The sequence below is a fragment of the Danio rerio genome, chromosome 19 (assembly GCF_052040795.2).
Source record: "Danio rerio strain M-AB ecotype USA chromosome 19, GRCz13ab, whole genome shotgun sequence".
In the NCBI taxonomy this organism is placed as follows: Eukaryota; Metazoa; Chordata; class Actinopteri; order Cypriniformes; family Danionidae; genus Danio; species Danio rerio.
In genome coordinates this window covers 9,647,876-9,764,241 of record NC_141039.2, presented here as the reverse complement: position 1 = coordinate 9,764,241, position 116,366 = coordinate 9,647,876, and the positions used below count along the sequence as shown (strand labels likewise).

The 116,366-nt window shown below is 35.8% G+C and overlaps 3 protein-coding genes and 1 long non-coding RNA gene across 25 annotated transcripts; 2 read left to right on the top strand and 2 right to left on the bottom strand.

Moving 5' to 3' along the window:
- The first annotated feature begins 13,055 nt into the window (after positions 1 to 13,055).
- Positions 13,056 to 20,929, top strand: LOC147832464 (uncharacterized). Its single transcript, XR_015516522.1, has 2 exons — positions 13,056 to 16,623; positions 16,765 to 20,929. It is a non-coding gene; the product is annotated as an uncharacterized LOC147832464 (long non-coding RNA).
- Positions 20,398 to 60,698, bottom strand: snx27a (sorting nexin 27a). 19 transcript variants are annotated; one of them, XR_015516047.1, is made up of 15 exons: positions 60,368 to 60,691; positions 45,261 to 45,492; positions 44,655 to 44,847; positions 42,861 to 42,925; positions 42,672 to 42,776; positions 40,073 to 40,151; positions 35,841 to 36,004; positions 34,941 to 35,030; positions 32,035 to 32,184; positions 28,982 to 29,110; positions 28,319 to 28,378; positions 28,190 to 28,238; positions 23,023 to 26,102; positions 22,475 to 22,954; positions 20,398 to 22,371 (listed from the first exon to the last, which is right to left on the bottom strand). XR_015516047.1 is itself a non-coding variant. In NM_001045100.1 (13 exons), the coding sequence occupies exons 1-13, from the start codon at positions 60,685 to 60,687 to the stop codon at positions 26,035 to 26,037; spliced, it is 1,704 nt and encodes a 567-aa protein (NP_001038565.1). In that variant the 5' UTR covers positions 60,688 to 60,698; the 3' UTR covers positions 25,977 to 26,034. The 19 variants fall into 19 exon arrangements, 1 of the variants encoding a protein (NP_001038565.1); XR_015516049.1 differs by having other exon boundaries at positions 20,398 to 22,191; positions 22,491 to 22,954; XR_015516048.1 differs by having other exon boundaries at positions 20,398 to 22,228; positions 22,544 to 24,476; positions 24,676 to 26,102.
- Positions 60,699 to 65,327: 4,629 nt separating this feature from the next.
- On the bottom strand, positions 65,328 to 66,718 carry s100a10a (S100 calcium binding protein A10a). The gene is made up of 3 exons (NM_001005961.2): positions 66,690 to 66,718; positions 66,444 to 66,609; positions 65,328 to 66,043 (listed from the first exon to the last, which is right to left on the bottom strand). Exons 2-3 carry the CDS (start codon positions 66,582 to 66,584, stop codon positions 65,876 to 65,878), a joined length of 309 nt encoding a protein of 102 aa, NP_001005961.1. The 5' UTR covers positions 66,585 to 66,609; positions 66,690 to 66,718; the 3' UTR covers positions 65,328 to 65,875.
- Positions 66,719 to 69,308: 2,590 nt separating this feature from the next.
- On the top strand, positions 69,309 to 92,918 carry trim46b (tripartite motif containing 46b). Of its 4 annotated transcripts, none has more exons than XR_015515628.1 (12): positions 69,309 to 69,480; positions 73,212 to 73,467; positions 73,996 to 74,146; positions 74,763 to 74,961; positions 76,959 to 77,105; positions 80,619 to 80,714; positions 80,799 to 81,052; positions 81,149 to 81,270; positions 83,694 to 84,032; positions 84,172 to 86,559; positions 89,323 to 89,390; positions 90,245 to 92,918. XR_015515628.1 is itself a non-coding variant. In XM_087293783.1 (12 exons), the coding sequence occupies exons 2-12, from the start codon at positions 73,218 to 73,220 to the stop codon at positions 90,681 to 90,683; spliced, it is 2,295 nt and encodes a 764-aa protein (XP_087149909.1). In that variant the 5' UTR covers positions 69,309 to 69,480; positions 73,212 to 73,217; the 3' UTR covers positions 90,684 to 92,918. The 4 variants fall into 4 exon arrangements, 2 of the variants coding, with proteins under 2 accessions (XP_087149909.1, NP_001076569.1); XM_087293783.1 differs by having other exon boundaries at positions 86,330 to 86,559; XR_015515629.1 differs by lacking the exons at positions 89,323 to 89,390; positions 90,245 to 92,918 and having other exon boundaries at positions 84,172 to 84,456; positions 84,506 to 84,822.
- The last annotated feature ends 23,448 nt before the right edge of the window (positions 92,919 to 116,366 follow it).

The window sequence follows — 116,366 nt, the reverse complement described above, 5'->3', positions numbered from 1 at the left end:
GGGGACACAATGTTCACTAGAACTGCAATGAACGCGTAATTCCTTCAATTAAAATATTACTAATATTAATATAAGTTAACATACTAGTATAAAAGAATCAAACAAATAAATAAAATGGGTACAATTACACATGATTAAGCTACATTCTAAAATAAAATGATTAAAGTCTGCATGAATCAGAAGTTGATGACACTTTTAACCCTTTCACGCATATGATCACACTGGTGTGATTAGTCTTGGTTGGTCCCTGAAGCTTACGATCACACTGGTGTGACTAGAATATTCAGAGCGCAAAAAATTTAATCTGATGGAGCACGCTGAGGCACAGAAAGAGGTGCAGCATTTGTCTTAAATCACAATTTATCCATGCTTTAAACAACTAACATTTATTTTAGGTTTCAAACATTCAAATACACATAACTAAGCAAAACATTCCATTTAATGTTTGTAAAATACACACAATAAAATATGTCTATAGATATCGATGTCTATGCAATAATAATTATTTATCAATACAACTAGACGATGTGCTTTGTTGACGTAAGATACACACTGTTTATGTCTCTAGAATATTTTCTTTATTCCTCTCCTAGATAAACAGTCGCTTTACCTACATGTATTTCGGAAGAAAATTATGAATAAACATGGCGTAAATCCAGTAGCTCTAATATCTCCTGTGGTTGTTGCTGGAAGGGATACAACTGCGATCCGAAGTTGACGAGAAATAACTATAATTTTTTTTTAATTACGCAATATTTTATTAGTGTCTACCCCTAACTTAACCCTAAACCCTACCCTAACGTCAATGTAAAAATGTTATTTGTTATACAATGTCATAAAAATCATGCTACATTGACGTGAGTATCCTCACCTGTATCCCATCTAGACTGCAGGAGAAGTTAACATCATTCTCGCATGGCAAACTAACAGTAAGATGGGCGTGGTTAAATATATTGCGGCTGAAGCTGTCAAACTGACGTCAACAGAGAAGTTAATCCACCCAAAAAAAAAAGTTTATTTTGATCATCTTCAATCAAAATCTGACAATTTGCTTTTACGTTTAAAGTGTCTTATATTCAATGAAAAAAACTGACCAGTTTTGAAGATTACCAAAACAAACTTTTTTTTCTTTAGTGGATCAAGTCAAGTATGCTAATTATTCACCTAAAAAATAACAATGTGCACTAGCAAAATAAATAGTGTAAATTTGAATTTCACACTTTTAATAATGTTTAACTTTAAATAATGTCATTTCAGAAACAAAATGCAAATTAGAAACAATTGTATCATTAAAAAAGTATAAAAAGAAGTCATTATTTTTATACAGAATGTCATTTTAACAGCCACAGCCATATCACCCTTCAGCCCAAGACCAGTTACTCACTGAAGCTAAGCAGGACTGAGCCTGGTCAGTACCTGGATGGGAGACCACATGGGAAAACTAGGTTGCTGTTGGATGTGGTGTTAATGAGGCCAGCAGGGGGCCCTCAATACGTCCTAATGCCCCAGTATAGTAAAGGGGACGCTATATTGTCAGTAAGTGCCTTTCAGATGAGACGTTATACCGAGGTCCTGACTCCCTGTGGTCATTAAAAATCTCATGGAACTTCTCGTAAAGAGTAGGGGTGTAACCCCCAAATTCCCATGACCTACCAATCATACCTATCCACTGAATTGGCTCTATCACTGTCTTTCCACTCCACATTTAGCTGTTGTGTGGGGAATGCACTGGCACGTTGTCCTGTGGCTACCGCCACATCATCCAAGTGCATGGCCATACACAATAAATGCGCTATATAAATACACATTACATTACATACAGAAACATTTTCCAGTTAATCAGACTCATTTGTAATATTAAAGATCTTACATTTTTAAAGTTAATAAATAATTATTTGCAACAAATGCCAATTTTTAGCTGTATTGGTTCAGTCTTAATATTTTAGGATGGGAAAGGATGATCTTATTTTGCTTTTTATTTCTCTAAAAAGGTTGAAGAAACAAGTCTTTCAGTTAGCATTTATGAGACTCTGTAATAGACAAACTGTAGCAAAATTCACACAATCACAATACAAACGGCAAGAACTGAAGTATTATGCAGTAGGTCGGTGTGCTATTTTGAGTCTGGGTATCATATATTGAAGTAGATGAGGGACTGAAGCGGACCAACGGGACATCTAGATCTCTGAACAGACAGAGATGGAGAAATGCTGACGTGCGGCCCCGGCTGGACAGGGTTTTAATTGATCGCTCGTTCATGAAGGAGGGATGGAGGGGTGGAGGGAGAGTTAATGGTGGAGAGAGAGGCCAGCGTCTCAGCCTCGGAAGATTTATGAGGGAACGCACTCGCGCATCGCATACGCCACCAAAACTGCCTGAACAAACACTAGAAAACGGCACCAACAAAAACCACTACTGAACACAGCGACCTGCAATCCATTATGGGGTCATTAGATTAAAATGAAACATATATATCATACATATAAATCAAGAAGAATGAGGATCACAAGTCATTGCTTTTTACCACTGTCTCACAATTATTTTTGAACAAAAGAGAATATGCAAAAAGCAAAGCCGTGTTTCTTTCAGGGGCTTTTTACAGTGATCTGGTGGCAAATTGTCAGCTCAGATGCATTGCTGTTTCCTCATTGTATTAACATGTTCAAATGCATCTGGGGAATTACACTGACCTCTCATTTCAAACTGAGAAGTTTGTGTTAAGATATTTAAATGAGCCCTAATTTGGCATTTATTTATGAATTTATAAATTTTACTAAATTAAAACCCACTTAAATCCTGTTGTTGCTAACGGAATTCAGCTAAAAAGACGCCAGAAAGACGCTAAAAAGAAGCTCAAATTACAGACTGCTGAAGCTTTGAATTTCAGGTAATAATTAGGGATGTAACGGTATCAGAATTTCACGGTTCGGTAATACCTCGGTATGAATGTCATGGTACGGTATTTATTGAATCATTTACAGGAAAAAACAAAACTTATGAAAATACTCCAAAAAAGTGCCAAAAGTGTCAATGACATACAAATTAGCCATCTATCTGTAAGCTTTGAAACAGGAACTTCAATAATTTTAATAACAAAAAAATATTAAACCATGTAAAAAAATAAAGTTTCAATTTTTGTCGCGCGAGTTTTAATATGATTCGCAAACTTGATCTTAGATCATTTAAGCGAGGTATGAAGAATAGACCCCTGGGGTCCGTTCTTCGTACCTCGCTTAAATGATCTAAGATTATTTGGCAGATCCTGGATCTTTTAATCTTGATAACTGATCTCTCGCTAATTTGGTTCTTCAAACAAGTTTGCGAATCAGATTAGAATGTCTGGATAAACTGATGTGAGATCTGTGTGTTGTGAAGGACAGATCTATCAATCCTCGAAATCATGATCAGCAATGCAGCGATTGGCTGACGGCACAGCAGCGTAATGACATCATCTGATTAATATTCAATTATCCATGTGAGCAAAATTACATCAAATTAGCAGTAAACGGTTTGTTAAATATGACACGCAAGAACTTTCCACATTTGTTGTGAGCTGCAGGCTTTACACTTTCATTTGTCAAGACAAGAGTATTCATCATGTATTTCAATGCAAATCAATGTATTTAGTTCTACGTTTAGAAAAGATTTTCTTTATTATAGTAGCCGTTTTTTAATCTGTGTAAAGAATAACTGGTTGTTTACAAAAGCATTTTGATATTGGTAAAGGTGTCTGCAACTTTTGTGAAGCATCAAATCACTAACATATTAACTATCAAAACATGTTTATGACTGCATAAATGTATTGCTTTAAAAAAAAAAGTTACATATTGTGCATTTCTATTATACACAATTTGTACTAAAGCGATCTAAAAAGTTCATATCAATAAGTTTTCTCTTTGCACCACAAGGTGACAGTCTTTGTTCTTTCATTTCGAGGGTGCAGATTGCATACGTTTTATTAATATGCATAACTTAATTTATTTTATTAATGACTATAACTTTATATATATAGTTAAAAAATATGTACCATTTTCCCAAGTGTATATAACTACTACTGTAAGAAAATATCAGAATTCGGAACACTTTCTGTATTATCTTTGCTTGAACTGAGCCGATCTAATCCTGTTTATATGAATTGAACCTGCTCCCGATCAGGTTTGACCTAGCAGAACTGTTGCCATGACAACAACTCTCGGATCAGCTTTGAAGAACGAAACGATCCTGGATCATGTCAAATCATCAATATCCAAATCCAGCTAACTGAGTAATCCACGTACGAAGAACGGACCCCTGGTTGAAGAACAAATCCTCTGCAATATTTTGAATGTGGACTGCAATACCCAGTTCAGCCACTCTCTGACATACTGCACCTGTAATGATTTGTAACCCAAACTGTTAATACCTTGATTCAGGTGACTGCTTCATAAAAGTCATTTTAGCAAAACTAACGTTCATCCCTTTCTTTCTGATTGATATTTCGACAGCGTTATGATGACACGGGCCTCAATATCCCACGCACAGTTCAACGTTTCCGAAATTCCATATAGCTCAATTTCTTATCCCAACATGCACTGTGGCACTCAGTCAGTCTGTGCATTGATGAATAAAGATTGCGTGTGTCTGCCATTACTGCGGCAGCCATGGCTCGTCTGCCAGAGTAATTCACTCGCCTCTCTCCGTGAATCTGCTGCGCTGGCACATCGACTTGTCCAGATTTACCGTGCTCACTCAGATGGAGAAAAAGAGCAGATAGGGAAATAAGAGAGGGTGTGTGTGTGTGTGTGTGTGTGTGTGTGTGTGTGTGTGTGTGTGTGTGTGTGGCAAATAAAGGTGATTTTTTTTTTTTTTTTTGCAGAGATATGCCAGACGTGATGATTGTATAAAAGTGTTGAAGGACTGGAGCAGGATTGCGTGAAGGTGGATCTACAGTGTGTGTTTGAGCATGAATGAGGGTTGAAGATTGATAGGTTTGTGTTTCAGTGTGCAGGAGAGATAAAGACTTGAACGTTACTGGAAAGAACCGGAGTATTTAAGGAAAGACACTTGAAAATGAAGTATTCGTTATTGCACTGCTATCTTGTGTCAATTGGTAACTTTTTAATTTAGTGCACTGTAAACAAAAATCTGTAATTTTAAGGTTTATTTCCAGCAGCTGGGGCTTAAAATAATGGTCGTTAAATTACAGAAATTTACTGTAAAATAATAGAGGTTAAATTACAAAAATTTACCAGAAAATAAAATTTAAGGTAACTTCTGTAATTCAATGTCCATTATTTTACAGTAAATTTCTATATTTTAACAGCCGTTATTTTGCTTTTTTTTTTAATTACGGATTTTTTTTTTTACAGTGTGGCTAATTCATATGAATTCGGATCATCTCATTTGTACAATAGGATACCATTTGCTTATCCCCCAATGACGGTTGGGTTTAGTGGCAGGATTAGGTCCCATACCCCCTTTTTAAAATTGTACATTTTCAAACAACCGAACACGTACAAATTAGCCACTAAAGTGACAAAACGTAAATCGTACCTTGTGAAATAAGGGCGGTTATTATCATATTTCTCCACTTGATTAATTACATTAGACATTTTTTTTATACGTTTTTTTTTTAAATGTTGTGTATAAAAATTACAGAATTTCCTCAAATTTAAATTTCTGGTAAATTTCTGTAATTTAATATCCTTTATTTTACGGTAAATTTCTGTAATTTAATGACCGTTATTTAACATTTTTCTCGGCACCCCAGCTGCCAGAAATACACCGCAAAATCACAGATTTTTTTACTGTGTACATACATTCAGCTGAAGACAAAAGTAGCCTCCTGTGATTAAGTTTTGTAAAATAAACATTTTTCAAGTGCTGTTTAATGAAGAGAATTTATTTTCAACCCATTTTTATTTTAATAACTAATTTCTTTTTGTCTTTTTGCCATGATGACGATACATAATATTTTACTAGTTAGAGCTAGGCATGAGACGAGAACCGTTTTCAAGCTATACTGCAGTTTTGAAAAGTCAATGTTTTAAAACCGCCAACATTTTCTGCTATACCGTTCCTAAAGTATGTGTAAGTTTTTTTATTTACATTTTTGATTGTTTTTTAGGACAGCAGTGTCTCCAACAGAAAAGATATCTAAAGATGCTGTTTTACATTAAAAAAAGAAACCTTTGTTTCTGTAACAAACGAAGGCAGCAGAAGTCAATGATTCATTTAATTTATTTAGCCCGACATGTTTACAGCTACAAAATATTATAAATGTTTCTCAAATTAAAATATATTGTGTTCAAAGGGGGGGGGGGAAAGTATTAGTTTTTTACCCAGACATTTAAAACAAATATATTTAGAGCAGTAATCACAATACCGTCAAACTGTGATATTTTTATCCAAGGTTATCACACCGTCCGAATCTTATACCGGCCCATGCCTAGTTATAGTGATTTTTAAGATACTAGTATTCAGCTTGACGTGCAATTTAAAGGCTTAACTTAGGTTAATTGGGGCAAGTTAAGTTAATTAAAAACCATTGGACAACAGTAGTTTGTTCTAAAAGAAATATTTCTAAAGAGCTAATAATATTGACGTTAAAAACTATATATAAATACATTTAAAATTGCTTTTATTCTAGCCAAATTAAAAGAAATAATACTTTTTCCTGAAGAAAAAAAAATGTTTAGGAAATACTATATATTAATTTACAATTGATTTAAAATATGTGATGTATGTCTACATTATAAAAATAAGTTGATTGATAAAGTGCCTGGCAAAAGTCTTGTCGCCTATCCAGGTTTCAGGAATAACAAATAATAACTTGACTTTTAGTCTATTATTTGGTATCAGAAGTGACTTATATGAAAGGCAAAGACCTTTAGATTACGCTTATTTTACCAAAATAAAATATGGTCACGCCTTGATTTTAATAACTTATTAATAAAGTCATCTGAAATAGCAAAGAAAGCACTTTTGCCCCCAGAGTCCATCAAGATACTTTGGATTCATCTTCAATGCCTCCTTCATCTTACTCCAGAAATGCTCAATAATGTTCTTATGTGGTGACTGGGCTGGCCAATCCTGGAGCACCTTGACCTTCTTTGCTCTTAGGAACTTTGATGTGGAGGCTGGAGTATGAGAAGGAGCGCTATCCTGCTGAAGAATTCCCCCTCTCCTGTGGTTTGTAATGTAATGGGCAGCACAAATGTCTTGATACCTCAGGCTGTTGATGTTACCATTCGCTCTACAGATCTTTCGCACCCCCCCATACTGAATGTAACCCCAAACCATGATTTTTATTTTCACAACTTGACTGATTTCTGTGAGAATCTTGGGTTGATGTGGATTCCAACAGGTCTTCTGCAGTATTTGTGATGATTGGGATGCAGTTCAACTGATGATTCATCTAAAAAAAATCAACCTTCTGGTACTTTTAAAAATGATCAACTAGAAGTCAAGTTATTATTAGTTGCTCTTACAACTAATCGATGACAAAACTTTTGTCAGGTAGTGTATACTATACTATACTATACTATACTATACTATACTATACTATACTATACTATACTATACTGAACTAAACACTATAGAAGTTTTTCCATCAGACCAAAAAAAAAGCCCAAACACTTTATGCAAATACAAAAAGCCAAAATTCTCAAAAGTCAGGTGCAAGAAGAAACCGTTTTTTCCGCCATCTTGCATTAAAACTGTGTATATGCCTCAAGGTGGCGATACTAAGTGTGAAATGATGTCCTTAATGATCCTGAAATGCATAAAGGCACTTTAATTTCACCCAGATTAATTAGTCTTCAAATCACGTGGCAGAGAATTGAAGCATGTTAATAAGCAATCTGCTCCGTATTTGAAGAGACGTGAACATTTGCTTTCTGAAGGTGTTGATTGTCTTTCTCTTTTCCAGTGTCATTCTTTGTGGCTCCTAAAGACACTGACACACAAACACACATGGGCTGATCTCTGAATGCTCCTCCTGCACACCGCGATCAATGGCTTTTAATTAACGGGGTAAGATGGACACGCTCGATAATAATGACGAGAGAGAGAGTGAGTGAGTGATTGAGGGAAAGAGATGGAGCTGTTTAGGGAAAAATAAAACTAGATATAAAGATGCAGTTCAGTAAATGAAACTGGAAGACATTTATATAGCTAGTAAGAGTGTAAATCGGGCATTTTCATGAACTTTTCTTTCGGCCCTAGACTGGTTATACTATAGAATATAATATATGTGTTTTATTAATGTAATATTCAATTTATAAAATGACATTTCATGTTTTCCATGTTTAATTATTAAGTCTGAGATTTGGAAACTATGATTTAAATATTATAATTCTGTGTAAAACATTTTTTGGAAAATATTTGGTGTCGTAAATTGACAGTTTCTCTTTGTGGGCTTTATCTGTCTAAATGAAAAAATAAAAAATAAATAAATAAATAGTGTAGAATAAATTATAATTTTAAAATTATATGCTTTTATTTAAAATCACCAAATGATCCCATGGTTTCTATGTATAGAGTAAGGCATTTACATGTTATTTATGCCCTGGACTTCTACATGTGTATATACATACATACACACACATACATACATACATACATACATACATACATACATACACACACATACATACATACATACATACATACAATATTAATGTCAAATTCACAAGTTTGGGTTTTAAAAATATTAAATATATATTTCTGCATTTTTCACACTTTTTGTAGTGTTTAACAGTATAAAAACATTTCACATAATAATAATAATAGTAATTATTATTGTTTATTATTATTATTATTATTATTTGATTAATATATATATATATATATATATATATATATATATATATATATATATATATATATATATATATATATAATACACTTCAGCTTTATAAAAAAGTTTTATTAGTTGCATGTTATAAATGTGTAAATAATATTATTTGAAAAAATATTCACTTTTAACAGTAAAAGAGGAAACATTTTACATATTAATAATAGTAATAATAATAATAATAATAATCATAATTATTATTATTAGTTATAAATAATAATAGTATTACATTTTTTAAAAACAATTTAGATGTATTAGTTGCATGTTTTAAATCTGTAAATAACATGATTACAAATATATATTCACTTCCCATGTTGACATTGTTTCTAATTCAAATAAATAATAAAACAGTAGAGTAAATACATAACATATAATAATAATTTATGGTATATTACAAAATATATATCGTATTTCATATTCTTTTCTATTATTTTCCATATACCCATATTAGAAAAATTAAATTCAGTAGTTTAGTTTTTAAAAAAAATATATATTATTGCATTTTCACAATTTTTTGTAGTGTTTTACCGGAATAAGAAAACAGTTTACATAATATTTATAATAATAATAATAATAATAATAATAATAAGAAGAAATATTATTAATTATAGTATTTAAAACAATTTTAAAACACTAGATTTATTAGTTATGTTATAAATGTGTAAATAATATTATTTGAAAAAAAATTAATATAATAAATATTTTATGGTATATCATAAATATATATTATTAAATATATATCATAAATATAATATTTCCAAATATTCACTGCAGAAAAAACATTAATAATGTATAATTCAGTAGATTTGTTTTTTAAATAGACAATGTTATGCATTTTTCAAAAATGTTGCGTAGCGATTTAACAGTAAAAAAGAACATATTTTATAATAATAATAATAATAATATTAATAATAATAATAATAATAATAATAATAATAATAATAATAATAATAAAAGTATCAAAAACACTTTTGATTTATAGTAGCATTTTATGAATGTGTAAATAATTTTATTTGGAAAACAAATATTCACTAGAGTAACTAAATAACTTAAACATTTTCTGGTAGGCTACATTACAAAATATTATATTTTAATATTCTATTGTACTATTTTATAATATACCATTCAACATTGTGTGCTAAATTTGCCAAAATGTATATTTTAAAGTACCCTATTCCTTAGTCTTTGACAATACCTTTAAAAATATTACCTTAATATATAGAAAAACAATACTAATAATAAGACAATACACTTTATACCATTGATTTATAATAGGCTACTTTTTTTATTATTATTTAAGCATACAACACTAAAGGCCCGTATTACACTAATGGCTGTTTCCCACATACTGCAGGAATCTCCTGGGTTCATTCATTAGCACTGACCTGCTTCACTAAGACACCTTCAGTCCTCTAGAGTGACCACAAGTGGCCCACAGAGACCGAAATATCTCTCCCGTGGAGTGGACCGGGCACACAAACACTGCACTCTGAGGTAAAGTGGACCAACACTTCATCCAGTTTGACCTCTGTGGATCGTTGACGTTTAGAGCTCTATTGATCTTCTTTAACCCCGCGGACAGCTTCATCCGTCCATCCTGAAGCGCAATTTATTACATGCTCGATCCCTCTGGGCCCGTACGGTGCTTTTATGACGATGTAATTATGTATGTAAATAGAGGGCGGAGCGGGATAAAGCTTTACAGTGCTCATGTTTATGTGCGCGCAGTGTAAAGACTCGTGTTGCGCCGTTCGCTTCAGTGTTACTGTACGACTACGTTTATTTATGTGGACAGTCAGTCAGAAATGATTGTGCTTTTCACTTTTTCATATGGAGTTAATGATTACTTGTAGCTTTCAGCAGGAGTCATATTGATAAAAATAGGTCATTAGCTCTTTAACTGCCTGCTTTACCAAGTGGTTGACCATATTTTGACTGTTTTAAATAATGACTGTTGAAGTCATTTAAAGATTGACTGTTTTAAATAATGGTTAACATTATACATAGCACAGAGGCGACTCTCAATAGAATGTTCCATTGCAACAGTAGCCACAGCGACAGCTCGCGATTCCACCATTTTGGAGTGAAAGTGATCGGCCGCCGCGATGGCAAGCAGCTGCTTTGTTATTTATTTATTTATTTAAAAACTGCATTAAAAGCTGCAGTACAATCTGAAAGACGCTAATACATTTACAATCAAAGACTGGTGAACTTCATCACTTTTAGTTTATTTTACAGACTTGTTTGCCATACTTGTTTTCTTAAAACTGTCCCTTTTAGGTGAAATTACTTTAGTTTTGCTATCATTTGCATAGAAGCTGAAAACTTGTAGGAGATTGACTTATAAATGGACATTGAACAGTACAGGTATTGTATTTTAAAGGACAGGACTCACACATAGTTTCCTAATTCAAGACAAGGGGCATTATTTTGACGCATTAAGGGATTGTCAGAATCTACTTTTGCTAATATAAAGAGGGAAAAATCTGCTTTGCGCCGTGGCACATGGTCTAAAAGCGTTGAGTTTATTTTCTTAATGAGTTATGTGTGTTTTGAGAATAAACTAATCAAGTCTCATCTCCCATCCGAGTCAGTTGCGTCTCGCCATATAGCACATTTGCTATTTACATGACGCAAAGTAAGTGTATGTGGGAAAAACTGAGCATTTCACTAGCAAGAAAACGGTTAAACAGAGCATCTGCAGCGCGAGAATGACAGATAAGTTATTAACTTTTACTTTTGCTCTCGTGGATAGGGAAACCTTGTACACACAGACATTAATTAGCCTATAAATAATTCATTTGGTTTGTTAAGCGCAAATTTTTGTTTTAAAACTATTTATAAATTCAGTTCTAATATCCAGCAAACGAATAAACAAACAATAATAAAGAAGTGTGGTCAAAAAACTGGGTTATATCCTAAAACACATGCTGATGCTGTGCCCCATATGGTCTAAAACCTGACAGGTGGGCAAATCTAAGCTTGTTTTTAAAAAAACAAATATAAATATGGATATAATAAATAATACTGCTAATAATAATAACATCATACAAAAGCAAATTGGTATGAATGAACTGAAAAAGCCTCCCGAGATGAAGAAGGCATGAAAGTATGGTTTTTATATTTATGTAGGCTAGAAAATAATATGTTTTGTAATATTTTAATCTTTATAAATATTTGTAATATTTTATATTTATATCCTATATATATATCCCTATTATATATCTATATCCTTAATATTTTAATTCTTTTTCATATGTAAAGATATTTGCGTATTGCTCTACATCTTGTGTGTATTAAGCAGTTTGTAAGTGAGGCACACAACTAACGCGCCCTGCACTGGACAATAGACCGGCTTTGTTCTGGTCTATAGAACAGACTATTATAGTTTCTCAAAACAGCAACGCGCCAGCAATGCGCCTCAACATGTCTCCTTTTTTAGACCATAACGCCTATGGGCTCACATATGAGCCCAAATGCATTTGCTATTTAAGCAGCGTGGCGCAAAATGTCAAAATGACTATTTCACCAAGCTGAAACTAGAAAACAACAATTGCGTTGTGCCTTGTACCACATTGCACAGGGTATATGATATAGGGCCCAAGGAGTTTAACTAGGTGTTCAAACTTAACATATCAAACCACTGCTAGAGAAGCGTTTGTGCAGTTTTTGTTTTTGACTGAAAATATTACACAGTGTCAACCCAGAGAAGTCACAGGTGCTTCTGGACACTGTTAACATAGGGCTTCCTTTAGGCACATTACAGTTTTAAATGGCATTTGTAGATGTAACTACACTGTAAAAAAAACAAAAACGTAATTTTACAGTTTATTTCTGGCAGCTGGGGAGCCGGAAAAAACAGATAAAATAACAGCTGTTAAATTACAGAAATTTACCGTGAAATAACGGACATTAAATTACAGAAATTTCCTTAAATTTAAATTTCTGGTAAATTTCTGTAATTCAACCTCTGTTATTTACAGTAAATTTATGTCATTTAACGGCCATTATTTAAGTTTTTCCAGCACCCCAGCTGCCGGAAATAAACCATAAAATTACAGATTTTTTTTACAGTGTACATATTGTGGTACTTGACAAAGGTTTACCAAAGTAGTCCTGAGCCCATGTGGTGATATTGCTTATAGACGAAAGACTATTCTTGATGCAGTGCCGCCAGAGGGATCAGAGATCACAGTTGTTCAGCTTAGGCTTGCGCCCTTGTCTTTCTATCTTCTTTAAGGAACATTTCAATAATTTTCTCACATATTTATTGACAAACTGGCCTATCAGGCCCATCTTTGCTCCTAAAGAACTAGACCTTTCTTGGATGCTGCTTTTGCACCAAATCATAATTACAATCACCTGTTGACATAATCTGTTTCAAATCACATCATTATTTTACCCAAATTACCTGATTACTAGCCCTAAATTGCTCCTGTCCCAATCCATGCAGGTCTGAATGATAGGAAAGGACGTGTATTTACAAATGAAATGAAGTTAACAAGACAAAACATGAAATTATTTTGTGTTTATATTGCCTGCAATGAAAAACAAGTTAAAGTAAATTTGGAAATCACTACTTTCTTTTATTTGTTTCTGTTTATTTAACTTTTTTTCTGATTTGGGGTTGTACTACTGGTCAAGGGCTTCATCTGATTCAAGAGACTTTTAATGACATTTTTAGCAGTTTAAAGTCTGGATTGGTCATGTAAATTACAGTAATAAAATATTGAGCTCTCAGTACTTTTTCTTTTGTTGAACATTTCTGGATATCTTTAGATATTAGTTTACTTAATTACAGTTACATTTTTTACATTAAATGTTGCAAATATCAATGTTTAATGACACAATTCTAACCAGGAACCTATTAAATAACGGATATACAGTATATTTCATTTCTGTTGTAAGAACCGTCTTTAAACCACAGCGGTTCGAACTGTAGTTCTGCCGAGTGACTAAAAAGTAATCAGCATGATGGTAAAAAACTGTACATTTCTAGTCAAACCATTCTTCTGCAATCTCATACCAAAAACGGAAATAAGGGCAGTATTAATAGCTATAAATGTGGGAGAGTGTTGATATTATGTGATTGTATTGTATTGCAATATGGAACAATTAAGTGTTGATGTTAAATCAAAAGTAATTCACAAGTACTTGAAAATGAGATGATTTAATGACAATAAATCTCTATGGTTACAACTGAATTAATTACAAAATACTGTATAAAATGATCAAATATGAAATGACAAAACATATGATATAAATTGTACCCAGCTTAAATGTAAAATTAAAGTTACCAGAGGTAGAAGGAAAGACACAGGGGGAGGGAGAGAGAGACAAAGAGAGCAGGCCCAGAAGCCTGATTGCAGTAGAGTCAGAGAAGATTGACTCCAGAGGAGGAGAGGAGCAGAGCAGGAGAGAAGCAGGCCAGAAAAGAGAGAGAGAGAGCCAGAATTTACCACCTATTTTGTATCTTTCTTGACCATGTGACTAAACCATTCAAGACATTCAAACTGACCAATCAACATGTGACCACACCATAAAACCCCTGACCACACAACAGGCCCTGATCTTATCAGTATCTGCCTTTGTAGTATGGACCTTCTTGAGTCAAAAAGCATGTTTTGTCATATAAACAGATGCATATGATAATTTAGCCTCTTACACTGTGTTAGCAGTTTCACAAAAGGGGTTGTATCTCTCAGGAAGATAATATTCTTTAAAAGGAACATATTAAAATAAGATGAGACAATTATAAGTGTTCCATTAATTAAATATGCGTTTTAACACCATCCTTTCTATTAATTTATCACACTTTATGTAGCCGGCAGTCTTTCATCAGCTTCTAAATTTTTGATATAGATCTGACTTAAATATCCAGTTAATTTCATGAATATGTCATATTGAGCTTTAACTCGAGCGCTTTATCATCTAGAAGCATTATTAAACTAGTGTGATATTCTAGTAATCAGCCTGCTTCACGCTGGCGCTCGGGCAGGCACGTGCTTTAAGTGTAGCTAATTCTCTGCCAAATCCCTGGAGTCCTTGTGATAATAAATAAATGAATTTTCATTTAAATATTTAGCCGGCTCCAGGCAAATTATTTCCCAAGTGGTTGCGCGTGAGAGACAAGGGTGCAAGCTGCTGTTTAATTCCACATGCAGCTCCACAGCAGGGAGATCTATAGTCCTTTATTGGAATAACAGATCACATTTTTCTTTCTTTCTGAATTTCGGCTTTCTTTCATCGTTGGATTTTCTTTTATTTGAGGTAATTAAATAAGCTTTTCCTCTTGTCTTGAAACATACCATTTTTCTGGTTATTTTGGTTCACACAGATGTTTTTGACAGATGAAACCAACACAGGCTCATTGGGAAAATGTGCCCAGGGCCACATTTTTTGAGAACCGATAAATGAACAGTTCGGATGCAAAAGCCACCAAACACCACTTCTGCCAAAATGAGCTAATGACATTAAGTGAATGCTTTAGGCACGTAGTACATATTCAACAAATAGTTTTGCTTCAAATCATCCAAATTCCAGCATCAGCGCATTCAGAAAAATTTAAGTTTGTTGGCAAAACGCCACTTGCCTTTAACAGCAAAAGCGGCTATATCAGGAGGCACGTCGAATCATATGTTTTCAATGTAATGGAGCGCTGACACGCCGGCTTTTGAGGATTCTGTTTTAACAGATGGAGTTTGATGAACTGCATGAGGCTGTCTGATTGTCAGTGAATGGCAAATAAAAACATCCCTTACCTCAAAACTCTGTGCATTGTAAGAAAAGGTCCCACTTTATATTGTGTCCTTAACTACTATGTACTTGCATCAAATAAAAAATAAATAAAAATAAAACAAATAAATACAATGTACTTACTGTGTTCATAATGTATTTGAGAACACTTGTGGTGCTTTTGAGTTGGGATAGAGGTTGGGTTATGGACAGGTTTGCTGGGTAGGTTTAAGGGTGGGTTAAGGTGTAAGGAATGATCAACAGTGTATTTACAAATGTAATTACAGAAGTTAATTACAGATGTAATTACATACAGGTATTTAATCAAGCAGAAGTACACAATAAATACATGTATTTACACAATAAATATTGTAACAAACTATTAATTCCTGTGTAAGTACATAATAGTTAAGGCCACTCAATATAAAGTGGGACCTAAGAAAATTATAACACAGAGTCGGAAGTGTAGCATACATTCACATTTTATTGTGCAGTGACGCTACTTTGATTGAGTCCGATTTACTATATAATAAACAGCAACTGCGTTTCATGAAAGATGAAGTTAAGATGCCCTTCGTTAATATAGCATGGATAAACAAGAGACTAAAAAGAGACCTTGAGTGTGGTAAGAAAGAATGAATGACAGCTTCTAAAATTGTCAGAGAGACATTCCCTTTTTTGCCCAGTAGGCCTACCTTGTGTTTTATTTGCTTATGTGAGCTATTTTTCAAAAGATAAATATAATGTATAAAACTACACACTGTTTATATTACTTCAATAAATTATATTACATTTGTAATAATGGACAATGCACAGATGTTGATGTTTCACAGTGTTTTCACACTACATTATTTAAATCTAACAAGCTTGGTTTACAATGTTTACATTGTTCCACTTACATTAATTCTAAATCTCAGATATCAGAAATGACAACAGATTGTTAAGATTGAATTAATGTCAAGATTTAATGTTACAGATTAATACACTCACTTGACTGATTTCATTCATTCATTTTCATTCTACTTAATCCCTGGTTTATCATTTTATACTGTGTATACTGAAAAAAGTGTTGCATGCAGAACTGTTGCAAACAATTTATTTGTGTTGAATTTAAACAAACAAATTAAATTGAATACTTAACGTAAACATTTTTAGTAAATCCAAGGATTCATCTTCAAATAATTTTTTTTCAGTGTAATGTGACTTATGTTTGGTAAATATTTTCTAAATACATCTTTAGTATTTTTTAACTAATGACATTATATCTCAATAGGTTTTTTTGCAAAAAAAAGAAGAAAAAAAAAGAAATGGATTTAGCTGGTTTTGATGCATAAGAAAATTTACCTTGTTAAAAACCAAAGTATTGTCTAAAGTGACATTTAAAAAAAAAAAAAAAGTTATTTCATTTACTAGCTAATAACCTCATCATTACATGTAAAATTAAACTTTCAAACCTAATCAGAGGAGCCTCAAAATGCTCATTTACATGAAAAAAGGTCTGATGAATTTAGAGGGGTTTGCATCTGAACTCTTCATATATGTGCTCCCTGGTACACATGGCAGATTTTTTTTGTGTAAAATATATGCTATGGGCTGGTACTATGCTGAATTTCTATCCTTTTATTTTTATGTACATTTTAAAATATCGCATTAAATAAAAACTTGGATGGAAATGCCAAAATGCACATACATTTTGAAAAAATGCGCACAACTGAGCAGGATGAACTTTTATGAGAAGAAACAAATTTTATATATAAAAACTCCAGCAAGCGCATCAAAAAAGTCATGTGATTTTGCTTCAACAGATCATACGATAACAAAAATGGTGGAAAGTGACAGCTATATGGAAGGATGATATACATTTCTAAAAGTTTTACAGTGGTCTCTCATTATTCGCGGGAGTTATGTTTTAAAAATAACCCGCAATAGATGAAATTCAATAGGTGAAATTAGGTAAAGTAGTCCACTTTATTTTTTACAATTATTATAGATGTTTTAAGGCTGTAAAACCTTTCACTACACACTTTATACACTTTTCTCAGACAGGCATTAACATTTTTACACTTTTCTCTCTAGTTTAAACACTTTCAATGTTCAAACCTTCTCTGAAAAATAAGTCCAGAATTATAGAATGAAACCAGAGATCAAAGCCATGATTTTCATTTATGTATTCTGTAATGGCGCACTATAACTGCGTTACTTCTACCTTCCTTTAGCATGTCCAGAAATTCAACTTTTTGTGCGATGGTGGGAATTCTGTACTGTACAGGAGACACGGCACAGACATTTGCATTGAAAGTGGTCTACAGCAAATCAGGACGCAGAACCCAATGTGCTGAAGAAAAAAAGCATGTCAAATTGCACAAAAAAAAAAAAAATCCACGAAACTGCATGCCGTGAAAAGTGAACCGCGTTATTGCACGGGATCACTGTAAAGAAGTGACGACCATCCTTGATGGCAAACATCAGCAGAATGCGCAAATCTGTGCGAGCAGAGATGATTCTAAAAGGATTTGACAAACCACAGACTATTTTGCGTACCGTTGCATTTCGTCTATGTATTCTAATACATAAGCAAGTCATCATATAAGGAAAAAAAGGCCTCCTAAAGCAGCAACTTTCATTTTCCTTTTACTATTTGGAAAACGGTGCTTTATTCAGCAATGTTTCATGTGGTATTTCAGTTTTGCGCATACGTACATTTAATCAGCTTCTTTGGATGGAAACATGGCTACTGACTACTTGTATCCGTGTGGATGGCTTTTCCAGAAAGACTGATTTGCTTGGTAGCTCACCACAAATCGCGTCAGACTTGGGACACTAGAGCGGACTGGGTTCGAGTCTGGCAAAGGATAGTTCCAGAAACACGAAACCCATAAAAAACAGCGTAAGATCACGATAGAAGTGTGCAGCTTGATGGATTTGATCTTTAGTTTGCTTTTGACAACACTAATGGTTGGGTTTAGGGATGTTGGTGAGTGGGAATATCAAGCTACACTGTAAAAAAAAATATCCGCAAATTAGCAGTTTTCCCTATTTTGTGATTCAGGTTTATACCTTTATTAACATTTTTAATAGTTGAAAGTGATATATTGTCTGGGTTGGTGGTGTATATTGTTACATAAACCTGGTTATAAACTGCCAGGACATTTTTTTCCAGGAATGTCCTTTATTTGAATTTTGAGAAATGGCATATATGAGAAAACATGTCCCAGTCACGTATTTGAGATTGTCAAAAATTATACGGCGCCCTCTAGTGGGTTTGCGAAAACAAAAACTGCAAGATGTACAACAGGGTACATGTTTGTTGGTTCTCAAAAATGTAACCCGGGTGACATATTTCCATTGAGACTGAGTTGCCTGTGACCCACTTATCATTTTTTTTGGTCAATGTTATGTTCAGTTATCCAACAAAAGTGTACATACATTTTTAAGGGGGACCTGAAAACACGTTGAAAATAGGTTTATAATTGTAAGATATTGAAAATGATACCATTATCCATTTAAACTATGAAACACATATCTGTCAAAAGAGTATTACATCATTACAGATGCATAGTTTATGTTCAGATGACTGATTTTTCACAGAAGCTACAACCTTTTATTTTATTAATTTTTTTAAATAAATATAGATTTAAACAGAAATGCTAAATAATAAGCCTTCACATATATCCAGTTGAGCAGGGTTTACTGAGTGTACTCAATAGAAGATGCTATTTTTGTATTTTTGTTCTGTTTCATAAATATATTTCACAGAGCCACGTGAAATATGATTAACGCTCATAAATGTCTTTATATTAGCAGTGAATTAAAGGAAAGTCACCTGAGACAAACACATTTGCTGCACACATTTGAATCCTTTTCACAGCCCCATGTGAATGGTCATCATTTAGACGGTCATTTTGTCGTTTTGCTTTTCACCAACGCAAATAAAAAACATTTGTGCGAGCCTAAAGGGAAATTAATATTTCGATTCATTTTTCAATGAATATGTACGATTTACACTCACTGGCCACTTTATTAGGCACACTTAACCAACTGCTCATTAGCGCAAATTTCTAATCAGCCAATCTCATGGCAACAACTCAATGCATTTAGGCATGGTCAAGACGATCTGTTGCAGTTCAAACAGCATCAGAATGGGGAAGTAAGAGGATTTAAGTGACTTCGAACGTGGCATGGTTATTGGTGCCAGACGGGCTGGTCTGAGTATTTCAGAAACTGCTGATCTACTGGGATTTTCACGCACAACCATCTCTAGGGTTTACAGAGAATGGTCTGAAGGAGAGGAAATATCCAGTGAGCGGCAGTTCTGTGGGTGAAAACGCCTTGTTGATGCCAGAGGTCAGAGGAGAATGGCCAGACTGGTTCCAGCAGATATAAAGGCAACAGTAACTCAAATAACCACTCGTTACAACCGAGATATGCAGAAGAGCTTCTCTGAATGCACAACACATCCAACCTTGAGGCAGATGGGCTACAGCAGCAGAACACACCTGGTGCCCCTCCTGTCAGCTACAGGTCGCTCAGACTCACCAAAATTGGACAATATGACTGTAAAAACGTTGCCTTTAATTACATTTTCTATTAGGCTATATCGGTGTTAGCTGTAGTGTACAGAGGGTTTATTGAGCTTCATTAGAAGCAGCTATTTTTGTACTTTGTTTTTCATATCTGTACTTTAAAAAAGTCTGTGAGATTATGATGATTAACACTCATTAACATTTTATTAATGTCAATGCTTTAAAAGATGACCATCAAGGGGGAAAAATACTAATGTGCTTGCTTATAAAAAACCTGAACAAGAAATAAACACATACAAGACATTGTTTTTCATCAATAGGTCATTTTATTTAAAATAGTATGTTACAATGTTTCAACCTACATGATGTTTCTCAAAGTTTTTCTTCATCTCTCCTTTTTTTAATGCTTTATAACTCTGGTTAGTTTAACCTTCACTCATTTCAGATATAAAACTATTGAATCCCGATAGTATTGTTAATTTACGCCTTCATCTCGGCTACGTGAAATAACGCATATCTGTTTATCTCCTTCCCCTATGCAATATATCGTGTTTTTTCTCTCTCTCATATACAAATCCCATCCCGAAACCCACCGCAGCACATAGACCTTCAATCCTCTCCATTTAGCAGAAAAATAAATTAACGTTTTCAGTCAGAAAAGCTACAAAGACTCTGTCAGTAAGTACACGTAAGCAGTCAAATGTACAGATGAAGCGCAGAACACGGACTGTTAACTTGTCAGTAATCATCCCAACACGTTAATTTAGGGGAAAAACACTTATAAACATTAATAATAATAATACTTTCAAGGTGGGCCTGAAGTAAAAAAAAAACATCCAAAACAAAACACACTCAGTGTTAGTGTATTTAAACTGAAGCGCGTTAAGTATCTTAAATGGTTCAAGTTATGATGACAAAAAATAATAATCCATGTTATAAATACATTCTGGTACATTCATATTCTTAACTCTTTTTTTTGACACAAATAAGAAACACTGACCAAACGATTAATATTTCATAGCGCTGGTGAACATTACGAGGTGAAACACTCTCAATGTCATCTGAACAATACAAAAAGAGTCGCACCTGCGCACTCCTGACGAAAGGACAAATAACACGACCGTAAAACACAAGCCTTGTTTAGTTTTTACTTCATTCACATTGATAAACTGGCGGAACTCAAACACGGAAATAATCAGGACTGAAGACACTAAATTAAGTTCTTGTAAATATTCGTCGACCACAGATGCTACTGTGACAGGAGGCTTTACTCTAACCAGAGAGCAATTTAATGGAGAAAACACACGCGCGCGCGCACACACACACACTTATTGATCAGGGTATCTTTAGCCAAGGTGGTTTAAGCATTTGGACGAGGATAAGCGGATTTATCTCAGTATTGTGCTGGAATGGAACGGTGAAAGCTTCTGAAGTGCACCAAACATGCATGTCTTAAGAAATGTATGAAGTTTTTGCATGTTTTGAGGGCCGGTTGTCGTTCCTTCTGAATATTTTTATAAACAATTTAACCTGTAGTTGCGCATTAAAATGGCTCTATTTAAACACGCGGAAGGATCTGTTAATTAAAGGGATAGTTCAGCTCCCCCAAAACGAAAATTTACTCACTTTGCTGGTTTTAAACCTTCGAGTTTCTTCTGTTGAACACTAAATAGAATGTTTTGCAGAAAGATGAAACATTGACATCAATTGTAGGAAAAACCTGTAACCATTGGCTTCCATAGTGTGCGTTTTTCTTACTATGGAGGTTACAGGTTTCTAACATTTTTCTAAATATATTTTTAAAAATCGTAAAAACCTGTAACCATTGGCTTTCGTGGGATTGTTTTTCTTACTATGGAGGTCAATGGTTGCAGTTTTTTTTTTTTTTTTTTTTTTTACACATTTTCTAAATATCTTTTACAAATTTGGAAAAACTCTAACCATTTGCTTTCATAATATACATTTTTTCTCACTATGGAAATTGATGGTTACAGGTTTCTAAGATTTTCAAAAAGTATTGTTAATAAATTTAAAACCTGTACCCATTGGTTTCCATAGTTTGTCTTTCTTACTATAGGGGTCAATGGTTACAGGTTTCTAACATTTTTCATAACCTTTTAAAAATATTGAAAACCTGTAACCATTGGCTTCCATAGGATTTGTTTTTCTTACCATGAAAGTCAATGGTTACAGGTTTTTAACATTTTTATAAAATGTATTTTACAAATGTTAAAAACCTGTAACTATTGGCTTCCATAGGATTGATTTTTTTTTTTACTATGGAAGTCAATGGTTACAGGCTTTCAACATTATTTAAAGTATTTTTTACAAATTTGGAAAAACTGTAACCATTGGCTTCCATTGTATGCATTTTTCTTACTATGGAAATTGGTTACATGTTTTAACATTTTTTTAAATATCGTAAAAAACAAACAAACAAAGTGAAAACCTGTACCCTTTGGCTTCCATAGAGTTTGCTTTTCTTACTATGGAGGTCAATGGTTACAGATTTTTTAAACATTTTTCAAAATATCTTTTACAAATTTGGAAAGTCTGTAACCATTGGCCTGCATAGTATGTGTATTTCTTATTATGGAAGTCAATGGTTACTGGTTTCCAGCATTCTTCAAAGTATCTTCTTTTGTGCTCAACAGAAGGTTTGAGTGAACTATCGCTTTAACTTGAAACCAATTGTTTTTTTTTCTGCCTCTGAAATGTTCTTGAAATCATATAAGAGAATTATTTAAACTATCAAGACTGCACTATTTTCCATCTTTTTCTTTCTCTTTGTAGCTCCTGTCGGCAGGTACGCTGCGGTGCGGCTCTTTCTCTAGGAGTAAGTAAAGGAAGCCTCAGCAGTCTTGAAAAATAAATAAGAGTGAAACAAACTTTGTGATGTTCCCTCTGAGACCATCAGATAAAGAGAGCCACATCCTGAGCGCAGCTGCTGTGTGTTTGATACTGGGGCCCCCTACAGGTCACATGTGCACAGTACACTTAAACAGACAGTTCAGCTAAAAATCCACATTCTGTCATTTACTCTCCCTCTATCATCTGTTGAGCACAAAAGAAGATATTTTGAAGAATGTTGGTAAATAGTAGCCACTGAATTCCATGTTTATATTTATATGAAGTGGGTTTAGCTAATATGTACTTACACTAAAATAAATAATTTGTTACAATGAACTTAATGCGTAAACACATGTCTTTATGATTGATTAAACCTACCAACACTATTAAACCTATTCCTAACCCTACCCGTATCCCAAGTGTTCTGCAATACATTATGAACACAGTAAGAACATTATATTTATTTTTTGATGAGAGTACGTAGTAGTTAAAGCCTCCAAATATAGTTCTTCCCTACTATGAGTGTCAATGTTTACTGCTTTCCAACATTCTTCAAAATATCTTCTTTTGTGTTTGACAGATTTAAATGAACTAAATGGCGAGTGAATTCTCGTTTTTGTGTGAACTAACCCTTTAAATATTTTTCACTCCATCTTAAACTTGAAAATCCTCATCATTTATTCACTCTCAAGTCCCTCTGAAGCAATAAAAACAATAGTAAAGAAAATCTAACAGGAGAAGTTTCTGTCAATCTCTAACCTTCATTGACCTCATTAGTTTCTGAGTTTTTTGGGGGGTGAGTCCTTATCTTGTTTGGTACTACTTGGTTGTTTTTGCTTGTCTGTTCACATTTGTTTATAAACAAAACTAAGCAGACTATGTATGTATATATATGTCTGTCTTATATATGTTTCAGTTTCTTCTTATTCCTCTCAAAGGCTTTATGTGGTTATCTAATAATGTTGGTTTAGTTCTAGTTTGAACTCTCGGGCATAAAAAAGTAAAAAGTTTTCTCATTCTTGTTTAAAAAAATGTAATAAATTTTCTGCGTAATAAAACACATATAGTCTATTCACCCAACTCTAACCGTTTGAAATGTTCTTAAATAAAAAATAAGCATTTTATATGTATATCATATAAACTGAATACAAATCTCTTAAAGGGATAGTTCAAACAAAAAAATGAACATTTACCCACATTTTTCTCACCCTCAAGTGGTTCAAAACATTTCCTTTTTCTGTCGAACACAAAAAAAGATATTTTGAAAAATGCTAAAAACCAGTAACCATTGACAACCATAGTAAGAAAAAACAATTACTATGAAGGACAATGGTTGCAAGTTTTCCAAATTTTTAAAAGCTATTTTGAAAAATGTTAGAAATCTGTAACCATCGAAAGAAAAATAAATCCCATGGAAGCCAATGGTTACAGGTTTTCAAAATATTTATAATATATTTTGAAGAATGTTAGAAATCTGAAACCATCAACTTTTATAGAAAGAAAATTAAAAATACTATGGAAGCCAATGGTTACTGGTTTTCAATTTTTTTGTAACAATATTTTTAAAGAAATTTTAGAATTCTGTAACCATTGACTTCCATAGTAAGAAAAACAAATCCTATAGAAGCCAATGGTTACAGGTTTTCAAAAAGATATATTGAAAAATGCTAGAAATCTGTAACCATCGACTTTTAAAATAAAAATAAAAATACTATGGAAGCCAATGGTTACATGTTTGCAATTTTTTTGTAAAAATATTAAAAAAAAATGTTAGAAATCCTTAACTATCAAATTCCATAGTAAGAAAAACAAATACCACAGAAGTCAATGGTAATAGATTTTCAAAATCTTTATAATATATTTTGAAGAATGTTAGAAACCAGTAACTATCAACTTCCATAGGAAGAAAAACAATCCTATACAAGCCTCTGGTTACAAGTTTTATTATTTTTTTAAAGATATTAAGAAAAATGTTAAAAATCTGTAACCATTGACCTCCATGGTAAGAAAAACAAACCCATGGAAGCCAATGGGAACAGGTTTTTACATTTTTTTAAAGATAATTTGAAAAATGTTAGAAACCTGTACCCATCAACCTCCATAGTAAGAAAAACAAATCCTATGGAAACCAGTTGTTACAGGTTTTCAACATTTTTAAAAGACATTTAAAAAAATTGTTAGAAAACTGTAACCATTGGCTTCCATGGTATTTGTTTGTCTTACTTTGAAAGTCAATGGTTACAGGTTTTCATCATTTTTCAAAAAACTCAAACAGATGTGTGACAAGTAAAGAGTGTGTGAATTACGACAGAAGTTTCATTTTTGGGTAAACGATCCTTCAATAAACATTTTAAAACAAATTTAGGTTGAAAAAGAGGACAGAAATCTCTCAAGTTTGATTAAAAAAAGGCTGAAAAATGCCATGAGGATGAATAAATGACAGACTGTTCTAGATCATTTTTAGGTTAACCCTTTAACACCCGTCCATGCATCCTTTTTAATAACACAAACACACACACACACATTTCCCATTTCTCTGCTGCCAGATGCGTTCACTCCTCAGTAACTAGAAATAAAATAAAAATCTAGCAATAACTCCATTATTTCAGAATGATCCCATACTAACTGTCTGTATGGAAACCTTGCTACATAATTTAATGAGCTTTTTTTTTTTGTTAAGGCATGACGTCTCTCCTTTCTTATATACTGATTTTTTTAAACCGTGATGTCAATCCGAATCACAAAGTGGTCATTTATTCCTCCGCTGCCCTGAAAACAGCTCTACGTTCTCTAACGCTCTCCAAAACTCTCCAGCCAGTAGACTTACAGAAGAGCCGCTCTCCTTCATGGAAGATCTGGTCTGTGTGGTTCCTGACATGTTTAAATGCGAGTCTCTACTGATGGGATGACCCACTGGTGCTCTGGATGTGGGGGTGAAGCGTCTCCCGCAGCGGTGCTTTGTGTGTCTGCGTTGGCTTATGGAGCGCTCCGCATCGGAAAGGCACACGTTTGTCTGGGTGGTCTGCGTGTTATGGTGGTCTGCTCTAGTGTGACTGATGCTGTTTCCCACAGGGCATCTGGAGAGGAGGTTTAGGACGTGGCTATCTCGCCCCCTAGGTGGCGCCATCCCTTCTGCTGCTCCAGCGGCGAGAGGTATTCTGCAGAACACACAAGAGTTTTATTAACCTTGTTGAACTTTAACATGAGTTTTTAAGATTTTGGTGTGTGTGTGTGTGTGTGTGTTTATGTTTAGAGATTTAATGTACACTTCAGTAAGGTTAAAGGGATAGTTCACGCAACAAAACAAATTCTCTCATTTACTCTCCTTCTAACCAGCACAAAAGAAGTTATTTTGAAGAATGCTGGACACAGGTAGCCATTATCCCCTTTCAGACAGTAATACCCATAAATATCCAGAAAATTACCAGAACGACTTTCCTGGTTAATTAAATATAGCACTTTTCACACAGTCAAGAACGTTCTGGAATTTTTCCAGAGGAAACCATTCACACATCCATTCCAAAATACCCATAAATTCTGACATCATAACCAGAAATGACCTCTAAACGGCTGCACTTGTATTTGTAAACAGAGAAGGGGGTCGGGCTTTGTTAATGGTACATGATATGAATGTGCTGGCACTCACCAGCTGAATTATTAAAACTACATAGATATAAAAAGCCTCTTAAAATACACAATTTTACAAAATTACTAAATCTCAATCATTACTTTTAAAAACTGAAATCATAAATATAATCCGGGCTGCATTAATTATAAAAAACACAGCAGCATTTCAATGACAATGCAATGCCAATGAAGCGATTTTTATACAATTTAAAAATGTTATCAATAATAATATCACATAAACATAATATAAAATCACTATTATAATATATGGCTTACATTTTAACTAATTATTAAATACAATTCATTGATTTGATTTATTTTCAAACAGAAATATCGTGCATAAAATATCATTAACAAAAAATACATTTCAACATGGTCGAAAATGGAGTTGGATGAAGCACAACTTATTATTTTCCCACCCCATAACCACATACATCATTCGTCTAGAAGTATATGAAACTTATTTCCTCTTTAACTTATCTCTTCTTTTTACATGAGACATATTTTATTCTTTTGGCATCTTTAATAAATTATATGTTTGATTCCATTTGTACTTTTACATTTTCTAATAAAAAGAAATAAATAAATAAAAAAAACTGCAAAATAGTTCTGCAAATAGGCATTAATTAAAAATTCCTCATACCTTTCTCATTTTTTCCATTTTCAATCACCTTCATCATTTATATTCCTTTAATGATATATATTTACACAACTTTTTAAATTGATTATTAATACCGACATTGTTTGAGAGTATGATCTAGACCAGCGATCACCAAACTTGTTCCTGGAGGGCCGGTGTCCTGCAGATTTAAGCTCCAACTCTAATCAAACACACCTGAACAAGCTAATCAAGGTCTTACTAGGTATACTTGAAACATCCAGGCAGGTGTGTTGAGGCAAGATGGAGCTAAACCCTGCAAGGACACCGGCCCTCCAGGACTAGGATTGGTGACCCCTGATCTAGACTGTTTCATAATTTCACACCACAGACAGACATACACACACTTTTGAAAGTTCTCCTAGTTTTCAACCTCCTAAAATTTTGTTCTTCTCTCAGATTACACCCCCCCCGTCTTTTTAAAAAAATAAAAAAATAAATTTTATATATATATATATATATATATATATATATATATATATATATATATATATATATATATATATAGTAATAATTAATAATTATTCATAAATATGGCCACACATATGCTCTTATACACATACTAGCACATGAGTAGAATTGAAATAATAAATTATTTGCTCAAGAATAGCACTATTAAATAAATAAAAAACAAGCACATTTGCTGAGCTGTTTAATTTCCAGTCTATGCTCGGCCTGCAGGATTTAAATCCATCCATTTCCTGCATTGTGTTTTGATAATAAAGATAAGCTACCCTTATTTGTTTGATCTTGACTGAAGTTACAGGGTTCATTTATCCATCAACGGTTCAACTGAGCATCACACGCATTACATGTGACTTTATACTGGAATCCAAGTAGAGAACCAGCCATTCAGGTTTGTGTGCGACTATGGTCATCACATGAGTACACTTAGAAAAATCCCATTAACCCGTGTGTGTACGTGAGTGATAAAATGAGGGCAAAAGGTTTTCCTCTTACCGTTATTACTACAGTTCTTATTGCCTTTGTCTGAGGCCTCCTCTTCAACCTTTAACATATCAAATAGAAACTCATTAACAATGACAAGAAAGCTCCAGAAACTAAAACAGAAATGGAAGCTATTAATACCTCTTTCCTCCATTTGAGCTCACAGAAAATCCTCTCAAAGCACTCGTGCATGTAGTTAAACTGGAAACACACACACACATGCAGGGCATTACTGGCTTATTTCTGTTCAAAACTTGCAACCAGACTAGAAATGAAGGCGAAAAATAACTTGACATGTCCTCTGCGCTGGTAACATGACTGAAAGTGATGAATGCGCAAGCTCTGATCTAATCAAGTACACTAAAGTGTAGTCAAAATTTTTGCTATAAAACATTTCTGCTGTAATCTGCTGCATTGCACTGTTTATCCATTAAAGGTCCCGTGAAGTGCTTTGAAACAATGCATTTTGATTCAGTGTTTGACGTAATTTCTACCAAAACACGAAAAGAGGGTGGGACATAGTGTAGCTCCTCCCCTTTAAAAAGACACAGCCAATAGCGTTTTGATTTATTACCGCTCTGCCAGTAAGAGGGGTTGAGCACAAGTGCATCAAATAAGTGTCTTGAAGGGGGCGGGGCTTTTCAGGCCTTTAGATTGGAGCGTGTTTGTATTTGTTACTGGTGCAGCGGACCTGTAAAGTTTCTGTTTGTGTCAAGCCATTTTCATTGAGGAAACTAACACTGTACCAGACATTATTCAGCAGGTAAACAAAGCAGCGCTAATGTTCATCATCAGGTGACTTACATATGGAGTGAATATTTTGACCCAGCGAGGTTTCTTTTCTCCCCGCACGTATTCAAAGCAGAAGGCCATTCCCTCCTCATCCGTGTCCCATCGCTGCATCTCCGACCATTCAAACATGATCACCTGATTCTGGGGGTCAAAGACAAAAGACAGAAATCAAACAGAGGACTCTGTGGTCTTCTTTAAAGTGGCTAGGATCAGATGCTTTACAAAATGTGGTGATTTTCCTCTTGTATTTATTTGGTTATTGTTGAGTATTTTATTTATGATGTCACCGACAAATTCAAGTTTCACAAAAAGGCTTTTTTCCTTAAACCCTTCCTAAATTTATTAATGATTATTTTAGGTTGAGGTATTATTAGTAAGAAATTGAATGCAAGCAGCGTACAGTTGTTTGTAAAGCATACATCGCTATCTGCTGTTAAAAACACAGCTTCAAATCAAAGAGAGAATAGATAGTCTCTCTTTGATTGCAGCTAGCTCTCTGCAACTCTCAAATGGTCACGCACTAAAGCTAAGCAGGGCTGCGCCCGGTCAGTACCTGGATGGGAGACCACATGGAAAAGCTAAGTTGCTGCCGGAAGTGGTGTTAGTGAGGCCAGCAGGGGGCGCCCAACCTGCGGTCTGTGTGGGTCCTAATGCCCCAGTATAGTGACGGGGATGCTATACTGCTCAGTGAGCGCCGTCTTTCGGATGACCGAGGTCCTGACTCTCTGTGGTCGTTAAAAATCCCAGGATGTCCTTCGAAAAGAGTAGGGGTTTAACCCTGGCATCCTGGCCAAAACTGCCCACTGCCCTCTTTCCATCATGGCCTCCTAACCATCCCCATATTCAATTGGCTTCATCACTGTCTCCTCTCCACCAATCAGCTGGTGTGTGGTGTGCGGTCTGGTGCAAAACGGCTGCCGTCGCGTCATCCAGGTGGATGCTGCACACTGGTGGTGGATGAGGAGATCCCCCCCCCATTGTGTAAAGCGCTTTGAGTGCCCAGAAAAGCGCTATATAAATGTAAGGAATTATTATTATTATTATTATATTACATTTTGGGAAAAATAACTGAAATTTCTGCCATGAATCTGCTCCTGCGTCCTTAACTATATTGCACAGGAGATTGGTTGCTGTCATCTCGGGAGCCAATGAGTTTGCTCTTCATCAGTTTAAATGCTCCGTGTCATTTTACACTGCCAAGCTGCGGAGACCCTCCTCCCCCCCAGCTCTACCTGTGTTAGATCTGCTACAGGGCTTACGTATATATTATGTTTGCTGCAGTGTGTTATATTCTCAGACAGCATGTCTGTGTATATACTGGCAGTAGCAGGTCTCTGTACTTGCTCTGCCAAAATAAATCAAAGCAGCAGCAGCGCAGCAGATCTATACCACCAAGACCAAATACATCAACATTGCCATATACATATTCATTACCATACTAATTCCAGATAGTGGTAATGACAGAAATAAATAAATTGCAGAATCAGTTACTTTAGTGAACGCAAGTTATTTATTTGGGTCTGATGGAAAGCACTGTATTCATCGTCAAACTGGGGAAAGATAGGTGAAGTCAGTGAAAGGTTCAGGAGGAAGTGTCATGTTTGGGAAGTGTTTTCTGCAGCGGAAGTTTACTGGTACATGGCTGAGTGAATGCAAATATTTATCAGAAACTCCTCCTCCGACAAGTGGTTTCTTCCCTGCATTCATCAAACAACCAGCATGCAAATTTCATGCAGCCCTGATAATAATGTTAAGGGTAAAAAAAGCCACTCTGCTGAGCAAACTGTTGAAGAAGAGTGGATCAAGATCACTTCCTACTCATTTTGACAGTTGTAACCGTCTTTTTTCATTATTTTAATCTCTTCGTTTTCTAAGAATTTTTTTGTTGTTGTTGTTGAAGGTCCTTGGTTATTTTGTAAAACTGTTCTATTTGTATTGTTGCACCACAATTAAAATCCTTAAGACTTAGAGTAGATACAAATTAGAGTATATACAGTTGAATTCTGAATTATTAGCCCCCCTGTATATTTGTACCCCAATTTCTGTTTAACGTAGAGAAGATTTTTTTCAACACATTTCTAAACATTCATTCATTTTCTTTTTGGCTTAGTCCCTTTATTAATCCGGGGTCGCCACAGCGGAATGAACCGCCAACTTATCCAGCATGTTTTTTTTACGCAGCGGATGCCCTTCCAGCTGCAACTCATCTCTGGGAAACAAACAAACAAACAAACAAACAAACAAACAAACAAACAAACAAACACACACACAAACACACACAAACACACACACAAACACACACACAAACACACACACAAACACACACACAAACACACACACAAACACACACACAAACACACACACACACACACACACACACACACACACACACACACACACACACACACACACGACAATTTAGCTTACCCAATTCACCTGTACCGCATGTCTGGTACTGGAGCACCCAGAAAAAACCCATGCGAACGCAGGGAGAACATGCAAACTCCACACAGACATGCCAACTGATCTAGCCGAGGCTCGAACCTGCGACCCAGCGACCTTCTTGCTGTGAGGCGACAGCACTACCTACAGCACCCCCACATTTCTAAACAGAGCAGTTTTAATAACTCATTTCTAATAACTGATTTCTTTAATCTTTGCCATGATGACAGTACAGAATATTTGACTAGATATTTTTCAAGACACTAGTATTCAACCTAAAGTGACATTTAAAGGCTTAACTAGGGTAATTAGGCCAGTCATTGTAAAATGATGGTTTGTTCTGTAGACAATTGAAAAAAATATTTCTTAAGTGGGCTGATATTATTGACCTTAAATGGTCCAGAAGAAAAAATATAGGAAACACTGTGAAAAATTCCTCGCTCTGTCAAACATAATTTGGAAAATATTTGAAAAGATTGACAGGAGGGCTAATAATTTTAACTTCAACTGTATGTCTGGAAAAGTCAAATAAATAAAAGTCATGCGTTCATAAGTGGTTTGCAATTTGGATCTCCACTGTATCTATAAATGAAGTAAACCCAGTCTGCTCATCTTTCTCTCACCTCCAGAGTGCCGTCCTCTGTGCAGGCGTGCAGTTTGAAATGCTTCATGCTGACGGCTGTGATCACGTGACCTTTCCTCCGAGAGTCACAGGGACAGTGAGGAAATGTCACCTCATTGTATCCTTCACATGAACGCAAGAGACTCAGATACTGAAAAAGATAGAGAAACAAAAGATTATTTGACTTTAAAACTAAATGTTTTGAATACACTACCTGACAAAAGTCTTGTTGTCAACGTTTCAGGAACAACAAATAATAACTTAACTTTTAGTTGATCATTTGATATCAGAAGTGGCTCATATGAAAGGCAAAGGCCTCTAGATTACGCTTAATTTACCAAAATAAAATATGATGATGTCTTGAATTTTAATTATTTAAATAGGACAGTAAGGTCTGACTTTACTTGAATATGGTGTATAACTCTTATTAGCTTGGACAACTGCATCCATAATGTACATCTCTGCAATGACTCAAATAACTTAATAAAGTCATCTGGTATGCAAAAGAAAGTGTTCTTGCAGAACTTTCAGAGTTCATCAATATTCTCTGGATTCATTTTCAACGCCTCCTCTTTCATCTTACCCCAGACATGCTCAATAATGTTCATGTCTGGTGACTGGGCTGGCCAATCCTTGAGCACCTTTACTTTCAGGATCTTTGATGTGGAGGCTAAAGTATGAGAAGGAGCGCTCTTCTGCTGAAGAATTTGCCCTCTTCTGTGGTTTGTAATGTAATGGGCAGCACATATGTTGATACCTCAGGCTGTTGATGTTGCCATCCACTCTGCAGATCTCTCGCACACCCTCATATTAATTGTAACCTCAAACCATGATTTTTCCTTCACCAAACTTGACTGATTTCTGTGAGAATCTTGGGTCCATGTGGGTTCCAATAGGTCTTCTGCAGTATTTGTGATGATCGGGATGCAGTTCAATAGATGATTCATCAGAAAAAAATTCAGCTTCAACCTTCTGCTACTTTTAAAAATTATCAACTAGAAAGTCAAGTTATTACGTGTTGCTCTTACAAACTGGGATCAACGACAAGACTTTTGTCGGGTAATGTAGATTTTGCTTTGTGATAATGAAAGGTAAGCTGTACAGGACACATTTCACACCAAAATTAATTAATGAATTACTAAAATGCAAGAATAATGATTGATGATAATGATATTTTCCTTCCAGTAATTAGAATTTGGAAGGAAAATATATAGGAAATTAAACTAAAATAAATGTTGCAATGGAAAAAATATACCTATATTATTAAAATAAGAAATTTTACCCATTTTATTTTTAAAATACCTTTATAAAAGTTTATTTTGCCTTCGAACATAAAGGATAATTGAGCTTAAAGTTACATAAAATAGGTCTAATTTTTACAAAATTTATAACATTTAATTATTTAAAGGTAAAGCATGACCATGACAACACTGACAGTATTTATATGATGCCAAGGAATTTTTCAAAAAATTTTTTTAAATACTCTAATAATAGTTTTTTTTTTACCTTCGAACATAAAGAATAAAAGTAATAAAAGTTGTATTATATAAGTCTGATTTTTACAAAATGTATTTATTGTTATTATATTGAGGTGAAGCATGACTAAAACAATGCTGACAGTATTTTCACTACAGTGCTCAGCATAATGGAGTACACCCCGTTTTGAAAATGAATATCTCTCAATGAATATAGTCAATGTATTTTTGTGCATTTAAGCAAAACAAATTTGTTAAACAGATATATTTATTAAAATAATATTTTAGTCACAAAACATATTTAGAAATTGAAAAATAATACAATTAAATTTTAAGCAAAATATTGCAAAAAAGAAGACAACCTACAAAATTTTAACAAAATCTTTACATTTTTTTGCTTCTCTTGATTTTTCCTCATTTAAAAAAAAAATTTGCATTTTATATTTTTCTATAAATATATATTTGGGTGTACTAGTTTTTGAACCCTGTTTGCACTGCCAGGTCTTGATGCCCAATTCCGATTTGTTGTCTATATCTGATTTTTCTGGCCTGTCCGTTTACACATTTTTAAAATTGTGACCCATATCCAGTTCATATGTTTACACTCGCCATACAAATTACGACGTTGCGCATGCAAAAGGCAGGCTCTAGGCTAGCATCTGAGCCACAGTAGCTACGATGGAAGAAACGGTCTTGTTTTTAGCTCTGTGAAATATGCAAAGTTCAACTTTAAAATGCGCCTGTGGTTTATATATGGTGTCCGACACCATTCAGAGGAATTTGTGGGTAGGAGAGATCACACATCTGGTGCGAGCAAATTGTGGCGACTGACCACTTTCCACACATGCACTTCCTTCTACGTCATTAAACTGCAGAGAAGTACCACATTGTCACAAGTTTAATGACAAACAAAATGGAATGCCTCAATAAATCCGATCTGCCTGTTTACATGATAGTCACATATCCAATTTATTTGCACATACAGTATGAAGGAGGCCTGAAACAGATCTATGAATATCCGAATGCATGCATTTACTTGGTCATAGAACCGATCCAATCTGTGTCACATGAGCAAAAAAAAAAATCAGAATTGGGTCGCTATTAACTGGCAGTGTAAATGGGGCTCCAGATTTGGCTTCATTACTGACTAATCTAGTGCGTATGCACAAATATAATATTGTATAGCTTCCTATTAAAAATATGAATTTAAAAGAGAGATTTGTGAGGGGTGTACTATATATGCTGAGCACTGTATGTGATGACTGACTCTAAAAATATATATATATTTTTTTCTGCCTTCAAACATGAAGGATTGATGTAATAAAAGTATATTAAATATCTCTGATTTTTACACAATGTATTTTAATTTCATATTTTGAGGTGAAGTGTGCCCAGGACAGTGCTGACAGTAGGTTTACAAATTCTAAGAGACCGTTGTCATCTTTCTCTGTTCTGCTAGTTTTTGCAGCTGGTACGCTTTATCCTCCGCTTTAATGAATCCCTTCTTCACATCATCCTGTGCCTGAAAAAAAAAAGACGACAAAAACAGAATGTAAGAGAAGAGCAGCTCTGACCAATGTGATAATATGCGGATAAGATGAAATATGCTCAAGGATCTGCTTTATAGACATCTTATCTGACTTTCATTATACAAAAACACAGTGTGGCATTAGATGACGCATCAGGCAGACACCTCGCAAGCTGTACAAAGTTCATCTGTGCAGTTTATAGTCAGCATTTACGGTGTTGGGTGAAGAGTTCATATTTATTGCTTTTGCCTACAAGAATCAATCATAAAGTCCTCTGAAATCTAAATCTACATGTGTTTTTATCAATGCTAGTCTTAAAGGGTCAATTCACCTAAAAATTCGGTTATTAATTACTCACCGTTATGTTGTTTCAGTCCTTAGAGACCCTTGTTCATCTTCAGAAGATAAATTAAGATAGTAATTGAAATCAGAGAGCTCCCTCATCCTCCATAGATAACAAAAGTCAATAGAATAGATATTCAAAGTAGGGCTGGGCGATATGGCCTTTTTAAAAAAATCCTTTTTTTTTTCAAAAACAAATTGATTTACGATTCAAATTTTTTTTTTTCCCCTCACAAAAAAAATTTAATTAATTAAATTTTTAAACAGGGAAAAAAAACTATTAATCAAGAATGCATGGTTATATGGTGTCATGGCTTTGCAATCCAAAAATATCATTATAATGGACGTCAACGGGGCAAAAACAGCCCCAAACTTAGCGAAAGGGTCATCAATTTGAACAGTTAACAAGGGTTAAGGCACTTCAGGAGACATTTGTCCGCTGTAAAAGACAGAATTGACACCTGATGGAAGCAGTAGTGCAGGGCGAGAGGGTTGTCCCGCAGCAGATCCTCTTCCTGTGTGCTGAAGAGCCACTTGCGCATGGTCAGACACGTCCCGGGAACCGCTGAGGTGTAGTTCTGGACATACAGCTTGTGTGGAAACTCATTAGGAGCCAGTTTGCGCACTTTAGGAAGAAATGGTGAGATTGATAAGAAATAATTAGTAGGCGATTTACATAAGTAAAACATTTTGATAACAACAGATTTACAGGTTTGTGTGAGGAACAGAATTATAGCTGACCCCAAAAAATGATCATTTACTGTTCATTTATGCACCTTCAGGTGATAATGTAGCAAGTAATGTAACATTAAAATAATCTTAAGCTGAAACAGACTCAAAAATTACATTTTCAAATATATTTAAATGAAAATATTTTACATTGAAATAATATATGTGACAGGCGACACAGTGGCTGGCACTGTCGCCTCACAGCAAGGAGGTCGCTGGTTCAAGTCCTGGCTGGGCCAGTTGAAATTTCTATGAGGAGTTTGCATGTTCTCCCCGTATTCGCGTGGGTTTCCTCCGGATACTCCGGATTCCCACACAGTCCAAAGACATGCGGTATAAGTTCCCAGTACTGGGTTGCATCCCCTGAGTAAATCAAATGCCAAAATAGTTGGTGGTTCATTCCGCTGTGGTGACCTCTGATAAATAAGGGACTAAACTGAAGGAAAATGAATGAATGAATAATATATGTGACCTCAGACAGACTTATGTTGCATAGGTATATTTTTGGTAGTAGCCAAAAAAAACACGTTATGGGTCCAAATGGTAATTTTTTATTATAATTATAACTTATTATTATTTAGTATTACTAAATGGCTTCATGGAACATTATCTTAAATGTCCTCAATTTTTAATAGTAAAGTGCATCATTCATTTAGACAGATTTCTTTCAGTAATTGATCATATCTCAGCTAAACATTGCCATAACAAATGATACATCAATGGAAAGCTTATTTATTATTCAGCTTTTGGATGATGTTATAAATCTCAATAAATTAAAAAAAAAAAAACCCACTTATGACTGGTTTTGGAGTCCAGGGTCACATTTCACTTTCTTATTTGTAATTTTTATCAAAAAAACAAAACAAAACAAAACAAAAACAAAAACAAATGCAGCTTCAAGTCGGAACAATGCATTTTTGACTATAACCAAAAAGTATACACCTATGCAACTTAACCTCCCAGGACTTGAGACAGCACATTTTTGAATGTTTTTTATTTTGTTACAGACCTACAGTGTCATCCTGCAACTATTTTAACTGTCCAAAATGAGAAAAAAAAGTTGTTTTTACTCTCTGATAGTCAAAGCAAGTTAAAAAAAAAAACTATGTAAAATATGCATTAAAAACAATCTGGAAAAAGTGTTTTATGTAAATTCGGACCATTTAAAACTAGAATCATTTTTCTGTAAAAGTACATCACACTTAGATTTTTATTGTAATTAGGTTCCAATAAGCCCAAATAGCAAAGAGAAATAAAAAATGCATGTAAAAAAACACCTTGGGCCTTAAGAGGATAAGACAGTCTGGGGTCACATCTATTATTTCAATATAAATGATCTGGTTTACATTTTAATATATTTGAAATGTAATTTATGAGTCAGTTTCAGCTTCAAATCCTTTTACATAAAACATAAAAAGAGACTCAAAAACATTAAAAATAGAAATGCACTGACGCATGAGTCAAAACAATTAAGGCACATTTCTACACTGTTGGTCATCAGATGATAATCAAGGCTGATTATATTACCTTAGGCAAGGCAAGTTTATTTATATAGCACATTTCATACACAATGGTAATTCAAAGTGCTTTACATAAACAACAATAAAAAAGATAAAATACAAATAAAATAATTCTTAAAAGAATACAAATGTAATCAAAAGAAGGTGGAATACGATTCAAATTCATGATGTATGTAAGATTTAGCAGGATGAAACTCATGTATCTTAAAGAATTTAAGAAAACTTATTCTTCACAATTTCATTATTGAGTTAAGTTTGATATTTCTAAATGAGTTTTCTGTTTATGACAGACCAGATACTCTGAAACTATTTGCTGAAATGGAGAGATGTTCTGTGCATTTCGGTAGAACTTACACACACTCCATGTACTTATTATCATAAATATAATTAATTAGGCATAATTACATGCGACTAATCTTCAACATGACCCTGACCAAATAGTAAGTGCATGTTATGATTTAATGCTACTCAGTAGTTAAATGAATAGTTACACTGTGAAAAGGGCACCTTAAAGAAAGTGTAACCTTCAGTTCTTTCAAAAATAATTATTAAATAGGAATGAAGTATAAAAAGGCAGATTGTATCAGCTGAGAAATTTTTACAGGGTGCCCACGCTTTCACGAACAGCAGATTCAAGGACTTGAAGCACCATTCATTTTAAATTAAGCAGTATGCAGTTCCACAAAGGGCATTACTGTACACTTACACTTAAAATTTACATTCAAAATATTGTTCAAAGAATAAAAATGTATTTTTTTAATTCGCTGATTCTGCAGGTTGCATTTCCTAAATTTTCATTGCTAATTTTAAGATAATTGAAATGGTTTGTTTTGGTTCAATTTGGAATTTCCCCAACCAACGCAGAGCCCAGGGGATCAGAGCGAGTGCTCCGACCAATAATAAATGAAGAATAGTTGCAACTAGAATAACATCCCAATAGCATCTATAAACTATAAACTGACACTTAACAAGTCTTTAGTAAGTAATTTACTGATTGTTGATGATCTATTACTAATTTATCAGGTACAGTTAGAAACCATTAAAATACAGTTAACAAGTCATTTATAACTTGTTAACTAACAGCTTGTAAGTAGTCTACTGGCTATCTATAAGGCACAGTTATAAATAATTAACAAACTATTAACTATTATTTAACAAGTGATTTATAAACCATTAACTAACAGTTCATTACTGATCTACTCGTTATAACGGATAGTTATTCTAAAGCGTTACCAAACTTCGCAATGACAAACTATTGTAACTGATCAACTAATCATAACTGGACATTGGGCATGCCACGAAGTGACTACTGTGGATGTGTACATTGTGATATCGATGCTGAAACAATATATTGTGCAGCCGGTTAGTATCAATACATCTCTAATAATAAATAACCTACCAAACCTAAGCTTCAGAACAATGGTGTATATTTAAGCACCGATATTTCAAAAATTAAAAACTCATTCCTTGAATATTTTCAAAGAATCAACTGCTCTTGATTAAATGATTCATCTGATGAGTTTGAACTCACTCATTGACTTAATGATCAGGTCAACTTACAGTAGATTTCTTTAGTCTACTATCAAAAGGATAGTGCAGAATTCACACATTTAACTCTTCTGCTACAACTCCTTCCATGTACGAAAGTTAAAAGGCACTGAATATTTATTCACAGTGAATATTTATTCACCATTCAGCCGTTACAAAACTACAAACAAAAACATTCTTCTATAAAATAGCCAAGAACAGTTTTACTAAAGATTTACACAGAAATTTGCTATTAACAAGGAAAAATGTCTTTACTGGGTTCAGCAGCACCTTATCAGAGCTTGGCAGCCGAGTCAAACATTATTCGTTTGATTAAAAAGGACTCACAAAACAGCAGTTTAATCGTCCTTAATAAGAATAATAAGCTCAATTACTTTTGACTTCATAACAAGGTCAAACGCTTTCCTCAGTGAATGTAAAAATGCTTTCTTCCCTTCAAGCCATAAACTGATTCATAACACACAAGCGCATACTCACGTACAGCTGTCTTTATGGGGACTTCCCATAGACATTATGATTTTAATACAGTATATTATATCCCTCTACCCATAAACCCACACTCACAGGAAATTATCTTCAAATTTAAAAAATACCCCATTATGTCATTTATGAGCCGTTTTCCCTCATGGGGACCAAAAAAATGTCCCCACACAGTGGTCAAAATTGACTGGTATTGTGATAACTAAAGTGTTAACTAATTCATTTATTAACACATTAATATACTGCATGTTTAGTTTACATATGAGATATAGTATTGCTGAATAAATGTGTTGTTCATAGTTAAGTGGTGTTATCTATACCATCAACAAATACATTAGTGTATGTGGAAGTAAACATTGTGGCATTGCTATACATTTGATATGTATATACACAATATAAACCAAGCGAGTGCTCACCAAACGAATGGTTAATAACTTCAAAAAGAGCAAAATAACTGGCCATCATGCTGTCCATCCCAACCTTCACAACAAGAGCCTGAAAAACAGATCAAAAGAGTTGGTATGAACATATGAATGGTATGAATGAGTTGGTATGAATGTGGTATGAACATAATGAAGACTAAATCTGAGCACATATATAGGCATAAACATATAAACAATGCTCAGCACAAATCAGTACCAAAAGCAAAACCGGAACTAATGAACAATATTATTACAATTCAAAAAGGAGTACAGCCAAATTAATATGTTAGCGATAAATATTAAATAAAATGTTAATAAAGAGGAGAAAAAAAAAAGAGAGATATAAAATTTTGTTGATTGATTTCTTGTAATAACTAGTTGAATTTAAATTGATAATGTTTCTATTCTTCAAACTCTTATTTTAATAGATATAACTGTTTAATAAAACCGTTTTGTTTAAATTAGGGGTCACCAATCTCGTTCCTGGAGGTCTGGTGTCACTGCAGGGTTTAGCTCCAACTTGCCTCAACACCCCTGCCTGGGTGTTTCAAGTATACCTAGTAAGACCTTGATTAGCTTGTTCAGGTGTGTTTGATTAGGGTTGGAGCTAAAATCTAAAGGACGCCGGACCTCCAGGAACAAGTTTGGTGAACCCTGGTTTAAATGCGCAACAATATATTGAATTGAAGAAATGGATAAAAATATTTATTTATTCATTGAAAATATTCCTTTATGCTTAGGACTGTATATTGTGCCTCATTTGACTTTTAATTCTAATCCGAATGCCAAATTCACTGACTTTACCCAAACTTTCTAAAGACTAAAAAGCTAAATTTCATTACCCTTTCTATCCTATATCTCATGTAGCATTGTAATTTAAATGTGTCTTCCAGTCTCATTTACTTCCATTACATTTAAGCATAAAATCATATATTTTTAAATAAATTTGTTTGTCAAGCAGGAAAGTGATAAATTAGCTCGAAAAAAATGGATCAACTATAGCAATGTAAATAAATGCGCAGAAAGACATTTTGACAAAAGAAGAAAAGTTCAAATTTTTACATGACAAAAAAGCCTGTAAAATTCATTACTTCTAATGTCTGTAATAGACCTTTTAAAAATCCATGATAATCAAAAAATCCATGACCAGTGGGAACCCTGTTTTTACCTTGGACAAAGTGGGGTAAAGTGTATTTCATATGTTTTAGAGACATGTACTGTAGTCAAAAGTCGAAATGATTCGCCCACCTTTGATTTTTTTCCTTATTTTTTTATATTTCCCAAATTATTCTTAAAAAAGCAAGACATTTTTCACAGTATTACCTATAATATTTTTTCTTCTAGAAAAAAGACTTGTTTTATTTCAGCTAGAATGAAAGCAGTTTTTTAAAAAACATTTGAATATAATTACAATATTTTAATTTAATATTATTAGCCCTATTAAGCTATATTTTTTTTCGACAGTCTGCAGAACAAACCGTCTTTAAATAGTGACTTGCCCAATTACCCTAACTTGCCTAATAAACGTAATCAAGCCTTTAAATTTCACTTTAAGTTGAATACTAGCATCTTGAATAATGCATTCATTCATTTTCTTGTTGGTTTAGTCCCTTTATTAATGCAGGGAGAGCATGCAAACTCCACACAGAAACGCCAACTGAGCCGAGGGTCGAACCAGCGACCCAGCGACCTTCTTGCTATGAGGTGATAGCACTACCTACTGCGCCACAAATCAGAGATCGTAAGAGTCTGTATGTGATCATATATGTTGCATTTATTAATTTATTTTATATAGTTGCAGACGTTACAGTAGGCTATTTCGCACTGTCATTGATCTGAAGCTATAATAAAATTATGTTAATAGAAAAGTTAGTAATAAACATTTATACAGAAGTATTTATGTGTATAAAGCATCTGTCTTGTGAGAAGTGCCTCTCATGATATGTGAATGACCCGTACAGCTTTACTGTAGACATTTTCTCGAGCGAAAATGACGTTGACTGAACCTTTCTGTCGTACACCACACCAGAAAGTACCATTGGTACCCTTTTAGCAGTGGCAACACAAGCCTGATAAAGGTGACCCACACCATACCGTACTGTACCACTCACTGGAAATCTCTCGTTTCAACATATTCAAATATGTGATAAAAAAAAAAAGTATGTTTGATTTATTTCCTATTACTTTTGCCCAATTGGGTCATTATCAAAAATCCTTAGTGTTTAGCCATGTGTAAGTCTAAAATGTAATTCTTAATGGCCTTAAAAGAGTCTTTAAAAGTCTTGAATTTATCTTTACCATGATGACACTACATAATATTTTAACTAGATATTATTCAGATATTCACTATATATCTGTGATTTTAGATCTTTTTAAGACCCTGCGGACACCCTGAAAAAAATATTTGAAATTAGTTAATAAAACTAATACATTCAATAAACAGAAAATGGGGGGAAATATACATGGGCTAATAATTCAGGAGGGCTAACAACTTTAAGTGTATGTAAATTGTAACTATATGTTATATGCCAGTGTCAAATATGAATTTCAGACCATAAAAGTCAAGTAAAGAACGACTTGCATGAAGTTTTACCTGGTAAACCTGATCAGTGGTGCTGTTCTTCTGAACCCTCACTGAGGCTGTAGTTTTATCAGGCAGTGCTATTCGCAGCTCCACATCCGTTATGCCGTTGTGGTTCTTTAATAGAAGACACGCGTAGAAAGCATTGTTAAGCAAAACCACATTCACACAGAATTACAGTGTTTGCCAATATGTACTTACCTCATTTGATTCAGACAGGAATTCTTGCATAATGTCACTCTCACCTATGATCCGCACTGAGCACACTGAGAAGAGAGAAAGAGGGTGGGGGGGTTTAGTAAAGAGTTTGTTAGAAGTATATGATGATATCTGATGCATGTACCACAAACTGACTGTGAACAAGTGTCAAAAAACCCAAAACATTTCCTGGTGGTTCACTGCACAGACCACTGAACAAAACACCCTGAACGCAACTTTCAAAAAAACAATGACACTTAAGGCTGGTTTTGTGGTCCATGGTCACATTTTTTTTTCTTGTGTGATATAATCAAAATAAATGCAGCCTTGGTGAACGGACGTGAAAATGTATCATGATGTATAAATCAAATGAATGGGTTTCATAGCGCATCGCTTTCCAAGTCTGGTGTGAAAGCTGCTACAAAATACGGTGCATCCTTATAATCTATTTATTTTGATTTAAAAACATTTTCAGTAAATAAAATTAATCTCAAATGTAACTTAAAACATTCAAATATAAAAACACTAATTGGACAAATTACTTCTATAACTGGTATTACAACCAAGTTTAGTTTTCAGTGTATTTTGTTGAAGGGATCAAGATAAAAAATAAAACAACAAGAAGTTAATATTCTGCGAGTTACATTTTAGATAAAATATTGTCTGTTTTGGTAATGAAAAGAGTTCCAGACAGGGCAGAACATTCGTTGAACATCGCCACATTGTTCTGTTACTGAATGAATCTAATTTTGACCAAATTGAGTGAGTCTGCAATTCAATGTCCCATTTATGAAGCGTCACTTGCTTTGTTTATTCATTCATTCATTTTCCTTCAGCTTAGTCCTTTATTCATCAGGGGTTACCACTGCGGAATTAACCGCCAACTATTCCAGCATATGTTTTACGCAGCGGATGCCCTTCCAGCCACAACCCAGTACTGGAAAACACCTATACACTCTCTCATTCACATGCACACTCATACACTATGGGCAATTTAGTTAATCGAATTCACCTATAGCACATGTCTTTGAACTGTGGGGGAAACCAGAGCACCGGTACACAGGATGAACATGCAAACTCCACACAGAAATGCCAACTGGCCCTGCTAGGACTAAAACCAGCAACCTTTTTGCTGCAAGGCGACAGTGCTAACCACTCAGCCGCCCCTTGCTTGTTTATTAAAAAATAAATTATAATTAAGGATGACTTGTCGCCACCTACTGGTGGATTGGTGTATCAACGAAAATCAGCATAAACGATAAAAAAGTATCTGCACCTAAAATAATAAAGTATAACTAATTTTGTCAATATTGAGCGCCCCTAAGTGAGCTGACTTTTGTGTCACACTGTCACTTTTGCCATAAACTCTTATTACATGAATTCGCCTTAATCTTCAAAAAATGAACTTGAGTGGAAAATTTGTGAGGCAAAAAACTTAAACAAGTGAGGCAGTGCTTTTTAAGTTTTGTGTGAACACAACATCAGTTTCAAGTAAAACTAAATTTGAGTGAGCAATTAATAACATCATTTTCATTTTGGTGTTTATATAGTTAGCAGGACCACACACACACACTATAAATGCACATAAGCTGTATATATATAGTTTAAATGCTAAAACAAATCTTAAAGTTATGACAAACTTACGGATTTAACAAAAAAACTCTGAAATAACACGTTTTAGTGAATCTTAATTAGTTGTACTTAACGCAGAAAGACTTTTAAACACAGAACACCTCACTTAAATGATTTTATGTTGAAATGTTTAGTGTTAATTCAGGTATTTTGGAGTATTTTCACCTCTCTCCATGTATTCCTCTAATCCTCTCCTGCGAGCGTCCAGCTGCTGTTCAGACAGCGAAAAAGGCCACTTTCCTGGCAGCTTGGGGAAAGTGTAGTTGGAGAACTCTCTCTTCAGGTTCTGATGAAGTATCGCAAACTCTCGATAGCGCTTCGAGCACAGCTGTCTGCCGGACATATACACATTATACACCTAAAATAGAAAAAAAAAAAAAAAAAAAGAATATTAGCACTAACAGATAAAAGATTTAAAAAAATCTGTATTGTCAAATGATTAATCATGATTAATAACATCCAAAATAAATGGTTGTATTAACATAATATGCATGTGGCTTTTAAACAATTTAAAACTTTTTTATTCTATCTGAAATAAAACAAATAAGTATTTCTCCAAAAGAAAAAAAAACTGATAGAAAATACTATGAAAAATGCTCTGTTAAAGATCATTTGGGAAATATTAAAAAAAAAAGAAAAAATGTAAATAAAAATCACAGGAGGACTAATAATTTTGACTTTAACAGTACATGCTTTTGTAGATTCATATATATAACATAATACTACGTAACGCATATTGTTCTTTTAAATAAATCATTCAGTGCAACTCACCACAAACTTCTCCGAGTGCTGCTCCACGTGTTTGTATGTGGGGACTGAAATGGGGACAGCCTGTTTGTCGCTGTAGTCGTAATTGGGCTGAACTGCACCTTCTTCGCTGGTGTCGAGTCCATCTGCTTCTTGCGCCGGGATGGAGAGCACGGTCAGCACCAGCTCCCTCTCTCCAGCCCGGATCAGGTCCACCACCTGCTTGTGTGTCGCCCCCTCCACGCTCACCCCATTCCTGCAGGACAAACCGGGGAAAAAAATGGGTAACGTTGTAGGATGACTTCGGGCTTTAAAATACATCTCTTATGCACATTCTAGCAGACCACAAATGCATGAAAGGGCACCTATGATGAAAATCAAGTTTTGTTAGCTGTTTGGACTAAACTGTTTGTAAATATAGTGTGTCCACTGTCATATTGGAGTGATATGAACCCAACAAGTCTCTTTTTTTAAAAATATCCTATTGTTAAAATAGGAGCCAAATCCCAGTGATTTTGAGGCCCACCACAACGTGACATAGGAGTGCGGTTTTCCCCGCCCACTGAATTGATTAACAGGTGCCATGTTTCTATAATAACACGTGTGTGTGTGTGTGTGTATATATATATATATATATATATATATATATATATATATATATATATATATATATATATATACATATACATATATATATATATGTATTTTTTTCTTCAAATAAACTGGGATTAAATCATTTGTTACCACTTTCTGTGGTTTTTATAAACTCCATAAATAAAACGTTTTAAAAACATAGCATGTTTGTAATAAAGACGTAAAATTGCTATGTATTACAATCACCAAGATACACGCAATACAAATCACCAAGATATACGATACCATCACCACAGCTGCGTGGTGTCAGTAAACGCGCATATATGTGTGTGCGTGTACTGCAAACCGCATTTCTTTGAGACTCATCATTTCAGAAAGGCTTGAATAAACTCTACCACAAGTACATGAAATAAACTTAATTGGTATTTTTGACTAATGTGCTGTAATGTCACTGACTGCTGTTTATCTGACGTAACGCATGATGAGAAGCAGACACGTACATTGGAACGGTGGGTAGGGAGAAGCAGCTCATTTGCATTTAAAGCCAAAGGCGACAAAAACAGCTACACTGTATTCAGACACCAAAATGGGCAAATTCTAGAAGATGGGTATTTTGAGCTGAAACTTTACAGATACATTCTGGAGACACCAAAGGCTTATCTTACATCTTGTAAAAGGGTAAAATAGGTGCCCTTTATATTGAAAAACATGATTAAAAATTAAAATAATAACTGTTTTTTTGTGAAATGTATTCTTTGTTATATTATCCTTTAAAAATTATTCAAATATGATGACTTGTTGGTCAAGAAACATTTATTATCAAACATTAAAAAATTGGCAGCTTGACGTTGAAAACTAATATTTTATTCTTATGTTATTCTACTTTGTCTGTATAGTCATGGACACACTTGTTTGTAGAGCAATTTAATTGACTGTTTTCAGCTGTTTATTATTCCTAGCCATTTTTCCCATATGCGACTGAATCAGAAGTTCTAAAACAAATCAGAAAAACGAGCGCACTTCCACATTTTAGAATAAGATGAATACATCTAGATATAAATAAGCTTACAGGATTGGACCACTCCAAAAATGTGACTTAATGTAAACCTTTAAAGGGATAGTGCACCCAAAAATGAAAATTGTCCAAATTGTCCACTTGTTCCAACCCGTTTAAGTTTCATTCTTCTGTTGAACACCAAAGAAGACATTCTGAAAAACGTTTATAAAAAACAACCATTAACTTTCATATGCGCTCCTATATGGATGTCAATGGCTGCTTTTTCCCAACATTCCTTGGAAAATATTATTTTGTGTTCAACAGAAGAAAGCAGTTCATAGACATTAAGAACCACTTGAGTTTGCGTAAATTGTGAGCATTTTTTTTGTGTGAACTTTCCCTTTAATTATGATGTGCATGCAAAATGCAATGCAAAACAATGAGGGTTTCTCACTTTAAATCATAAAGAAAGAAGGAAGGAGTCATTTTCTTTCAGATGTAATTACCATAATACAGTTTGCAGAAATGAAACCCAAACTAGTCAACTAAGCAAAGGGTTACATTTCATTTAGAAAACAACTTCTTAAAAAGAAAATTCTATTAACAAACAGGGTTTTTCCTGTATAGTGCATTTTTAACCCCCTCCATCTTTTGACAAAAGTCAGACAGGCATTCATAGCCACAGACTAAATCTGCACCATATATCACAAATTTATTGTTATTGCGATAATAGTATCCACTTGTTAGGTCCCGACGTATGGAATACTGCTTATTTGAATTCTGAAAATATTCGTTTATGATCACTTTATAGTCATATCGCACATTAAAGGGAATTCTATATAAAATCATGGTGTACACAACAGTTTCTGCACCACTGACACAGATATCAGCTGACCAATGGCACAGACAGCACACTCTACCTGCTCGTCGCCTATCACCTCCATCACTAATTCATAAAGCAGCTGACAGATGGAGACACAGTAACGAGGAGACATATTTCAGGATGAGGCGCAGAAATGAGGTTAAACAGAGGTGACAGACCAGCCTACTATACACTACAGAATTAATCAATTAATGATTTGATGTTTCAAAAAAGGAGAAAGACATTAAACATTAAAGACTTTTGCGAAATAATTGACATCCTCAATAGGAGGAAAACATCTAAATAAATCCAGTTGCTCTAGTAATGGTGCGTTTGTTTATATATGTAATTGTTTGAACCACAGGCACTACCCTTCCTACACTTCAAGAACTGTACTCGTCCAGAGTGAGTAAAAGGGCTCACAAAATCACTCTGGATGAATCACACCCAGCACACTACCTGTTCGAACTGTTACCGTCTGGTCGGCGCTTCAGAGCACCAAGCACAAAAACAGCCAGACACAGGAAAAGTTTCTTTCCTCAGGCCATCTACCTCATGGACAGTTAAATATCCCCCAACTTGTTATGTTAACTTAATATTAACCATTCCATTCGCGTTCTGTTCTAGCGCAGTGGGCCAATAAGAAGAGCTTGAAGGCAGGACAAGCATTGCGGGCTTCGTTTACAGCAGCAAGTTGACAAGTCATCTGTTTTAAACCATTCCTGACGTGCTGCGTTGGGTGTTTTTAGGTGCAAAGATGCTTAATGCATGAATACCTCCTAATTCCGCGCATGTGGTGAACATTTTGCGGTGAAAATTGGTTGCACAACAACAATTATATGCACTCGCACAAATGCTCCTAAATATATTTTGAAGTCGCATAGATAAAATTTGAGGATGCAAAATTTCGAGAACTAATATACATATATATATATATATATATATATATATATATATATATATATATATATATATATATATATATATATATATATATATATATATATATATGAGCAATTAAAGCTTTATGGATGTGAGATTTGCAGTAAAATCTTAAAACATAAATTCACATAGAAAGTACTGGTTAACATTATATTAAAACGTCTGTTTGTATTTTCCAAAACAACTAACCACAGAGTTATGGGATCAGAAAAATATCAATCTGTAAAAATATTTATATACTTTGCTAAAGCCCAAAACAAAGTTGGACTGCAGGTTAGATTGAACTGTTGTATTTAATTCAAGGGGCTTGTTCATGTTTTTAATTAGATGATAACATTTTTACAACATTGATTAAGAAATTAAAAATATATATTCTTTTACACCAATCTAAGTATTTAAATATGTGACTAAATACCAGTTGCAGAGGCAAAAACATTACCTAATTAGCAACCTAAAAAGCTTTGATTTTATTTTGTCAGTGACTATTTATGCCTGCACCAAATAAAGGCTACACTAAAAAAAACATTTTGATGGAGGGCTAAATGAAAAATTCATAACAAAAAGAATGTCTTTTAAAATCCGATGATCTTCCAGAAATGACCTGTGGGAAGCTTGGAGAGACTAATTTGATGAAGAGACATGTTTATCTGTGTAACCAGATAACGAGATACCATTCATTTCCCCATATGCATTTATATGTGTTCTATTTATTGACAATAATAATAATTACAATATCAAGAGCAACATTCAACAATACTTTCATTATACGATTGCTGTTCTACTATTTAAAACTTTCCTGTTTAGGTACAGCTATAAAATAAGACCACTTTATAGACAATATTTTCTCAGGATACAACTTAAAGTTTTTTTTAATTACTGATTTTTAAACTCCTGATTACTGATGCCTTTTCCTAATTTTAAAACAGAAATTTTGTTTTTTTACATTTTTTTTTTTTTTGCTGAAAAAAAATCAGACATGTTTATTTTGATTTATAAATATCACAATACCAACTTCAGAATTTAAAATAATAATAATAATAAACAAATAATAATAATACCAGCAATATGGCTGAATAATAATGATTTCCAAATCACAACAAATGAACATGATGTCCATTTGGGATTTTCCAGAAAAAAACAATTTCTGAGAAAATGAGAAAATTTTAATTTGATATTTGGGAGAAAAGTTCTTAGACCTTTAAAGAATAAAACAAATATTAACATTTTACTCAAACTCATACCGAAAAAATCTAAATAACAGTTCAACTGGTCTCTTAAATTTTTTCAGAGATATATAATTTATTAAAAAGACAGTTAAATTGTTAATAAATTGTTTGCATAACAGAAAAACACACACCCATTTAAAAGGGTGATTATAAAATATGTCCTTATGAAGGTAACAAAATGCCCCAGGAGATCAGTATTAATAATGTCTGACCCCACAACGATCAAAGCCAAAACTCGACGCTAATATGTTATACTTTAATCCAGTTCCATATAAAATCAGGTGCTGGACGGCTTGAACATGCTGAATAATGAGTTTGGAACGGGAACAAACTGTTGTGTAACATGACATTCACATGACCAGTTAATGCCTGCAATGACTCCTTACTGTCCGAACTTCCTCATTCTGACTGCTGTTTCAAAACAACTAGTTGAACTGTTTATTAACATGCCATATTGATTTTCTTTGTCTTCCTACATGCATTAATGTTTACAAAATTGAACCAAGGATTGAGGAGACGTTCAGCAAAGTCTGTAAAAGGAAAAAACAGCTCAAGGCTGATAAATAAACTGAGCTGAGGTTTGTGAACCCACTCCTTCTTCCTCAAAGGAGTTCCTCAGGAAACCGGCCATGGGCTCATGAATCCTTTTACGTATTAGGACCATTTCCAAATTCAGAAAAAGAAAGGGTATATCCTAAATATTAAATCACAAATGACCAGTGGGTTCTTTAAAGGTGCTGTATGCAAGTTTTTGACTCTTCTAACGCATAAAAATACCATAACATGTTAGCAGATATTTAAGAAACATGCTCAGTGAACATTCTTGTTTATCTGAAAAACAATGCTGAAGTCAGATATTATGCTTTGATAATGTGCGTTACGTGCTGGAGCAATGTCTTTTTTTTGATAACGCGACCACTGCAAGTTTAGCAAACTATATTTAATTTCAGCACCCCGGGTTGCCTTTGTGGAACAGCATATTTTATTCATTCAGTCAGAAAGGCTCTCAAAGAGTGCGTCCACAACTGAAATGCGACTTCTGGTGGACAATAGCAATAATCTTATTTCTGGTAGACTCCGAAATAAGACGCAGATTCAGAGTTCCACATGAGGTGGTTATTAATTACCAAAATACCATAAAAATTACTAACGTAAACATCAGGTGAGCAGGTTACATTGTAACCTCGAGTCCTAACAACATGCTACATGATGAGATTTGCAGTCAGCAATTTTGCTGTTTGCACCAGATGAAACACAGAAATTTAAATACAGCCATTCAGAAGCACAGAATAGTGCACTTACTGCACTCCAGCAAAATGATAATGTTACTAATCTAATTAATACATATTAAACCACTTTAACATTATTAAATGTACATGCTGAATCACTGATATGTGTTGGCTTGCACTGAGTTACAGTTCTAAAGTTCAATTTCAAACATTTTAATTTATTTTTAAGATCTGAGGTGCTGCTGCTTTCAGTATATGGCAATAAATGTCATGTGAAACGGCATTCAAACTCACATATTTTATTTTATAAATATTATTTAACACTGATTAAAGCATATGTGGTGTACCTGAGGTGATCATTGTCATTTCAGTTGTTGTTTAGAACAAAAACTCTTTTTAATATGGAAAATACTCCTATCGCGCCGTTACTTTTATTAAGACGCAACACAAATAAGTCTTTAGGCTACTGTTGGTGTCGTCAATCTGGCAACCTGCACTTGCGTGTATTAAACCAGGCATGCAATACCTAGTTCATGCACTGGGTGTCAAACTTACATACTGCATCTTTAACATAAAGATGTCACAATACTCCAAATCCTCCATTTGATGACATTTACAATTATAAAGTCATGGTTTGATTCGACTTCCGATTTAGAAAAATTTGAAAGCATAAGCTATGACATTTTAAGACTTTCAAACAACATAATAATATCTGATCGTGCGCTGTGACAGTCATGAAGCTCTGTGTTGCTCTGGAGGTCCTTCAATCTAGCCAAGACTAAATGTGCACACTACTAAGACCTTCAACAACTCTCTCCTTTACATTATTGTACATGGATTGTATCACCGTAGCTGTGAGGATGCGTTCTACTAGGGATTTTGTAACACAGTTCTAGCACGCTAATTAAATGCCTTAAAAAACAGAGTTTTCCACCACTAAATAAGGTTGTATGTCCGTGGCTATAAATACAGTCACCGCGCTTTTAATTGCCTTTTCACGGGTTGAGTTACTTGGAAGTTTTATTCCAAATGAAGACAGGAGAGTAGTTTGTGTCACACTTGTCGGTTTAACAGATAAATCTACATTTTTGTGATGCCTGCGGAGATGCCCTGCCATGCTAGTCATGCTGCCGGTGGAATAATGTGGTATACGTCCATAGCAGAGCTTGCAAACAACATAACTTACTGGAAATCCAAAATACTTCCACATTGGGGACTGCGTCTGCAGTTGCCATGCTATCTCTTGGCTGTTTGTTGTAGCTGTTAGTTTGACTTGCAGCACTTCAACAAGCGTGTTTTTTCTTTTCTTTTCTTTTTTTACATGACATGGGGGTGTGACAGCATCGACGATTCCATTTTTTGATTCTATAGTCGAGATTAAGCAATGCATGAATTTCGATAGATTTCGATTTAAAATCGAAATAGTGACACCTTTACTTTAACATACAGTATATACAAAATTTACAATTGAAGGCAAAATTATTGTCCGAAAACTTTAAAAAATTATTTATTATTATGTTTATTATTCATCATTTCTTAATTATGTTAATAAAGAAAAAAAATCAGGGCTAACAATTTTGGCACATAAGGCTAAATATTTTGCCACATATATATATATATATATATATATATATATATATATATATATATATATATATATATATAGGGCTGAATGATAAATCACATGATATTGATTGCATTATTCTATAAAGCCGGCTGTAATCAGCTGTGAATCTCCAGGATCTGTGTTCAGCTGAAGCAGCGTTTACTACACAAACTGCCAAGTTTCTCTGCAAATCTTCGCAAAAGATCACATGCGATGTCAACATGCGAGTCAAAACGCAAATAATCTGTGACTTTGACATGTTAAACCTGAAAGCACATGCAAGTACCATTCATTCATTCATTTTCTTGTCGGCTTAGTCCCTTTATTAATCCGGGGTCGCCACACCGGAATGAACCGCCAACTTATCCAGCAAGTTTTTTACGCAGCGGATGCCCTACCAGCCGCAACCCACCTCAGGGAAATATCCACACATTCACACACACTACGGACAATTTAGCCCAACCAATTCACCTGTACCGCAAGTCTTTGGACTGTGGGGGAAACCGTAGCACCCGGAGGAAACCCACGCGAAGGCAGGGAGACATGCAAGTACCACATACGATAAAGTTTGTGTTCAAAACTTACTTCATCGTTTCAGTTGAGTGTTTAATTTAAGTCCTTATGTAAAATGATGCATCTTTTTACACATAAAAAAGCAGGCAACATATTACAACATAGCATTCTAAGCAGTGACAAACGTGTTGCATCATTACATACTTTTATTATCAGGCAAATTATAATAAGATGAACTCGGATGTTGTCATGGTCATGTGTTTATTTATCCCGTTGAATCAAAAGAAAGCAGTTATATCTTCCTATGTTTTTCCTGGTTTTCTTCAGGGCATATTTGTTTTTTTTACCGTGCGACTCATGAGATCGCCCTCTGACCTTCAGAGGAAATTTACCACTGTTCACATCACCGTACTTTACTCACATGATGTGCAAGACAATCGCAGCTTTTGCTAAATCTATTTATGTCGATATATCATTCAGCACTAATATATATATAGTCTGTATAGACTTGTTCAGCCAACTTCCGGAACATTCAACATTTACCAAAAGATTATTGCAGATAAAAATCAAGTTTATATCAGGTGTTGAAATGTTGTTTAAACAATCCTGTTAAAGTAAACCTGACTGGGGCTAAATTAGCAACAACCTTTGTGTCCTTAATAACCCTCTGAATTTCCTTCCTTTCAGGGAGGGGTTTGTGTTTCATGACATTTCCAATGAACATTACGAACGACAACACTGGATAAATTTAGCTAGAGAATTACTGAATCAGATCAAGGTCTTTGTGAATAGATTAAAAGAAAACAATGCATATTAAAAAACCCTATGGTTGTCATAAATTCATTTGTTATCCCAGCCGACTCTATAGCATGCAGTACATGAAGAATTTCTGTGTTTACATATACATATTATCTTATTTAATACACACAAACGACCATCATTTGAGTTCAGTCTGAGAAAAGAGCGAAACCATCAACATCACACCACCAGCGTGAGCTGTTGACTGAAAGTGACCTTATGAAGCATAACAGCACATCCTGTGGCCCTTGTGAATCTTTTGTTCGACCCCTGATTTTCCCATTAGATAAAGCAGTGACCCTGATATGTCTCATTTTTAACATGCTGATTATGTTACCCGTCACACTTCCAAATGACTCATTATGGCCAGCGGCGTGGCTCTGTACATGCATAATGCAGCTTAGGAATTAACATGCAACACAAAGCACCTGCAAAATATTCCCCGAGAAGGAAAAACTTTCTAATAACCGTTTTCAGAGCTCAAGCACAGTTGCAATGGAGTAAATTGTACATTTTACCAGCAGTTATATGTATATACTATTTATTATTTTGTAAAAAATGACTAATTATTCAATATTTTGAAATCGAACATTTTTAGAAATTCATGATTAATAAATTGTCTCATTTTAAAATGACTTACAACCTTGACAAACACACAGTTTCAAATATTCTCTGCTAAAGTTTAAGTTTTATAGATTGGTTAAAAAAAGTGCTTCTTAGAAATCTTAAAAGCAATAGTTAATGTTATAGAAATGTTGCATTATATATGTCTGTAAAGAAATAATACAATGTAATAAATATAAAATATATGTTTAGCCTTCAATCTCCAAATTTGATTTTATAAAAATTTAAAACTCATAATAAAATAAAATAAAATAAAATAAAATAAAGGTGTTTCGCGGTGTTGGATTGCGGCTGGAAAGGCATCTACTGCGTAAAACATTTGCTAGATAAGTTGGCGGTTCATTCTGCTGTGGTTGGGTTATCACAGATTAAAGTGAAGAGGGGGTGGGGGGATGGGGGGTTGGCGCAGGCACTTGATAATGTCTCTGGGGCCCCCTTAAATGTATGAGCCCTTAGAATCATCCTATTTCTATTCCTTCATGGATAGAACGTGACCTTTAGGCAATATGCTAAAAACTTTTGAAATAAAAAAAAAAAAAAATCAAATTTTGACCCATACCATGTATTTGTGGAAAAAAATATACCTGTGTAGCATTAGGTTTTGTGGTCCAGGATAAAGCTGCATGATATTGGAAAAATATGACATTGCTATATTTTGTTTTTCTGCAACATTTATTGCGATATTTCACCATGAATATGAATATAATATCTTAAATAGCATTTGGAAAGAATTTAATAATTTATATTTTGGAGTTTTCTGGGTGTAAACCATGCATAAAATATAATAAACAATTTTAAAGCATATATAAATACAATAAAGCAAAAAAAGAAAAAGAAATTTAAAGTGCTCTGTAAATCTTTTACATCATCAACTTTTATAGTTAAACTCCACAAATCTCATGTTTCCGAAATTAAGGCTCTTGCTCAAATATAATCCCAACATATAAACTCAATAATGCATATTCTGCGATGTGACTATTGCAGACATGCACATTGCGATATTGATGCTAAAACGATATATTGTGCAGCCCCAGTCCAGGGTCACATTTCATACTGACATCGATAATAAATGTTTGTTGAACAGCAATCCAGCATATTAAAATGATTTCTGAAGGCTCGTTTAAGACTTAAGACCAGAGTTATAATGCTGAAAAATCAGCTTTGACATCAGAGGATTTTTTTTTTTAAACAAGCTAAAATTGAAAACAGTAATTATAAATTGCAATAATATTTCACAGTTTCACTGTATTGTTTTATCAGATCAAGGCAGTTTTGTCAAGCTTAAGGCACTTCCCTTATTTCTAACTACCCAAAATTATAAACAAAAAGAAATTATATATTTATACAGTACTTACTAAAAATCAGAAAAGGGTAACTATGCATATATATCCGTCATTGAAGCTGTTGGAAATGATACAAGCAATGCAGTGATATTAAGCAAAATAAATCTAAAACTGTGACCAAATGTCTGAAAAGTTCATAATATAATGGAAAAAACTAAAATTTTTCTTTAAATTGACCAATTTTACAGTTTTACTCACTGATACTGAAGTTAAGTTGGTTTTATATTTGTGCATTCATTCAGTGACAATGTACATTGAACTGACACCATGCTCCTTACATTGTTTATTATAGTACTTTGAATATTCGGTCTGAAATCACATGGAAGTACAACATCAAAATAATATTAGCCCTAGTTAGCACAAATTCACTGTCTTGAATTTTCAAGTAATTTATTTATTTATTTTCCTTTGGCTTAGTCTCTTTATTTATCAGGGGTCACCACAGCGGAATGAACCACCAATTTTCAAAGAAAACTTTTTTTGAATTATATTAAGAAGAAAGTCAGAATGTGCGAATATAAAGCCAACTTTACCTCAATCTCACTGCTACACACTATACAGGTCACTAAGAGGTAGGGCTGGGCTGATAAATGATATCATATCGAATCGCGATAAAATTGATGTCATTAACGATGATAAGCTATGGCCATTTTTACTCGATGACCTAAGATTCAATCACACAGCAGACATACAACGACAGGAATTCGAAATTGTGTTGCTATTAGAGATATGCTATATCACCCAGTATTGTTTTGGAAGCTCGATTCACCTTCCTGTCAGTAGTATTAGCTGTGAAACTGTTGTTTATTTTAATGATGACTATTTTTTTTAAACATTTTTAATTAGGTAGAACATTTATTTAAATATTTCTGCAATTAATTATTTTTTAGAAAATGCAATACGTATATTTTTGTTTGTGTAGTGTAGATATTCTGTCAGTTACAGTTCTTCAGAATATTACATTTATATTGTATATCATAAGTATATTACAGAAAAACAGTAATCAGGCCCGTAGCCAGCCTGGTGAAAGGGGTGGTTCTTTTTTCTCAAAAAGTGGAGCTTATTGCAGTTATTCCTTTAATTTTGTGTTTAATTAGGAGGTTTAAATACTGCATTTAGTGACATTTTAAGCACTATCTGTAGCTGGATTAGATTGTCGGATGTGCTAAAAATATTTCTTAAAGATTAAGAATAAAGAAATATGAAGAAAAAAATACTTATTTTTAAAATACAAATTTAATAACTATATATCATTATAAAAGATTAAATATGTTAAAGTTCTGAATTAAAAACTGTAGCCTATTGTGTTTTATTAGGCAAATAACAACAGCACATGGCACATTCAACTTTCTTCAGTCAGAATTTGCCCATTTGAATATTGAACAATTATAACAATAATTAAATAATAAATAATGTAGAGCTTAACGATTTTTAGCCTTTCTTGTAAACAATACATTTCAAAATTTATGGATAACAACAATTAGTATCTTTTTTTTTTCTTTAAAATATTTTGAAATAAAAGTTCCTTGCAAAGCGCAAACTCTATTTAAATACAATACATTAGGTCAGTAGTGAGAGATGACTTCACTTTCGTCAACTTCGGCTTGGTCTTAAAGAGCCCATATTATACATGAAATAAGGTCATATCTTGGTTGTAAGGGTCTCCAACAACAGTCTAATATGCATGCAAGGTCAAAAAACACTTTCATGGTCTTATAATCTGCATTTATTTTTATCTAATTATCCCAGCGACTCCTGTATGAATCGTCCAGTGATTCATTTGTTCCCAAACCCCTCCTTAGCGCGAAGCTAATCTGCGCTGATTGGGCCGATGACAGTCTGTCGCGATTGGTCGACTGCCTTCAGTCAGAGAGGGAAATGGCCAATAGCTAATCAGCAATTTAAAAAGTAATCACAGTTCATACACGCTCGATAGTGTAGGCGTGGACTTTAGCTGCCACACTATGGCGAGTGGATAGTGCCACGGATAACCGAACGAAGGAGACAGTCGTGTACTCGCCATACCACACACACACACAAACACACACACACCTCCGGATGACAACGCTCCCGCTTCAGCCCGCACCCGCCTGGTTTTAGCCTGAGAACCCGCTCCGTTTTCTGCCCGCCGCGCCCGGTCCCGCTAGAGCGGAGAACACAACCAAAAATCACCCAGTATACAGTCCAGACAGCCAAGCTGCACAAAGCACAAAGTACACAAAGCTCGTTCGTTCGTTCGCTCTCTCTCTCGCTCTCTCTCTCTCTCTCTCTCCCTCTCTCTCCCCGCGCCAGATTTCTGCGGCGCGGGAATACATTTCCGAATAAATCGCGGGAGCAGAACTCTAGCACGGAGCTCCATAAACAAACAGCACGCGTCGCGTTTTTAACGTGACTTTGCACGCGATAAGATAATATATCCAGTTAACCTGATACAGTACAAGCGGTTACAAGTAACAAATCACAACTAAATACATTTGCAAGCTAGAGTCAACGAGGCAACTTTAACCGCATGTACTTACACTTGAGAAATGTAGGAAGAAACCCATCCTGACGTCCATCAGTTACTCTTTACTGATCCTTCCTTTAACAAACTCAGATGAAGTATTCTTTGTAGCATGTAGCTTCCAGAAGTTTCCAACTGCTTGGTTATAATGCTGATGTTTCATCTTTGGGTAGAGACTCAATATATCCATCTGCAGTGTGACTTCAATCGACCGGCATGTTTGTGTGCGTGTGTTTGTGGGTGTGCGTGTGTTTGTGGGGGTGTGTGTGTGTGTGTGTGTCTGGGTTACTGCGTCAGAGGGCGGGGCCTCAGGTTTGAAATCTCCCGGGTTTGCGCGTGCACGTGAAAAACTTTGTTTCGTTCGTACGTCATGGCGAAACACCTAATGAGTCGGTATCAAGGCGACTCGTTTGAAGCACTATGATTCGACTCTTTTATAGATGAATCAACAGTTTTAAACACTGTATTCTTACAGATTTAAGCCTTAGCTGGATACTTCACTTCACTTAGAGCTGTGTTACACACTACATGGAGGGGAATTTTCAAAAACCCATAATATGGGCTCTTTAAAGCCTTTGATGGGTTATTTTCACAGTTTATGATGGCTTAGCAGTCAAAATAGGACAAATGAGCTCATGTTTGGGACAAATTCTGGACCTTTGTCAGTGGGGGTGGGGGGTGGGGGGTCTTTCGAACCACCCGAACCCCCCCTGGCTACAGGCCTGGTAATGTGTAAACTGTTGGTGTTAATAAACAATACTTTAAAATGTAATTTAATGAAGCGTCTAATCTATGTGGCTTCAGTCATTGTTGGGATACTTTTGTAAAAAAGTAAAGCGTTAACCTGGAAGTGTTAACTTATATCAAAATACAGTTAACGTCAGAATTATTAAACCTCCTGAATTATTCGCCCACTTGTTTATTTTTCTCCAATTTCTGTTTAACGGAGAGAAGATTTTTTGAACATATTTCTAAACATAACAGAATTAAAAACTGATTATTTTATCTTTGCCATGATGACAGCAAATAATATTTTACTAGAAAAAATAGCTTAAAGGGGCCAACAATTTTGTCCTTAAAATGGCATTTAAAAAATTAAAAACTGCTTTTATTCTAGCCGAAATAAAACAAATAAGACTTTCTCCAGAAGAAAAAAATATTATCTGACATACTGTGAAAATTGCTCTGTTAAACATAATTTGGGAAATATTTGAAAAATAAAGAAAAAAAAATCCAAAGGGGGGGCTAATAATTCTGACTTTAATATATTTATCGTTCAGTATGGAAAATAATTATCGAGATTGCATTTTTGCCATATTGCCCAGCCCTACAATCTACTGTTTACAAAAAAAAAAAAACATTGATCAATATCATTTTAGGCTAAATCTTTCAAAACCAACAAATCATATGCACATCCCAAGCAACGTAGCATATTCCTCTCACTCAGATCATGCATAATTTAGGACGTTAACTTGTCAAGCACCTCATTTATCAGCAGCATCGATGATAGGAGATCAATAGGACAACATGTGATCATGCAGCTGTCATGTTTCAACAAGTCACCGAAGCCAGACTCTTTCAGATGAGACACATCTAAAGCTCAACGCTCTCTCAACACAAATTATTGAACACCGAATCGATGATCCTGTTGCACAACACGCATTCGGCGTTCGAGAACTCGGCGTTATCTGCTCCGGTCTTACATAATAGCGCTCCGTTTATTGCATTAGCGGGGATGTGCTGGCATGCGAAAGCTTAAACAAGTGCTAATGTGTAAAAATAAACGTCCTGTAAACAGAGCGCCTGGAAAACTGTACGTCAAACAGACTGACAGCACAGCACGCCTAATTCCCAGGGTTAAAAGGAAAGATAAAGTGGAAAATAAATGACTTACACTTCTAGTATTCTGTCTCCTTTTACGATACCGGCCCGGTCCGCAGCTCCGCCGGGTAACACCGCGCTGACATGCTGGAGAGGAGCGTACAGTTCCCCGTTAATGCTCCGCAGCTGGCCGCCTTCGCTCACTTGTCCGCGGACGTTGAATCCATATCCCGATTCTGACTTTATTATCCGAACCACACGCGGTCCAGAAGCTACCATGGTCGGGGTTTGGCTCCCGGAACCGAGCATCCCCGAGCCGTTAACGCGAGGCGCGGCGGGGAGCACAGACGGAGGAGCGGGCCGAACGGTCTCATCTCCTTCGATCTCCGCCATCTTTAACTCGGTTTTTTTCCCCTCTCTCCTCCCGTAGGCCTTCAAAACAACAAGCCAGAAATACGCTCGACCCGCCCAACCATCACAAGACTTCTTTCACTTTCTCCGAGAGTGTGTGCGGGGTCTCTGGAGAGCCAATGTAGAGACTGTCACTTTGTTTTGGTGAATTATGTAACAGGATATCCTGTTGCTAGACAAGACACAATTGAATGATGACTGAATAAAAGCCGCAATTACTGGTGATTTCAGCTAATTATGAAAAAGTGAAATAAATGGTTGTTTGGAAAACCTTCTGTCCGCATAATATTCGTTTTTTTGTTTTTAATTTTACTTAAAATTTGTTCAAGCTTTTTTTAAAATTAATCCAAACAATTGTTTGTGTAAACTCAATCTTTTATCTTTTAATATTAGAAAATTTTGCTTTTTCAGATTTCTTTTCTTCATGTTGGTTTAAAAAGCTCATCATTAAAAAAATTGTTTATCGCTACATTTTGACCATAGTCAACTTTCACGTTCAGATTTTAATATATTTTCACAATTTGTCTCACAGAATATTTTTCATGATTTATTTATTTTTGTTTCAATAACCACAAAACAACAAAAGTATTATAATTTTATAGTTATATACAGTGTATTACATTACAATGCATTTACGATGCATTTTAAGTTTTATTTATTATATATTCTAAAATATATAATTAGTAACAATGTATTGATAGTAAATACAGTTGAAGTCAGAATTATTAGCCCCCCTGCTTATTTTCCCCAATTTCTGTTTAACGGAGAAATCTTTTGTTTCAAAACATTTCTAAACATAATAGTTTTAATAACTCATTTCTAATAACAGATTTATTTTATCTTTGCCATGATGACAGTAAATAATATTTAACTAGATGTTTTTTCAAGACACTTCTATACAGCTTAAAGTGACATTTAAAAGCTTAATAGGTTAATTAGGTTAACTAGGCAGGTTAGGGTAATTAGGCAAGTTATTGTATAATAATGGTTTGCTCTGTAGACTATTGAAAAAATATAGCTTAAAGGGGCTAATAATTTTGACCTTAAAATGTATTTTTATTTAATTAAAAACAGCTTTTATATAACCAAAATAAAACAAATAAGACTTTTACCAGAAGAAAAAATATTATCAGACATACTGTGAACATTTCCTTGCTGTGTTAAACATAATTTGGGAAATATAAAAAATATATAAAAAATTTGTATATATTTATTAAATATGCTTAATGTATTTAATAATGTATTAGGGTATTCACTTATTTTTTGCGTTATTTATACATTTAAAGTTTAACATTGTTTCTATCTATTTATACTGCAAAACAACCAGTCCTATAGTGCTCCTATACTTTATGACCAGAATAAGCTGTGCATTTGTTCATTAAGAAATTAATGTGATAATGTATGATGTGACATACTATTGCTATAATAATAATAATAATAATAATGATGATGATTATTATTATATTATATTATATTATATTATGTTATATTATATTATATTATATTATATTATATTATATTATATTATATTATATTATATTATATTATATTATATTATATTATATTATATTATGTTATATTATATTATATTATATTATATTATATACAGTGTATTATATTACAATGCATTTACAATGCTTTTTATGTTTTATTTTTAATATATTCTAAATATATAATTAACAAGAATGTGTATATATATATATATATATATATATATATATATACACACACACACACACACACACACACACACACACACACACACACACACACACACAAATTTATTAAATTTGTAACATATTTAATAATGTATTAAGGTATTCACTTATTTGACGTTATTTATACATTTAAACTTTAGTATCGTTTCTTTCTATGTTTTAACGAATTTTCACCGAAGTGAAGCAACCAGCCCTACAGCATTTCTATACTTTATGGCCAGCCATATATGGCCAGTTGATCATTTATTAAGAAATGTATGGGAGATCTGAAAAATGATATACTGTAACATTAAATAACATTAATTATTTAAACATTAATTGACAAGAACATAAGGCTGGTCAACACACTTAAATATAAATCTACAGCGACATCTAGTGGATTTGTTAGCGACGCTCAAATAGTATGAGTTCTTTCTTAATTAAATGAAATCATTTGTGTCTAATTTTATTAGTTTAATGTATGTATTAATTTTTATTTTTGAAATAAGGCTCTAAGCCGAAGGAAAATGAATGAATGCATTTCTATTTCTTGCACACTCTGTGTCAATGATGCAGTTTGTATCTTATTCAGTATTTCCGCCCCCTTGTGTCACAAAGCACACAACTGTTTGCCAAAGGGAATATTTCTTTTGCTGATGGCCTGGTTTGCAGTTTGTTTTTTCAGCAGTGCAAACGAGGCAGATACATGTGTTAATTTTAGAAACACTGGCAAAGCCCTGTGTAACCGAAACCTGTGATAATAAGGCAATGTGCTTCACCTGCGAAAACAAACGGTGCGCTTAAGAGCTTATCGTACATGCTTTTCTTACAAGTGAAGACTTAAAGGAACAGATTTACTAAAAGCTGGAGATTTGCTGTTACATTTTCATCCTCAAAGCTGTGCAAGAAGTGATTTCATTTATAGTAAAACATTAAAGAAGATTTGAGGGCTCTTTGACTGAAAATATGCAAGTCAACAACTATGAGTACTTTGAGAATCAAAACAAAAAGATTAGTGCTCGGCAAAATATTTATATATATTTTTTTGACATAATATATGTGTGTGTTATATATATATATATATATATATATATATATATATATATATATATATATATATATATATATATATATAAAACGCATGTATGTGTAGACACATACAGAGAAAACAAAACCAAAATACTACACAATTTTGTTACATAGATTTTGTAAATGAAATATAATTTTTATCACATATATACACACACACACACACACACACACACACACACACACACACACACACACACACACACACACACACACACACATATATAAGAAGGTCGCTGGGTCGCTGGTTCGAACCTCGGCTCAGTTGGCGTTTCTGTGTGGAGTTTGCATGTTCTCCCTGCCTTCGTGTGGATTTCCTCCGGGTGCTCCGGTTTCCCCCACAGTCCAAAGACATGCGCTACAGGTGAATTTAGTAGGATAAATTGTCAGTTGTGTGTGAGTGTGTGTGTGAATGTGTGTGTGGATGTTTCCCAGAGATGGGTTGCGGCTGGAAGGGCATCCGCTGTGTAAAAACCTGCTGGAAAGTTGGCAGTTCATTCCGCTGTGGCGACCCCGAATTAGTAAAGGGACTAAGCCGACAAGAAAATGAATGAATATATATATATATATATATATATATATATATATATATATATATATATATATATATATATATATATATATATATATATATATATATATCATAGGGCCTGAAATTTTCTCAAATATATGCATACGTGTGTATTTATATACACATAATAAACATGCACAGCACACACACATATTATGCCAAAGCAAACTTTTATTTTTCATACGATTAAATCACAATAATTTTTTTGCCCATCTCCAATAAATATGCATGCACAGGTTCTCACCCCTGAGCTGAGGAAGTGAGCTTTTGTTGAATATTACATTAAAATGGTACTTATCATGGTACTTACCAATGTTACAACCTGAAAAAATAAAGGAACACTCACAGAAATAAAGATACAGAAGCTGTAACGTGGTGCTTACCTTTCCAAAACTTGGATTTTTGTATACCTAACAGGTCCATATTGGTAACCAAAAGGTCTTTGTGGGCCTTTTAAGTTCAAAAGTTTACCTTTTGAAAAGGTACTACCCAAGTGACAGCGTTTGTTCTTTATATCTTCTTTAGCCATCTATTTCAAACTATATATTATATTATGACTGAACTATTAATTCCTTTCATTTGAATCTTTTTAATTGATCTTCATTAGTACGCTAATAATAGAAGTAGTATTAGTAGATATTATATGGATTATGTAATATTATGGATGTTAAACTGAGTTTAACATGAGTATATTACACACGTGAGTAGAAAATAGCATCACCACCGGGATTATACCACAAAATGAAATTGCAGGTTTCTTTAAACATAAGCAAGAAATAGTTTCTGGAGCTTTCCTTGCTTTGACTAATGACAACATGTTATGTAACTAAAAAAGAAAACAAATGAATGTGTCTCTGCGCACATAATTAAAAATAAATAACTCAAAAATCACAAAAATGGTAGAGTTCTGTGATGGAAAAAATAATCCTGATAAATTCTGAAGTGCACTACAATATATATATATATATATATATATTTCCCCATGAGGCCACAGAAGAGGATGATTTTGAATAGGTGTACATGTAACTGGCACCCTAAAGTCATTTAACAGTAACAGCATGGTAAATGTAGTGGGTTAAGACTGAATTAATAAACCATCAAGTATTTTGAATATAGCTATTTCTTTGGGGCAATTTTGTCACTCACATAAAATACACAGAATTGTACATTATACAGTCCTATACATTGTTTCTTGTTCAGGAAGCAATTTAACTTAAATAAAACCAATAATAGGATTAGAAAACACCATCACAACTCTCACTTCATGCCGATTTTAACATATATTTTTATTTTGTATTACAATGTTTATTGTGTCAGAAACATTTTTATTACATTCTAACTCCACTAATTACTAAGAAGGCAGGCTGGGTTTTGTATTAATCATTAACTATAGTTTTAATGAGGAAAAGAGAGAGAATAACACACTGAATAATGAATAATACACTGCGTGTATGAATATTCATGTACAGCTTAAAACAACATTATAAAACTATTAGAGAAATCTTCTTGCTCTGTTAAAAATATTTGAAATGGAATAAATAGTTGACAGCAGGGCTAATAATTCTGTCTTTAATAATAAAACCCTACACATGAAGACTTTCAAATATTAAAGCTTTATTTCAAATAAAAACATCCTCTGTTTTTAGGACAAGCTCAAGAAAAAATACTGTTTGTAGGCCAAAGAATGTCAAGACCCGTCAAACACACCCACTGTACTTTAACCTCGCAGCAAAAGACGTTTTTATGGCGTTCATTCGATACTAACACACACACACACACACACACACAAACAAGCACACACATATACACAAACTCAAAGGTTCCAGCTTTGTGACTTCCTTAAATCCACCCTGTAGCAAGCCTCGCAGGCGATGGACAAACCCAAGACCAAAGACACAAACTCCTCAAAGTCAACCTCGCCGTCTCCATTGGCATCCAGATCTTTCATAATTCTGTCGACGAATGTCGGATCCTTCTGAGACTGCAGGAAGAGAAGGGTTAAACTAAGTTGAAGAAATGTAAGAGTCTGTTTCTTGAGATATAGTTCACCCAAAATATGAAAATTTACTCTCTATATATTTACCCCTGATTGGATCCAAACATTTACGAGTTTCTTTCATCTGTTGAACACAAGAGAAGATATTTTGAAGAATGCTGACATCCACGGACTTCCATAGTAGGAAAAACAGAATCTCTGGAAGTCAGTGGTTTTCAGCATTCTTCAAAATATCTTCTTTTGTGTTCAACTAACGATTTGAAAGGTTTGAAATAAGTGAAGGCTGAGTAAATGATGACAGGATTTTCATTTTTGAGTGAACTACAGTATCTCTTTAGAAAAAAGCTTTTAAATAAGAGTCGAGTATCTCCGAGAAGATCTTCACCTTAAGGAACCCAGAGAGCTCGTTCTCCATTAGTATTCGGAGTTCCCGTCGGGTCAGGGTGCCGCTCCTGCCCTCCTTTCCAGCATATCGGTGGAAAACCATGATGAGGGACTCCATGGCGGTCTCTAGTTCGGATGGCATGGCTGCGCGATGCTCAGGTCAAGCACTATAGAAAATCAATATGAATCTAATATTAACAAAACAGGCTTTACAAACGCTAAAAGATACATTAGAATGAAGGCTTACCGTTTGGGCGACTGAGTGAAATATTTGAGAAATGCTGGTTATCTCTCTGAAGACTTTATAGGCTAAAGCCGCACCCAGGAGTCTTATCAGGGATATTGAGCAACTGTTTTAAGCACAGCATACCATAGTGTATGAATTACTCGGACTTTGTCTGTTAAACACAGATTGATGAACTCAAAATGATGCACACCAATGTATCGTCAGAAATTGCACAATGCACTCACCGGCCACATTATTAGGTACACCTTTGTTAGGAAACCACTATTGCCCTCAGAACTGCCCTAATCCTTCATGGCATAAATTCAACAAGGTACTGGAAATATTAGTACTAACGGGGCCAGTGTGGCAAGAAAATATCCCCCACACCATTACACCACCCTGAACCGTTGATGCATGTGGCAGCAGAAATCGAGACTCATAAGACCAGGCAACGTTTTTCCAATATTCTACTGTCCAATTTTGGTGAGCCTGTGCAAATCGTAGCCACCGTTTCCTGTTCTTAGCTGACAGGAGTGGCAGTGGATGTTGTCTTCTGCTGCTGTAGCCCATCTGCCTCAAGGTGTTGTGCATTCTCATCTGACCTCTGGCATTAACAAGGCTCTACTCAATGCATTTAGACATTTAGAAGTAGTCAAGTTGATCAGCTGAAGGTCAAACAGAGCATTGGAAAAGTGATTTAATTGACTTTAAAGATGGTATGGTTTTGGCTGGTTTGAATATTTCTGAAACTGCTGATCTTTTGGGATTTTCACACACAAACATGTTCAGGGTTTACAGAGAACAGTACAAAAGAGAGAGAGAGAGAGAAAATATTTACAGCACAATGTATTAATCTTTGAGGTTGAAAATAGATGTAGATGTCATCTATTGTAGATGTCCAGACTTGTTCAAATGAAGAGAAAAGCAACAGTTATTTGATTTAAACATGTAACACGGGAGCATCTCTAAACTGTACTGGTCCTACCTATGTGCAAACTAAGTTGTGTCTGAGCCTACAGGACCATTGCTCTTGTACATTATTCACCATTGGTTATTACTTTTTTAAACCATGCGATCTTCATGTAATATAAATGTGAATTCAGCTATAAACAAGTGACGAGGACAACTGCACAGGGAGCTTGTGCTCCATTCATGCTGCTGCATTTGCGGACACTATAGACACCATTTATTGTAGGACACCATTTCACCCAATTACCTCAATATATTGTCATGAGCCATGGATCTTAATTCATGTTTTTTAACCAAACCTCAAAGCAGACTTGCATTTTATGATTCACCAAGGACCAGTTTAAGTTAAAATCTAGATTTTTTTTTACTGATTTGATGGCTTAAGGAAGTAAATGAGGGCGTCACGGTGGCTCAGAAGGTAGCACGATTACCTCACAGCAATCGGGTTGCAGCTGGATGGGCATCCGCTGTGTAAAACATACGCTGGATAAATTGGCGGTTCATTCCGCTGTGGTGACCCCAGATTATTAAAGGGACTAAGCCGACAAGAAAATCAATGATTGAAGGGAGTAAATTATCTTTTTTGGAACTTGATGCAATTTCTCCCTTAGCACAGTTTATTTAGACTTGTAACCAACAGTCCAATCACATTTTGATTTAATCCATTCTGAGATAAACTACTTTTATTAAAGATGATATTAAATACTTAATAATAAAAATGCACATTTAGTATAAATTATTCATTAAAAAATAAATAAATCACAAGCCTTGATTTTGCTCAAAACTATACACTCTAAAAAACGTTGAGTTATTTAATTTACCCAAACTTATTTGCTGCTTTGTTGGGTTATTTTTAACCTTTATTAGGTTTTTTTATTAATAACTCAACCAGTTGGGTTACAAATTTGAATTTCAACAGTGAACTGATTTAACTGACACAAAACAGCTGTATTAATATGTGTTTGTTGTTTTTCTGTTATAAAGTTAATTTAAGCTATAACGCAATAATATATATATATATATTTTTGTAAATCTGATTACCTCCCCATGTCTTGGTTTTTACTTGTTTTTGATGGCTATTTCACCATCCAAGACCATCTTTTAGAAGTGTTTGGATGTGGTTAAAATGTATTGTACATTGTGGACACTGAGTGAAGCCTGCTGCAGCTGCTGGGCAGTCTCTACAGCACACGGAGCTCCATATTCTGCTCAATCAACACATGATTTTCTGCTTGCACAGTTTTTAACTGTCTGGACTTTGTTCTGTTTCCTCATTGTTAGTGATTCTTTTATTAAGTGTCTGGAACTAAAATGTAATAGAAATAAAGCATTTTCAATATTTTTAAAATATGTATGTTATTTATTTACACAGCCATAATTATAAAATTAATAGTAGTACTAATAATAGTAGCAATAGTATTACCAGAATGGGAAAAATAAAATTTAATCATAATAACCCAATGCATTGGGTTAAAAATGTATTTTTAGGTGTACTGTCACTTTAAGGTAACATTTTACGTTCGTGTTTTGTTTTATGTCCTTGCACACTAATTGAAAAAGTCAGTCAGTTTGATTTAAACACTGTTAACTACCACCTGTGTTGTGATATTGTCCACTGGCAGCAGTAATGGTGCGGCGTGCTGCTGATGAAGCGGACGTGCTCGTTTCCACGGAAACGGGATGCGGGCTGGAGACGGAGAGCGTTTAAAAGCATCTCCAGCTGCGTGCGGATGCAGCGACATCCTACTAACCTACATACCAACCTGAAACACGCAATGGCGGCCAAAGGAACATTTCTCCACTGACATATGATGATCTACTGCGGCGAAGCGGAACATAAACGGTAGGTGTTGCGAGATTAGAACAGAATGAATGTAAATCCGCGTCGTAACGTGGAGCTTCGATGGTGTGCGGTGTTTTATTGATGTAATTAATGTAGCTGGCTGCAAAACTGCAAGCAGGTTCTGCATTTGTTGCAATTAAACGCGTGCAACGTGCAGCAGTTCTCAGTGTCGTATAGATTAAACACATGCAGCAGCATCACGTAATGGCGCCCAGATTTCAGGTGAAGGTAAGCTAGGGCGCTGCCGAACACAGCTCGTTTTGACCGGGTACACAGTCCTGTCTGTAGGTCAAACCTTTCGTCGCGTTTATAGGATGTGAATTAACGTTAAATCTGTTTTTTTGTTGGATGGGGTGACGTGTAGGGCTGGTTGACATTGCTGAATGACCGCGACATGAAAAAAAAAACAATAATGTTTTACGAGCTAACGAAGGCCTTGCTAACGCATGCGTTTACAGCATATAGGGGGTAAACTGCTTGTTTAATGCCAAGATACAGGACTGCAAAGCCATTGTATAAGTCCTTATAATAACTAGCGTTTTAATATTTATAACCAGCCTACTGTATTTGCACTGTGCTGTGTTTGTGCGTCTGTAAAAACAAACTTAGAAAAAACAGGTGTGAGATCCGTTGCTTAGTGCATAAAGGAGTCACCAGAAACATGTCATGTTGTGTTTGTGTGATGGACAAGGTCATTCTTTAGCTGATGTGGCCTTCGCAGAGTGTCCAATGTCACCCAGCTGTCCGTTTAAATCATTAACAGGTCACTATCCATTTTTAAAGAGAGTCGCAGTATGTGCACCAGAGACAGCTATTTATAAAAGGTGTGCGAATCTCTCATAGCAACCATGCAGACAGCATGAAAGTTTCATTTCTTTACTCATCGTATACCGCCTTCCTCTTTATGTGCAACAGAGGGTGCATTTACATGACACCATTTTCAATGCATTTTAGTGGCTTGAGAAAAACATCAATTCTTTTTTAAAGTGCAATTTTCTGATAATTATATTTATAGAAACTGTAAAAGACATTATTTTGTGAAAATGATGATGACGTTACCCATATATATGTTTCATGTTTATTCTACAGATGTGTAAAAATTCACCTAAACAACATTAGTGGATGACATGACTCTTGGAAAATAGATGACACAAAATAAACTCATCGTCATCATACCCAGAAATAACTATCATTCATCAATCATGGAGCTCAGAAATCCTGTGCAAAATATGACTTAAACACTTAAAGAGTACATTTAAACTGACAATAATGTACTAAATTTCAACTTTTAAAAAAATCACATTCAGTTGACAATGTTGTCAGATGGATTCGTAAAAACCAACACAATCTCATGGCAATTCATAACTTTTAGATTTAGTGGCTATTTCGTATGAATTTGTACTATCTAATTCGCACAATTCAGTACGATTTGCTCATCCCCCAATGACGGTTGGGTTTAGGGGTGGGGTTAGGTGCCATGCCTCCTTTTTAAATTCTTACAAGTTTGTACGACTGAACTCGTACGAATTAGCCACTAAAATATTAAAACGTAAAATACTTTTTTCACGTGAGATCAGGCTGGTAAAAACTAAACGGAAAAACTAACGTGGTAAATACAAGCAATCAATATGCTGACAAGTACTTATGCCGCAAATAGATTTAAAATCTAATTTGCAAAACCATAATGGTATAATTTTTAAAAACTTGCTCTTTGAAACCCATTTTTAATCATTTTAATGTACCCAGACCCCCAAATACTGTACCACTGTTTTGTTAATGAACAGTAAAAATACATAAAAGTTTAGCATTTTTAACTGAATGTAAACACCTTTAAATTTAGAGATTACCTTCTTCATATAAGGGAGTATGTGTTTTGCCAGTTTTTGTTTTAGAACTGTCATTAAATACTTTGACAATGACACATAAAAGAGTTCTGTTCATCAGATAATCATGAAAAAATATTTGTCTTACATATAATGCACCACAGAGAACTAAAACTATTGTTTCTTGAGCAGCAAATAAGCATATTAGAACGATTATACGAAACATGTGCTGGAATAGTTGGTGGATCATTCGGCTGTGGTGACCTTTGATAAATCAGGGTCTAAGCTGAAGGAAAATGAATGAATGAATATAAAGGAAATAAATAAATAAAAATAAAGTTATATTCAATTGTAATTATGAGGCTTTAGATCAAATAAATGTGAATCACAAAATTATTTTTAATAACCTTTTAGGACTTTTAATCAGTTATATTTGCTTCACTGTTATATTTTATTTCATGATAATAGAAAAAAATAAAATAGCTGCAGCCCATGCTGTAGTTAATATTTTGAAGATAACATTACAGTAATTCTTTGACTAAAGTCAAGAACATTAATAGACCCTTTTCACAAGTAGGGATGCAACGATTATGAATTTTGGTTGTACGATTATAGTCTAAGAAATAATCACAGTTTCACGGTTAACTCGATTAACTGCATTAATTGATTTCAATACCCCACTAGTTTAAAACTAGTTTAAGATTGTTTTCAATTTCGTTTTGTAGTTAAGACCCAACTAAATATTTGTTGCTTTTCTAGCTGTTTAAGTTAATTTAATTGAATATATAAAAATAAGTGGATATTATCGATGCCTTTATTGGGTAAAATTGCTCATTCAATGTGTTTTTGGTCATTATCAATGCACCGACAAAAATAGATCCAACGGCGAAACTGTCGTGCCACTGCTGCTTCAACGATGCTCACGCCTCAGGTTGACACACTGCTTCTGCGTGCAGTATGAAAGCTCTAATCTGTTAACATGGACGCCAAAAAAAAAAACCACACGCTCTGCTCTCGCTTGCGATGTGAAACAGGCTTGAGTCTTTCAGCACTCTCTCCAAAAACACTCGATTGATCTAGGCTGGCATTCGCCACGTGATCGCTCTCATCAGTGCCATTATTTTTAACTTTAAGTGGGGTTGCAAATTTGTGTACTTTCCATTGCTTCTTCCTTAAACTTTAGCCCTTTGCAATTCCCGCGGTCACAAAAGCCACCTGTCATCTCAACTAGGTGTGCCTGAAAATCGTGAGCATGTTCGTCGCGTCCCTTCATTGGAAATAACGAACTTGCACAAGCTTGCCTTATTTAATAGCCCCAGTCATAGTTAGTCTAGTGTGTGTGGTTATTGTTCTTGGTGTACTAACTACTGCACAGTTGGCATAACTTTTAGTTGCTGCATATTTTTTCCATGCAGAAATGCAATGTTGAGAAGCCTTTACGAATAATTAACTGTGACGAATTAAATCGCAGTTATTAGTGAAACCGGTTAATCTTCGCATCCCAATTCACAAGACTGTTTAGACATGTTTAATGATCATCAACATCTTAAATCCTTAAAAATGTTTAATATTTTGATAAAAACAATGTATGAACGTTTATATTTATGTATGTTTCATATCATCTTTGCATCAAATTGAATAAAACTAATTACAGCTTGTGCAGAGCGTTTGAAATGCAGTGTGTATAGGCAGGAGAGTATTTGACGTTATTCCTTCTTCCTCATTATCAGTCTCACACTATTTTATTCCTTTTTCTGAAAGTCTTGAGAACACAATTGTTGAGTTTTTCTATCATAATTTCAGCAAATAGGATTGTTACAAAATATTGTGCTCTCCCATTTACTGCGCTCTAAGTTTACCCAACTGTGATCTTTCCTCCTCTCCCTCATCCTCTTTCTTTGTTTTCAGTTCACTATGAAGAGTATGGAGCAGGAGCTGCAGTGTCCCGTCTGCAAGGACATTGTCAAGCAGCCCATTGTACTTCCGTGTCTGCACAGCGTGTGCCTGATGTGTGCCTCAGAGGTGCTGATTCAAAGCGGGTATCCTCAACCCGAGCTCCCGCCGGAGCCCAACTCACCCGCTTCCACCCCAAACATGCGCTCACCAAGACAGATGCGCAGACCCATGCCTAAATCTGACCGCGTGGACCGCCTGTTGCGCTCAGGTGTGTAAAAAGTGTCTTCAGCAGCTATGCTTCGCCCAATTATTTTAGTAGGATACTACATGAAAAAAACTCTCAAAGGAAATGTGCATGATAAGGTCATGTGCTCAAAATCTTCATCAGAAAAAAAGATATGCATATAAACTAATATGGAAGCAAATTTATCAAATAAATTGTGATTAAAAAGTGATTTTGCCTGCTGATGTGTTTGGATAACTGCACTGTGAAACATTTTATAATACAAAAAGTCAAGAAAACAAATTTTTTTTAGGCTGCTTTAACTTATTGTAATAAATTAATCAGGTTTCAACAAACAAATTGAAGTTATACAAAGTTTACCTTGATATTTTTAGTCAGTTTTATTATGAGTTGAGATGACTAGAAAAGTTCATTTGATTCAACTGAGGCAGCAAGATTATTTTTGCAGCGTAGACTTCTGTATAAATTTGCAACTTTGGATATGCGCATGATTAGTTCCATGTAAACAGGTTGATATGTTCAAGTAATGTGACTGTGGGTGTTTTTGTTTAGGCTCTGGGACATACCCGGGTCGCAGGCGAAAGGACGGCCCCCCACCTCTTATGCTGTTTCCTTGCGCCCCCTGTGGGCGAGATGTAGAACTAGGTGAGAGAGGACTGGCTGAGTGCATGAGAAACCTGGCACTGGAGAGGATTGTGGAAAGGTAATAATACATATCCAAATACATTCAGGCATAAATTATATTATATTATATTATATTATATTATATTATATTATATTATATTATATTATATTATATTATATTATAATTTTATCATTAACTTTTTATTTATTTATTTATTGCTTCTTAAAAACACAATGTTTAGTGTTCAATGTTATTATAATGTTGCATTATGTTTGTCTGTAAATAAATAATACAATGCAATAAATATAAAATTATTTTTTTTGTCTTTAAATTAATTTCCAAATTTAATAACCTAATTGTTTAATTTATTCTAAGAGAATTTTAATATAATATAATATAATATAAAATCTTCAGTTTATACTTGTTTATATTACTTACTGTCAACATTCTTATAAAATTTTTACACATTTGATTACAGACATTATATTTGTAAATAAAATATTAAAAACACAATAAATCCATTTAGGTTATTTTAATCTGAATAAAATCTTAAAAATAAAAATAAAACGATAATAAAAAAATAAAATATATTTAGTCTGATTAAAACCACATACAGTACTTGCAGACGAAAAACAAAACAAAAGAATGCCTTGCTAAAGGATCTCTCTCTCTCTGTTTCTCCTGCTGACTATAGGTATAGACACACAGTGAGTCTGGGCAGTGTGGCAGTGATGTGTCAGTTTTGTAAACCCCCACAGGCCCTGGAGGCCACTAAAGGCTGCGCAGACTGCAGAGCCAGCTTCTGCAATGAGTGCTTCAAACTCTACCACCCCTGGGGCACTCCTCGAGCCCAGCACGAACATGTTCAGCCCACACTCAACTTCAGGCCAAAGGTGAGCATCCACCATTTATACCCAATTACCTCTCATTCCTTGAGGTCCAGGATCCGATGACAAATGATTCTACATGAAACTGTATTTACTTCCAAAAATATGATGTATTTCTGCAAGAAACAAGATAATCATAATCTGTAAGCCCCTACCCAGGTAGCAAAGAAATCTGGCCCAGATTTGGCATAAGGCTGGCACAGGAGGCATTCATCCGGAACTTGTATACAGCATGTGGGCCAAACATGGCCTGGGTTTGGCAGAGGTGGCACTGTCTTTAAGGCGGCACACAAGATTTGGGTCAGATGTAAAATTTAGTATTTGGGCCAAATGGTAAAAATTAATATGTCACTCTTTTTGGCCTGTCTTGACCCACATTTAACATACATTAAAATTATTTTTGATATAAGAAAGAAATTCTGGGCGACATGGTGACACAGTAGATAGTGCTGTCGCCACACAGCAAGAAGGTCGCTATTTTGCATGTTCTCCCCGTGTTGCCGTGGGTTTCCTCCGGGTGCTCCAGTTTTCCCCACAAGTCCAAAGACATGCGGTACAGGTGAACTGGATAAGCTAAAATTGTCCGTAGTGTATGTGTATGAATGAGAGTGTATGGGTGTTTCCCAATGATGGGTTGCAGTTGGAAGGGCATCCTCTGCATAAAACATATGCTGGATAAGTTGGTGGTGGTATCTGCTGTGGCGACCCCAGATAAATAAAAGGACTAAGTCGAAAAGAAAATTAATGAATGAAAAAAATTCTACCAATGAGGTCGCTTTGAGAAAAAGCACACCACATCAAGACACACCAACCTATCTGGCCCAGTTATGAGTTATTACCTTGGCTGAGACCCAGTTGTGGTCCATGTTTGGCCCTTGTGTGGAAGCCAGACTTGGTCCAGTCATATACCGTAATTCACTGCGGCATGTGGGCCAAGCAAAGCCTGATTGTGTGGGCCAGAGCCGGGCCAGAGAAATTTTGCTATGTGGGTAGTTACTGTTGCTAAGTGAAGTTTGCACAAATATAAAAAATCCCAAATGTAAAGTAAAGTAGTTAGAGTGGCTGAATGTAGTATTGGTAACCTAGTAACCAACAGTAAACAAGTCAAGCATAATGGAAACAGCTGATTATGCTACACCAGAGTTTATTTGGCAAATGCATTTCCATCTCCCATTATTTGCATTTAGCCTTCTTTGGCAAGTCTAAAATCACCTCATGCGAGTGTAAAAGCTTTTTTTTAAATGTAAATTAACAGATTTTTATTTAAAATTTGGCATTTACATCACTCGTTTTTCCTGAGTCACTTTAAAATAGGCATTAACACAGGATGAGGGAAATCCAGCAAATATAAAAAACATGATTTTTCTGTTGTTGAAATTTTTGACATATAAGGACCACCATCTTGTTGATTTTAGCCATAAAAAGACGTCCCAGTTCTGTTTTCAATGCTACTGATACTTAACTTCCATCTGCATTCATGGCAGAGGGGCTTACCCTGGGGCGAATTTATTGATTTTGGGGCCCTAAACAATTCCAGCCAAGGGGTCCAAAAGATCTAAAATCTACTTTTTGTACTTACATTTTTTTATTATTATTTAGTTTTTTTCTTATATCATTCGATCTCTTGTTCTACATTTTATCTTAATGCAAAATAATAACATGTTAAACACCTTGTAAAAGTTTTGAAATGATTAATTTTCTTAAGAGGAATTCACAACTAAACATAATATATAAACTATTTCGTTTGATCTTTACTGATTTGACTGCTGGACTGGTCCATGATTGAAGGTGGGGGACATATTTGCGCAGATGTAATAATTACGTTAAACTTAACATTTTTACACCCTCACCATACAAAATATGATTGAAAACAATATTATATATAATTTATAGTATCATTTATACTTCTAGGTATTTATTTGAGGGCCCTTTATTTGAGTCAGTTGCATATGCAGATGAGACGTTATTATCAACAGATGATCATGAATTGTGTCTGTCTGTAGGTGCTGACATGCCCAGAACACGATCAGGAGAGGCTGCAGTATTACTGTAAGTCATGTCAGATGCTTCTCTGCTCTCTCTGTAAACTGCGTCGAGTCCATGCGGGTCACAAAATTGCACCCGTCACCCAAGCCTACCAGACTCTCAAGGTTTGTTTATCATTTTACCTCTGTTTTAATCTTGCATCAAAATTAATGTAATTTTGCTTGTGTTGGCAAATGTGGAGAAAATGTAGTGAAAGATGTTTCAGATTTTCTTTTAAATGCTACAACACTGCCACCTTTTGGCTGGACCAAAGCAATACACAAGCAGTATGAAACAATGGCAACAATTGTATGAAACAGTGCAATATATCAGTATTATTCAGTACTACTACTTAGTTTACGACTGAAAACTTGGACATTACAGGTAAACACGCTCAGTTGTGGGTTAACTTTATGTAAGTGAGGTATGTTTCTCTATGAAGATGTTTTTTTTCTTTAATCTGATGAGCATAAAAATATTTACATTCACAATGGCTTTTGAAATCTGTTGCAAATGGCAACAAGTATGATGCATTTTACACATGTGATTTTACCCATTTGAAAGCAATAATATAAATTATAAGTAATATTTTTATGATCACTTATTAAAAAATATATTCATACTTGAGTATGTTTCAGAGTATATTGCACACTAAATGACCATGGAACATTATTTCAGCCATATTTTATATTCACAACAATTAAGGTAGATAAATCATTTGCATTTAAAGGGACAGTTCACCCGAAAATGAAAATGCATTTAACATTTATTCACCTTGAAGTGGTCCCAAGCCTTTATGAGTTATGATCACAAAGTGTAATTTATTTACAAACTAATTTCAAGAGGATCACGTGCTTATGATTGACCACGGCGGGTCCCAAATTAGCTATCAGAACGCAGGATAGTGAAAGTGTCACGGTGGTTGACGTCGAACTTTTCTGTTGTGTTTGGCGTGTCTTCTTTGTCGTTCAGTCTGACTTTACAGCTGAGATCTTACAGTGTGACATGGGAGCCATGTTCGTGCAGTCTAAAGGCTGATTTATACTTCTGTATCAAACGCCGGCGTATGCTACGGCGCTGACGCATAGCCCTTCACCGTGGCCATCGTCGTCGCTGACGGGCACCTCTCAAAAAATGTAACTACACATTGCAATGACGCGTAGCGCAAGCTTTGTGATTGGTCGGCTTGGTAGCGCTGACGAGTCTGGGCGGGACCGAGAGCCGCATGAATGGTGCGAACATGATGGAGCCATTGTTTACAAGTGTGGAGTCCTGTAAAGGAGCTCCAGATGGAAAGTTTTGTTTTGTGTTTACCTCATAGTTAAAGTTGCTGCACGTCCGCCGGTTCCTGCCTCAAAATGAGCGAGTTTGAGCCACTTGTACATCCCGGAAGTGTTCAGGAAAACCAAAACAGCAACAAAGAAACTCGACACAGAGGAACATTTACACCTCACTGCCAACTAGCGTTTCAGAAGTGTTAATGCAGACCAACAGACAGCGCGCAGTAGTATAAATGCACAGCTACGCGCGTTGCATGCGCCGTGGGCTACGCCGGTCACTTGAAGCAGAAGTATAAACCAGGCTTAACACTATGTACAGTTGCCCTGAATCAGGCCAAGGAACGTTTGTCCCCCCTACCGTCTCCCCCGACACCCCGCACTCACATTACATTCTGGCCTGGGCACGCTTAAGTCATTGATGATTAGCTGTTTAGTAAGAAGCACTCTCGCTCAACACAGTGGAGATTTCTTTAGTTATATCGTTTAAGTTGTTTGATATGCAATGACCAGCAGGGCCGGAGCAAGCTGAACTGCCGGGTGGGGGTGGGGTGCTCTCTATTCTGCCACCCTAGACGCGGATATAATTGTGGGCGCGGGGGGTGAGGGTAGTGTCGGGGACACCGCTCTCTCTATTCTGCCACACTAGACGTGGATATAACTGAGGGCGCGGGTGGTGAAGGTAGTTTAGGGGACGCCGCTCTCTCTTATCTGCCGCCCTAGACACAGATATAACTGAGGATGCAGGTGGCGAGGCTAGTTTCGGGGACGCCACCCTCTCTATTCTGTTGCCCTAGGCGGCCGCCTAGGTTGAAACAGCAGCTAAATATTTTGCCGAACAGATCCGCCACTGTTGACGCTCATAAACAATCATAAAATCCTTGTGCTGCAGGAATTAGGAGGTTTGCTGAAGGTGCTGCTGTCCTGCAGTAAGGGGTTTGTGTCTTTAATAAATTACGACAGTTTGCGTTCATTGAACAGTAAGAATGATTAATAAATCCGTATCAAACAGTCCCCTAAAAGTCACATCTCGCTGTCAGTTTTAGACTCAGGCACATTTTGCTCACACACAAGCGTACCACGCCAAAGCCCAAGTGAACTGTGCCAGAGCCCGATTCAGAGCACTCACACTTCTCAAATGATCTGGGAAACGAGCCTGGGCACAGTTCGGATAGCATAGTGTGAGTAGGCCCTAACATGCTACATAGGCCCTAACCGGCCTTCAGTCATCATCACTCCAAAGAATCCCCCATTCATCCCTATTTCTCCTCCTCTTTCCTAGATGAATCTAGGACAGGGTGGCATGGGGTCTCAACGGTTAGCACAGCCACCTCACAGCAGGAAGGTCACTGATTTGAGTCCTGGCTGGGCCAGTTGATGTTTCTGTGCGGAGTTTACATGTTCTCCCCTTGATCGCAGTGTTTTTTCCCGGGTACATCGGTCTCCTCCCACAGTCCAAAGACATGGAGTATAAGGGAATTGTATAAAGCAAATTGGCACAGTATTAAAGTGTTTTAGTACTTTACCTTTACAACATAGCCATATGCTGATATAGTTGGCGGATCATTCCACCGTGTCAACCCCTAATAATCAAGGAATAGGCTGAGCGAACAAATTTGGGGGAGCTCTCGAGACCTGCCTGAGTCTTTCTCCCGTGACAGTTTGGCAAACACGCTTTATTATCAATCTTTAGCTAAGTGTGAACTCTTGGAAGAAGATATTTTGAAGAATGTTGTAAACCGGTTACCACTGACTTCTGTAGAAGGAGGAAAAGTACAGTGAAAGTCAATGACTACTGTTTTCCAACATTCTTTAAAATATGTTCTTGAGTGACCAACAGAAAAAAGATACTAAATTACTTTTGGAAAGAGTGAAGGGTGAGTAAACGATGGCAGCATTGTTGGGTCAACTCTACCATTAAGATAATTTAATTAATTAATTCATTCATTTTCTTTTCGGCTTAGTCCCTTTATTTATCAGGGGTCACCACAGCAGAATGAACTGCCAATCTATCCAGCACATGTTTTACTCAGCGGATGCCCTTCACTGGGAAACACTCTCATTACACCCTCATTCACACACATACACTACGGACAATTTTTGTCTACCCAATTCACCTATAGTGCATGCTTTCGGACTTGTGGAGGAAACGGGAGCACCTGGAGGAAACCCACGCCAACACGGGGAGAACATGCAAACTCTTTGTTTGCCAAGGCTCAAACCAGTGACCTTCTTGCTGTGAAGCGACAGTGTTACCCACTGCGCCACCAGATAATTTAATATGTTTTGTAAATTCATTAAAAAAATGTAGACACACACACAAATGCTATGTCTAAAATTGTATATTTTTGTAAACTCCAGGACAAGATCACCAAGGAGCTGAACTACATCCTGTCCAATCAGGACATGGTGTTGACTCAGATCACACAACTGGAGAGCGCTGTCACTCAAACTGAGGTACAGCCACCTTTTCCATCATCTCACACAAAAGCAAAGCAGATGTTTGATGCACTGTGCTCTTGTCTGTATGCATGAACGCAGGTGAACAGCGTATCGGCCAAAGAGCAGCTCTCTCACTGTGTGAAGGAGATAATGGCGCTGCTAACCGAGAGGCAGACAATGCTGGCGCAGGCTCTGGAAGGTTCACGGCAGAGAAGGGCAGATGCTTTGTCCAGTCAGGTGGCCGAAAAACGCAGCCTGCTGGAGCATGCTGGACTGATGGCTTTCACCCAAGAGCTGCTCAAAGAAAATGACCCATCGAGCTTTGTTCACGCAGCTAGAATAACACACAACAGGTGCGTCCCCCACTGACTGCCTCACTGTCTGCTGATAATACTGGTGTCTGTTCCCCGATTCTGAGAATGCTGGACTGTCGTCTGTCTTTTGCACAGATTGGCCCAGTCTATTGAATCTATGCAGCATTTTGCTCTCTCTGCCGATCCCTCGTTTCGTCACTTCCAGCTTGATATTTCCAGAGAGCTCAAACTCCTCACTGACCTGAACTTCATTCAGGGTAGGAAAAGAAACAAATACACATGAACAGTTTATAAAAACCACTCAAAATCTGTGAATCTACAAGGTGTTATACTGTATAAAGAAGCACATGAAATAAACATCTTCACAATGTATGAGTGCTGTGTAGGCAAAGCTCGCTGTATGCTAAAACATGCAAGCAACATATTAAAACTCGTTAGCAAGAAAATAGCAAAGTATTGTAGCTTATTAGAAACATGCTAACAATGTGCTGGAAAACCTTAGCATTAATGCCAAAACAAGCTAATAGGATGTTTTACCATGTGCTGATACTAGAATTATACCAACGTTATGTTGGTATAACAATGTCATATTGTAGCATCATGCTAAATCCTTCTAGCTACATGTTAAGATTGTGCTGAAACATGTTAGAAACATTCGAATAATGTGATAAGATGTCAGCACCATGTGGAAATGAGTTAACTACATGTTAACATTTTGCAATCTGGGGTATCTTAAGCATGATAGTAATATGTTAAACATTATATTGACATGCTGAAATAGCTACCTACATATTACCAATGTGAAGCAAGAAACATGCTAACAAGCTAGCAACACATTACTGATGTGTTGATATATGCTAGAAACATGCTAACAGTGTGTTAATGCTAACAACATGCAAAACAAGCTAGCAATACATTATCATTAATTAATTAATTCATTAATTCATTCATTCATTGATTTTCTTGTTGGCTTAGTCCCTTTATTAATCCGAGGTCGCAACAGCGGAATGAACCGCCAACATATCCAGCTCGTTTTTATGCAGCGGGTGCCCTTCCAGCCGCAACCCATCTCTGGGAAACATCCACACACCCTCATTCACACTCATACACTACGGACAATTTAGCCTACCCAATTCACCCGTACCACATGTCTTTGGACTGTGCAGGAAACCGGAGCACCCGGAGGAAACCCATGCAAACGCAGGGAGAACCAGCAACCTTCTTGCTGTGAGACGACAGGACTAGCTACTGTGCCACTGTGTCGCCTCAATGCATTACCAATGTGTTGAAATATGCTAGAAACATGTCAACAATGTGCTAATGCTAACAACAAACAAAACTAGTAACACATTACTAATGTGTCGAAATAGTCTAGAAAGATGCTAACAATGTGTTAACATGCTAACAACATGCAAACAAGCTAGAAACACATTATCAGCATGTTGAAATATGATAGAAACCTGATAACAACAACACGCAAAAAACAAGACAGTAACACATTACTGATGTGTTGAAAGATGGTAATAATGTGCGAATGCTAAAAACATGCAAAACTAGGCTAGCAACACAATACCAATGTGTTGATATATGATCGAAACCTGACAACAATATGCTAACATACATTACCAATGTGTTGAAAAATGCTAGAAATGTGTTAATAATGTGTTAACATGCTAACAACATGCAAAACAAGCTAGCAACACATTATCAGTATGTTGAAATATGATAGAAACCCTAATGACAACATGTTAACATGTAAAAAACAAAACAGTAACACATTACCAATGTGTTGAAATATGCTAGAAAGATGCTAACAATGTGCGAATGCTACAATGCAAAACTAGGTCAGCAACACAATACCAATGTGTTGAAATATGATAGAAAGCTGATAACAATATGCTAACATGATTACCAATGTGTTGAAATATGCTAGAAACACGTTAACAATGTCTTAACATGCTAACACCATGCATAGCAAGCTAGCATCACAAATGCAAAACAAGCTAGCAACACATAATCAGTATGCTGAAGACAGAAGCCTTTTAACAATGCTAACATGCAAACGTGTGAATGCTAAAAACATGCAAAAGTTGGCTAGCAATACATTACCAATGTGTTGAAATCTCATAGAAACTTGATAACAAAATGCTAACATACATTAGCAATGTGTTAAAATATGCTAGTAACGTGTTAAAAATGTGTTAACATGCTAACAACATGCAAATAGATTGCAGTACTTGCAGTAGTTTTTAATTCAACCAGGTTCATCTTAATTAACTTTATCCAGTTTATTTTATTTTTATTTATTCGGTGTTACAGCTTTATAGAAACACACTGGTTGTTTTTAATTCAACCAGGTTTGTCTTGATTAACTTTATCCAGTTTATTCTATTTTTATTTATTCTATAGGAACACTCAGTGTAATTTTATTTACATTCATTTAATAATGCAAATCTTAAATAGGATTTAAATTAGACTCTGCAGATGTAGGTATTAGTATAATGTCCAAAAAGTATGAGATTCCATACACCCCACAATGTTTCAGTTGTATTTATCAGTGATTATATAAATTGAAAAGTAGGCAATAAGATATGTTGAAAGTAAGGTTTTACCTGCAAAATGTAATCTTATTTATCACCAACTCTGTTTGCAAACTAATCAATATGACCTATCCCATCAGCCCCTTTCGCACCTGTAATTGACACCCAGCGGACCCTCGCCTATGACCAGCTCTTCCTGTGCTGGCGGTTGCCCCAAGACTCCACTCCAGCCTGGCATTTCTCTGTGGAATTTCGCCGACGAGGGGTAGTGCCAGGGGGCGGGGCAAGAGGGGGTATTCGCGGGGGATTGGCTGCCGCTCGCTGGGGCTGGCAGAGATTGGAGGAGGTAACCGGGACCTGCGCTGTGATTGACAGGCTGGAGATGGACAGTGTGTATGTGCTCAGAGTGAGAGGCTGCAATAAGGCCGGCTTTGGAGAATACAGCGAGGAAGTATATTTACACACACCACCAGCTCCAGGTAAGATATTTCTCTTCAACACAAGACATAGTAGAAGCAAAACTCATTTCCAAATGATACTCATCTGCTCATCTTTCTTCTATTCTCTCTTTTTTTTTCTTATTTTTATCCATTCCCATCTTCTCTTCTGTCTCCAAAGCTTTCTGTTTTTCCATGTTTTGTTTCCCAGCTTTAATGACAGCAGTGCTAAACTGCCAACTTCCCTGTTCCATTTTTATAGCCCTTAAAACTCTTTCTGTTAACGTAGCTTTGTTCTTGTTCATACACTCACTGTCCACTTTATTAGGTACACCTGTCCAACTGCTCGTTAATGCCAATTTCTAATCAGCCTATCACATTACAACAACTCAATGCATTTAGGCATGTTGACATGGCCAAGACGATCTGCTGCAGTTCAAACCGAGCATCAGAATGGGGAAGAAAGGTTAGTTCATTGACTTTGAATGATGCATGGTTGTTGGTGCCACGCACAGCCATCTCTAGGGTCTACAGAGAATGATCTGAAAAAAGAAAATATCCAGTGAGCGGCAGTTCTGTGGGTGAAAATGCCTTGTTGATGCCAGAGGTCAGAGGAGAATGGCCAGACTGGTTCAAGCTGATAGAAAGGCAACAGTAGCTCAAATAACCACTCGTTACAACCGAGGTATGCAAAAGATGCTGAACCTTGTGGCAGATGGGCTACAGCAGCAGAAGAACACACCGACAGCCTCTCCTGTCAGCTAAGAACAGGAAACTAAGGCTACAATCCATACAGGTTCACCAAAATTGGATAATAAAAGATTGAGAAAACGTTGCCTGGTCTGATGAGTCTCGATTTATGCTTCGACTTTCGGATGGTAGCGTCAGAATTTGCCGTCAACAGTCATCAGGTCTCAATCCAATAGAGCATATTTGGGATGTGGTGGAATGGGAGATTCACATCATAGATGTGCAGCTGACAAATCTGCAGCAACTGCGTGATGCTATAATGTCAATATGGACAAAAATCTATGAGGAATATTTCCAGTACCGTGTTGAATTTATGCCACAAAGGATTAAGGCAGTTCTGAAGGCAAAAGGGGGTGTACCTAATAAAGTGGCCGGTGAGTATATTTCCCTAATGTTTACATTCTTTGAGCCATTTATTATTTACACCACTTACTCTGTTTATTTTCCATGCAAAACCCTTGATGTAGTGAAATATTCTGTTCTGATGTGAATGTCTACTCACTTTGTAAATGTGGCCAGAAGCATCTTTAACGCTGCATAATGCTTTTTAACACATTAAATAGAGGCCCTTGTTACAAATAATAATCCAGGGTTTGCAGCTTCCGAACAGAAGGCAGATGTTCCCCAAATTAAATGTCAATATTAGCTTATTCCAAAACATTTTTTAAGAGTAGATAACTTTATTAATTTATTTATATTACACAGAATCATAAGTTATTAGATGAAAACACTTAAAAATAGCATTACTGAATATATACATAATTATTCAAAGATCTGTGATTTTTAAATGTTTCTGTAAATGAAATTATGATAAGATTAATAGATTTTTACGCTGTTATTAACTTTGTATTCAAAATACCATCAAAAACAGGATTATTAATTTTAGGGATTAAAAAATATTCTTACAAACAATATATTATTTAATAGTAACTATATTTTTAAGATGATGTGAACATTTAGTTTTGAAAAAAATCTGCCTTTCTGCTGGAATGCAAATCGTTTCCCTCTTTGCAGTCTTGATTCTCCCTGCTATTCCCAGACTGCATTTTAGGGCTGGGCGGTACGGAAATAATGCAATCTCGATTCATTATTTTCCATATTGAATGAGAATTATATTTATTTATTTATTTAGATTTACAAGAGTATCCCATCATTGGCTGAAGCCACAAAATGAGAAGGTCCATTAAATATCTCTAATATCAACACATCGATATCCCATTATTTTACATTTCTGCGGTGGATTGGCTTTTAGATCAATATAGAGTAAAAAAGTCCAGAGCTTATCATTATTAATGACATAAATTGTATCGCGATTCAATATCATATCTTTTATCGGCCCAGCCCTACTGCATTTCTTTGTCTTCTTTCTTTGTTTACTGTTTTCCTGATTGCTGTTTTATATGCTATGTCTTCCTTCTGCATATACAGTATATCTCCTATTCTATACTTCTCTTGTCCCTTTTCCACCCACCCTTAACTCCTTTTGTTTGGTGCCTTAATTCTATGTCCCTCTTTCCCCTCTTCTTCTGTCCTCCTCCAAATTTCTCCCATGTTCCCTTTGCTGTTGTCTCCCTTGGCCTCTTCGACAGTTTTGAATTTTTACCTGGACTCTCGCTGGGGTCTGCACGCGGACAGACTGGTGGTGAGTAAGGAGCAGCGATGCGCCCGCAGTGTGCCCGGTCTGTCTCTGCTGCAGGCCGCTGATCGGGCACTGACCTCCTGCCACCTGACAGCGGATCTGCTGGTGGGAGATGTGGCCATAACACAGGGACGACACTACTGGGCATGCTCAGTGGAGCCCGGCTCATATCTGGTCAAGGCAAGTTCTGGAAGAGGAAAAATATATACAGTTGAAGTCAAAATTATTATTATTATTTTCTTTTTTTTTTCTTTTTTATTATGTTTAACAGAGCAAGAAATATTGTATAATGTTGAATATATATATGGTATAAATTCAATAATATTTCTATTCTGGTGAAGTCTTTATTTTAAAAGCAGAATATTTTTTTCTAAAACCATTTTAGGGTCAATATTATCAGCCCCTTAAACAATATTTTTTTAGATTGTCTACAGAACAAACCATCATTATACAATGACTTGCTTAATTACCTGTGTCGCCAACCTAGCGGCTTTGTTACTATATTTAGCGACTTTTGACACCCCCTTAGCGACACATTTTCAAAAAGCGACTAGCGTCAAATCTAGCAACTTTTTTAGTGTTACTGTAGATTTTTATAGACTCTAATGTGTCCGTACTGTACTGTTTCTACTCCTCTCAATGAGCTGTGGGTGATTTTGTCAGTTCCTCCCCCGCCTCAGAGCACTCATAGACAGCCCACTCCTCGTACAGCAGTCAGTCACTCAAACTGTACATGCAGCCTGAGTATGGAGCTAATAATATGCCAAAACAGTCTGAATTTGAATTGTGTTAATCTGAAATATTGACAATTGTAATTTAATAAATCTGAATTTTTGTATGCCATAAAAATATTTGAATTTCTTAATTTAAATTTGAATTTCTTAACTTGAATACTGAACATCTTAAAAAATTTAAGACAACTGAACTTTTCAAGGCTGAATTTTTTAGACATTTTCAAACTTCAGTTTTTTTGTGTTCTGAATTTAGACTGCAGAAATCCAGTTTGTAAAAATACAGTTTCAATTTTTCAAGATGAAAAAATTCAGAACATCAAATTCAATATACTAAAATTCAAAACCAGAAATTCAGATTGTGAAATTCAGATTCAGCAGAAAGTAGGTCAGGGGTGATCAACAGGGAAGAGTTGAAAATCACAGATGTTCCGAATTTCTTTATGTTCAAAAACTTGAAACTGTATTTTTACAAACCAAATATCTGCAGTCTAATAATTCAGAACACAAAAAATCTGAAGTTTGAAAATACATCTATAAAAAATTCAGCCTTGAAAAATGTCAGATGTTCAGTATTCAGGTTATGAAATTAAAATTAAGAAATTCAAATTCAAAACAGTATATAAAATTCAGATTTATTAAATTACCATTGTCAATAATTCATTCATTCATTCATTTTCTTGTCAGCTTAGTCCCTTTATTAATCTGTGGTCGCCACAATGGAATGAACCGCCAACTTATCCAGCAAGTTTTTAAGCAGTGGATGCCCTTCCAGCTGCAACCCATCTCTGGGAAACATCCACACACACATTCACACACACATTCATACACTACGGACAATTTAGCCTACCCAATTCACCTGTACCGCATGTCTTTGGACTGTGGGGGAAACCGGAGCACCCGGAGGAAACCCACGCAAACGCAGGGAGAACATGCAAACTCCACACAACGGCAACTAAGCCGAGGCTCGAACCAGCGACCTTCTTGCTGTGAGGCGACAGCACTACCCACTGCGCCACTGCTTCGCCTATCAATATTTCAAATGAACACAATTCAAATACAGATTGTTTTGGCATATTATTAGTTCCATACCTGAGAAGAGATCGATCCTCTGCATGCCGACAGCAAATGATTTTGCACCTGCGAGCGTCAGGTATTTTCCTTGTAACATTACAGTCAAGCTGATCAGCTTCTCCTTTGTTTTAAATTAAAATTTTCTTGGTTTACAATCAGAGATAATTTAGTGGCAAGTTTTGGAACTTGTCTGAGTTTATTTGGTCTGGGAGATTACTACATATTCATTATACATCTATAATAATGTAATGTGAAGTGATGCACAGAACAGAGATTGGTCAGGCAAGCAACATTCAATACAGCAGCAAACAGATGTCTAAGGGCAATCCAGAGTCGTAGTCAAAATAACAGGCAGATGGTCAAAAAGGCAGGCAGCATACAACATAAACAAACAAAACAAAGCGAGGGTCAAAAACACGGCAAGGCAAGGAAAACGCGTCGTAATATTTACTTACAGTTCTACAAGACTCGGCAAAGTATGTGTGTTTGTGAGCTATGTATATAGTCCTGAAATCAGTCCATGTGCAGCTTCAGACTGGAATTGTAGTCTATAAAATGGCGGATTTGTAGTTCTATGTGATCTGTGTTTACCAGTAATCTGCACAGGTTGGATCGCTCGTGACCATGACAACTAATATAATGTATTCAAACAACAATACATTTAATCAAATTGACCTGCATATATAACGTGTAGTGCAAATATAAACACCCCTTTATTGACCATTGGCTGTTAAACAAACAAAAACTGCTGGACGTGATGACGTCAGTTATATGCTAAATAATGTATGACATAATCTAGCAACATTTAGTGACTTTTCGAGCAGAGCTTAGCGCCTTTTCATTGAAAGTAGTTGGCAGCACTGCTAATTATCCTAACTTGCCTAATTAAGCCTTTACATTGCACTTTAAGCAGAATACTACTAATAGCAAAGATAGAATAATTCAGTTATTAGAGATGAGTTATTAAAACTGTTATGTTTAGAAATGTGTTGAAAAAAATCTCTCCGTTAAACAGAAATTGGGGAAGAAATTATACAGGGGGGCTAATAATTCTGGAGAGCTAATAATTCTGACTTCAGCTGTACGTATAAACATCTCCTCTGTTTAAATGTTTTATTTGTCTTTGGGTTTCCCTCAGGTTGGCGTAGGCCTGGAGTCAAAACTTCAAGAGTGGTTTCATCTTCCTCAAGACATGGCAAGTCCAAGGTACTAACTACATTTCAGAAATGAAAACAGGAAGGAGATAGAAAAGACCCACTCTAATAATAAAGGGACAAGAATTATCTGTAAGAAAGAAAAAGTTTGCTGCAACCAAAAAAAAAAAAACACTGTAGCTCTTTATGCTTCCATAATGAAGGAGTTGCAGTTACACACACTATCATGTCTGTTCAGAGACAGATACTGTGCCTATATAAAACCACCATACCTCTTTGAAATGATTACTTTATCTGTCATAAAGCCTGAAATCAAATATAATCCAAATAACTTTTCCAGCCTTTGAAATGTTTTTGTAGCCTTCTCTTAACCTGTGCCGTTCTACTTTATCCTGAAGGTCTTCTGAAAGCAGGGTTTTATGTGAGTAAATGTATAGATTTTCACAGGGTATGGGGATATTTAATAGGCACTGTATCTGATGTTTGGAATCTCAATCTTAAGGGTCATGGGAGTCATGGGTCATTTACCCAAATCTTCTGAATTCTGATGTTTAGGGGTCGCACAGTGCTAAAAGAAGGGCTGTGCAACCGGTGTTTGTCTGGCATTTCCAAATAACTAATAACTAATTTGATATGGTATGTGTAGGGATACACCAAAATGAAAATTCTGGACCAAAACTGAAACCCAAAAATTCTGGATGCACTTGGCCGAAAACCAAAACCAAAAATACTTTGTAATAGTTATGATTAGTTTATTAAATAATATAATTTCATAATATTTTAGAAGTGAACTAAACAGATTATACTAATTTTAGATTATACAGATAAAAAAAAATTGAAAAAAGACAAGACTCAACTTTTTAGTAAAATGTGTAACCTCACTAAATTCATATCTACATTTTACAGATTTGATCCAGACAGCGGTCATGACAGTGGAGCTGAAGATTCATCAGATTCTCCTCCCCCTTTTGCTTTCCTCACAATGGGCATGGGAAAGATCTACCTGCCTTCTTCTGTCAACTCCCATCACTGCAACGCTAATTACAGAGAGTCTGGCTTCACTAATGGCAACGGCCCTTCCTCGCCAACCGGCGTCACTTATCCGTTGCCACCGAGACTAGGAGTGTGTCTCGACTTTGAGAAGGGGCGTGTCACATTTTACGATGCCCATTCGCTCCGCCCACTATGGGAGGGGCCTGTGGACTGCTCCGCCCCAGTGTGCCCTGCGTTCTGTTTCATCGGAGGCGGGGCTCTGCAGCTACAGGAGCTGGTAGCCAATCGTAACGCAAATCAAACCCCTGTGAGACGAGTCACCATACAATCACGTGTCACAAAACTGAACTGACCTTCGTTTTTATAATTCGATTTTAAGAGACTCGATTTTAAGTTTTTAATTGCACCCAACGTAAAAACCTCTGCTGGTGTTTCTTTTGGTATTGAGAGGCCTTTATTGTGGCACTGCTTGCTGAATTTTAAAACTTTAAAAAAGAATACAATTAATTTGCTGTCACCTACACACTTACCGGCCACTTTATTAGGTACACCCGTCCAACTACTCGTAAACGCAAGTTGCAGCAACTCAATGCATGTACACATGTAGACATGTTGCAGTTCAAAACGAGCATCAGAGTTGGGAAGACTTATTATTATTAGAGTTATTTAAATGACTTTTAACGTGGCATGGTTGTTGATGCTAGACGGGCTGGTCTGAGTATTTCAGAAACTGCTGATCTACTGGATTTTTTACGCACAACCATCTCTAGGGTCTACAGAGAATGGTTTGAAAAAGAGAAAATATCCAGTGAGCGGCAGTTCTGTGAGCGCAAATGCCTTGTTGATGCCAGAGGTCAGAGGAGAATGGCCAGACTGGTTACAGCTGATAGAAATACAACAGTAGCTCAAAACTCATTACAACAGAGAAAGGCAGAAGAGCATCTCTGAATGCACAACACATCCAACCTTGAGACAGATGGGCTACAGCAGCAGAAGACAACACCGGGTGCCACTCCTTTCAGCTAAGAACAGGAAACCGAGGCTACAATTTGCACTGGCTCACCAAAATTAGACAATAGAAGATTGGAAAAATGTTGCCTGGTCTGATGAGTTTCGATTTCAGGTGATACATAAGGATGGTAGGGTCAGAATATGGTGTCAACAACATGAAAGCATGGATCTAACATGCCTTGCATCAACAGTTCAGGCTGGTGGTGGTGGTTTAATGGTGTGAGGGATATTTTCCTGGCACAGTTTGGGCCCATTATTACCAATTGAGCATTGTGTCAATAACACAGCCTACCTGAGTATTGTTGCTGACCATGTCCTTCGCTTTATGACTACAGTGTACCCATCATTTGACGGCTCTTCCAGCAGGATAATGCACCATGTCATAATACGTCAATCATCTCAGACTGGCTTCTTGAACATGACAGAGCTAACTGTACTGAAATGGCCTCCACAGTCACTAGACCTCAATCCAATAGAGCACCTTTGGGATGTAGGGGAATGGGAGATTCACATCATACAGTAGATGTGCAGCCGACAAATCTGCAGCAACTGTGTGATGCTATCATATCAATATGGAGCAAAATCTCCGAGGAACATTTCCAGTACTGTGTTGAATCTATGCCACGAAGTATTTAGGCAGTTCTGAAGGCAAAAGGGGGTCCAACCCGGTACTAATAAGGTGTACCTAATAAAGTGGCCGGCGAGTGTATATACCCATGAAAACTATTTAAACAGCATACTCACTTATATAAACACACACACTATATGCAAAATTATATATTTCCCAATTCATAAGCAGTGACATCTGTGTTCCAGTGTAGGAAATTGTGCCTCAAAGTTTTTTCATACTAGATTCCTCCCACTTGATGTATATTATAGTGATATAATATACCTTGTATTAAAGTGATTTTTGTTTATTAATCTCTAAACAGAGCAGAAATTCCAGACTGTTATACAAGGCCTAATTTTATAACCCACAATACTATTGTAAACATCTGCTCTTTAAACCTCTAGCCATGTGCTTTCAGGACAGATCTGTCAAACTCTTTCAGCTGTCAAGTGGAGCATTTACAAAGATATTTACTCAACATGCGTCTCATGCCAGACCAAATGCTTCTCGCTGCTGCTTTGCCTTAGATGGTTAGGAAGAATTTTTGATTTGTTGAAAAAAGTGGCTTTAAGGCTGCAGTTGATACTTTACTTTGAGTAATTTATTAAGACAAACTCACCTGTATAGCTTACACAAACTGTTGTTTTGAATTCCCATATGCTAGGAAAATATTGAAAGCTTAAAATAAGTGAAGAACAGAAATCTTCAATGCAATAGATTGAAAGTGCACCGCTTGGCTCAATATTAACGCCATCGAATGTGTGTGTATGTGTGCACTAATCCCAACATTATAAATCACCTTATGCAAATTCACACTAAAGCTTTGTAGAGACTATTTTTTAAGAGTTTGACTCGTGCGCTTCCCTTGGAATGGCTTTAAAAGAGTGCAGTTTGGCTGGAGAGAATGATGGCTTTCGCCTGCTGGTGATAAATAATTCTAATAAATAATACTTCTCTGAAAATGAATCCCATTCTAGTCTTAATGTCACTTAAAATAATATACTAAGGTGTGCTGTTGTTTTTTTTTTTATCAGTAGGGGGCAGCATCTTATTGAAACATGAGAACGCTGGTCCTCCTGCAAGGTGGATTATTAGACTATAGCAAATGCCCCGGTTTAGCAAAACATTTGACTATCAAAGGAATTCAGGTCATTTATGAAAAAAAAAAAAAAAAAAAAGCGACACTATATGTGGGATTTCCATTACTTTAGTTAAATTTTCATTAAGCAGAGAGCCCATGTCCATCAGACCTCGATGTAAATGTTTAAAGCTTAAACCCCCTAGAGGAGGTCACAATTCATTCAGGCTCACCAGAATTGAACAACAAAAGTCTGATGAGTCTCTGTTTCTGCTGCCATACCTGTCAACATTGGAAAATAAGGGATATGCCCACCATAATAAGGGACCCCCCCCCCCCCTCACCCCCTCACCCTTTTAAAAAAATCCCGAAATTACTAAATATATGTTTATTTGGAGCTGTTTCATTGTGAATGAACAGTTAAAAGGTCAGTAATATGTTTTATTATTATTTACAAAAGAAAAAAAATAAATACATACATTAGCAACAAATACATTAGCAAACAGTTTATAATGAAACAGAATCTCAAATCTCTTCAGCCTTTTCTTCACTGTATAACTTAAACATTTTGATTAGAGCGACAAATTAATCTCTTATTTATTTAGATTTTTTTTCATGTGATTACATTATTTAACAGGTTTCACTTTAAAAATGCACACATCTAACTATATAATGAAAGCATTCGATTGCTTTCCTAACTGTTTATGCTCATTTAAGACGAAATTAGTTGTGTTTGAAAAAAAAAAAAAAAAAAACCCACCAAGATTGACATCTTTAGATGTTATTATTGTTAATTATGTGTATATGTCTTTTAAACACGCACCCAAAATCCAGACTTTCTCTCCGCTTCACATTGCGTGTACAGAATCTGTTTGGGAAATAGCGTCTATTTATCTCTATGGAGTGCGTCAGCTTGACAGCTTACTGTCACGCACCGCTATATGACTGAACCGGATTACATAGGAGTGGTGACGGCACCTGTACTGAAAAGGAAAGGGAATTGCACTGGTTTTATATTTATTTCAAAGTGTTTTCTCGCCTAAACAAAGCGAAAGCACAGAACAGACTCTTATTTAAGAGCAAGGGGCGGCCCCTGGTGGTTCGGCGGTATGGGCTGTGTATAAGGAAGATCGGCTCTTTAATTTTTATTTGACACCCTTTTCACTGAAAATACAGGAGAAATACGGGGAAATATCTTTACGGGATGATAGCGGGATAGAACTGTAACGGGAAGGTTGACAGTTATGGGCTGGTCAGATTTTGGAGGAAACAACATGAAAGCATGAGCCTGTCCTGTCTTGTATCAGTTTGAATACATTGTAATGGTTTAGGCTTAGTTCAGTTCAAAAAAGTTGTGGTGTAGTAGAATTTAAGATTATTTTTCTTTGCACAATTTGAGCTCCTTAATTATAGACCATTTTGAGGGATGTAAACAATCAACGGTCCTATTGTGTTTCCTGTTTCACACTTTAATTTTCCATAGCTCCTGAGAATCCTAATCCCCCACCTTTTTGATAAACAATGTTATGACAGCTGTTTTAATGTTGTGATGCTATTGAACTGCCTTACAATACACCCAAAATCATTCCGTATAAATCTGCAGATTTTAATTTTACAATATTCTGTGCAGAAATAGCAAAAAATGTCCCTACTAATAACTCATAGTAACATGCAGTAGCTACCTCTAATAGCTATCATTGAGTTACTGTGGTTACTACGAATGTTAAAGGGAATCGCAGTTATTTTGAACTGTGATCAAAAATGACACATGCATTACATACTCTACTGCACACCTTCCAACCAATCAGAATGAAACAATTTAACAGACCATGTATAATATTTATCACAAAAGCATTGGGTTGATGCTATTCTTCAGAAGCAACACTGCAACTAGATGTTTGTGGGTTGTATTAACCCAACGTTGGGTCAGTTATGGACAAATCCAACCAGTGAGTTATTCATTCATTAATTTTCTTTTCCTTTTATTAATCAAGGGTCGCCACAGCGGAATGAACCGCCAACTTATCCAACATATGTTTTACCTTCCAGCTGCAACCAATAACTGGGAAACACACATACACACACTTATACACTTTATAGACTATTTCCCCAATTCACCTATAGCACATGTCTTTGGACTTGTGAGGGAATCCGGAGTACCTGGAGGAAATTCATGCAAACAATGGAAGAACATGCAAACTCCACACAGAAATGCCACTGTAAGGGCATCCGCTGCATAAAACATAATGCTGGAATAGTTGGTGATTCATTCTGCTGTGTGACCCCTGATAAATAAGGGACTAAGCCGAAGGAAAATGATTGAATGAATGAATGAATAACACAGTTTAGTTGAAATAACCCAGCATTTTTACAGTGCACCTTCCATCCAATCACAATCAGGAATTTCCGCATTGTGCAGTGTTGGGTTGCACTTTATTGTGATGCTATAATTCAGAAATTCTACTGACTGTAAGTAACATTGCAACTAGATGTCAACTAACCTTATTTAGAATATTAGTGTAATATTCGACTCTAAAAACTCATTGGGTCGATTATGGACAAATCCAACGCTTGGTTTAAATGAAAAATACACATTTTTAAACCCAGCTTTTGGATTAGTGAATATAAGACCCATTGTTAAGATAATACAACCCAACATTCTCTTTAGAGTGGAGACTGTAGGTTTACTCATGGCTTACTTACACTAAAATGGTTTCAAACCCCAAAACATGCTGGGTTGTTTTTGCACACATTCTGCTAAATTATGGACAAGCTCAGTGAAAAGTTTTCAGGTTAGTCCCTTTATTATTCTGGGGTCTTCACAGCGGAATGAACCGCCAACTTGTCCAGCATGTTTTACACAGCGGATGCCCTTCCAGCTGCAACCTATCACTGGGAATCACCCATAAACTCCCATTTACACACATGCACTACGGACTATTTAGATTATCAAATTCCCCTATACATGTCTTTGCACTATGGGGGGAAACCAGAGCACCCAGAGGAAACCCATGCGAACACAGGGAGAACATGCAAACTTCACACTGAAATGGCAACCAGCCCAGGGACTCGAACCAGAAACTTTCTTGCTGTGAGGCGTTTTTTTCAATATTTGTTTGTCCATATTTGACCCAGTGTTGGGCTAATATAACAAACTCTTTTATCAGAGTGTGGTAGACGTTGGTTTACACACTCTTAAGTGGTTCCAAGCTTGGGTAAAAAGGGGCTAAGCCGAAGGAAAATGAATGAATGAATGAATGACACAGCCGTTGGTTCAGTACACCCAAAATTTGGTTGAAATAACCCAGCATTTTTAAAGTGCACCTTCCAACCAATCAGAATCAGGAATTTCAGAATTGTACAGTGTTGGGTTACACTTTATTGTGGTGCTACCCTTTAGAAATCATAATGACTGTAACATTGCAACTAGATGTCAACTGTAATTAGAATATTAGCGAAACATTTCTCTCAAAACTCATTGGGTCGATTATGGACAAATCCAACCATTGGTTTAAATGAATTGTTTTTAACCCAGCTGTTGGGTTTGTGAATATAAGACCTATTGTTAAGATAATACAACCCAATATTCTCTTTAGAGTGTAGACTGCAGGTTCACTCTTGATTTACTTTACTTGAATTATTTCAAGCCTTAAAACTTGCTGGGTTGTTTTAACATAGACAAATCCAACTTGTTTAAATAAAAAAATATGCATTTTTAACCCAGCTGCTGGGTTAGTGAATATATAAGCCATTGTTAAGATAATACAACCCAACATTCTAATTAGAGTGTATTTTGAATTTATTATGGACAAACTTCTGGGTTACAATTAAGAAATTTTTAACCCAATTACTGGGTTAGTTCATTCATTCATTCATTCATTTTGGCTTAGTCCCTTTACTAATCTGGGGTCGCCACAGCAGAATGAACCGCCAACTTATCAATCATGTTATATGGAGCGGATACCCTTTCAGCTGCAACCCATCACTGGGAAACACCCATACACTCCCGTTTACACACATACATAACGGACAATTTAGCCTACCCAATTCACCCATACCACATGTATCTGGACTGTGGGGGAAAACCAGAGCACCCGGAGGAAACCCACGCGAACACAGGGAGAACATGCAAACTCCACACAGAAATGGCAACCAGCCGGGACTCGAACCAGCAACCTTCTTGCTGTGAGGCGTTTTTTCAATACGATTAAAAATATCTATTTTTTAACCCAGATTTTAAGTTTGTCAATATTTGACCCTATGTTGGGCTAATATAACCCACTCTTTATTTAGTATAGCAGACGTCAGTTTACACACCCTTAAGTGGTTCCAAACCTAAGAACACGCTAGGTCATTTTAGCACAAACTCGAGTAAAATATAGACAAACCCAGTGGTTGATTTAAATTTTTGAAGTCAGCTTTTAACCCAATCGTATTTATCCAAATTTGGGTCGAAACAGTTGAGCACTTTTAGACAGAGCACTAATGAGGCTTCTAAATCACCGCTTTTCATTTCACATGCATGCTATCTGACCCAATTTTACTTTCAATATCATATTAGTCAGAATTCAAATGAGCCAAACAGGCCCATGTGAGTTTTGATGCAATGCAGATATGCACATTGGTAAATGCTGCTTCGGAGAGCTTCATATATGAAAATCCACATATGTCTTTAATTGCTGCCATATTGGTTAGAAACCAGAAAGTGGAGTGGTTAGGTATGTTTCAGCTTAGACAGACCCTTTGAGAGACTATGAGCCAAAGGAGGGGTTAGCCAATGTGTTCCTCCGGTGGAATGTAACGTCGCAGTAATATTTCAGTTTTAAAAGCACAGATTTCTCTTTTGGCTCACGTTTCTGGTGACAGAAATGGAAAAGAATGTCACCTCTCTCTCTTTAGCATTCACACACATACTTGTACAGCTATCTTTATAGACGTAATGATAATGATTTGTATAGAAACTGTATATTCTATCTACCTACTCCTAAATCTATCCCTCAAAGAAGATAATGTCTATTTAAACATTTAAAACACTTTATTCTGTGTACATTTTTTTTGTGGGGGTTGAAAAAATGTCCTCAGAAGATCCGAAATTTGGTCCCCACAATGTAAGTAACACAAGCATACACTCACACCTTTTCTGCCTACAGTAAAATCGCTGCCTTTGTGTGTGTGATGCTCAATAAGAGCTCAGGGTGATACGTCTTAAAGATTGTGCGTCTTCTAACTTGATTTCCTCCTTCTTTCATCTCTGCTTTCATCTAAACTGCTGATCTGTCCCATCATTCTCCAAAAGTTCTCTCTTTGCTATCTTCATGTTGATCTCTTTCTTTCTCTTTCCTCCCACTCTCCATCATCCACTTTTCTTCAGGCTGGGAAGAGAGGGAAAACTCAGCACCAGATTGGGTTTTGACTGACTGAAGGTATGTAGCCACAACACCACATGTAGCTGCAGCCTCTAATCCGCACCAGGAAGTCTTATGCGCAGTCAGGGGGGGGGGGGATTTTTAAATACCTCAGAAGCTTTGCAGCTGCTTAACCTTCAGTGATTTTCATTTAATAAGACCAGCCATTTCCCCAAAGCACCACAGACTAGAATATTTGTAAAGTGTCCGTAGTCGCGGTGGCTGGTCGTACCCGTTGATCCGTTTCGTTATGAGCTTAGACCCGTACCAGCTGTTGAAGGTCTATATCCTGGTTGCTGCCATCTGCGCCCTCCTCTAGCTGACTAGACTAGAAGGGAGGGCTAGACGGTGGTTATACTCCGTTATTGTAGGGTAAAGACCACGGCAGGCTCATATTTTGATTTCACTCGCCGCAGTGTGTATTGACTAATTGTAGGATTGAGTTTCATGGAGTGTGTGGATGGATCTAAAAATGCTATCAAAGAGCGGTTGAACTGTTTGTTTCTAAAAAAAAAAAAAAACGAAAGATAAAAAGGATAGTGATGTACAGATGTGTATACATTGGCTAAAACCCTATTACACAAATAGGGTTTTAATCAAGAGATGTTAAATATTGTTTTCTTTAGACATTCGCATCAAAACTGATTTCAAACTATTGTAGCATGTCAACTAAAATGCTCTTGGTTTGAGTGCCTAAAATCATTCATTCATTTTTTTTCCTTTGGTTCAGTTTTTGGTTATTCAGAGGTTGCCACAGCGGAATGAACCACCGACTATTCCGGCATTTGTTTTACGCAGCGGGTGCCCTACCAGCCTCAACTCAGTACTGCAAAACCCCTGAACACACTATAGCCAATGTAGTTCACCCAATTCACCCAAAGGTTCGTCTCAAAGGTTTGAAATAACAGGAGGGTGAGAAATTGTAATGTTTGCCTAAACTGTTAATGGCCAGTAAAGTTTTCTAAATTAATATTAATTCATTCATTGTCCTTCAGCTTAGTCCTTTTATTCATCTGGGGTAGCCACAACGGAATGAACCGCCAACTTATCCAGCATATTTTTTACACAGCAGATACCCTTCCAGCTGCAACCCAGTACTGGGAAACATCCATACACTCATTATGGATGAGTTGGAGCTGACGGCTCGCCTCCGAGTGGAGGGCTTTCCCGATGCAACCAGTTTGTCCGCTTAGCTCACAGCGTTGCGTCGAAGGAGCGGAGGAGGAGGAGCCGGCCACGGGAACGACGACCGGGATCGAGTCCAGGGAACAGCGGTTCCAGAAATCAGGTAAGACGAAAAATAGAATCCGAAAAATAAGGGCGAGAACGCGGCGGGATCCGAAAACACGGTCTTAATCGAAGACAAGGGCTTTTGCTTTTTAGTTTTTTTTCTGGACGGCTTTTGCAAACCGTCGCTCGGGTTTAGGGAAGGAGGAAAAAGAGGAGGAAGAGGAGGGCGGCCGGGTCGGCCGATCCAGCGGCTTTTCGCGCGAGAACAGCGCGGACGCGAACACCGCGCGCTCCCGAGAGGCGGCCGAGACGCGAAAAAGCGCGCACAGCGGCCTCTCGCAGATCCGCGAAAACAAAAAACGCTCGAATATGTACCTCCCGGGACATATCTCACAGTCTGCAGAAACGTCCGCGGGGCTACATTTCCACAATAAGCCCGGGTGCTAAAAATGCTCGACTTTGCAGTTCTCATTTCATATCAGGTAAGTTCACACTATGCTGAATCTTATTCATTACTCGTTTTTGATTACAGCAATGATTTCGGCAAAAACAGTTAAATATGGTGAATTAAACTGCAGACACTGAATCCTAAGAAATGTAAACATGTCGTTCACATACCCTGTCGTACAGGTGCAGTTCGCTGTCAGAATGTAGTTGTTTTGCTTGTTGATAATTACCCAGGCCTTGTATAGATACGTCTTCTTTCCTTGTCTTTGGCTAGGCAGAACCTCAGTTTTTAGCACTGCAAAGTTTTGGTTATCATGGAACATTATTACTTGCACATGACCACACAGAAAAAGTGTTGGCCTCCAAAGACATGTAGAACTTCTTTCTTGTAAAAACACTTAAAGTTTCAATGAGATGTATATTTAGTTGCATAAATGTATAGTATAGTTGTATATTTCGGGCTGGATGGTTGGCTATTTCGTCCAATCTTCATTGGGAGGGTGCTAACGCAAATGGACTGGTCAGACGAACGCCGCTCACTTTAACGTTAATTTTGCTGAGTAACTGTGCTTATCACTGGGACCAAGCCAGCCTAATCTCACAAGGAAACATAAGTATTTTACGTTTTGCAGGATTAGTGGCAAATTCGTACGAATTTGTATGAGTTCAGTCGTACAAAAATGTACGATATTAAAAAGGAGGCGTGGCACCCAAGCCCACCCCTAACCCCAACCATCATTGGGTAATGAGCAAATCGTTCTACATTGTACAAAATAAATTGTACGAATTCATACGAATTAGCCACCAAATCAAAAAGTTACGAATTGCCATGAGATTGCGTTGGACCAAGCCCAACGAAAATTAATGAATGAATAAATTTATTTTATTTTTGTTAAATTAATATTGTTCTCTATACAGAAATGGATCAAAAATAAACCAATTAAAATTATGAAAACTTAAACATACAGTAGACTATCTCTCATATAACCTCCCAATGGAAAACCCTTCCTGAAATACTTTTTAAGCAGTAAATCTCAAATTTTAAACCCTCCCGCAATCATCAAACAGGAAACAACGCATTAAAAAAATGCATTGCTATTAACTTCAGACAGATCCTCATCCCACACGAAACGGGAAGCAGGGTGATCAAAATCAACCCGTTTCATTGCTAAGAGGATTTGAGAGGTAAAGCCTTCACCCGACTCCCTACCCCCCCACTCTGTATACACGAACGCTACACTAATACTCTCCTGTCTCCATATGGATCCTCTCGTGTGCCGGACAGCCATGTTTAACTGTTTCAACTCTTCACCCTCCCTCACAGCCATCCCATCTGTCCCGCTATTAGTAAATCCCCACAGATAAATACAAGCTTTTGAGGATCATTGCCCAGGCAGGTTTTCAGCGGTCTGAGCAAAGCTAAGTGTGGCTGACCTCGACTGAAATGTTTCATTTGTCAGATCTGCACTACATTTCGCATTTAGCCAAGCAGTTTTGGAGAGTAACGGAATATGTTCATTTAATAACATATTTAAAATACAATATATTAGTAAGTGTATCTCATTACAGTTCATTCATTTTCTTTCGGCTTAGTCCCTTATTTATCTCATTACAGTTACATTTGAAATGGATAGGAATCAGATTATAGTTACACTCGAAAAGTATTTTAGATGCCCAACGTGAGGATTTTTTGAACAATGGTGGAAAGACAGTAACTATTTTTACCTCACCACTATTATTATTATTATTATAAGTATTTCTACTGTATTAGAGTATTTTTATGAGGAAAAACAAACTATGGGAACACTTTGTTTTGATGGTCCATTTGAGAATTATCAGACAGTCCGCTTAATATCTGTTGATACTGCTTCAACAGACATTTAACTGACTATGAGAAACTTTACAAGTACGTCAACTTACACAAACCCTAACCCTAACCTAACAGTCTACTTATAATCTAATGACAGTTACACAGATGCAATGCAACTTAAATTCAATAAACAAAACATCAACATAAAGTGTGACCCTATAAGGGAAGCTGTATTTCACTCAATTTTAAACTAATTTATTTAATTTAGACATTAATGTAAACGGTATTGCCAATTAAGGACTTTCTTCTTGAAACTCCAGTTAAAGTACAATTGAAGTAGTTTGACTCTGTCTCAATGTTAAAAATCATAAGGTAAGTAAAATTCTGCTCGTAATAGTACATACTCTTCAATAATGTAACAAGCATATTATTTTGTTTATTAATACTCCGCTATCTGCTATAAGCTATTTCACATAACAAATGTTTACATATACCCATTAAGACAAGGTGAAAATTGAATTCAGGAAAGTCCACAGCTCTTGCAAATTTTGATGTTTACAGCCTATATTTGACCATTTTCTAACAATGATGGTTATTTTGACATCCATTTTTTTCACACACAGGATAATTGAGGGACTCAAACATAACATTTACTAAAAGTAAAAACATTCACAGATACTCAGCGAAGAAACACGATGCACTAAGTGCAGGGGGTGTAAACTTTTGAAAAAGATGACATTTACCCTATTCTGTTTAAAGATGACATTTTATTATTTAGTCGCCAACCTGATTTCTCAGAGTATTCTGGATTAACATTTATGTTGGTCCTGGAACAACATTCCAATCAGCCAATTAGAATTAAGGGATATGTTTCCAGTTTATTTTAAGTTTAGGCTTACGATTATGCACTTCTACATGATTGTTGTTATTCAACAATTATTCCCCTCTGATTTTGGGAATAATTTACAGTTATGGTTGGGTTTAGTGGTATGGATTACATTTTCGAACAAAAATTATGTTAATTTAGGATTGTATCATACTTGGCAAAATCATGACAGGCATTATTTAATTCTGCTTATCAGCAGCTTATACATGTTTCCAGGAAGACACAAAAAACTAGAACAATGTACCCCGATCATTCACCTCAAAAAGCTAATTTCATTGTCTTTTTGAGTATTGAAAACTGTCTGGATTTTTTCCTTATAGAAATAGGATGGATGCTAAAATCGAGATATTATATATATATATATATATATATATATATATATATATATATATATATATATATATATATATATATATATATATATATATATATGAATTAAAAGTCCAAAGTTTTGTGGATGTCATTTTTATTTAGAAAACCCTACTTATCTTATTTCAAAGTATTAAAAGTTACACTCGAGTAATGTTAAAGATTATATTACAAACTGGATTAAAGGGAATATAAATAAATTAAAAAACGATTTAAAAGGAACCTTCTCACTCCTAGGCCTGAGTATGTGCAAAAGTAATTCTCCTCGCTTCATCTCATGCAATAACGACTTGCACGCTAATATTAGAAGAACATCTGAGCAACTAATTGCTGGCGAATTAGCCACACGGCACATCATATGAAAGTCATTTTCAAAGAGCACCTGTTTGGTTCTGCAACACAAGCGACCCATGGTTAATCATCAATTTTAGATCATATAGTACGAGAGAAGTCCAGGTATACCAGCATGTGTGGAGCCTTCCAGGTGTTCTCTCCTCTGAATAAACCATTTCAAACATCTGAAAATGAGCTATACGCATGGTCTGGATACAGCATGAATGTTAAAACACGCTGCAGGCTCCGGAATAACCTTGGTTTTATGATCACATATGAAGCATCAATCATTGATTTCAAGTCTGCTTCTCTGTGCGGGATTATTTTGGGTTTGTATTTTACTTTGGGTCTTACAGTAAGTCACCCTAAACGAGCACATTTAGCAATTTCATATTCATCTATTGATATTTTTTATAATCCATCGATATTTTATGTGCCGCTGTGACTTTTAGGTAAATGTAAAATGTTAGGTGACATGGGTTTATAATGTTTTTTCACTTTTTGGCATTAAAAATCATTTAAAGGCACCTATTTTACCCATTTTCAAGATTTAATATAAGTCTTTTGTGCCTCAAGAACGTGTCTGTAAACTTTCAGCTCAACACAACATCAGATTATTTATTATAACTTTATAAACCTGGAACAATTGAGCTCTTATGACATTGTAGCTGTTTTTGTTGCCTGTGGCTTTAATGCAAATGAGCTGGTTCTCCCCGCCCACCATTCCCACATGCTTGTCAGTGTGTGTAGCCTTCATGTAGATAAACAGCACAGTGACAGACAAGAATGAAGCAGATCTCCCTTACTAAAACTCTCCTTACTGTTAATTGATATATTAGACATGTCAATACGCATCTGACAATCAGTTTAGTGGGTGTGGAAACCACACTTCTACATCACACTTACGTGCAACGATTGGTTTGCATTTTTATTAAACTATGGCAGTTCACGTTCATTGAAAAGTAAGAATGCTTAATAAATCTATATGAAACAGTCTCTTAAAAGTGATGTTGCGTGTTTAGATTCAAGCTCATACGTGCTTTGCACTCACACCACAAACATGCCGCACCAAAGCGTGTTCTGGCACACATCTTTCAGGCCAGGGCCGGCCAACTGAACAACGCCTGGGCTTGATTCGGAGCACTCACACTTATCAAACGAACCGGGAAACGCGCCTGGGCTTGGTTCGGATAGGATAGTGTGAGTACACCCTTTATGGATGTTTGGACCAATCACAACAGAGTGGTCCATCTGACCAATCAGAACCAAAGACTACAGAATACACAAGACGTGTCACTTGTTTGCGTTTGAATGGGGAAAAGTGTAACGGTCATTATCCTCCTGAGACCCGAAGACTTTTTTTTTTCTTTTGATCTGTGAATTCCTACATCCTTTGGGTTAAAAATCCTACAATTTAAAGTTTTTACATTTTGTTGTTATTTTTCAATTTTACAGCATGTCTACTGTAGTGGACCACAGGACCATTTTATTTCAAAATGACCGCCACTCCGATCACAAAACTCTACAGGAAATGGCTTAAAGCAGGGGTGTCAAACTCAATTCCTGCAGGGTCGAAGCCCTGCACAGTTTAGTTCCAACCCTGCTCCAACACACTTACCTGTAGGTTTCAAACAAGCCTGAAGGACTCAATTAGTTTGATCAGGTGTGTTTAACTAGGGTTGGAACTAAACTGTGCAGAGCTGCGGCCCTTTTGGAACTGAGTTTGACACCTGTGGCTTAAAGGGATAATAATCCAATATTAATGTAACAAAAACAGAACAAAAGCATTTTTTTCCTTTTGTAGTGAAATTCCTGAAACAGTTCAGTCTGAAAGAGAGCCCAACTCAAGAAAAAAAGAAGTGATGTTAAGCCAAAACAAATTGAACACAAAAGTGATTTAAAACTGATTGTCATTCTCTAATTGTCTTTAACTCTCTAATTTTCTGATTGTCAGACTCTAAATCAGAGTCTCCCTCAACTATCTTATGAAGAATCTTCTCTGCTTCAGTTCTGCCCCTACAACATGGAGTCATTAATCACATGAAGATGGTCCTGGTGTCCACTATAGTGGACATTGAAAAAAGGATGATATTTTGAAACACAAACAAGTTAACAGCTTTGAAAGCTAAATGTATTGTTCCTGACACTTTAATCAACATTTATATGTAATAATAATAATAGTTAAAAAAAAACATTTAAAAAGCTAAATTTTACAAACCTCTCACTTTCCCATAAAATGTGTATGTCAGCCATTTTGGATGCAGTGTAAGAAGTGGTTCATAGCATGCCAGCCAATCAATTGACATATCACTAGAAAGTCCAGGATGTCCTCTTGACTTGACAGAGTAGCTCATAAATTCAAGGAAAATTCACTGACACACAATGTCCACTACAGAGGACACAAGTCAATGGGCGGGGTCTCAGGAGGATATGGCAAATGAAGCCCCGCCTACTAATACAGGAGCTAATCATCGATCACAAAAGACTTCTCCGAGGAAGGGGCTCTGACAGGAGTTTCTGCAGATTGTGTGGGATTTGAACATTTAGAAATGACACTAAGGAGACAGTTGTTTAATTTTATTGGTGATTCCTAATCTGAAATTTAATCATAAGCTTGGCAAACAATTTTGGAGACTTTGATGTTTTGATGTTTCTATGTTTTGAAACCCCACCCCTAAACAAAACCGTCATTGGGGGATAAGCAAATCAAACTGATTTGTACGAATAAGATTAAAATTAATACAAATTAGCCACTAAATCAAAAGGTTACAAATTGCTGTGAGATACCTTTGAGCATACTGCCCAAGAGGCGTTTCTAAAATGGCTGCCAAGTGAAATTACTTGCTTTAAAGGGACTTTGTCAGAGCAGAGTAGACTTGATGAGAAAAATGAAAGTTTTGTTTTCTATTAACCTTGGACAGATGTAAACCTATTGTTTAGGTGTCCTCCAAAACAACATTAAAAAACAGCATGATTGGTGCGTTAATGTGAATATCAAACATATGAATCAGGGATTATAATTAGCTGTGTTTTGCTGGCTTTCCCTTAAGGAGTATTTAATAGACCAGAAGCTCAATCCACACACTAGTAAACATTCTGAGCAAGCGTAACCAGATTTAATGGGAATATCATGTTCGTCATTCTGTCATTTGTGTCAACCACCCCCTTGATTCACTGTCTAGCGAAAGTAAGTTTTACATCATCTCAAATATACAGGATAATGCTTCCCCGTGGAACTTGACCAGCATCTGGCCGCTGTTTCCAGTCTGTTCCTAATGTCTTGGATCACATCTGGAAGCATCGAGTCTGAAGTTATGTTTCAGCTGCGCATCTGTTTTATTTTTAGCTGGGTTCGCTGATAAACCTTCATCAGATGCTGAAGCAGAGAGCTGAATTCACAATTAGTAAAGAGACCCACTGAGACGAGATACATTTAATTATTTATAGGCTGATCTGCATTGCTGTTTGTGTTTTGTCAAACAGTCAGCTCAGAGAGTTAAATGTGGATTTTAGTTGTTGATGGAGTAAAGGTGTAACCTCAGACAGACGTCTGATGTGAGCCCATAACTCACTATGAGGAGGTTAATATTGTTCCCATGGTGTAAGATAAAATAACCACAATCGTTTAGTCGAGTTCACCTGCTCACAACTGTAGACATGAGAAATGGTTGTAATGAAAAAGAAGAATAAATAAATAGAAAATAATAATAATAATAAATAAAATAATAAATAAATAAAATACTTGATCTGTCCTTCAAATTCTATTACCCTCCTATGCATTTTCTATGTTAATAATATTAAACATATTTATCTGACCTTCTTTACAAATGTGTTATTATTTATAATAATTATATATAATTTATAATGTGGGTGTGTGTAATGTTCATTTTTTATTGTAGAACCGTTTTTTGTTGGATTTATTCATTTGATAAAAGATTTTATTAATAATTTTGCTATAAAATAAAATAAAAAGTTACATATAATAAATTAGTACTTTATTTTAATAGTTTTTAATATGTAATTAATATAATATTATTCTTATTTTATTAAAATGGATTATTTTTCTATTAAAACATTTAGTAAATGTTTTTATTTGTATATTTTAGCAATAAAATATTAAAATGTTATATAATACACACACACACACACACACACACACACACACACACACACACACACACATATACATATATATATATATATATATATATATATATATATATATATATATATATATATATATATATATATGTAGTCTAAAAATCCTTTTGTATGAGAAACTACTTTCTTCCGCTGTTCATTTACATCTGCAGTTGACGTCTGAACAGAAGAAGCCGTTATTAATTCACCAACGTCATTTCAGAGCTAGTATTTAATTGCTTCTCTAGCGTAATGTCTAAAATGAGGATTTTGCTCACATTTTAAGATTATAAGGCTAATCAGTCTACAGAGATTTCCCAGTATTTCTCTGTTACAACCGGGAGGTCACAGTAATTGACCTCGAAAAAGTCAAATCACTGCAAACCCTAGCAGATTACTGTTGTGTTTGCGATAAGGAAAAACACTAAACACATGCGGGCATTTCTTCTTTCTACTGAAGTAGTCTACAGTAGCAAAAACAGAACACGCATTAGAAACAAAACAGACAGCCAACCAAACTATCCATATAAATAAACTGCAGAATTGCAATCTAAACATGCTCATCTGAAAAGCCTCAAAAGTACAGTATGTTGTCCAACAGCTGCAATATTTGTCAAACGGTAGTGAGTTTATTCATTTGCTGCCACTCTATATGGGCGGAGTAATACACAAGGGTGATGAGGCTGTATGAGTGCTGTTATTACAGCAATATTGCATGGCTATCAGCCAGTCAGCTTTGAGAACCGGACAGAACTGTATACACTGTATCTATTTACTGTATATTTCATGTAATATCTTATTTAAATTATTATTATTTTTATTTTTGCATTTGATCTTTTGGCAGATGATTTTACTTGTATAATTTAAAAACATACGCAATTAAAAAGTCAGAAATCTAATTAGATCTACCATCAAGTACAGAATTGATTGTGTTTGATGTCTTCTCCTTATCTGACCACACATTTCAGCATTATTCTGAGCCCTTGTCAAACACACCGTGGCTGTTAAAATTCCAGATCCCATAAAAAGTGAAAAGGCGAGGTGAGACACCGTCAACAGGGGGTTTGTAAAGAAAACACATGTTTTTTTTTTTTTTGTTCAAGCTCGCTCTGTCAAGAACAGCTGTGCATACATCACTACACTGAATGGACACGAGGACACAGAATGAATCAAGGACAAAAAGAGATGTGACAAACAAGCAAACACTGAGGACACTCGGTCATGTAGACATATGGGGGGAGGGGGGGGTTCATCCAGGAAAAAAAGAACGAAACGACAGAAAGCGAGACAGATAAACATCAGCGCAGAGATAGAAAGCAGATGGAGAAGGCGATAAGATGAAGCTGGAGAGGTCAAAACAGTTGACCTTTATATAGGAGGAGAAAATAAGAGAGAGAAAATAGTGATGGTATCGGTTTCACGCTCGACACATGCTTCTTTTCACTCCTGTAGGGTCAAAGGTCAAAGGTTGACAGATGCAAGGAGCAGGACGGGGAGAAAATGCATTGGGAGTTAGTAGATTTACAGGGAGAACTGAAAAAGTAACGCAAGAAAATGACATAAGGGATTAATTTTTTTTCGGCGGACGACTCCTTTAACATCTTTGGGACAGCTTGAACAATAAACCATCAATCATTTATTTATTTCCATAAACACATTTTACCGTGACGAAGAGCGCCTAGTTCGACTCGGATGACCTTTTTTCATTCTTCAGACCATATAGACACACAGACGCTTTTGTTCTGAAGGGATGAAGATCTAGTTCAAACTCACACTGAGTATGTCACGAATGTTTACAGAGAAGACTTCACATACACAGTTCACTAGTAGTTTATTTTAGTGAATTTGATTAACCCGTGCCACCAATCGGACTGAATCTTCTAAAGTTTAGAGTAGAGCTGCACGATTCTGGCTAAAATGAGAATCGCGATTTATTTGCTTAAAATAAAGATCACGATTTTCTCACGATTCTGTATATGTAAAATAAAGGTATAGTAAAAACAAACATATGGCACAACTTCGATAATAATGTTATGTGTAGGTCTACTGGTTTTTATAAATAATTCTATTCTACTTATAATTCTGATGTTGAACTATTAGGTTTGAGATATATGCTTGCAATCTGTCATATTACACAATTTTATTTACAGGTAAAATCAGACATTTGCCATTATCAGATTATATTCAACAATACATAGGCTAGAGTAGTTATACTGACATTGTAAACATTTATTTTTTATGCACAACTGTGTGTTCGCTATGAAAGAAAAAACATATCAAATGCTTGCCGTAATCATATCTCTAAAATGCGATATGATCATTTAAATGAAGTGCACACTTTCGTTTTCATTTTGACTGCTAAGTGCTTGTTCATACTTCACACGCGGCTCCCAAACGATCACTCTGTGCCACAAACTGAATATTATTTACAAATGTATTACCTGTTACTCGCAACATATGCAGGTTCTGTTCACTAAAGTAGATGTGCGCCCTGTGGTAACAACTCACTGTCAGCAGCTTACGTCACGTGTGATCTCCCGGCCGCGAAAACATCATTATATGAAGACAAAAATAACATTTTTAGGTGAATTATACCTTATAAATACATTATGTGATTCATTCAACATCATTTGGAGGTGTCAATGTCACTGAGCAACGTGTGTGAAACAATGAAAAGACTCGTGCATCTGCCTTTTCTTCTCTCCTGAACTTGAAAATATGATTGGCAGAATTGTAGAAATGCTGGATTAAGATCGTTTAGGGGGTCGAATCGAGATTGCAATCTTTTAACGATTAATTGTGCAGGTCTAGTTTAGAGTTAGGGTGCATTTAGATCCCAGTGTAAGGTTTAAGGGGACAGTTCACCCAAAAATTGTCACCATAAGCTATGTAACCTTGCAAAGAAGTGAATTAATGCACAAAACCAAAATATTACTTAAACATTTGTGAATTAAGCACCGTTTCCATCCAATGAGTCCATGAAAACAAAATCGTTACTTCCTGATACACTTCCACCAAAAATCATAAAGAAAAATTGAATTGTCTGTAGTAGGAGAAGTTACTCTGGGACTTTCAAGAGTTCACACTTAGCTGATGACTGATATTAAAGCGTATTTGGCATGCTGTCCCGGGAGAGAGCCTTGAGCTCAGAATATCCTTGAACCCAGCATTTTTACAGTGAGGCTTAGTTCATCCAAAAATGAAAAATATTGTCATCATTAGCTGTTTCATCATTAGCCATAAGCGAATCTGATTTATGTGCTAAACTGCAGTATCACATAAACACTTCCAATGCATAAAAAAAAAATGTAAAAGTCACTTCCTGATAAACTGATGTCAGAAAATCAAAATGAGAAACATAGTTTGCTGCAGTATGAGAAGCCTCTGTGGGCCTTTTTTCTTATTAAACAAATTACTTGCAACTCAGAAGACAAAACGCAATGAAAGCAGTCAAAAGTTTCAAGCTCAATTTGACTGTATTTATTGTTTAAAACATCCCCAAGACTGACCAATGTGCTTTACAACATCATTAAAACGAAAGAAACAATAAGAGAAATAGTGAAGAGGCAAATGAGAAACACGCAAAAACAGAAACATAAAATTCCTATAGACCAATGAAAACAGGTGGGTTTCTAAAATTTAAATAGCCAGCCCAAGGCCCATTCTGATCTCCACTAGAGATCATTCCAAAGTATAACAGGTTTTTGAAGGCACAAAACCCCTGTTTTGGACAGCAGATGCTCAAGACAGTTCTAGAAGATAATAATAGCGAACCACTTTGATGACAGACTTTGGCTGAGGAATTTTTGAATGACCAAAAGGCAATTTCAGATGTTTAACATGTCTTCAGTTGGTTTGTCCATTAATGCTGTCCCATTGCATCTATTTTTGTCATTACATCATCTTGTAAAAGAAAATCCCATGACTTTTTTGATGCACATGCTGGAATTTATTAAGTAAATGTGTTTCCATCTTAGTTTATGCACAAGTTTTCATATTGCATAAAAAGTTTTTCCTACCCAGTTGTGTGCATATGATTTTCAAAATGTGTGTACATCTTGGCGTTTCAAGAGTTCACACTTTTTATAAAGCTTGTTTGGCATGCTGTCCCAGGAGCGAGCTCTGAGCTCATAAGATTCTCGAGCCTGGGGCTCCCTCCCGTTTGCTAGGCGAAACGGTAGTTTGAGCTCAGGTAGATCTTGAGAACTCCCATGCTGTAGAGGCTAATAAACAGATAGTGATTGCTCTTCAGAGATAACTATTTACTAGGAGCATGTCTATGATGCTGATTTGGATTAGTCAATTAACTTAGGTTGCATGTTTTTTGACAGTGGGAGGTAATCGCTGACCCTGGGGGAAACCCACGTGAGCATGGGGGGAACGTGTAAACTTTGCACAGAAATGTCGGCTGGCTTGATACGGACTAGAACCTGTGACGTTCTTGCTGTGAAGCAGCAGTGCTATCCACTGGGCCACCGTGCCACCCATGTAGGAAAGAAGGAGGAGTTGGGGTGGAAGGGGGGATTCTTCAAAACGAAGATGGCTGTCATATGGAACTTGGGTTTCTTTCAGTGGCTTAGGAATCGTCTTATTGTCGGGTGCAAGCAGTCATAAGAACTTGATCCTCTCGAAATTGGTTATAAATAAACCTTACTTCCATTAAGCATTTTTATGCAATATTCCAAGATGCGCATAAAAACAGATGGATGGAAACATTATTTATTTACTCGACTTTCACTTGTTTCAAATCCAATGTTAGAAAAATAGTTGCATGTTTTGTTCCTACCATGGATGTCAATGGCTCTTTTTTTACCCCAGAACATTCTTCAGAATATCTTGTTTTGTGTTTAACAGATAAAAAATATTCCACTTTTTCAAATTTAAAGTTTAGAACTGATTTGAGAGTGAGTAAATGGTAAGTAAATTTCAATTCTTGGGGGAACTATCCCTGATCTTTTGTGTGTATCCATTTTGTTTTTCCTTTTGGCCCGTCTGTTTACACTTCAACTCCAATCCGATATCCATGTTTAAATTAATCTAAAGCCCAAAAAGATTCCAGTCATTTAATATGAGCACAATGATTGACCCATAAATGGTAGATGCACTTTTGATAATTCATGTTTTCAAAAGACAACAATTAAAACAACAAGAAAGTAAAATGTTTTAAAGACTGCAATCTTAAAGACAGCTTTAATGTTTTCCACATCGGGGACACAACAGCTGTAGACCAGACCTGGAAGCCAAAATTCCACAAATTTGGCGAGAAGGAATGGGTACAAAATTTCAGTCTAAACAAGACAAGCCTTGATTTCATATACGAGTGCTTACATGTACATCTGTGTCATAAGGATAGATTGGATGTCTAGCCATCTGATATATACTGTGTATCTGATTAAAATTCACATTTAGATGTGACTCAGAATGGGAATGAAAAAATGTATCTTTTTGCATAATTTTGTCTTTACATGTCTGCAACTAATTCAGATGTGACTTAAATTATTATTATTTTTGTTTTGTATAAACAAACACAGACTAAAGAAACAGTGTGAATTCTAATGGTTGGAACAGTGGTGGTTCCAGTTTAAATGGCACTTTGGGCGAAACCACCCCAAACAAATAAATGTCAGTACTTGAAGTCAACATGACGTTGGTTTAAGATATTGGCTCGACATTGGATTTTGGTTACTTTCCAACACAACCTAACATCAACAAAATATCAACTTCATTTGATGTCGTTAATTGATGATAAAATAATGTTGCCATTAGATGCTGGCTAGATAATGAAATTTGGTCACCTGATGTCATGATCTAAATATAACCTAATATTAACGTCTTGTGACGTTGTGTGCCTGCTGGGTGTGTTCAGAGTGAGTCTTCGATAAATGATTTTCCAAATTGGTCTGAAAGGGGTTCAGTGTGTGAATAGAGTTTCACATCATCACTTGAATTATGAATTTTCAGTGTGGTTATTAGCATGATGTTTTGGTCATTCAGTTTTACTACCTAAATAAACATTCATCAGTAAATACTTTTACTTTTATAACTTAAGTAAATTAAAAATCAAGTTATTTTGTCTTTTCAGACACTGGCAACCTAAATCTAACCAAATATTAATGTCTTATGACATTGTGTGTCTGCTGGGAAACAATGGCAATGACAATATGTCACAAATTGATCAAGGCAAGGCGAGGCAAGGCAAGTTTATTTATATAGCACATTTCATACACAGTGGCATTTCAAAGTGCTTTACATAAACAGGAATAAAAAAGACAAGTTTAGGACATAAAATGCAGACAATAAAAATGATTAAAAACAGATAAAAACTATTTAAAATGTGTTAAAATAGGTTATAAAAGAATGAAAAAGAAAACGGAAAACATAATAGTGCAATCTGTCGGACGTAGCACAGTGCTCATACAGTAAAGGCACAGCTAAACAGATGTGTTTTCAGTGTTGATTGAACATGCCTAATGTTGGTGCACATCTGATCATTTCTGGAAGCTGATTCCAGCAGCGAGGGGCATAGTGGCTGAAAGCTGATTCACCCTGCTTTGACTGAACTCTTGGAATTTCTAGTTTATATGATCCTAAAGATCTGAGTGATCTGTTGGGTTTGTATTCAGTGAGCATATCTGTAATGTATTTAGGTCTTAGGCCATTTAGTGATTTATAGACCAGTAATAACACTTTAAAATCTATTCTGAATGTAACTGGGAGCCAGTGTAGAGACCTGAGGACAGGTGTGATGTGCTCTGATTTCCTGCTTCTGGTCAGAATCCTGGCCGCAGCACACAACTATCCTTTATTAATTTTTGCAACGCTTTTTGATGACACTGTTAGATGTCAATATGATGTCGTTTTGACATTAGGTTAATTAACGGACATCAAATTGATTTACATTTTTTTTTTTACACATTTGTAATGTTTTGACATCAAAGAACCAACTGGAAATACTGGCTACTGGCACTTTGAGACCAAAAATAACATATCCACGCAAAACCAAATTCCCATGGGTCCTAATGACACATTGAGGCTTTATAAAATGAACTTTATTTTGCTTTATAAGACCTCACCCAGGTAGCAAAGAATTCTGGCCCAGATTTGGCATAAAGCTGGCTCAGCAGGGATTCGTCCGGCATTGGCAAGCAGCATGTGGGCCAAACATGGCTCAGGTTTGACTGAGGTGACACCGTCTAACAGGCGGCACTCAAGACTTGGGCCAGAAATCAAATGTAGTATTTGGCCCAGATGTTTAAATGTATATGTGAGTCAATCTTGACCCACTTTTAAAATGCATTTAAATAACAACAAAGATCACAAAATTTACAGGATTTATTTTTACATTGTACCCTAGCGTCAAAACAACATCAAAGTTACGTTAAAACAACATTACGTCAAAAAAAGAAAAAGTTCTACGTTTTTCTGTTAATTTTTGATGTCAATTTAATGTCGTTTTGACATTAAGGTACTTTACATGCACTGTAATGATCTAACACCTAGTGTAAATCTGTAATTTGTAAATGAAGCTTTCAGATGCATAAAACTTTATATTATAGTAGTTTTGTGTCATTATTTAGTTGTCAAAAAGGCATCAATGTGTAGATGTCAAATGGACATCAAGGTTTTGACATCAAAATGTTTAGCATTTTTGATGTGTTTGTCATCAAATCGATTAGCATTTTTGATACATTTGAAGTCACCCATCGTGAGGGAAAAGTCAATGAGTCTCAGCAACCATATATTCATTAATTTTGCTTTATAAGACCTCACCCAGGTAGCAAAGAATTTTGGCCCAGATTTGGCATAAAGCTGGCTCAGCAGGGATTCGTCCGGCATTGGCAAGCAGCATGTGGGCCAAACATGGCTCAGGTTTGGCTGAGGTGACACCGTCTTACAGGCGGCACTCAAGACTTGGGCCAGAAATCAAATGTAGTATTTGGCTCAGATGTTTAAATGTATATGCGAGTCAATCTTGACCCACTTTTAAAATGCATTTAAATAACAACAAAGATCAGTCCGAGGCACTCGAAAATAGTTAAAAATTCAAAAGCCTTTATTCACATGGCTAAATCTCTAGAAACCTACGCGTTTCGGCAGGAGTCTGCCTTCATCAGGGTAACAGGGTAACAGACACACCAACATATCTGGCCCAGTTCAGGCCCAGTTATGGGTTATTAACTTGGCTGAAACTTTGCTCAGATATGGTCCATGTTTGCCGCTTGTATGGAAGCCAGACTTGGTCCAGTCAAGTACCGTAATTCACTGCAGCATGTAGGCCAAGCAAATGCTGATGGTGTGGGCCAGATCTGGGTCAGAGAAATTTTGCTATGGGCGGCAGTGTATCATCAGGAGCCACCGTTTTTAAGTCTGTGTTGCCTGTATATGTTTTCACTCTCTAAGAGCCATCTGACATTGACTTGAATTTTATGAATCATTAAGGATGACAGTTTCATCTAAAAATATTCTTCAGTGCTCTACTGAAGAAGAAGAAGAAAAAAAAAAAAAATCACCCACATCTCGGTTGGCCTAAGGGGGAGTAAAATATGAGTCACATTTGGGTGAACATTTCCTCTAAATCACCTCAACCAAAATAATACTTATGGTGTGGTGTTTGTTTTCAGTCAGTTCTTCTTTAGTATCTGGTTGACCAAGTGACCACAAAGATTTAACACTGGATTACAATCACTAAAAAAACACACAAAGTCAACTGTTGACC

Coding starts and splice junctions, on each gene's coding strand:
- trim46b (XM_087293783.1), top strand. CDS start 73,218: ATGAAGAGTATGGAGCAGGAGCTGCAGTGTCCCGTCTGCAAGGACATT. Junction 74,962..76,958: donor CACTCAACTTCAGGCCAAAG/GTGAGCATCCAC, acceptor GTCTGTCTGTAG/GTGCTGACATGCCCAGAACA. Junction 89,391..90,244: donor CAAGACATGGCAAGTCCAAG/GTACTAACTACA, acceptor TACATTTTACAG/ATTTGATCCAGACAGCGGTC.
- snx27a (NM_001045100.1), bottom strand. CDS start 60,687: ATGGCGGAGATCGAAGGAGATGAGACCGTTCGGCCCGCTCCTCCGTCT. Junction 35,031..35,840: donor TGCACTACTGCTTCCATCAG/GTGTCAATTCTG, acceptor TTTTTTTTTCAG/GCACAGGATGATGTGAAGAA. Junction 28,379..28,981: donor TCAAAATATTCACTCCATAT/GTAAGTCACCTG, acceptor GTGTGTTTCCAG/TTTAACTACATGCACGAGTG.
- s100a10a (NM_001005961.2), bottom strand. CDS start 66,584: ATGCCATCCGAACTAGAGACCGCCATGGAGTCCCTCATCATGGTTTTC. Junction 66,044..66,443: donor AGCTCTCTGGGTTCCTTAAG/GTGAAGATCTTC, acceptor CTCTTCCTGCAG/TCTCAGAAGGATCCGACATT.